We start from the raw sequence: 144,179 nt of genomic DNA, 5'->3' as shown, positions 1-144,179 counted from the left end.
CTCAGAGCATCTGGGATCACATTTAAATCCATTTTTTCTCAACCACAAAAGGCAGCAACCTGCCTATTTTTAATGAAGCTGTCATAATTGCAGGACTCAGGGAGCTGAGGCTTGCTCAAAGAAAACACTGAAAAAAGTCAGAGAATCTAAATTTGCCTCCTGATTGAACAACTCTGCTATGGTGCAATTGATCCCAAAGTTTCTCACTCTGTCCCCTTAGTGTTGCAATCTCTACTTCCCCTTTTCCAGATTTCTACTACTTTTTCTACAATTCCTTGGCTGGAATTTATCTGCCCAAGCCTAACCATCTAAAGTCAGTCAGATAAACTGCTCCTTAATGGTGCTTATTTCTCTCTCTTGACCTCGAGAGGATTCTTGTGTGGGTAGCTCACATCTGAAGTGAGCTGAAATGAATCCCGTCCCTGCTGCCTGCACTCATCTGGCTTGTGCGAGCTTGAATATCAGACTTGTTCAGCTCTGTATGATTGCGCTGTTCTCAAGCAGCTGGAATCCACAGATCATCAGAGTCCTAGAAAGTGAAATACAACCCTTAACTCAAGAAATCAAAGTTTAGGTTGTAGGAGCAGAGCATTCTCCCTTGGGTTATGGCATATGCAGATCTGGTAACACCACGGTCCCTTGTGCATGTGCAGCAAATCAGTGGATACAGCCAAGCAATTGCCTTTTTTTTTTTTTCCTTTTTATTTTTTTTTTTTGCTGAGAAGGCAAGTTTTGCTTCAGGATTACTTATGCATACAGCTTGCTCTCTACATGGCTATAAACACTAATTTGGAGACCCACACCAAGCCAAACACTTGTTTATGAGATGTTTATGAGGCGGAGGCCAAGTAGGTGTTTATGAGGCAGTGGTAGTGCCAAAGCCAAATAGCACCTCTAAGCGATGACTGGCACAGTACCATCTCTTCGGGCTCAGCTGCAGAGGAGAGCTTATTGAATTCCCTGGTGCTTCTGATGAAGCACTACTTGCAATTAACCCAGCAGGGGGATGGATGGGGAAGAAACTGTGTTCTGGCAGTGCAGAGCAGGAGACTCTGCTAAGAAATCTGGAAAATCTGTGCGAGAAGAAAAGCTCAGGACTCAACCCTGCCGAGTCTCAGTCCTTCTTCATTACTCTGCAAGCCTGAATTACAGCTTTTTGACTGTCTTTACAGTTTGGACTCATGTAAGAGTTGCAGTGCTGTTTCAGACCTTTCCCCTTTGAAGACCTGAGGCCTCATCCCCTTGGAATTTAAGGCCTTGTGTGTTCCTAACATTTAATTTTAAAATATGGCATAAATTTGAACTGTTTACTTGCACAGGTATCAAATTCTTCATTGTTCTGTGGAGATTTGATGAAGTTTCTAGACACAAAAACCACATGACTGGGGTCCATCAGAACATTTAAGAGAGAAAGACTTTTAATCAGTAGCTGCCTTTCATCAGAAATCTAGATATTCTGGATGGACTCGTCTAAACTTTATTCTTCAACCCTATACTGAATGATCTTCTCTGGTTCTAGTCATAAACCTCTTCTTTTCTAGACCAGCAGATCTGTTTCTTTTAAGCTTTCTCATAGTTATTTTTCAATCATTTTTTCTGAACACTTTCCTCTCTCTAATCTGAAACTTTTCCCGCTTGTCTACATCTTTCTTAGCACTGGGTCTCAGGAAATAATTTTTAGACAAGAAAATCTGTCTCCTAGTTATTCTTCTCTCCAGCCTTTGTAGCTCCCCAGTGTCTATGAGTATCCCATAGTATCTCAAAAATGACACTAAGGGAGAATCATTTCAAGAACAGTCTCAATGTATGGAGTCTTTTCCCCTTTCTTTACAAATCCAAACACCTCATTTGCTTGGTTTTCTGTCTGAGGTCTGCACTGTGGTCTTTGGGCAGGTGAGATGCAGTCTGGAAGGTCCCTGGTACAATTACTGTTGCTGGGATGCAGGTCAAGAATCTAGTTGCTCAAGGGGGAACCTCATTTTAGTTTTCTGTTTTAAGCTTTTGTGCCAATGTTGAGGTTCCAGCTGGAGCAGATTGCTTCTGAGAAGGCTCTGGCACGGGAGTGACTACTTCCAAACTTCCCAAAATTAGGAATGGTAGATTCTGGCACAGGAGTTGAAGGTGGTGGGTGGAAAGTGACTGACAGGGAGGTTGAAGAAATGTCATTTCACAGCCTCAGGTGATGTTCTGTCATCAGAAAAAGGCTGCAGGAGGCAGGAACCTCCCTGAGTCCTGGACAGGGATCCTGCCACAGACATGGGTGGTACTTGCTCCAGAGACAGAGCCCACATCTTCCCTCCTCTGTCCTCACTAGAACTGGCCCTGTGTGGCACACTCACTAAAACACAGCAGGATCACATCCCTGCCGAACCAACATACCCTACCAAACACACGTCTGTGGGGCAAAGCACAGACCCTCGGTGAGTCACATCATGTAATTCTGGAAGGGGGTCTGATGTTATGATCTGTATATGTGATAAGAATAAGAATTTTGGTAAAAATCATCAGTTTAAAAATGAGCACAGAAAAGAAGAGATACTGGTAACTGTCTTGTAATAATAGTGCAGCTCATGCAATTGCAATAAGAAACTTCCTTTATATAACAGAACATGCAGATGTCAGCAACACAGCATCACCCCTAGCTATTTAGATGCTGGATGTTTATTTACACAGCAAAAAGCCACGTGGGAAGGTGTTTAGTCTGCAGTTAGTGAAACCCTGTAGCCTTATTTAGAAGAAAGACATTACCAAGATAAACACAGCTGGTGCTGCAGCACAAGAACACGATTGGGGGAAAAAAAAAAAAAGGCAAAGATGACAAGCCAGCATCTTCTCAACCCTTGGTTAGAGGCCGTTGGCCTCGGAGTCATAATTCACCTCAAAGACACAAGAACAAAACCCTAATCATTCCCTCCCACCATGTTGAGATCTGAAAGCCTAGATATCATGGTGGCTACTGCAGGAAATCCTCTGTCAGGTGGTGAGATGGAGCTTTTGTTGGGTGACAGGTATGTGGAAGCCAGCTGCGGGTATGCGCGAGGCTAGGTGTGTGTGCAGTGCCTCCCTCGCTGCCCCCCGAGCTGCAGTCTATTTGCAATTACAGCCCCGGTGTGCCCTTAATAAAGCAGAGGTTGGCTCATTATTCACATAATCACCTGGAAAATGTGCTTCTCGGGCTTGTTCTTTGCTGTATCAAAGCCCCGTTTCTGTACCTCTCCCTTTGTGCCCCCCCTCTCCCCTGTTTGCCCCTGTGAAGGGACCAGGGATGGTTCACACTGTAGCCCTTGCCTGTGATTAACGTGCTGACCTAGCAATTATTCACATCTGGATGGGTCTTTGTTCTACTTTGAAGTCTCTCAATGACTTGTCTTTCCCCCCACCTGTCTTCATTTTCCCCTCCGCTCCCTGCATCCCACCTCCTCCCTCTCCACCTTCTCTATTACTCCTCAGAAGTGTCAGTGGGCCCAAAATGAAATACAGGAGGGCCCAGAAATTCCTCCCTAATGGGCCCAGGTGAGCTTGGAGTGGGAAAGGGAAGGCCCAGACCTTGAAGATGACCTTTCCAAAGTGCTTAACTCAATAACAGTGTGCAACCCTACCTCTCCCCCTCCCTAGGTCCTTGTTTATAATTGACAATGTGGAGATGGACTGGGGGCTCTTTCTTCTCTCCAAGTGTGTGAGATCTTTTAATCTCAACCAAAAAAAAAAAAAAAAAAAAAAAAGAAGCAAGGGCCAGGTGATGGAAGAGATAGAGTAATTGGTTAGCCACAGAGTGAGGCTGGGGAGCTGTGATTCCTTCTGTGGCAGGAGAAGAGCATCTTGAACAGCATCTCTTCTCACAAGTCTTCTTTTGTACAGCAGGAGAGGAGGAGGGGATGCCTCCCTCTTGCACATTCTTGCATCCAGCTACAGAGGCACATTCACCAGCAACTGGTTAAGAAGAAAGATTAAGGGTTGTGGGGCTTGGGGGAGTGGGAAGTCCCTTTGCTTTGAGGAGATTAACTTTTGAGACGAAGTAAAACACAAGGCGATAGTCTTTCAAAACTGCCTTCCAGCCGTGACAGGCAATGGTTAGATTAATTAGATTACGAATGCTCTTTTATATTTGGCAGATGGGTTGGGACAAGGTGGGGCAGGGGGCTGGGAGACAAATATTTCATTATTTTTTTTCACTACTGCTATTCTCTAATGCAACACAGGTGCTCCCGGTGTGCTGCAAAAATCACGGTCAGCAAAAGTCCTTCCAAGGGGTTTAGTGGACTTGGGAAACCAAGGCTGGAGTCTCACTGCTGAGGAGCTTATGGAGAAAAACTGTCCCTGGTATCAAATGAAGGGATGGGTTTGGGGGATGGACAGTTATCAGTAGCAATGATAGATACAGAAATATGAAATCTCAGAGGTAGTGTGACTAATGTTAGATTTTTTTCCTTTATGTAGATGTTAAGTGAAATAAGTAATTACTAAGTTATGTTACCCGAGAAATAACATTCAAAGGAGCCGGCACCCATTTCTAGCACAGAGCATGAAAAATATTTTGCTGAAACTTCGGGTTTAAATTTACAAATCATTTTTACATCCTTTTTTTTTTTTTTTTTTTTTTTTTTCCCCCAAGACTTTCTGGAAGTAAGATGGGAAATTTGCACTTTGTTCCTGTGGGCATTGGAAATAGTAGGGACAGAAAAAAACACTGGCTGAAGAGACATCTGGAGTAGAGCAATACGAAATGTGGTGTGAAGAGACAAATTAACAAATGTCTTACAAGGTAGTCCTGTAGTTCTTGAAGCTATCCTAATGAATCATTTTAACCATCTTGAGACATTAAAAAATTTCATGTCAAATAAGATACCTTACTCTCCTATTATATCAAATAGATAGAACCAGACATCTCTAATGATGTGTCTTGGAACTTCAGATGGGATGATATACTTATGTTTGTTCTCCTTAATTGCCCATGAAGGAAGCCAAATACAACCTGCTGTCACTATTAAATCCTGAGCAACAGCTGAGCCACCACAGATTTTTTAAAGCATTTACAATTTTTCACAAACTTGAAGATGTTCCCATCGAAAACATGCTGTTTGTTGGGCATGAGCTCTTAGCTACAAGGAGTTTTGCAGATATTGATTAACACTCCAAGATGTGGGATGTCCACTGATGCTGCTATGGAGCTGTAAGGTCATGAGGTCTCCCCAGTCCCGTTCCATGAAACCCAGCATCCAGGATCTGAGTTTTCCTCCAGGCTCAAGGCTGCTCACAATCATTCAGGTGGGTCCTTTTGGTAAGGGCAGTCAGGGATGGGGGTCACAGCATAGTGTAAGCTGCTATGGATGGAGTTAGGTAGGCCTAAGTGTAGGCCTTATTGTGTCATAAATATGTGCAAACTGGGAAACAGCCAGACTTTGCAAGGACAGTATTAGGCTGAAATGCTAAAAAACTCAGTGACTTGCAGCAATAAAAAAACAAGTTAATGAGAATAAGAAGCTGGAGATCCAACTAGCTCCAAGTAGGCCTGAAGCTTTAACCAAAAATACTTGCACAGAGGAGCTCTGACTAATGCTCAAGATGTTTGTGACACTGAACGCACACAATTGCTGCATGGCAAGTGTGCGTGTAGGAAGCGTGAGAACAACTTGTGTAACCAAACTAGAGGACATCTAATACAGTGGGGAAGGGCATATTCTGTAGTTTAAGGAACCTACAACTGGGAGAACTTGGCAGATTGGTGTTGGAGGGTTGCACTTACAGCTGTGTCTGTGAGAGGAGCAGAACTCCTACAATAAAATAAAGTTTTCTGTTTCAAGCCCTGTGGAGTTGTAGGCACCTTTTAAAGAAAGACACTGATGTAGCCACTTGTCACTTCAGTGAGGAGCCTCTCTAGAGTGCATTACCTGCGTGTGTGGATCAGCTCTAGCACCTCCACCTGCCTAGGCCTTATTGGTCTCTGGTAGGATGAAAAGATCTATTGGAAATATCGCTCTGGACTGGTTGTACCAAGAGTGTGAAACTTTCCAGAATTCCGTGTGCCTATGGACCATGAGGTATTTCCCTCTGGTATCAGACTCAGATGCATCCAAAGAGAACTGTGGCTCAATGGTGGGCAGGATGTGGTGGGGAGCACCAAGGCCCCATGATGCAGCAATGGGTCAACAGCCACTCTCATCTCTACCTGAAAAATCCTTGGGTGGAGCCATACTTGAACTGCTCTGAGACACTGCTTTTTGAAGACCCTAGCTTATTTGAACCCTACAGTGAAGGAGAAGACTGAGGAAATACACTCTGGTCCCTGCTCCTGGCCTGGTTGTTGCTGCCACCTCTCTTGGACGCTGGCCCGTCCCAGCCAGGTACACCACACTCTGGAGTGGACAAACACCATGAGGGTGATGGACTGAACAACATCTTCATCTTCTAGCTCCTTTAGCCTGTCACTTTGCCTCTGCTAGGTGTAAGTATCACCAGGGATGGGCCTAAAAAGCTTTTCCTAGCAGCACAGAGAAATGTTTGTCCAGCATAATGCCCCATCTGCCTATTTACAAGTCCTGAATGCTATTCATATTCAGTTCTGTGTTTGTCTCAGGGCCATATACTTCATATACTGATAGTTTTATTACATTCCTGTGAACTGAGTTGTACAGAGAGCTACGTAAAAATGTGAGGGAAAGGAAGACAACAGGGTAAAAATATGAATACCGAAGAATTTTGACTGGGGAACTGAACCTTATGGATGTTTGTTCCTCCTACTGTGGGCTCTGGTCAGAGCAGCTGACCGAATGGGGCACGTGGGTTTCTTTGGGATTCAGCTGGCACCTCCCCACCCCGAATCGTCATTCCATGCCAGACCAGCCAGATTGCCCAAACTAACCCTGAGCATGTCAGGAGGAGTGAATCAGTTGATATGACTTGATTATGACTGGGTAGATTACTCTGCTTTTTAAATTATTATTATTATTATTATTATTATTTTTCTTCTTGAACTCTTTGTTTTTAATATTAAACCAGTTTGCTGGTATCCTGTGATGACACAACCCTCTCTGTTGACTTTTTCTCTTAATTATACAGGGATTACTGTAGAATTAAAGGTGCATTTATAAGGCTTTTAGAAGGAGCCTACTCCCTGCCACTGGCCCTGGAGATGAACCAATATAGTGACTTTTATCTCCTTCCCAACCAATGCAACAAGCCTCTTTTCTCTTGAGCTTCTAAACCTGCCCATAAAATAACCCCCTGACCCCCCTCCTCCCTCCCTACACTCCTTCCTCCCGGTTTTCTTCCTGTAATAGGTCTGAAAAGGTTGAAAGGTGCTGAACTCTTGTGTGGGGAATTCAACTTTAAAGCCCCTGAACTTTTGGATTCCCTGAGGGGTGCAGGAGGAGGAAGGGGTGGTGTCTTGTGCTTTAGCACCATGACCTAACTGATACATCTCATGTACATGTCATGTCAAATGTCATCTCTAGGGCTGGGAGTACTCTGGATAACCTGTCTGGTCAGTAGGGGTGACTGAAAATACTTAGCTGCGAGCCATTGCTTTGAGAAAGCTTTGCTTTTTATACTTCCTTCACCATTTATTTATGGGTTGGGGATTTTTTTTTTCTCTCCTTGCAAAAGATCCATCAACTGTCTTTTCACAGACTGCAGAACTTTGATGAGCAGCAAATGGCAGCTGCAAAATGAGAAAGAAGCAGTGAACTTCATTACCAGTAGATTTGGGGGGCAGAAATCAGAAACAGTGCCCAAGAATGACAGCTGATGACAGCTCGGTTGCTTTTGCTTGGCTGGGGCTCATCAAGGAGGAAGACACTTGGCTGGGACCCCACACAGGAGCTTCAACCCTGCTTCGTGAGAAGCCACGCAGTGGTACTAGTCACATGGCCATCTGGGCCTCTCACTCCCAGCCCTCCTCTTCTCCCCGCTTCCCTCTGCCTTTTAGCCTCTTACCACCTTTCCCGAGAAAACTCCTGTAGATTTTCCAAAGGAAAGTGTTTAAAGGTGCCCTTGCTGCAGCTTTCCCAGGAGAGCGAGTGCTTCTTGCTCAAGGGCTCTTTGACCTGCTGGGGAAGCACCCAAAAAAAAAGCAGTGGGGGATGAAAAACAGATTAATTCAGAGTAGAAATAAGGCAGAGTTGCCCCAGGAGGGTGTTTTTCAGACCACCTGCTTCTCTCTAGCAGCTCAGAAAAGCCTTGTCAGCTCAGATAAATGTCCAGTTTTTAAACAGGTGAGGTCTGGGATGTCCTTAGACAGGTAAAAGATGCTGCAGTGAAGCCCAAGGACATCCAAAGACATAGTCTGACGGAGGGGTCCTTTGGCTTGTGTTGTGCTGGAGAGCAAAATAAATACACATTTCAGCCCCTCAGCCCCTTTCTGAACTTCATTGTTTTTTCTCTCAGCCATCACTGCCTGCTGAGTCCTCCTCTGCACCTATGACTGGGAAAACAAATCAGTGCAAAGCAAGAATTATTTACTGAGAATCTTCCTACTGCCTTAGTTTCCTATTTACACTTTATGTGCCTCTTGCTTTTCTTATTTTTATTTCTTTTTTTTCTCTTTTTTTTCTTTTTTTTTCCCTTCCCCTAATGATAATACCTTTAGGCCAAGTATCTTCACCTAGATCTATGTTCTGATGTATAACTCCTATTTAAGGCACCTAATTCCCATCTGCCCTTTGAGGGTCTGGAAATGTTTATGTGCCGGGTTGGTTTGTGCTCAGCATGGCCTGATCTTGTACAGGCAGGTCAGGAATACTGACATAGAAACAAATTTGGAGATGGGTATTACAGTCTTAGCATTGACTTTGCACCTTTCCAGGGGGAAATGCAGGTCTCCATCTCAGCAAAACTTTGCTGTGTCCTGACAGGCTGGTGTAATCAGGTGGTGGGGTTATTGCTACTAGCAGGTTGGCTAATATATATATATATATATATATATATATATTTGATCAGGGTGATGGGAACTCAAACCTTGGAGATATCAGGCATGTAAACTTCAGCTCGTGAGCTTAACCCTGCTAGAGCAAGGAGGTGGCCAACAGGGTTTTATCCTGCACCACTTTTCCTGAGAACAAGCAAGTTCTTACAAAACAGCCATCTGATCACTACTTCTACACAGCAGGGATTTCCAAGGCAAGACTTTCCCTTACTCAGTGCTGCCTTTTGCCCTTTTGCCAGCAGGATACGATTCATGCTTGAGGTTTCAAGCAGGAACAAGAGGCTAGATTAAGCCTTCACAGCAACTCGGATTAAAAAAGTTTGTTTTGTTTTGTTTTAAAGCGTACATCTACATTGCAAGGGAATTCCCTCGGCTTTTGATAAATGCTTTGAACTCCCAGCTGTTCTTAGGGAGAGAAGGAACATCAAAGACATGTCTGCAAAGGCTGTTTATGTACCTGAGAGGAGCAGAGCTCCATTCTTCTCCCAGGGTGCATCATGAGGCTGTAAGCCAAGTGCACCCAAGCACCTTCAGCCACTACAACATGAATTTTCATATTAAGAAGGCGGTGTTGTTTCTGGGATTGCACAGAGCTACAGAGCAGGTCTTCAACCCCAGTCCCTGTTGGACATCTGAACAACAACCCCAGTAAACAGCTTTCCTGAGCATGCCCTGCTCGTTGAGAGGTCTACGTGTACAAATTGGGGTGGGTTTTGGTGAGTGACCCGCATGCAGAAGTCATGGCCTTGGTTAAAGAAGACCGCAAGACAAAGATGAGAACCACCTGGGTCACCTGGCTGGTGTGGCTTCTCCGGGGAGCCCAGGAGAATTTTCTGTTTCCCGTGATGGACTGGCCTTTTTATCAGATTTACGGAAGATGTGAAGCACTATTCCTTCTATCACTGAACTTGAAGGCCCCACAACTCTGCCCCTGTTGTCTCTGAGATGCATGCAGGACCTCTGCTAGGTCCTTCCACAGACCCTTGAATGTATAAATATTAATATTTTGAAATGCCACACAACAACCTTAAATTGCTGAGAAAGAGAACCAAAGGATGGTTCTGAGTTTGGGGCAATACCTACGGGTGAAAATAACTCTACCTTCTGCCACAGGTTTCTTGGATAGCCTTGGGCAGGTCACTTAAACTCAACCATTGATTTTAAACATTGGAGCTTGTTGGTTTCCTTGTCTCAGAGAGGTTGAATGGGAATAAGCAGGTGAGGCCAGAGGGTTCAGACAGGGAAGATGTTGGGCTGTGAGGGGGCTTGGGCTGGTGAGGAGCCATCTCACTGCTGCGTGAAGGCAGTGTTCCCCCTGCAGGGAGCTGGCCACAGCTCCCGAGCCTTTGGTCCTGTGTTTTTTTTGGGGGAAGAAGAAATTATTTCTGCAGCTAGGGAAGCAGAAGTGCATGATTTATCATGGGGAAAATCCACAGCTTCTCCGGCTATTGCTTAAATAATTGCTAAGGCTGTCGTGGCACAAGGTAGGAATGAGTTAGAAAACAGCATCTATTTCTTTTGAAATCAGAGCTTCAGCAAATGCTTCCTGCGTGTTGTGACTGGAGAAATGAGCTGCCCTTTTTCAGTTTTGGTTCCTTTCATTTTCTCCTTTTTATTTTTCTTCCTTTCGTGAGAAGAAAGTGTTGCTTGCAGACAATTAAGAGAAATCAAACTAGGGGATATGAAAGTTAAGGGATCTGATTATGCACGTGAATTACTTCCCAATTCCAGGGCTGAAGTGACTGGGGAAAGGAGGAAAGTGGACAAGCATGTGGGGCTTATTGGGAAAGGAAAGGTGTTCAGGGATCTGGAGCAGGTCTGGGGAGAGATGCTAATACTCGGTTGAGACCCTCTGCTCAAAGAGCCATTGCAGAGGCACCTTGGTGTTTCCTGACTCTTTTTCTTGTGCCCAACCTCAGGGAGGGGAGTGCTGGGTGGAGTAGGGTTAGTGCACAGCTTGGCAATGGGGTCTTGAGGAAAGCTTGGGGTGTGTTGAATTATTTTGCCCCTTTTCATAGGAAATGGAAGATGGAATGGTTGAAAATGAGGGGAAAGAGCAACAACCTTTGTGTTGGAAAAGGCTTAAAGACAAAAAAATAAATTAAAAGGGCAAAAAACAAAGCAAAGCAAAACAAAACAAAAAACAGGTGAAATATTCTGACTTGGAAAGGGGTTGAGGACAGGATGGAAAAGAGGAAGAATGCAGGAAGTAGGGGATCCGGCCACCTGGCAGGACTTCCCAAAGCCCCGGTGACCTCTGAGATGTGTATCCACACCTGTGCTGTGCTGATGGGTGCTGACACCCACAGACTGCAGCTCATGGCTGGGCAGCTACGCCCACCACCACTTAACAGTAAAGAAAACAATTTTTTATTCTCCCTGCCAGAATGTCTGGGTTGGGCTGTCTCCATCAGAGCAATTTTTCAGGAGCAGATGCACCAGGTGCAGTTCCTTATACCTTCCCCAATAAGGTTCAACCTAAATTTGGGGTGAAGGGGAAGGAGAAAGGGGTGGGAAAAGGGTGTCTGAGTTACTTGGGATGCCTGAGTCTTCACATAAAGCATATGAAGAGCCCATGTGGATCCAGGAGGTTGGATCCCGGGTGGTGGATCTGACCTCCTGGGCTTTGTGCAAGGATACATTTGCAAATTTGGTGTCTTTAAATGATACATGGGGTTGCTTCATTTAGCAAAAGTCCACCCCCAAAATAAGCTAAAGAACACTAACAAGGACTGTGGCTTTGAGAAAAACAAAAGCAACGTTTGTAATCAGCTAAATGAGTGGAAAGAAAAAGGCTCTAAACTGGTGGATATAATGTTGGTTAGTTTTTCCAACCATTTTAGACCTTCATTATTTTAAAAAATATTTGCTTAAAACACTGAAAAAAAAATATTTTTTATAACCAAAATGACATTGAGTCTTGTTAAAGATCAGAATCTATATCTCATTCATTGGAAATGCTGGAATGAAACATTTCCATTTTCCTGTGATCACCCACAAACAGAAATTTTTTTCCATACAAAACATAATGAAAAAACAAACAAACAGAAAACCCAGCTATATTGACCCAACCTTGCGATGCATTTCAGGACCAGGGATACGGGTTGGAAAAGGATGTTGGCTGAAAAGAAATTAACTTTGCTGGGCTCTTGCTTTTGATGCAGGAATTACCGACTGTCTGCAGGAAAGCAAGAGGAATTTTGCTACAAAACTTTTGGGTTTGTTTTATTTGGGGACAGATATTTGGGACAGCTGGCTGCTGTGCTCGGACATCCCCAGCCCCTGCGCGGCATCCAGCGATGCCCGCCAACATCAAAGGCCGAATTATTCGCCCCGGAGTGTGACATTTGGGAGGAACAGCCCCAGCTTGGGAAAACAGCTCCAATAACCCCTGCCGCAGCGGTGGGCATCTATAGATATGCAGGAACGCGGTCCCACCGGGCTGCCCGTTATGGCTGTGGGGTTTTGTGCACGGGGTGGGATGCGGCACAGGGAGATTATTGCCGTGAAAGCCACCCTGGCCCTTTTATATGGTCATTAGGAGACCTGAATGGGGGAAGCTGATGGGGCTTCTCACGCCTCCAGCCCAATCCAGCCAGCAGCCCCTCTCTCAAGTACCTGCTAACAGGTCGACTGCCTTTGGTCTCAGTCAGGTCCCAGCGGAGACCCAGCACCATTTCCTAGGCTAATAGGTGTGAGGGGAGCCAAGAATTTCACTCTTTTTTTTTTCGGTCTTTTCAAGGAAGGCTATAAACCTCTTGTGTTCCTCCTCCTTCTCTGGGTTTGTTTTTCTGCTTCCCACCCCCCCCCCCCCCCCTTTTTTTTTTTTTTTCTTCCCCCCCGGTGGTGTTAAAAGCCAACAGGCTTCTTTATCTCCCGTTCTCTGGGGATGCTGGAGCAAATCCACATTGCGGGCAGTCTGGCATCCTTTGGGTCTTCCCAGGTCCTCACAGGGACTTTCTCCACCTTTTACTACGGCAGATGATGCCCAGGCTTGGGACAGGGTCCCCGTTAGGACAATCCTCATTGTCCTTCGGGTTGCAAGAGGCTACTGTTGAACCACCAGTGGCTGGACTGGAGCCTAGTGCCTGGCTGTAAACTAAAGCAGCAAAACCAGGGCAGTGGACGTCTGATGAGCAGCCTGGCATGGGGATGTATCTGCTCTTCATCTGGTTATTCCCAAAGTGGTTGTGAGCTGTTTTCCCAGTGCATTAGGAGCAATGAGGACCCAGGCTCAAATTTGAGTCTGATTCATTGTTTTGACTTCAGATCATCAGTGTGGCTCCCCCCATCCCTCGCCAAACTCTCCAAGGAGTGGGAACAAGACTTGAATGGATGCTCCATCTGTCAGAGACCCCAAAGAGTCCACCTATGAGATGTAAATCCATAGGAAAACAGGCTCTTTTGAGGTTTCTCCTGACAGGACAGTGTCTCTTAGTGTCCCAGATGAGGCTATGGGGAAGGGATGATAGCTCCTTGCATTCACCCTGTGAGTATATCTCCTGCACATCACATAAGTACAGGAGCTGGAGATTTAGAAACAACTGAAAGACTTTTGATAACCCTAAAACTGCTCTTGTTGATTGCATTTAAAGTGAACTTGCATGAGGTTTTCTTTTTTTTTGTTTTCTTTTTTTTTTTTTTCTAATTCAAATGGCCCACATCTGGAACATGCTTTTCTCCCCTCTGAGACTCTTAATATTGGGGTGAACATGACCTTTTCCCTGTAGAAATTGCTGGTTAGCGTTGAAACAAGTTGGCATTCACTAAGCAGCTTTGCAAAGACTTTCTCCATTAGAGAAGGTCACTCGCGCTCTGCTCTCTAAACTTCTGGCTTCAGGGCTATGGCTGCAGGAAAGCAGTGGGGCTGCTCTGCCTCTTTGCTCTTCTCCAGGTGATGGAGAGAAGGAGCTCTGCTGGCCCACCAAGTCCTAACCCCAGCCATGCGAGAGGATTTGCTGGTCCACACACCACCTAAATGCCTTGGCTTCTCTAGCCATCACAGTAGAAAAGCTATTTATAAGCAGCTCCTTGAGTCAGTGGACTGAGGATGCTTTCAGAAGGATATACGTGAGCTGCCAGGTCTGTGTACTGTGCAATTCATCTCCTCTCTGCTTCTAGCAAGTCTCTGTCCCTCAGTTTCCCCACTGGCAAAATAGGGATGGTGAAGCACAGCTTTAAGCTGAATTGTGGGAAATGTAATTAAACCTTGTTTGACAGGGCATGATGCTCTCTCCTCGCCCATGTTACACTGCCAGAGGACCTATGCCTTTTTTGGTGCAGCAACAGGCTGGGACGCTGTATCCCCTTGCAGGGCTTGGCAGGGAGAAAAAATCCCTCTGTGGCACTTAGAAAACCTCAAAATGTCCTCCTAAGCAACATTTGGAGACATTTCCTACAGAAAGGCTTAGACCTTGTAGAAAAAAAGCCAGTCAAAAACTGCTGAAGAACTTAAAAAATGTATAGTATCAGGAAAGCCTAAAGGAGTGCCTTTCTGACCCGGGTAAGGCAGGTCTCGTGACAGCAAGGGACACTCTGGGGTTGAATAAAAATATAAAAATAAACTCCTCTAACTGCATCTCTCCCCCAGAAGAGAAATAAGCACTTTCCATTCGCCCTTGGCTTCCCTCATCCATTTAGACTGGAAGATCCTTCAAAGGGCTTAGATGCTGCCTGGTTAGGGCCACGCAAGATAACACCTTTGGGAACATGAAGCCAGCGACACTGTCCCTTAAAAAAAATCAGAAAAAAAGAGGATGGATTCTTAGTGGGGCTTTTAAATACCATTTTCCAGCACATATTAATGTTTTTCTTGCTTGCTGCCTGCAGAGCAGCAGATCTCACCCCGGTTTTGCTCCATGGACTGGGCCTCCGTGGAGGTGAATGGGATGGGTGGTGGCTGGGGAGCTCTTGGGGAGGCGCTGCCTGGGGTGCGGTCTGCAGGGGGTTAAATGTATTAGGGTGAATACCTGAGGAATTAATAATGATTTGCTGCTCATCGGGCAGCCTTCCTTGAGAAATGTAATGCAAGAAAAAACACGTTGGGAAATGCCAGAAAAATGCAGTGAAAGAAGGAGCTGTGTGTTTGGGGGGTGTGAAGAAGCAGCTGGGGACCTCGGCTGGGCTTGGCCAAGAAGTCTCAGTGCCAGGTGGATGGGGCCACCCAGCACCCCCAGGGCCTGACTCTGCCCTCAGTGTTGGGAAGGAGAGGCATGACCGTGGAACAACAAGCATTTGTGCCAAGGATGGGTCATTGGCGTTCCCATCAGGGTGAAGGAGAAGGATGCGAGCCCAATGCAAGCTGTACATAGTCATCATGTAACCTTCCCATCTGGGGAACTCCTTGCTGCAAGATGCTGCTGTGCTATTGTGGGGAAAAAAAAAAAAAAAGAAGAAAAAAAAAAGAGAAAAAAAGAAAAGAGGAAAAAAAAGTAAAAATGAAAAGAAAAAAGAAAAAAAAACTTCACAGAATTGATAAAAGCATCTGAAAGTGGTGCAGTTTGACAACCCTTTGGTTTCCACCAGTCCCACATCATCCTCCTCAGGCCACTTGGGTCCCACCACTGACTTTCCCTAAGGTGGGGCTCATGTTAGTTTGGGACCTGCTTGCTAACATATTTCAGCCCCAAAAGACAAGACACTTATTGTGCACTTCCCAATGGGTAGCTTGTAATGGCAGAGGGGTCCAGAATTGCATGATTTTTTATTTTTCCTCCCTTTCTGGATTTTTTTGAGTACCTTCCCTGATGGCTAGGCAGTCCAGCAACACCAGCACAACCTGCTGCTTGCCTCTTGCTCTCTCCTTGCTCTTCTTCTCCCACGTGAAGTGTGAGATCTGTCTCGGGCAGGTTGGACACAGCTGTCTGTCAATACTGAAGCATCCTCCTTGATAGGTGAATATCAGAATTAACTGAATTAACATCCAAGAACCTGCATTGACCTTAAAATGGAGAGATCAGACTTTAGCCCTTGGATTTGCAGAGCTGATATCTTTCCTATATGACTTTTCTTTCAACCACGGGTCCTGTGAGAGAAGCAGGGGAAAAAAAAAGCCAGGACAATTTGTGTCCATTTACAGATCTGCGGTTCAACACTCCAGCTCATTCTCTCCTTTCTAATTGCTACTTTCTTCTCTCCGTTGGCTCCTTTGTTTCTCTCTGCAAGCAGCCGCAGCTTTCCGATGTTTTAGGGCCATTCCTCCATGTACTGCAATGCTAATTATTCCTTCTGCCCTAATTGGGTTTCACATATCACTCCTGGCCACACAGGCCACGCAGCGCACAGGCGCGCGCTCTGCATTTCCACGATAAAACCTCCCCACAGACACACATGGGATAACACAAAGGCACAGGATCCGGGCACCCAAGAGCAAAGCCTGGTCTCCGTCGTGCTGCTGTCGCTTCATAATCATGCCATCTTAATTAGAGGGCTTCCTGAGCTAGAAATCTGGTGCACCAAATTTGTCCCGCTCACGCTGGACCTAGCGCTTTTAAATTGCGGAGATCGCAGTGGTAGCCATGTCCACCGCTGCCTTTCTTGATGTTTATTGTGTCCAAAATACATTAAGTGGAAAATGCTCAAAAAGGCTTTCCTGTTAATGAATGATTTGCAAAAATCTCCCTCTTCCAGAAGTGACCCATATTTAGTGCTGATGTCATGCAACAGCTCCCATTCAGCCAAGCTATTGAAACCAGTCCAAATTCCTGCGAACTGTTAAATCTCCTTTAATTTCTCCTCTTTGTGTGTATATAAGCTGTGGGGTTTTTTTTTTGTTTGTTTATTTCCCTCTTGCGGAGAGTGAGTTTTAATTTCATTTGCATGTTGGGTTGCTGCTCTTTTTGTATTGTGTTTAATATATTCAGAGTGTTTGGGGAGCTTGAGGTTTGGAGAGTGAGATTGTTTCCATTGGTGAATGTGGCTTTCAGAAGAGAAATGAAAAAGATGGGGAAAATAAATTCCACATGTACCAGCCCAGAAAGTTTTTTTCTGTATTTTTACCAGACAAAATCAGTAAAAAGCCTGTCGTTCCTTCTTTTTATTTTATTATTTTATTTAAAATTTATTTGCTGAACAGCATTGGCTTTGATAAAAATAATTGTACTGATGGCAAAAAAAAAAAAAAGAAAAGAATAAAAATCCAGGGATGAACGTGGACAGGTCCCAAGGAAAGATTAATCACAAGAAGGCATGCAGATCCCATCCACAAATAGGCTGGAAAACCTGTGCAGAGGGGCTCGTGCAAAGCTCTCCGTGCAGAGCATCGAGTCTTGTGTGTCCGGATGGTTTTGCAAACGGGGCTACCCGTGAGGGTGCATGGGACCGGGACACATCTGACTACCACGTTTTCTGACATGTACAGCATTTTCTTTCTGATTCCTCCTTCCCTCTCCCCTCCCCAAATGTAGTGCTTTACAATGTGGCAATTCTAATTTCACCTTTTGCAGAATGAAATGAGCAATATTTTAACAGTGCTTTGCTTTCCTGCAGTTTGAGGAAGGAGGTGAGCATGTTGAGGATGCTCCTCTCTCCTAAAGAAGGACTTAGGTTTTTTTTTTCGTTTGTTTTGTTTTTTTTAGGAAAAAAAAAAAAAAAAAGCAGCTACAGGAAGGCTCATTGCTGGGCAGGACGGGACTGTGTGACCTAACTGGATCCGGCCACCCTGAGCTGGTGTAGTTAAAAGACACATCTTGTTCCCGCGGGAGCCTCTGCGATGGCATTTGGGAACGTGCAGCAAAATCCAGGCTTGTGGACAGCTACAAAACAAATGAGAAATATCCACAGAAGGAACCTTGGGGATTTTTTTTTTTTTTTAATGTTTCTACCCCCCAAAAAAAGACCTGGGCGAAGAGCTCATCCACTGCATGGCCACGGAGGACCGGAGGATGCTCGGGGCTGCCCGGCGCCGGCACGGGACGGCGGCCAAATGCCTGCGTTCCCCACCGAGCCCCGGCCCCGCTCTGAGGTGAATTCCTGGGGACAATACGAGCCCCCCCCCGGGGAGGATTGCGTCCCCTCCCCGCAACTTGTGTGTGTGGCACAATTAAGAATTGATATGCTCGATATGAATGGGGATGCTTCAAAAACGCCTGAATAGAGCCCCGAGCCCCCAAAAACATTGTTTCCAAAGTCCCCCACTCAGCCTGGGAGGGAAAGTTTGTGTATCAATCTAGTTTTATAATAGTGTAATTTAGTGTCTAGGCCCGGGCTCTGGTGGTGATATTGTGCTGGGATGAATGAGGCGGAGGGCTCCAGGCTGAGCAAGAGCTCGAGGACCTGGCTGCCTCTATTCAGGCCAAACTAATCGGCTTCAGCTCAGCTCTCCGCCAAAGCTCCCCTCTCAGTAGTGGGTTTTTCTCTGGGTTTTTGTTACTGTTTCTTAAAGAGCTCAGCTGGCTGCTGAGGCTGAAAAGAATCAAATTATTAAAGATTTTGTGGAAAATCCAGTGAGAATGGGCCCATGCAAGAATAATAGCATTGTGCCACCGTGGGCCATTCCCAGCTTCCAGTCGGGAGAAATTGTCAACTCTGTCTTTGTTTTCTTAACCCTTTCAATGGAAACAAAATAATATTTAGCTCAGCACAAAATACCTTCTTTTTCATTTCTAATCCTTTCAGGTTCTTTTTTTTTTTTTTTTTTTTTTTTTTTTTTTACCCTCCTTCTCTTCCACCCTCCTTCTCTCTCTTCCCCTCTCCTTCGTTTTGCTGCCTTTCCTCTCAAATAAATTTATATACCCCATATATTCACCTTTCCCTTGCCAGTTGGCCAAAGGGGCATCTGTTATTGGGAAAGCCCCTTCTTTTTTAAACAGGATGTAAAATGGGTGATTAAATCCTTTATTAACAGTCACCACAAGAAAAAGGGAAGAGGAATCGGGAAATGTTTTCTTTCAAGCTTCTATCTTTAACATTTCTTAATGGTTATTAAATCATTAATATGTCTTTCAAGGGGCTGGCTGTACAACATGTCGTGTTTCTAGATGTCCATACATTTTAAATTTAGAAGAGTTTTTCATTGGGGTGTTGCAATGTGATTAAAGAACAAAAAGGAAACGTCTGTCTGTCTGTCCATCCTCCATCCATCAGGGAGGCACGGACAAGCAATTTAATCTCTCCCCTGCTCTTTTATTTAGGGGCTAAGCAGCTTTCCATTTTTGATTTTCTTGTCACTTTCTCTGCCGCGTGCACCGATATTCCGTGTGTGGAGGAGCTGCATTGTGCCGGTGCCAGGAGGAGAAGCTCCCTGGCCGCAGTGGGGATGTTGGACCAGGGCTGGGCTGCAGGTCTCGCCAGGCATGGGAAGCTTGGCTGCACCCTGGCTCTGCAGCCCGTGGTCGTACGTGCAAGGAAGGCAGAGCTGTTGCCAGCTGCTCTCTTGGTGACTGAGCCCAAGAAGGAGGAGGAGAGAGAAAAAAAAAATCGGAATAAACATTCTCCATACCAGCCTGCACCAGGTGACACAAAACCCAAGGCTAGATATGCCCCTGGTGTAAAAATTTGCTTTGAGATTCCAACAGAGTTAGGAGGAGGTGAACCGGACGAGGCTGTAACACACCCAATTATACGTTGATAGCAAGCCTGGCATTAGGGTATGGGGGGAAAATTAAGGGACAAAAGGGTACTCACTGTTCAATTGTGGGAGATCCCCCTAATCAGGATATTCTGCCTCAACTTTGCTCCGCTCTAACCTATTGACAACAGAACTAGGTCATCTTGGTGAATAGGGTAGATTTTCTGCCGCCTCACTGTCTTTGAGGCTGGAAGGGATTGTGTGTTCAGTGTTACAAACAGACCTTCTGTCTTTATTTCCCGACCAGCAGCGCGCCGCTGAACAAGGAGAACTGGACCAGCCTTTTTCCCCCGTAACAAATGGAGGGTCCCATCCAAGCTGGCCTTGCCAGTTGGCTTTCGGACAGGGGAAGCTTATTCATGTTTTTAGCCCTCAGCCAAGTTCAGCCAGGAAGCCTGAGATGTTTTAAACTCGGGGGGGGGGGGGGGAAGGCGAGAGGATCCAGGGCTCGCTTGCCAGCTAGGAGGAGGGAGGAGTTGCATTATTTTGGTATTTTTGTAAGTTGGGTCTTTTTTTTACACATTCCCAGGGATAGAGTTGTCTTTCTGTAGTGCTGGCATAAGGCTGGCTTGGGAAGGAGGTGCACAAGACTTTTTTTTTTTTTTTAATTCTCAAGAAGATAAGTCCACCCCTGCTTGCTTGAATCACCTGCAACGGTGGGAGAAGAATGAAGGATGTGCATTAAGGTTGCTCGTGGTGAGGGAACTCGAAGGTGAGTCACCATCAGTGTAGGTGGATATCACACTATGGTCCAAAACACTAAAATGTCTTGCGATGGATCAGGCACTGAGAAACTGTTGACTTGCCCTCCTTTGGGGAAGATGCTTTTTCCCCATCCCACCCTAGGATGTTTCTTCTCCATCTGTCTTCACTTCAGAAAAGAACTGAGCAAAATCGTCATGCTTTCCATCTGGATGATGATGCGGTGTCCTTGAAAAAAATACACTTGCACCAACTTTGTTGCTCCTGGCTCTTTTTAAAGCATGAAAACACCCTCATATCTTTCAGGGTAGATAGTATGAATATTCTTGTCTAAGGCATATCATTACCCCATCCTAGAGAGCCCATAGACATTGGATCATGGACTTAAACCCACATTCCTAATTAGCCAAACCTGATCTCCTTATTATGAACAGGCTGGCATCCTGGATCCTTCTCTGCCCATTTTCAGGCATGATACAGAAATATCAGCTGAAACCTCCCTAACAATCACCTCCCGTGGATATTCAGGAGAGCTCGTGACTGGTCCTGACCCACCATCAGGTGCCCCGTGGCTTTCTCCACTGTGACTCCCACCGCTGACCCCACAGCCACTCCTCTGCACTTCTTTTGGGCACGTCAGAGTTCAGGATGGAGGGGAAACACCTGGATGGGGCTAAGCAGGGATGACTGCTCAAACAGTGTTTGATGGAGCAAAACCTTCTTGAGGACAGGCCTCATCCAGATGGCACCCAACCTTCCTTTTCACCAGCCTGGGGCTTAGATGAGGAGGGTCGGCAGAAGAAGGGGTCCTTCTCAGTCTATCCTGTTTCCTGTGGTCAACTCTAACCATCCTCATCTGTCTGCTGTTGGAGACTGGTTTTGGGGCTCTGCAGACTCTTGGTTTGATCCACTAGAGCTTTCCTTGAGCTCTGGGGTACTCATAGAGCTGCTACAGCTGGTGCTTAGGATATTGTAATACAGGAGACAATGTGTCCTAAACTTGGCTATATGCCTGGATTAGAAATTAAAGGCAAATAAGGCAACCTAAGCTCTGGAACTGCATCAAAGGCAAAACCAGGCTAAATGGGAAGGATCCAATTTCACAGTTAAGTTTGTTAAAAAGGTGGGTGGTTGTTGCCGGTGGTGCACACGTCCCTTTATTAACAATTTAAAAATGAAAGGTCCCTGCCTGGAGATAAGTGGAGGATCAGACCTTTTCCTGGCTGCCTTGCCACAAGTAATGCTCACTCATGCTAGGTTCCTACTAAAATTGACAGATCTACTCTCACGCAGAAGGACTGTCCTGGATAAATAGAATATAATGGCAAAGATGATGGGAAAATTACAAGAATAGCAATTAATGTTTGGTAGACTCAGCACAGCAGAAAATAACGGATAAATCTATCTCTTTCTCTTTCACTTGTGAGTAGTCTGCAAATGAATAATTCCCAATCAGAAATTATTCATCTGCTTGTTCACACATATTTTTCATTATGAGTAGCTTCTGAATTTCACTGTAATAAATTATACCTCAATATGAGCCTCTTGCACAGAGACTCTGCTCTCCCTGAAGCATGCACTGGAGCTTTTGCATCCTGGTTAAGGATGACAATTTGCAGAAGAGAATTTGATTGATTATTTTATTTTATTTGGTAAAAATCAAAATGTCATAATTAACGTGTAATTTGAGTTTGTAGGGCTTCCACTGTCACTCTTGTGATGTATATTTCACTTACAGATTGTTCTTTGAAATGTAAAAAACTCCTCTGTATAACCTTAGAAAGAAAATAGTTTTATTCAAAAAGACTTAAGTTTAATATTGTTTGCAATGTTCACTGGGCATGAATTATAACAGGTTCCTCCTCTACCTACATCAACATCAGGACGAACAAATATGACTACGAATAAGCCCCTTGTACCACATTTTGTGTATATCTTTGTGTGCAATGTAGAATTATCAATACCTTCTGGCTGATTTTCTTTTCTTGCTTATGGTAATTTGTGATTATACTGCAAACCTTTTATGTCTGGACTTTCCTGATGTTTCCATTGTCAGCCATGTGATAAATGAGTTGAAAAGAAAGAAGAAAATCTTTTCCCTGGAATTTTAGTTCTCAGAACTAGGCTTGAGAACAACTCCCACAAGGACTCAGAAATCAGAAAATAATTGACATGGATCCAGCTTGAACTATTTCTAAAATCTCATGACTTTTAAATAGATCTTATAATTTTGGCGGGGAAATGATTGTAGAGGTTGGGCTGCTTGGCAAGGGCAGTACTGCGGTATGGTACATGAAATGGTCCTGTAAACAAAAGGAGGTAATTAAAATACATTTGCCAGAAAAGAGCCCAGATTTCCCATGCAACGTGCAATACTCTCTACACAGCAGAGCTTTTCCTTTCTGTGCTCCCCTCAGCTCCTTGGTTTTATCATCTCGCAGTCAGAGGCAAGCAAGACAATAGACATTCTTTGAGAAATTCACTACAGGGGATATGAAGCTAAGGTCTGTGGTGCCAGTTTTACATCTCCTTAGGACTTGTCTTCATGGCAAATGTGACCGGAATAGCTATTTTTGAATTAGCTTTCTATGGTGCCACTATTCAAGGGGAAAGAGATTTTATTCCAGATGAATTACCCTGTTTAGGAAAGCCCTTGTTATTTCGCCGTTAAAATGTGTATGTGTAGAACAGCACATGATAATGTACAGAAATTACTGATCTGATGAAGGTCAAGAGCAATGTGGCCATATTAATGCCATAGTCAGATTGTGCCCTTATCTGCAGCATCACGGTCATGCACCCAGAAAAAATAAGGCATTCCTCATTAAAATGTAGTTGCCTAAAAGTAAGTCATGCAGTGTGGGCTGGCCACTTTGCCTCTCTCTACAGCTAATGTGGTGAGAGAGGCTCCTCCAGGCAGCTGTTAATCTCACCTGTTTTGGAGAGGTAGCTTAGGGTGGGCAAACTGCTTTGTGTAGGCATTTGCCTCTCTGCTGGTTAGAAAGGAAGCCAGAGCTTAATTTGAACACAGACTTGCAAGAATGGTGATGAAACAAATCCTTCTTCAGGAGACTTCTATTCTGAAACAGGGGGTGGGACTCATCCTACTAATTCAGATCAGGGGACATATCAACTTTTCAGGGGCAAACACACCTAAGACTAAAACTGTTGCAGTACCTGTGATAAAGGCTTGAAATGCCAGCGAGCCCTCTGAATCCAAACGCTTTGCACCTTAGTTCAGTTGCATAGCTGAGCTTCTTAGAAATTGCCACCTTCTTGTATATTTCAGCACACATTTACCTCTTGGCAAGCAGTGCCTTGTGTGGCTCAGCTCCCTCCGCCTGCATCCCTTGTGTTAGGTTTAACATGTGTTTCAAAGGATCAATTGTTTTTTGGCTCCAGCTGGCAAATTTGCCTCCGTTGCTTGCTAGTGACCTGCCTTCACAATCACCCATCCTAACCCTGGTGGATGTTATACTTCTGTTTCATCAATCACATGTGACCATGTGAGTGATAAAACAATACATCAGCAGCAGCATCAGGAAGCATCTCTGAACCATGGGACCTCCATGTCACCTGCCCCAGAGGACAGCTGCTTACCTAGCTTCCACCACTTATGTAGAAAATGAGGAATCCTAACAGTTTGTGTTGGGGAACAGAGGGTGAGGGATGCCCTCTAGTTGGGCCCTCAACATTGTTGTGAAAGATGCTCTATAAATAAAAGGGAAAAACAACACTACAATAGATATAGGGCACTCAGAGTTTGCCAGGAGGGGGAATATCTTACATAGGCCATCTGATACACCTGGATCAGAGAGAAGTGCTTCTGGGTACACAAGATCTTCTCCTCATCTAGATTAGTCAAAATTAGGAGAGATCAGACAAATCAAATAGGCAGATTAGATTGTGCCCTGTGGTGGTAAATGGTTTTCAGCCTCCAAGCTGTGACGTAGACAGAGCCTTATCTCATCAAGCTATGCTCAGAATGAAGCTTGGGGCCTTTTCCAGCTACAATTATTTGTACCAGTTCACCTTATTTGAGAAAAAGTTCCTGAGGATGTCAAAGGACATTTCCAGAGAGAAGGGTCTGCAAGGTCAGTCTGTTGCAAGACCCATTCCCTACACAATAAATGGATCAAATGTTTTCCCTTGTTGCTGAAAGGCATCTTACGAGGATTAGGTTGAAAGACTGGCCCTTGGGATGAGTGGACTCAATCCTTGTAATGCAATTCCTTGTGTAACATTCGGGAAGTTATCTGACGTGGGTTTCATCTCACATAACACTACGTATCAAAAATTAATGTCTAATTCAAGACAGTCTTTCACCTTCTACAGCTAAAGAGATCTGGTTGTCCAGAAAGTGATTTATCGCACCCATTTCAGAGGCAGGGCGAGACTGTAAGCTCAAGGTCTGGCAAGTCAAAGTCTCATTTCAGCAGGCTTGGTAGAGTGAGATGTGCCCGTCTGTCTCTCCTGAGGGCCGCAGAAGATTGATACCTAATTTTGAGAGGAGCAAACTCAGGTGAAATTACTCCTCTCAGTTTCTTTGTGCCTCTGCTCTTCATTTATAAAATAAAGAGAACTTCACTTCACTGCATCATAGAGAAGATGTGGGGATAGATATGTTAAAGACGACGAGGTGCTCTTATGCTGTGGCCATAAAACTGGAATAGCAGTGTAGGTTAATTATCCCATCTTCTGGTTTGCTGATCAGTGAGTAAAGGCATGCAGTTCAGAAAATGGGATGTATGCAACAAACCTCATCCCTACTCCTGTACGCTCAGTAGTCAAAATCAGATGTCACCACTGGGAGGCATCACTGGCAGGAGAGAGTTTCAGCCACTCTCATGAGTGAGACTGGGGTTGGTGAAGAAGCCAGCTTGGTCTGGGATGAGGAGGTGCTCCAGTTTGCCTGAACCAAAACTGACTTGGGGAATTTTTGTAGCCATTGCTTCACTATCAAGAGAAATAGCGGGGGAAAGTGGTTGAGAACTGTTGTCATGGTTTTACTGTTGATGCCTTGTGTGACCTCATGGTTAGGTTGGCCCATCCTTGTGCTCTCACTGGGTCCTTTGCATGCTCAGCCCCTTTGGCTGAAGTGGAAGGGCTGTGCTAAAGTGTTTTAAGAGAGCTAAGACAGTGAGGGCTGTTGGTCTTTGCTGGGTCTGAAAAATCATGTTAGAGATTAATAGAGATGAGGAGCTGCTCTACTTTGTCAACATGCATGGTGCATTGTCAAATTTATTTGCTGATGTAATGTCCAGGCTCAGGTAAAGAGTGGATGAAATCTCCTGTTGCCTTGTTACTTGCTATTGCCCTCTGTTCGTGGTCATCTGTGGTGGGGAGGACTTGCAAAAGGGAAATACTTGTTTACACAAAACAAGGTAATGATGACAAGAGGAGACAAAAAGCCTTTTCACTCTTTGAGAGCTGGAGTTAGAGAAGGAATTTAACCTTCTCCTTTGACTGTATCTTCCTCAACGTGCCTTCCTGAATCTGCCTGAAGTAATCATCTAAAAGCCTTCTCTGGCATGGAAGGGCAAAAAGTACATGTCACTACTGGAGCACTTTTGACAGTGGATATTTACAGCCTACAACACCTATTACAGATCCTGTACCTTAGTGAATCCCATAGCAAAATGGGGATAGTGATAGTCATCCAGCTCTGTGCAATACTTCAGTTCTTGGGATGCCAAGAACCATGGGAAGATCATGTAATGTGGTGCTACAGAGCAAACAGAAGCTCATTTTGGTCATATTCTTCTCACCTTTTATTTTATCCCATGAGTGGACAATTGCAGACCAAATTCCTAAGCTGGTGAGTCTTCAGGCTTAGAGTCTGGGGGGGATTAACGATCAGTGAAGGTGCATCATCTCCAGCAATGCCTCGGGCCTAATACCTAAAGATCTTGAGAAGGTTTCCACATCAGTCCTGCAGTGGAGGATTAGGAGGAATTACTGACTGAGTGCCTCTTTTGGATTACTTTCTGGCTTCTGCTTTAAATGCTGTAGCTCTTCTTTTAAATCAGCTTTTGATTCGGAGTGTTATTATTCGGAGTGTTGCATTAACCGATCCCCTGCCTTGCTTGAACCTCTGCTGTAGAGTACAGAAGAGCTTCTTATGAAGACTGGTTGGAGAAAAAAATCCTTTTGCCAATGTTTTGTTAAGAAAAGAAGAAATCAAGACCTCACTGATCACTGTGCTGTGGATGTTTTCAAGGTGAAATGAGAGAGAGCAGAGAGGGCTGGGGTGAGAGATACAGTCCTGAAGCCAGGACTGGAATTCGTAAGAATTTGCTTGTATTCCCTGATTCCCTGCAACTCCATGAGATAATTTTATTCTTCTGTAAATTGTTTTTCCATGGTTTATCCTTCCTATTTATGTTTCACATTTTGGCGGGGCAAAATACTTATTATTAAATGCATGCCCAGTACCCAACAAGTGGTTTTGACATAATAGAAGTTAATAAAAAAAGCATTTTCTTGAGACTATTCTGGCAAAAAGACTCCTTAGTACCAACTACACCAAACAGCTTTGTTGCATTAAGGGTGTGCAACATAGTTTTGAGATTTGAGCCCTTCTGCGTTTGCATAGTCCATAGCACAATGAAGACAATAGAACTGTGGCATTCAAGCTCTATCTGAACAAAATGGTTGAACACTGTGTCTGCTGTTGCAGTGTACGGAACAATAGGGACCTGCTGGCTATTGTCTTCTACCAGGACAATGCTCACGCAACTGCTCACATGCAATTCCCAGAATATTGATGTTTTTGCCCAAAGGGTAGGAAATAGAATCTTTAGAGCAAAAGGAATTGAATCTGATGATTATAAGAGGTTGTTTATACAAAAGTCTCAGACCTAGACTTGCCCCTGTTCAAATCTATTTTTTGCCATTGTTTCAGCGGAGTAAGAGGTGAGAACTGTGCTCAGTTCATTTCAGATCTGTCAGCAACTTCCAGTGAAATCCACTGTTCAAGATATCAAGAGATCTGCTGTCTTGTCAGACACATTTTTGACATGTTTTTGCCCCACTGAACAGAAGGCAGATTTGTTATTGAGTTGGGATATGTGATGGTGTGTGATAGTGCTGCAGGTGAACTGAGTGGCATGATGTTTGAAGATACACATTCTTTTTGGGACACCCACCTAGCAAAGACAAGTCCCAAGAGGATGTGCTTACTTGCAGAAAATTATTCAGCCACCAGATGTCTCTCCATGCTACCCTGGTGAACAAGGAAGACAATACTGGAACTCCAGTCATATAAGAAAATGTTTATTTATGGTTTGTAACTTTACTTTATTAAACATCTTCTGCCAGAAGTTGGCTTTTCACCATCTCAAGAGATACTCTGCTTCAGGGGTAGGTTTTAATGCATCTCCCTGGGTTGAGGGGACTGGAACAAATATTCTCTGGAGCTTTGTGAATCAAAAATTTTTGTCTGCCCGTGGCTAAACATGACAGCAGTGTTGAAAGATTAGCAATAAGAAGGTCACTTAGGAGGTCAGAAGTAGAGGAGCTTTATGTGGACTTTAATGAGAGATTTTAAGAACAAAGACCACAAGTCATTTGGTAACCCAGAACCTCTAAATAAATATGAAAGGGGAGGTACTGTAAAAGCACTGTCATTGCTCACAGTGTCTGAGATGGACTGGATGGGCAGCATGACATTTTAGAATATTCTAAATGAAGGGGGAAATTGCACTTTTCTGACACTAAGAGATCATAGACCAGGAATAAGTACACAGCCCCCTACATCCTCACAAGTTGTGAATGACTTTGTTCCCAAGGGGATAGGTTATTTTATCTTCCTTGGTAGTCAGCCTACAGCAGGTTAGGAATGAAATGTCCCAAAGTTTTTTCTCTTTCTTCTTGGTGTGGTCCACTCCACCTCCCCCAACATATTCCTGTTTTTCTTTGAAAACTGCAGTAGGAGTGGAATTTGTGACACTTGCAGACCCACAATTTGGATTTGCAACTAGCACCTGAATCTGTTGAGAATACCTCTTGTGGAAGTGAAAAAACAATGCTGCTTTTATGACTTTGGACCTGAAAGAGGAGTCCACTCACCACCTCTGGCATACTCTGAAAGACTCCTTGTGACAGAAAGGCTTAGCAAGACGAGCGCTGGGTTTGAACTACCTAGATTCCTTGCAACCACAGAGTCAAAATCCGGCTGACTCAACTCAAACCTTTTGTGCTTCTTCAGCAGCTGAGTAGAGTCTGTTCAGAGCACTCCCATTAAGGATATATTGTTTCATGGTCTGGACAGACATTAAGGCCATTTGGGGGTCAGAAATGAAATTTGCTTTGGCATCTCCAGCTACAGGTTTCTCCCTAGTCAAAAGTGGACTTCACTCTGCATGTCCTGTGATTTTCAAGAGCTTTTCCTTCTTATGGGAAATATTGTGGATTTCTAAAATTCTCAAGGAAATCTATTGTTAGGCCAAGAGCTGGCATGTAAACCTGAGGGGTTCAAAATAAATTTGGGTATCAAAATTTAGTTACACAATACAATGCTATTTTGAAAAATACGTGCATTTTCTTTAGTGCTTAATATATATATATAACTTTTTCTATGTTCTACCTTCTCTCCACAGTTGAGATTCCTGCAAATTTGAGGTGAGGCTTACAGTTCTGGGAGGGTTTCACTTGCCTAACTTAGGCTTCTAAAAGTTAGATGCCTAGGTCCAAGTTAGTCAGCCTAGGATTGCTTTGTAGTGAAGGGAGAAGAGAGTCACTCCTAGAGGGAGATTCATCTCACAGCAGACATCTAAGGTTGGTCATGCAAATCATTGGCTGGACATGTTCTGATCTCTCCCTTGGCTGCAAAGAGCTGTTAAACTTTTAAACTGTTTAAAGTTAGGTGAAATGAACCCAGTCTTTAGGTTCTTTAGTCAGACTGAAAGAATAAATCACCTTTTTCCTGAAAGCCATTCCCCCCTGAAGTGTAGGAAGAATATTACTGTCTCCCAAGTTTGTTTCATGGACATTTACATCTCAGTGAATATACGATCAGCTGAGTTGGATCAGACAGCAGGTTGTGTTGGCCCTGTCTCCTGTCTCTGACAGAGGCCAAGGGTAGTGCCTGGGGAAGAGCAGAAGAACAGGACAAACAGAGGGTGATACTTCCACTGGCGTATGCCCAACTTCCAGCAACCTCCGGCATAAAGATTTCTGATTGAGGAGTTACATGTGAGCTTAAAAAAATCCTCACGCACTTTTCCTCAATGAATTTTGTCTAGTTGCTTTTCAAACTCAAGAAAATTTAAATATCCACAGACCCCTGCAGCAGAGTTCCACTATGTCAAGCTATGAGGCATAGCACCTACTTCTGTTTCTTTTTGACCCTTTGATTGCAGTGGATGTCTCCTAGCTTTGTGAGAAATGGTGGATAGATGTTCTATATTCACCGCTCAGACATATTATCTTCCCATGCCTGGCTGCTTCTAGGATTATTTTTTTTTTGCAGTTTGCACCCTATGGCCTCTGCTTACAGGCAGTTCCCACCTTCTTTATGCCAGCAAGTTATAACCACATGCTTGGTGAGCTAGCAGAACTCTAGCTTTTTTTATTGACTTGCACTAATTCCAAGCCTCAAGTGAAAAAACTAATTTCTTTGACATCGCATGTCTGATAACTCTTGCTAAAAGGTGGACCTCATTTTCCTCTAGTTAAGCCAATGTCACTGTTACTATCTTAATGTTATTTTCGCATTCAGATGGTTTAAAAGACATCTGCTTGATGGGTACGGCTTTGTGGCCTCCTTGGATATGGCTGTTGTGTGAACAGGCAAACTGGCTCAAGTAACCTACAGTAATGGCTAGGAGGTATTTTTATATGTCAGCGTCATTGATGGATGTAAACAGGGTTAGGTAAAAACTGATCACTTGGCCTTGGAAGTCCTTTAGAGCAAGGTCCATTTCCTCATCCTGTGTTTGTACATCACCTAGCATGAGGGGTAGTCTTCAGGGGTGATGAGCACTGGAGACACCGTCACAAGACAAGGAGTATGATTATGATTGAGACTATCATAATAACAATAACACCCAGATCTCATTGTGCTCTTCAGATATTGAACCCTCCTAATTAAAGGGGAGGAAAAAAATAGTTTAACAAAGTTGCACAGCCAGCCTTTCAGTTGCAGTTTATTCCCTACGAATTTGGAGTGTCTGCTGCCTTTTAATGTGTAACCTTCCTCTCCCCTGCAGGAACAACATCTGCTGCTGAGACAAGGTGTGTCAAGCAGTCCCTGCCAGCCTGTAACAGCAGTTGGGCAGCCAGGGAACTTATTCAGAGCTCTCGAGGACCACTCAATTATCATTCATTAACAAGTCTAAAGGTCAGCTCCTTGCCAGCCCTCCATGTGCCAAACTCCTCCTGGGTGACACGGCCAGCAAGGTAAGCTTGGGGGATAGTGTTCCCAGTCCGCATTTGAACCAGTAACAAGTGTGGTTATTGATTTAGCTGTTAGTATCAGCCAAAGTCTTTCACTTACCCACTTGAGGGCTATTTACTTGTCCTGCCCACTCCAGCTCGTTGAGACGCCCTACTGTCCCAACTGACAGGGCTGAAACCATGCTCGTGAGAAATCTGCAGAGTCCAGCCTGCTATTCTGGCCTGAATTAGTAATTGTGGAAGATAAAACCATCTGCTGGCTGTTTGAAGGTGCTGTGTGTCATTTCAGTCCACATGTGAAGGTGATAAGTCTTTGTCAAAAAACCCACCCATCTTCATTCACACAAACAAGCCAAAGGCTACTGTGCAATCTCAGCTGTGAATTTGAGTCTAAAGAGTGTGTGGGACTTGAATTACTTCTTTATTCTTGAAAGCACTTGGAATTCAAGTGTATTGCTCACCAGCTACCAGTATGAGAAACAGAGCAACAATTTCAGAGGAAATATTTTTCTTCTGGAAAGCAGCAGTTTGTTGAAACCAGAGTTCCAGTAAGGTTGCTCAAGACAAGGCTGGAGCTATCAGTCACTCAGGAATGGCTGGTGACTCAGCTGGGGTACTGGCTCCATGTTCAAGTCTCTCTTCTGTCTAATGGGGAGGGGAGGCTTGCACGTGGATTTCCATATGCTGCCTGTTGTCCTTGCTGCGTGGCTGTTCTGGGATAGTTTTCTCACTGAAGCTATCCTGTTTTGCATAAAGACCTTGATATTCTCTGGATGAAAGACATTGCCTGCATAACCCAACAGCATTGACTAGGACAGAAAAAACAGGTTCAAGACCTCGGATGCTTGCATGAAAGATATTCTCACTACAACAAGGTGGCACCACCACTGTTTCCCACCATAATCTTGCATATCCCAGGAAAAAAAAAATAAAAATCACAGGACTAGTTCATTTCTCAGATATCAACTGCTGGGTGAGAGACACTCAACATGGCCTTGCTGTGCCTCTTCTATGACAAAAGGGCATGCAGTTTAGGGTGTTAGCAGATGCAGAAACCAGGGAGGATGGAACAAGTCTTCAAAGGGTCAGGCTCAGAGCACAGATCTATTTTAGATGACTCTTAAAATCTCCCTAACCCTGCTGTCCTTGCATGAAGCCAACTTGAAGAAAAACCGAGCTGACCTCTTCTTAACACTACCACCAAGTTCATTAGTTAACACTTCACCTGTTGACACTCGCAGGCAAATCCCAGACCGGATTGTAGCCCTGTGGAATGCAAATCTGGCTATGTGCCTCCAAATGACTGTACGATGAGGAAAAAAATTCCACACCTGCAAATAAAAGAGATCAGTAAGCAAATTCCAAAGCCAGGCTGGGTAGCAATGAGATGGCAAGGCTTTAAAATTACATTGGGTCACAGCTTCTTTCTTCATGGCCTGGTTAGCTACTGGTCAGGAATTGTTTTCTGCTGGTTTTAGCAGCTTCAAAGCATGCTGTGTTGTACAAGCAGGATTCAGCTTGCAGATTAAAATATCTAAATTTAGGCAGAGACTCTAAACTCCCTTTACAACCAGTGGAGTCTGAAGTTTCAATGTGCTTGCCTAAACACAGGTGTCTGGTACCATCTAAGACAACTCCTGGGTCTGCACCTGCCAATCCAATGGGTATAGGTCTCCTAAGGGTCTGTAGCACTACCTGTGCCAAGCCCAGGTGATGTTGCAGATGCCATAAGTGATCTAGGGCAGCTTTCAGCCATTATGTTGAAATTAAGCTTTCTCTAGGCTTTACAGACAAAAATAGAAACTTAAAGTTCACACTGGGGGACATTTGGCTCAATTCACTCGCCTGATCTTAACTGTCTGTTGCTTTTGGCACATCTTGGGCTATCTGAGACATCTTCCTGGAGCTGCCAGACATGACACGGATCTGCAGGAGATCCACGGTGGTTCTGGGAGAGCACCTGGAGGACAGGCAGGATCCTCCAGATCGAAATGCCTACAGGGCATTGATATGCCTCTTTGTGGTTCTGTGGGCACCTACATTTTTGTGTTTGAGTCTGTGAGCTGAATCCCACTCCTTGTAATCAGTGAAGCCTGTGTGGCAAGTCTGCAACTTTGTGGAGGCTTTGGATACCTTGGTCATATGCAGATTTGTCTGACTGGAGGTGGCTTGTTTCCACCAGACTGGTGCACAGGCACAAGGACACTGGAGGCTCTCAGAAGCCTTGGGCTCTGCATGTAGAGACCAATTTGCACATGTGCTGTGGATCTGGCACATCCCAGACTTGTTTGAGTTACTTTTTGTATGTGACTGGGATGCCTGTGCATGGAGAGAAGTCAGGAGAGGTGTTGTGGTACTGCCAGTAATGAGGCATGGTTTGGCTTAGGAGGAGAAGTCTCATCAGTCTAATACTGACTCTTTGCTGGAAGCCAAACCTTCACCCAAGTTCATTCTGCTGTTTATCAAAAAATTGCCAAGATCTCAATTCTGCTATTTACAAGGAAGCTAGGTACCTAACTCGCCCTGTGCATCAGTCCTTAAATTATCCTTGGGGATAGGGTCAGACCCCTGGCTTTGAGTATCAAAGAGCTGCCACTTGGTAGTGGAACAGTTTTAGATGGCTTCTATGAGTTAGGCTGTCATGGCAAAGCCCTCTGACATGGCTAAATGTGACCATGGTTTGGCTATGCTGCCCAGCTGTGCAGAGGAAAGGGACTGTTCTGCAAAAGAGAGGACTTCTGCATTTCATCCCAAAAGGTGACAATTCCAAGCCATGGAGCAGCAATGGGTTATTAACACCAGACTTTCTTCTTTAGTTCATAAAAGGGCCTGTAGGGGTTAAGAGCACATATGCCCCTCAAGGTAAGAATGACTGAGATGTCCACAAATTTCTTATTTTTTCCTATAGAAGCCAAAAGGGCTCTTGCTTGAACCAGGAGAAACAGGCAACACAGCTTGACAAACAAACTTATCTCAAGGGCTCTTTAATAAGAATGTTTATAATTTATTTCTGGAAAATATGCTGAGTCCGGTATGCTGAGAGCCCTCTGTGGTGTTTGACCTGTGTCATTTGAAACAAGGTATGGGTGTAGGTTTGGGGAGGATGTTATGTCTGGGGCATCACAGTATGCTACTTTTCTCCCAGAACCTTCCAACCTTCCCATTGGAAAAGTTCTTTTTTTACCTTTTTATTTTTTTGTTTTGTTTTGTTTTATTTGTTTGTTTGTAGATATGCTCATTTAGAACCACTGTAGAAAAATAGACATCTTTGGAAGGTGATTTATACCATCTCAGCTCTATGCTTTACATAAATGGGATAAATCTCCAGATGTGCTCAACTCCCTCCTTTGCCTATAAAGGGGTCATCAAGGGCTGGTTTGAGGAAGATGTCTGGTCTGTGAGGGCTGAAGCTGGGTGGCTTGAATGTCTCTTAAGTAGTAGCAGTAGTTCACCACGCACCAGCTCTCAGCCATCAGTAACCCCGTGGTTGCTCTTTGTCCATGTTTGAAGCCAAATGCATGTCTTTTGGCCACCTTTCTTCATGTTATACGTGGACTCCTGGAAGGAAACTGGCTCCCTGTCCCAGTGATGCTCATCTGAGAAATGGGCTCATGGCAGTTTGAGAGTACAAGTTTTATTCTCAACTGAATTGACATTTACCACACAACAGGGCGTGGGTTAAATGGCACCAAATCAGATGGCATCTCTTCTTCCAAAGAACATGGCTTCTGTCCTACATGGACAAGATGTATGTATTTCTTTCCTACCTCTCCCCAGTTGTATTTCAGCCTATGATATGGAATACAATCCCATCAGAACTGCAGAACGGTTGGAAAAATATCCAAACACAGATTAAAATTAATGCTTTTTTTTTTTTTTTTTTTAATTTTCATTATAAAGTTAACACATCTATCAAACTTAACTGGTAACAAAAAACAGTTACAAGACATTGCTAGTGTGCTGTCAGTAGAAAATAGGGTAAAAGCCAATGAGGTCACAAGCACAACAGCAGAGCAACAACACTGTCCCGATGAGTTATTTGCGCAAATATATTCTCTTACTAATATATACATTTATTCATAAAATAAATAATCATAAAAAAATCATCAGACTTAACAAAATACTGAGGAAAAAAAAGGTGACAATCCTACTTTGTACAATAGCTTTGGAATTTCCAGTTGTATCATACATGCATTCTGTACAAAGGGGTGCTCAGGTGGGGTAACGGCAGGGGCAGGTTGGGGAAGGGTTACAGACAGTGACATAGCTCTGAACAGGGCAATGTAATCAGGCAGACAGTCTGTGGGAAGGGAAAGCAATAGTGAAAAACCCACCCGCAAGAAGATACTTGTCCTTGACTTCTGGACAAGCATGTTTCGTACCATGGGGAAATCCCCTGTGGTACTACAGGGTTGTGTTTTATGCCTTCCACACTGCTAGTGGGCTTGTCAGGTAGTCCAAAGCAACGAGAGGTCCTGTTTGGGCAGGTTTTGGCCTGGGAGTGACAGAAATGATGCTGTAAGAGACAGAGATAGAGTGGGTCTCCACTGAGATGAAGAGTAAGGCTGAGCTGCAGTCAGTAGGGGACAGGCAGGCAGTGGGGCAACTGGGTCTGGAGGAATGCACGTCGGTGGGAATGGAGGCTTCAGTGGGGAGGATTTGATCACATACAGGAGGATTTGGGAGGTTTTGGGAGCCTGCCTCGGGAAGGCTTGGGCCTCTTGTGCTTTGCATGTGGTAGCAGCAGGTGGCAAGTGCATGTTGGGAAGGGTCACTGACAAAATGGTGCCTTCCCTCAAAAACATGGGTGATACTCAGCTGCTTGCTAGCCTATGTAGCAGATGTGCCTTCAGGCTTTTTGGTAGAGTGGAATGAGTGGTGAGAAATAAATAAATACTAATAAATAAGACGAAACTTGGAAAAAGAAAAGAAAATGAGGAAGGCATCTCCTCACACCTTCCCCACTCTCCACTTTCATGCAGGGCTGTCCAAGACCTCCCTTGGTCCACAGAACATCTATAAAAAGAGCAAGGTCTGCAGAGACAAAGTTAGGTGGAGAAGACGCTTGTGACTGTTGTGTCTCAGGAGCTTTCTCTATGTGGATGGTATTCACATAACAGCAAGATTTTGCCTGTAGATGACTTGGTGGGAGTTATCCATTTTCATTATGTGCTCACCAAGAGGAACAGCAGAGATGCTCCCTTGGGGTCAAACCCATCACATACTAGTCAGTAAGCTGGTTTCAAATAATTATTCTTCCAGAATACATCCACCTTCCCTTTGATATGCTTGTAAGTCTGGCATTATGGAAATGATGCCTCCTGATTTATGTCTAAGTGAGAGCAGAACTGGGCCCGCAGACAGACTTCCATCTTAGAGTCTCCAAAGACATGAGAGTTAGGCACCTGGAGTGGGGTCCAGCTCAGAGATTAAGATACACAATTGTAGATGTCTGCAACCATGCGTCTCCGTGTGAGTTAGATGTCTAAACACCCGTATCTGATGGAAATTGTCAGCACAATCAGTGGGGCCTAAAGAATGGTTCAGCTCGCTCTACAGCGGACACTTACATTTGGCCAGATGAAGTGCTCGCTAGCCTCCATTGGCAATTCACTAGGAGATCAACTGAGTTGCTCATGCACACGCATCTAGTGCCATCTGGGATGCCCTGGGGTTTCTGAGACATCTGCATGTGGCTGGCAGATATGCCACAGGACTTAAAGGGAGACCACACTCTTCCAGAGCAGCTGCTAGAAGCCAGTGGGGTACCCTGGGGCATTCCAAATGACTCTAGATGCCTATCTTCAATGATTCAATTTAACCCTAGATGCTATGTTTAGCCAAATGGATCCCACCATCATTGCTTGCATGGAAGTTCAAGCACTGAGCTCACTTGTAGGTACCTACATTTAAGCCTCTCACTTTACGTCCTGAATCCCATCCCCTGATGCCTGGGAGCTAGATATAATGGCCTCATGTTTGTTCTTGAGAGAATCTCCCCCTCCAAGGTGGGGACACATCAAAGATGTCTCTGGAAACTGCAGTGAAGTGGGAGCAGAATGACTTGCCCAAGTCCACACAGCCACCATCAGCGTCAGGAATGAGGGCTAAACACCCATTTCTCAAAAAGGAAGCCATAGAAGCCTCTGTTTCCAACACAATGGACACATCTGCACCCAGCAGTGGCTAACAGAGACCTGAGGCAGCAGGGTCCTGTCCCCTGGCTGAGCAGCGATGAAGTGCAGATCAGCAGCTTTTGTTGGAGCACACAGGAGAGGTCAGGGAACATGAGCACTGGGGGTTAAGCCATGAAGAAAAACAATTGAGCAAAAAGCAAGACAGATCCCACTGCTGCTGCCCCGTGAGATAAGGGAAATCTAAAAGAGAGACTTTCCCATACTAAGAAGTCCCTACCATAACAGCCAAGTTTCAGCTTGGAGGGAAGGTGGAGAACAGAAGAAATACAGCGATGAAGAAGAGACGGGACCTTCTCCCACCCAGCCCACTTTCTCTCCCATCGTCTAACACTCTCTCTACAGCTTTTCCCCATATATCTGCCTGGACACATGACTGACAGACCCGGGCAAACCCCTCACCGTGCCATTGAGAGCAGAGCATCGCCTTCTCAGTAGCCTCAGCTCTCTGCAGGTCTCTGGCAGAGCCAGGAGTAATTTTCTGATGGGCAGCTGATACTGTTTGTCAGTTTTAACCAGGCACAATGGCTGGTGTCTGCAGGCCAGTTTGATTTGCTGTCTTTTTGTGGCCCTGTATTATCTTCCTGAAGCTTATTGTTAAGGCATCAAGGGAAGGCTGGGGTAATTTCCATAGCACAGGACCCAGAACTTGATTCACAACTCCCAGCTCCTGCCGTGTGCTCATGTTGTAACCCAGAATATCCCCTGGAACATCAAAACCTAGATTTTCTGCACTGAAACCTCCCCTTGAAGCTAAAAAGTGACCCAGAGCTCATAGAATGAGGAAGTGTTTCTTCTGTATTTGAAATTAGGGGTGGGGAAATTACAAGCATATGAACACACATGACAAATGTATTACAATCCATGGACATTTCTGTAGCAATAGAAATGAATGCACTGAAAACACCCAAAATATTTCAGATTGAATACCAGACAAAATTGCTCTATGAGGATTAGCTAACACAGAAATCCTGCAGTGCCCAGCTAAGACTGCAGTACTTCTGTTTGTGGGGCTGATGCAACTGGTGCAAACTCGGAGATTTCTGCACCAGATTGCATTTTGTGATGTGGCTGTCCTTGCAGTGCCTTCCCAAGATTAAATCCTGACTGCTTTGGTTGTGCAAATAAAGCCCCTTGTAAGCAGTGGAGACAATTCTGGAGACTTCAAAAATATTTTGGAGAAGACAGTCAGTGCAATACATCAGGAGTCCAGTAATAGAAAAGTCATGCATTCCCCTCCCTGTGTTTTGATTTTCTCTGAGAAAGAGAAAACCCCAAATTCTAAAACTAAACCAAGACAACAAAAAGCTCCTAAACTTTCCATTTCTTTCACAGAAAGAAAAGAGGTGAGGCCAAATTCACCCCTTGCATATAACTCTGTTGACTTCAATGAGGTTGAATGTGGAACTGATGGGCCCATCAAACCCATCTGTTCAGCTAAAGGAAAAGTTGGATAGCAGCATGTAAGACGAATTAAATTATGTTCCTTTTTATTTTTATTTTTTACATCTGTGTTACTTGTCTGGATGATACCCTTTCCCTTTTCCCTGGTACTGCCAGACACATCCCTGATACAAACCATCTGCTTGAGGACAAACCTCACCACAAGTGAAGACTGAGGGAAAGGGTACCATGGAAAATAGAATATGAGTTGGAAATGAATGATCTTTTCCTTTTGTGGAAACTGCCACAAACTGATGTGGAGGGGAAGTTTTTACAGAAACCCACTGCCAGGCAATTGAACAATTCAACTGTCTACAACAGGCATCTTGTGTCCTTTTGGGTACCCAATGGTCTCTGACGTATCTGCCCAGATTTAGTACACATGACACAGGATTGTGGGAGTCCTATGACATTGAAGCAACAGCTGTATCCCAATGGGATATTTTAGGGCACCTCAAATGTCACTAGATATATTTATTATATTATTGAATGAAACCCAAAGTCCTCTCTGTGAGGAAGGCCCTACCATTCTGAAAGACTTGGAGAATCTGAGGCAGAAGAAGACTTTGGGTTGTATTTAGACCATTCCCTAAATGAGGCCCACCGTAGCCGAGATGATGGACAGGGAGGGACAGTACCTCACTCCTCATTGACTTCATCTTTGAGATTATTGCAGTGGGAACCCTGACATGAGACACCAAGAGTAGGTAGTGGAGTGGGATCTTAGCTTTTCAAACACGTTCCCTGAATTCATGTGTATAAACTAGCAATGCCCCAAGTGACTTCTCCAAAGCCACGGGGTCAGATGAAGGCCTGGAATGAGTACTCAACAGTCCCTTGCTCCCAGACTCCTAGCAGGCTCTCTCTTTCCCCTCCACATAAGTAGGTGGAGACAAACCAGGGACTAGGACCCTCAGATGCACTTGGGGTCATTAGCAGAATTCACACGTATTTTTCATTGACTTCTGTAGCAGCTGCTCAATCCCTTACACTATACAACCCCTTACTACTATTAGTAGATGACTAATTACATAATAACACCTAACAAATATGCATAGGTTTTGTTAAAAATCCCTTGAATGGGCTGGAAGTCTCCAAGCACTGAGCCTGACTCCAGTTTTGAATGAAGGAGTACAATTTCCAGCCCATTTCAGCTGATAATCAGATTGTAGCTTCACCTTCTTGACTCATGGTGGACTTCACATCATCAGACTGTACCCAGTCTGAAAGTTCATCATCTAGTATGAGCTCATCAGCTAAAGCTTTCCTCCAGGAAAGACAGAGGTTCCTCCAGAAGGCAATTTACCAAACCTAGCTTAGATACCATCCTAGGCTATGATGAATCACATTCTGCACTTATTTGTGTCTTGCCATTGATCCTAGTAGAAAAGTAGAGAGTAGAAATAAATTCTACTGCTGCAGTCAAAATCTATTTGTTCACCTTAAGAAGCAATTGCTCAGGAGATGCCTAGTTGTTGTTGTTTCCATGCTTCTCAAAGAGCTTCACATGCTAGTGATATTGAGCTTGGTTCTCGTGAAAATGCAGAAATTGTGAATGTTAGCATGCTGTGGATAAGCTGGGGTTAAAATTCAACTCCCCCATGCAAGGAAGCCAAATCCTTCAACCCATTTCTTCACTGGCATGTTGTAAAACAAGGAGTTTGAAATCACTGTTTAAAGATATCAGGGTAAAATTAGTTGCGGGTGTGGTCCTGCTGAAGTCAATGGACCGACACAGAACATGATCTGCAGTGATTTGCATCCTCACTCTTGGGGCAGAAATCACTGACACAAGTCCTTGACATGACATGTCTAACATCTCTCACTGTGACTGCTAGCACTACATTATATTAAGTAAACCAGACTTAACTTCCCTTGTCTATTTTTTTTTCAATTAATGCCTTCCACATTCTATGTCTTTTCCTTTAGTGTTTTCTTTCTTGACAGCTTGTGTTTGAATATTGGTTACTGTGGCAATTTTCCCCTGCAGTGGCCTCCTTCTCTATTTGCTATAATGATCAGATTTTCCTTTTCACCAAGACAGTATTGTAAAAATCAGCCATATTTCTATTCATTGGTTCATCTTTGTCTCAATTTTTAGTGACCTATTGCTTTCCATCAGCTGATGTGTGATCACCCACTGCACACAATATTTACATGTACAGATCAATCGGTTTTCTCCCCATTTCTTTCTTTGTCTCTCTTGATCTTTCATTCTCTCCTTCCCTCCCTCCTGTATCTCTCCTCTCATTTCATTGCAGCTTTTTTGCAGAGCATTAACAGAAGTGCCTCCATCAATATGCAAACCTTCCTTGTGTCCTTGGGCACAGCCCTGAGACATAGGGTGATGCATAAACTGTACCAGCCTAGGAGTAGTCCCGGGAGACGCCATGACTCATGGAGTCAACCTTTGGAGGCATCATTTCCCCTGTTTTCTCTCTGATGGGATTAAGTTCTATTCGCTCCCTGTCTCTTCTGCATACTCTCTCTTTCTGTTCCGGGAATAAGGGAATAAGCTGACTTGTTGGGAGAGAAGAGCCCTCTGATTTCTCTACACAGATATCCAGGTGTGAACTAGCTAACAACCATCATTACATTGCCATGCTCTCCATGAAAAGACTCTTATGGGTCGCTGGGAGTTAGATCACAACCCGTCTCCCTCCCTCAATGAAAGGAAAGAAAAAATGTCAATCCTTAGTCCCTTTCCCAAGATAGGAACTCAAGGGTATGAGTAAGTCAAAGAGTTCGTAGGGCAACTGCATCAGAGGCTAAACAGGCTACGACTCCATGCTTGATTCACCACTCTTTTATGCCGGTATTGACCACAAATAACTCAAGCAAAGAGCAGAATTACAGTGCTGTAAATACCAAGGCGATAGGCTGAGATTCACGCCTGATACCCACATGGCTGTAGGAAGCCTTGATGCCTGCAGAAGAAGTGAGAGGTGTTTCTGTAAACTGGCAATCCTGATCTGATACCCGAAGTAGAGCAGTGTGCAAAGAAGGGCAGTTGGAAGTGAACAGCGGAGACAGGGCAGCACTGCACAGTTGGGATTTGGCTCTGTGTCCAACCTCTGGGCTCATTCAGAGTCTGGATTCCATGCATTTTAATCTGGGCCACTTTTAGATATGGGAATGGCTGTAGAAATTAGGTGAGGAACCAAATTTGTCTAGAGTCTGAAACTGTTCCAACTTGCGGGGCGTGAGGGTTGGCTCACCATCATGTAAATTACTGGGTGACAAACAGTCCTTCAGAGTCATGTTCCTGACAGACTTGTGGTCTAAGGGTTTTGCTAAGTGCCCGGGGGAAGCCTGCATGGGGTGCGGAGGTTGGATGGACTAAGTGCACTTTCCACTGTTGGTGATGATGTTCTGTAATGAGGTGGGAGGAATAAACACTTTCCCTCTCCTCCTCTACTGGAACAAGCTGGGGTGCTCAGGAGTCAGATATCCCAATCCCACTCCCAGCTGCCCGAGGAGAATCACCCTGCACCGCTTGTTTTTTCCGAGGAAGACTCGTTGGCTGAGCCACAGCTGGAGCACCACGTCCATTATGGGACTGTCTCCTTCTCAATGCACAGATCGAGTCCTCTTCACTTCACTTACCAGGCACTGAAATTTTTTGTACCATGCACATCACCTGTGTGCCAACAGGGCATTTGCAGGAAACCATCCGCAGTCCTCTCTCTTTCTCTCCTTTTCCCTTTCCTTCTCCCTCCCTCCCACTCTATAGGTGTCACTGCATCCTATGTCGAATCTGGCAGAAGCTACTATGCTAAAAAGTTCATGTGAAGAGCCTGTCCACTCTACAGCTCTATAATATATTTGTAGACTTCTGTGGTTCCAGGGCAAAAGCAAAGGAAAATCTGCATTTTTTAAAAAAAATCATTAACTTATCTGCTTTTATTTCTTTTGCTGCTGTTGTTGTTGCTCATATTATGCACAGAGTCTGGCCATTTGGGTATGTAGATAGATCTCAGAAAGCTTAGTGCTGCTGTCCAACACAGCCTCTCCCTGGCTGAGGGAAAAGGAGATACATAGGAAGATGCAAGTCTTTCAAAGGACACTTAATCACACAAGTCACTTCAAGTGGGCGAGAGCAGAGCAAATCCATGCTTTTGCTGATGCTCTTCTTTCCAGCTCTGTGTCGTCAGCTAGTTAAAAAGCCGCTGTCTCCTATAGGATGCATCATTGTGGCGTAACTTGTGTGACTGCCAGATGTACCTCGGGATAGCCCAGAAGTCATTAGACCTATTCTATCCAACCAGTTTTAGCCTTTATTTTTTTTTATTCTTTTAATATCAAAAAGTAGACTTCTCTCATGTCTGCAACCTCAGAGGAAGTAGGCTCAAATCTGTTTCTCCACTTGGAGCCCAGCAGAGGGTTTTGCCCACTTTATTTGCATGTGTGGACATCGTAGACTCGTATGCACTCCTGGCAACGGACATAGCAGCACCAGTGAAAGATACAGTGGCACTTCTCTTTCCGTTTCTCAGTCCTCGTGTTGTGCCCACGGCCGCAGCACAAAAGATCGCAACCGTCAATCCCGTGGGAAGTGACATTACAGATCCTGTCACGGGTCCCGAAGGAACCTGTCTCAGGGTTGGGCTCACAAAAGTTTGGTGAGTTCTCGTAGTAAACCAGGTCCTTCTCAGTTGGAGCCTTGAAGAAATTGTATTTGGGCCTGAGGGTCTCGACCCAGCCACGGGATTCCCGATGTTTTTCCACCACCATTTCAGAAGCACTATCGTACTTGTCCTTGAGGTAGTCACCGATGACCCTGAAGTCTGGCTGAGACCACCAGCAGGTCTTCACTTCGCAGCTGCCTGAGAGGCCATGACATTTGCACTTCAGATGCATGAGCTCAATGATGGACTGGAAAAGAGAAGGAGAGGAAAGGCAAAGAAGAGGGAAGACGTTAGTCTGTAATCAAAACACAAATCATTTTGCTATTTAGCCAGGATTTCCTAAAGAACTTGGAGTGTTTTCATAGTTATACTTGCACACTTGTGAACAAGAATCACCTTATCCCTCAGTCAGTGCACTGCACAGATACTGGGTCTGAGGCAAATAAAACTTTCACAACTTTATTATTTTCAGTGGCTATCTCTGATTTCCACCCCAACTTTAAGCATCTATTGAGTGTTTTCACTAAGGGCTGAAGTGATCTGTACACTCTAATTTTTATCTTATCGATGTTCATGTGTGAGTATTGCAGTATTGTCACCTAAGAATACAATTCAGATGCACCTAGGCAGAAAAGCAAAGAAGACAGAAACCTACTAAAACAAATGTTTTCATAAGTGGAATATATAGCTATTCCACTGGAAATTAAATAAATGAGAAATGGCCTGAGCATCCAGCCCAGAGTTCCGTCTTTTATGTATGTTTTCATGTTTACTTAAGCAAACAATGTTCTAGCCTCTAGGCTATGTTCAGAAACCTGAAAAGTAATTTATTTTTTATTTTTAAGCCAAACACACGGTGTTTTTAAAAACATTTCAAAGAAAAAATAGGAGCCCAAATTCTGATTTTGAAAGCCTCAGACTTCAACATAAAGAACTGTCCTTGAGTAAATGGAAAGGTGATTGTTGAGCTTAGAGGTTTGCTGTGTGCTCTCACTACTCATGAAATTATTCTAAAGGTTTTTAGAGGTGTTGCCCTCCAGTATTCTGAGGTGGGAGACAAGCCTTATGCAACTTACTTGATAATCTGCATTTTCAGACTGATCAGCAAATTTCAGGGTACGTGAACAGACTAGTGCCAGCCTGAGTCCAAAAGATTTGCCATGAATCAGCACCTTGATGTTCACCAGGTGCTTTCCTGTGTTATTTACGGAGTATCACACGCCGCAAAGGAGGTTGTAATTAGCGATGAGAGAGAACCACAAAATGTTTGGTTCATATAATCATGCTGAACTTAATCAAAGCTTCTGGCCTGGTGGTAGGGTTTGAGTTCATAACATGAAACATTGCCTATGGCTCAGGTTTAGCTGGAAACACTTGAGCATGGAGGCCTGGAACAGCTACTCCATGAGTGCTGGCATGGTGAGAATAACAAACACTAGTGCTTTATAAAACAAAGGATTTCAGATGGGACATTTGCTCCCTACTTTTTGAAATTTGTAAAATGTCCAAAAATAACCCAATGCCAACACCCTGTCTAAGCCTGAGATCACAGCAATGTTTGTTCACAGTTCCATTTTTCCAAGGATTCTCACTTTAAGGCAAATCCCTCCTTTCCACAGCTTCTCCACAGTCCTCTTTATCTCATTAGCTCTCCCAGTAACTACCACCAGCAATGCACTTTGAGGTACCTGGAATAATTTGGGCTATTGCTTGAGGAAACCACATTATTTCTTGTATTCATCTTCATTGTGGACAAGTTTTGTTTCTGGTGGTATTTTATTTTGAAAGATTGTACTCCCTATTTCAGACCAGCTGTCCTGTGGTGTGAGGTGGGATAACAGGGGTTTGGCCACCTGAGAAGCTCACACTAAAGTCCTAGTAAGGACAGAGGTTTCCTAGCCCTGTGCAACTGTGCTTGCTTTGTTATGGCTCATGGCACAGTCCTCCTAGGCACATGTAAGGTCTGCTCCTGAGAGAACAAGACCACATTAACCTCTTTTGATTGCAGTGAGGTATTGTTTCTTCCACTGAAGGATGAACTAATTCAAGTTTGCTGCATGAGGAAAAAAAGCTGTTATCTTACAGGTGCTGTGGAATGGCCTCCATTAGCAAGAGCTTTGTGATTTAATTTCACAAATTGTTTCCCATAGATTAAGTTCTTCAGGCATTTATGGGGTATTCTTGAGATGAAAAAGAGAATGTCCTGTTATTGGGATTTTCCCACCTTACAAAGAAAATTCACTGCTTGTGAGTCAGTCACTGTGATGAGGACAAGACTTAGTACTTTCAGTTCCCTTAAATACTTTTTGAGTATATACTTACATACTTTTTGAGTCTGAAGTGAAAACACACTAGTTGGCTTTGTGGTATGGTCAATGTTTAATCAGGAGGCATCAGAGTCACATTCTCACTCATTTTCTTTAAATACTCTCTGGGAAAGAAATCATTGAGAAGAGGGACGGTGGGAAATGCTTCCCTGCTCTTCCTTACTCTCAAGTCTACAGGGCAGGGTGGTGGTCACAGGGGAAAGGACCCCAAACCACTGGGCTCTCTGCAAGGGATCCTGCAGGATCTCACCCCATGGACACCAGTGATTCAGCCTTCTCCGTCCTGATGGGACTCTCTAGACAATGTGTCCAGAGTGGTACAAATGCTGAGGACTTCTGGGGCACAAGCTGAGATGTCTGTAGATTTTATAGGTCCATAGTATAAAGCAATAGGTCTGCAGTTGTACATTTGGGTACCTAAATCTCACTTTAGACAGCAAAGTCCTTTCATAGGTAGGCCTGGTTGAACATTGCCTGCCTGACAGTTGCACTCAGACTTGGATTCAGTTGCCTAAACACAAGTACCTAATGCCATTTGTGAGCTCCATGGGTGTCCAAGGCATCAGATCAAGGGGGGCAGAGGACCTGCAAACCCACAGTCTTTCCCAGTAGCTACCCACAGACAAGCTGGATGCTTCAGAATACCTTTCTCAGGTTATACTTAAATGCCTTCACTTAACCAGCTGAATCTTGCCCATAAACTGTGGCCCATCTCTCTTAATTTCAGATGCCTACAGTACAGACATTTCAGAGCTCTCCCTCCTGAAGCTGGGGAGAGAGACAGGCATCATTCAGCTGAGATATTTCAAATGTCTACTTTCATCTGAGATGAAATTCCACCCTAGCACTGCCTGTTTTCATCCATTCACTACAGAGACGTCTGTACAACTGACTCCAAGGTAGGCATTTACTGAGTGGGTGAATTTACTTTTAGCTTCCATAGACTAGGCATAGAGAACCACTGACCACCTCCCTGAAGGAACTTTTGTCGGGCTTGTATCACCACTTCAGAATGTAAACCATCCCAGATTAGGTATGATTATTCCCTCAGTTCCCTCTGGATGTTCAGTGCAGGTTTCTAATGTGGCAGGTAAGAAATCAGTAAAGGAGATCAAGAAAGTGAAAATAAATGTCCTTACGGTCCTTCCAGCTTCGTTGTTGTGCCTGTTCATGGCTGACCGAGCATCTGGTCTGTTCTCCCGGGCATCAGCAAACTCCCGAGACACCATGCTCCCAAACTCCACGTCCTCGCTGCAGCCTCCCCATTTCCAGCCTTCCCCTGGAGAGCCTTTGTGGCGAGTGTCACAGCCGCAGATGGTGGCCGAGCCCTCAGCGCAGGATCTGGTCACTGCGAAAGCCACTCCAGCAGAGGCAATGGCATGGACAAAGGCTGATTCTCTGGTAGCTGTGAAAGAAAGAAATCAAGGAATAGTGGTCAGTGAAAGGGCTATGTGTGGCTGTGACCAGAGCTGTGAACGCCTTCTCTCGAGGGCATAGCAGAAGGCCAGGAAACTCTCCTCTGTGGTCCACAGACATTGTCTTATGGAAATGAGCTCCTGTGCAGAGAGGACCAGGCTTGATGCAAGCTCACTGAGGTCAAACAATGCATTTTTTACTAAGATCTTAGGATGGGTCCATGGCAAGACAAAAAGCAGTGGAAAAATGAGTTTCTCAGGGCATACAAACTATATTATACAGTCCTTTGCTGGCAATGCACCAAGTAGCCATACACAGAGCTGCAACGTTGGCTTCGGATGTGTAGAAGCTGGGCCATGAATGCAAATCTGTGCTTAATGCAAGCTGTCACCCTTCATGGTGGGACCAGCACCCACTGACTGGGAGAGCTGCTGACGGCTGGAAGGTGGAAAAATGTCAGGATGCTTTGATACTTCTCTACCCTGACTGTTATGTAAACTAAATATTGTCCCCACACTCCACCTTCATTTTCCTAGCCTGGCAAGCTCACCTTGGGACAATGTTCAAAATATAGCAACTTGTGTGCACCAAAAGCTTGGTTCACTAGCCTAATGAAGGCTCCTGCTAAGGGGACTGAGAATGAACTTTCCTTATCGGCCCATTGCCACAGATGTGGGATGGGATCAGCCAAAAGATTTCATAGTTAGAGACTGATGAGTCTTGGTCTCTGTGGAGACCTTCCTTCACAGACTTTTGTCATAGCTAGAGCTGGGAGGAGGAGGGCAGCTCAGTGTTAGTATGGCTTTCCTGGTTTCCAATGCTTTTTCCACAATGTGCTGAAATGAAAACCAAAGTACTTTGAAAAAGGGGAATATACCAAATTATCACTTTTTTTTTTTTTCTTCCAATTTTCATCTCATTCTGTTTCTTCACTCACTTGAAAATGACCTTGGAGTTCAACACTACACCTCAGAAAACACCACTGCGATGTTTTTTGGCTTCAGCAAAATGGCATTTTTATCACAAAAATTGCTAGTCTCAAATCCTTGAGTTTGAGACAGTTCTAAGGAGACAACTTTTCTGATAACTTGCCTCCCTTAACCTCATATACCCTTACCCACAAGAGCTATAGGTCTTGCCTATAGACCAGGTAGCCAAGAAAGAGTGCTGTCTGATGCCTTTTGAATGATTAGGATAGTACAGTGAATGGACCCAAGAAGGCAGGTCAAGTTTTCAGCTGATGCAGCTTCACCAACTTCCACTGAGCTTTGCATCATCTTACGAGGTACCTCCATAAATCCTCTAAAACCTTCATTGGACCACATTTTGCTGATCTGAGCTTTCCCTGGGCATTTTGGCTTAATATTTACCTTCTAGATGCTTCCAGGTTTTACTAACACATGGACAATTTAATATGCCAAGCCCCAAATCCAACATGTTCTTGGGGGGAAATCAAAACTGCTTGCTTGCAGAGAAGTCTCGGCTGGATTGAAGGCTTAAGCAAGACCTTTTGCAGTGCTTCTTTGCTTTGGGAAGACTACCAAACACAACAATATGCAAATCAAATAATGTGCATGAACTTACAAGCCGAAGGTATGAGCAATGTCCTGGAACACGATGTCAGTGTGCACCGTGAGGTTAGTAAGTCACTGAGGGCTGGAACCAAAAAAAGGAAAACACAGGAACCCTCAGTTCCTCAATGTGATTTTGAAAAATCCTTGTTCAGCATCTGTCCAGCCTCGAGGATCTCAGCTACCCACAGCTGTGACCGTACAGCTCCTGAGCTGTGTGAAAACTTGGCTTTTGAGTATGACTTGGCGAGTCCAGTTCTAACTGGACTGGGGATTTGGCTTCTTGCTCTTGCTAAAGCCCAGCTGGGATCCAGAAACCAGAACTGTGGGGTGGAGGTTTGACATGGTGTCTCTGAGGACACTGATGGCCAGTGCCTGGGTTTGTGAAAGACAAAGGCTTCTCATAGCATCCAGTCAGATAAGCTGGTGGGACGAATACCATCACCCTCCAGCAGAGAGGTGGAGGATATAGCTACCAGAGAACAGCTGAAACACCTACTTCCTCCAACTGTGGCCTAGCTCATCTTGAAAGCTTTTGATATGATGTTATACCACAGACAGGAGAGGAAGATGATGATATTTCACCCCTTCTGCCCGATAGCTGTGGTGGCTAAAGCACATTGTTTGTGCAGGTTAGCTCTCGTGGCTCGAGAATCACCCTTTTTTCTCTGCTCAGCGGGAGAGGCCTGATCCAGGCCTTTGGTTACTTGGGAAGGAGCTGCAGGCACTGAACTGGTGTCTGCAAATCCCCTGGGCCTCACCATGCTAGGACTGAAAAGAAAGCAGCTGCAGTCACAGTGTTGGTACAGAAAGCCTTGTTCTGTGTGGGTTTGAGAGGGGTGGCCCTGGGTTAGGAGCCCACAGGTCCTGGATTCTACTCAGGCTTCGGCAGCAGCCATGGGCTCAGAAGGGGGCAATGCAGAGGGTCTGCAGTACTTCTGCATTTACCAGGACTTGGGCATGGCTGAACGTGGGGTTACAGGAGCACAGCTTTGGTTGTAGGTACCCAGTTCTGCCCAAATTGCAGGTCCGTTACCTCAGCTTTCCACTGGTGCTGGCCCTTACAGAAAGCCTTCAACTCCAGGAGGGTATTGATAGGATTTGCCTTAAGAAGCACCGATTATACTTGTCTCTCCTCTTCCCAGAAAGAGCCCAATGCCTTTTACAGCCTGTATATGCGGTAATCACTCTCCTGCTTTTGAAATGCAGCCACCCCTGGGGTGGAGTGCAGCCACCACTTAACAGCACACAACAGGAAGCAAATAGCATTGTATCTGATCGTAACTACCTGGGGAATGTAGGCAGGCAGAGCAAAGCTGAAATCTGGCCCCGGGCACTGGGGTTAGGAGTTTGTCTCTTGAGAAAGTTGCAGCCGATCTTTTAATGACTGCATGAAATTAGGGCACTGGGTTTACTTCTCCTACCCCTAACTTAAGGCAGCGAGTTCAATATTGACGCAGATGAAGGAGCGCCATTGCGTGAATCATGTCCTGCCACCTACCAAGTTATGGGACTGTCCTCCCATTACTAAGCAGACCTGACCCTGTTGAGCTCTGGAGAGCTCCCCAGGTTGTAGCCGGAGGCGGTGTGGCTGCAGGAATGGAGAAGGAGTGTATAGAGATACAGATAAGCAGAAGGAAAGCATGCACTTGTAATGGAAATGAGGGGTTATTAAGGTGCCATATAAAAATGCAAGAGACTTAGCAAAGATAACAGGAAAGTGCAGTATATTTGTCAGGTCGCCTCATTCCTCTCTGGGTGGTTCTGGTAGCAGGAGACAAGCAGCTCGTTATGACTTGAAGAGAGCTTCTGGAAAGTCATCTGGCAAGAGAAGGTTAATAGGGACTAATACCTCATGGAGATGTTGACTTAAGAGCATTTTAACCATTTTGTTTTCAGTGCAGCACAAGGTCACCAAAGCTCTGGCTTCAGCTTGTTTAATTCCTGCCTGCTCTCGAGTTTCCCTGGAGGGCTTAGAGACTTGGATGGCTCTAAGGTACCCCATTTTGGACCCTTTTAGACTGGGTTGCCTATTGGGGAAAAGAGTGCTGAGGCTTACAGAGGGCCTTGTGGGATGCTTTACGTGTACCCCCACAAAGAGACCTCTCCAAGTCACTGGTCACTTCTGGAAATTGCTTCCTAAGAAGCCCAGTCTATGAAGCTGAGAGTGAATGGTCCATGTAGAACACCTCTGACTGCCCTCTTTCAGGATGCAGAGAGAAATGGTTGGGCAGTTTCATTATGAGAATTCAGAGGTCTGAGGATGAGGTGAGCTAAGATTTGATTTCCTGCTTTCACACAACTTTCTTACATGACTTGGTCAGTCTGTGCTTCTGCTTCCTTATCCGTACACCCGAGGACAATCCTGCTTATCTCCCCAGAAGACTGCAATGCTAAATTCAATGATGTCTTCAGAACTGTGGGCAGAAGGTGTTGGAGCCAAACAAAGGGTCATCAAGATGTGGAGTGAGGAAGGCAAATGAATAACCACATAAATATTTGGACTGTCTATTATACGAAACCTGGTCTCATGGGTTCTGCTGCCCAGACAGTGACTTATTTTTCCTGAACCTTTCTCTCAGTGACTAAATGATTAACCCCAGGTCAGGCGGATATCCCTGATCTGAGGCAGGAAAGACTGATGAAGCAGAAGGTTGAACGCAATGGTTCATTTTGTCTTAAAAAACCTACAGTCCATTTTTACCACCTTTGTACTGTAGCACTGAGCCCTGTTCTCCCTACTGTTGACACCCTAAATCTTTCCTTCCTCTCTGCACGGTTGTCTGGCGGTAACAGCAAGTTCCTGGGAGAGGGCAACACAACCACTGTCAGATGTGTTAGGAGCTGAAGTTGCAAGTTTTGTGTCCTGGATCACAGCTTGAGGAGCTAGGCCGTTTCTAAGAAAGGGGGCACTGCTGCTTCTGCTGACTTCTCTTTAACAGAAAGCAGTGAGATCTCTGTGATCTTAGAAAGAAAGACAAGAAAGGAAGGTGTCTTGCTTGAGGTGGTTCTGGGCTGCACATCTTGCAGGGAAGGAAGCAGGCCTCCGCAGCTTGGAGAACAGGTAGTCAAGCACCAGGGGATGGACCCGGCTCCAAGGGCTTCCCACTCAGCACCTCACTTTTCTGGATGGTCTTCCTGAAGGTGCGGAAGCTCCTTAGCACCGGGAACCTTCATGTCTCCAGGACAGCTGCTCACTGTGCTCTGGGGAGCTAAACCTCCCATGCCAGCAACTCTCTACTCCCCTTCTGGGGCCTAGCCACCATGCCTTTTAAAATATGGCCCTTTGAGTGAAACACTGACCTGGTGCCTTTTTGGGATGAACGACTTATAAACAGCATGAAAAAGAATAGAATTGTCACAGATTGCCTCTGGAAATGTATGACAGTGAAGGAAAGAGTCTCTAGATCTTAGACACTCCTCCCAGTGATCATTAGCGTCCCTGCTCTTGAACAGAGGATCCTTCCCCTAGGCCCCCACCAGAAGAGGATCTGCAGTGGTGTGGCTGAATACCTTGAAGTTATGACACCATAGACTTAAGTGATCTTGGAAGAGTCCTTCAGTAAGCAGGGTAACATGGAGAAAAAGTGGCATCTGCTCTACTGACTGCAGGGAGGAGGCATGCTGCTTTCTCTCTGCTTTGTTTTTCAAAGCTAAAAGAGTAGAGAAAGCTACATGTTGTGTCAGCTATTTTAGACATCCAGGCAACCTGTTTCAGAAACCCATCTCTGAGGGGTGGAAAGTGTAAAGTCTTTCCAACATTTGTCTGGTAGGGCATGCACCCAGGGAGTGTGAGAAAGGGTTTATATTCCCTCCTTGGCCTGAGGGGATACAAACCCACAGCTCTCATGCTCGGATTTGCACAACAGTTGACACTACATTGACTCTGGATTAAAAAATTAATCTAAATAAGAGACTAGTGTTTCTGGTGTTTGGAGTCAGCACAGCCCCACCTCTTACACTGGGAGCCTGTGCTAATGGCTCCATCTCATTACTGTGGCTGGGGGTCCTTCTTGCAGGTTAGACATCATGGGGACTACAGGGGAGAAAGGAATTGTCCAATGGAGGAAGACAGTGAGGAATTTGTGAAGTGAGCTTTGAGAGATTTGGAAGCCCAGTATTTGTCTCAAGCTAAGGTGGATTTTGTTTGGCTGTGGTAGCAAGAGGACTGTCCAGCTGCTGTCAGCACGCCATGGGTTCCTTCTCAAATCCATCAAGAGAGCAACCTTACCTAGAGGTGGGAGAAGAGCTGTGCCATTCCCTTGTGGGGAGCATCACCCATAAACACCTCGATGGTAAAAGCTAAACCAAAAGGGATTGAATAAATGGTCATGTTGTACAACTTTGGATGGAGACAGAGGATGCTAGAAGAGTTTAATACCAATGGATGTTTTGAATCTGGATGCAGGAGCTGAAGTACTGATGGAGTAAATGTCACTGCCTGTTCCTTGTTTGCAACTACATTGAAGCCAAGGCTGGACAAGGTCTCATCTCTGAATGAGATGAGTTCTTCTCAGAGGTACTTTCAGCCATATCCTCATCAGATATTAATAAGAAGGTGACACTCAGGAGAGCTGGGGTTTCTTTAGGCTCACATCAACAAATACAGCAATGCAGCTACCTTCTGAACAGCAGAAATGAAATCCAACAGGACTGGTGAGCTCACAAGATCTGCAAAAACAGATGCGGAGATTGATATCGGCTTATACTAACATTAATGTCCTGCTTGCCCTGAAATCTGTGTGCAGAACAGGCAAGACCACCTGCAGCAATGCAGCCTTTCTTGCCCCATGTACCAGGAGAAAATTCTCCAGTCCTCTCAGCCCAGCCAGCCTCTGTGCAAAACCTGCCAACCAGCAGGTCCCTCCGAGCCAAGAACCAAGGGTTCAGGACATGGGGATGATGTCCCCCACCTTATGATGCTCTCTTTGCACTAGACCAATCCCTTCCTCAAAGTCTGATAAGGAAAGACGTGAAGGGTCATATCTCAGATCATAGGACATGTTTTTCCCCAGGGGAAGGAGGAGGAAAGGTGAAAAAATGTTTGAAAGCTCTCTCTCTCTTTTTTTTTTTTTTAATGATGATGACAAAGAAGCAAATGGTTTGCCAATCAGAACTATTAAATATTGGCACTGCACCAGGTGAAAGCAGAGAACAGGGAACCCCTTGGCACATGTTGGCTCACAGATCCATCCATGCTGCCTGCTGCCCAAGTGCTGGAGGGGAACAAGCATTGTTCCCATAGTAAAGGAGGAGGAGGAGGATCACAGAGGTGTCACGGCTGCTGTGAGCCTGACATTGCTTGTGGGGAAAATACTGGGAACGTTGGAAACAAAATATTGGCTCTCACAGCCTCGGAGGCAGGCGAGCTTCAGTTTCACTACATTCCTCCCGATTGTAGCAATAGAGGATCCTATCTCAGATAAACCAACTGAAAGGGTTTTACATAAGCTGGCTGGCTCAGCTTCAAGCTTCCTTTTGCTTTTCTCCGGAGAGGCCCCTGTTTCCAGCATTCATGTCCCCCAAACCAGTCCTGCCAACCTCAATGTGTTGATGTCCTGCAACAGATTCTCCAGCCCTGCCACTGAAGTCTCCTCAGTTATCCCCTTAACTGAAAGGGGATGCTTTTACCAAGCCTTCTGCTTGTTTTTCAAGATGCACCTTCCATCTTGAAAGGTGTTGAGGAGCAAGTGGAGGCCTTGGACATTGGCCTTGGCTCAACACAAAGATTAGGGGGGAGGTTTAGGCTGGATATTAGGTGAAATTTCTTTACTGAAACGGTTGTGCAGCATTGGAGTAGGTTGCTCAGGGAAGTGGTTGAATCACCATCCCTGGAGGTCTTCAAGAAATGTGTTGATTTAGAACTTAATAGCATGGTATAGTGGTGGACTTTAGTACTAGGTTGGACTAGATGATCTTAGAGGTCTTTTCCAACCTGAATGATTTTATGATTTTATGATTCTATGATTATAAAAGCAGGGGGGCAAGCCAGGCTTTTTGGAGGGAGGGTGAAGCAGAGCACATTCCCAAATTCAACAGCATGTGCTGTATTCATACTGGCTAAACTTATACTGACTATAAAATGTTTTTCAAAGTCAAAACAGTAGGAAGAGATCCTGAGCTTGCTTAAAGGTTTAATTTCTTTACTTGGTGTCCCTCCAAATCTAAGTGCCAAGTAGCCAAATGCCCTGGTTCTGACTTTCTGCTTAATCACATTAGTGCCAGTCAGGAAGGTGGCTATTGAAGTCCTTGTTGTTACTCTGAGATGGCTCTGGAGGCTTCAAGAAGACTACAGAAAGATCAGAGCCCTGTGACTGCATCACCGAGTGGGTTACAAATGCTGAACAAAGTCCCTCTCTGTACACGAGCAACTCTGTAACCTTTCCTCAGTTTCCCCATTTGCAAAAATGCACAAAATTAATATCTCATGCCACATAATGAAACGCTCAGGGATTCATTCAAGTGGTGTTCTCTATTGGCTAACACCTCAGACCAGATCTGACAAACTGTCCATATGAGACAGAAAGTTCAATTTATACCCTACAGCTGTATCGTTGAGTATCCTTTCAGCCTACAATATTACGGAGGAGAAGGGCAAAAGAGAAGACTTTTCTCTTCACCCTGCATGATGTCTGGTTACCCTCGGAGTGGTGCTCATGCTTGGATCACTCCTCTTGCATAAGGCCTTGCAGGAAAACATCAGTACCTCAACCTGCCGGTGTGCTGAGCTGTGTAGGCCTTCTTATCAGCACCTTGACTGGGCTTATAGCTGCTGCAGGTCTTGGCTGTAGCTCTAGGACTTTGCAGAGCAGCTCTGTGTTGCACAGGGATGATGTGTCTAGAGCCATGCAAACCCTTATCAGTCTTCTCCAGAAGAGCATGATTGCATGGGATCCCTTGGGCAAGAGGAATCTAAATGACAGCAGATCTAAAGGGATGCAGGAGGATCACCAAGTCCATTCCCCTACCATTTCTTTGTAAGATGACAGTCTCAACTGATTTGAATGGTTTGGAGCCATATGCTGGTAAAATCCAAATACCTGCTGCATTTGTTAGGTTTATCTTGGGTCCCTTAGTTGTTAGCAGCATTTCCCAAGTGGGATTCTCTCTGAGTCTAGAGAAGCCTGCTTTGCAAAAACCCCAGTCCTTGGGGGCTGCAGGTAATCAAGACTTTCAGGTCTAACCCCAAAATGGGGTGAAAGAAATGCAGCTCTCCCACGCCGGGCTTTGGAGCACCCACGAGTGGAGCAGATCCCACAGCCCATGCTAGGCTGTATGTGACACCACAGTCTCTGCCCTTTTTCCCAAAAAGCCATGCCAACTCTATGCCCAGCTGATTCTGCGCCGTTTCTCATCAAAATCCAGCTCCAGGGTTTGTTTGACTTTTTTATCCTTTTAAAAATCAGGCCTCAAAATGCAAAGACTTATGCAAATGCGAAGCATAATAACAAGAAGCTAACCACACTTTTGCATATCTTAAAGGAAAGGTTAGGTTTGGGTCCCATCTGTGTTTTGAACGAAGTTCTGATTGAGTTCTTGTTTCCTCTGAACCAGCATGCTAGTGTCAACACATCCCTGGGAAGATGAAAGGCCCTAAAAAGACATTTGATCAGATTAGCTGTGATTCAGATCATTGGAGGGAAATTATTAAATGGGCAATTCCTGCCAGGGAACATGAAGGCGATACAGATAAGAGGGAACGCTGGATTGAAGGAGGTTGGATTAACACAGTTTGTAAAATCCTGAAGGCCAAGTTCCCCTAAAACATGTGAACAGTGTTTTTTTTTTTTTTTTTTTTTTTTTCTTCTGGTTGCTTATGGCTGCCCTTGCACCCAGCACACTGGGGCTGCAACCTGCAATCCTAAACAGGTAGAGGCAGATCGTGGACAGCCCGGGAGCGGGGCTGGTGCGCGCTGCCCGCCTGAGCGGGTCAGGGTCTGGAATGCTCCCGACAATTAGCTGCTGTCAAAATAACCCCAGGTGATCGCAGGTAACCAGACCCCCAAGATAGGCAAATCAGCAAGATGGCCTGGTATCAGTAAGCCATGTCTGATACCTGCAAAGCAAACATCTCCTATCGCTCTCCCTATCGCCCTATCTCTCTGTCGATCTAATCGTTACCGTGTATGTCTCCCTACCTACCCTGCTCAACCCAAGCACATTTTATCTGTCTTTCTGTTGGCTTGGTCACGTGTGAAACGCTGGGCGGCTGATCCCCCCCACCTCCCTAAATGCCTTCTTCTGAATATTTCATCTCCATCTCGAGTCCTGAAACTGCGCGCTCCTCTCGGCCCCTTGAATTACCCCGAGCACTTGTCTCCCCAATGGCCTGATGTCCCTGGAAGGCTTTAGACAAAAGGAAGCCGTGTGCCAATTGGGGGTTATTAGCAGAGATACACCGCGCTCATTGTGGCAGGACCGAGTCCTTAATGAAAGGGGAAGGCGGAAAAGGAGCGGGGAAGGACTGGGCTGAAATTCTCCGAGGCGCCTTCCAGGTTAAAGGGATCACTGGGGTCCCTCCTGGCCTGGAAAAAAAAAGGCAAGAAAAAAAGGCGAGCCCCAAAGACCACTATGCAAAACAGCCCCGCTGGTCAATAGGATATGGGGAAGAAAAAAAAAAATAATTGTATTCTGTTATCAGAAGCAACATGGTCCAACAAAAGGATTGCCTTCGCCCACCTGAGAATGGAATGCGAGGCTCCATTTCGCTGCTCTGATCGTATTTGACAGCCCCCCTCGAGACTGCCTGGTTGGTATGGCAAATCGTCCTTATTACCTGCTGGGGTGAATGAATCCCCCTTTGTGCTGGCACTGTCACGCTGCATTAGGTTGACAATGGCCCCAGATATTTTATATGAAATTTGCCCTCACTTGTGATTAGCCAGCACCAACTAAGTCATAGCAACCTAGAACTATGCATTGGCCGGGCCCCGTTGTCGGCCGAAAGGGAAATCCCTATTCAAATGGTTTAATAAAACAATCTAAAGGGCGTGTGAATCGTGAAAAGCATTTTCACTTTTCTCTTTAGCTTAATCTCATGGTCGCTGGGATATTGTGCTCTGAGCAGACCCCAGCAGGGTGTGGGCTAAGGTCCCCCATCAACTTCTTTTACAGCCTCCTTTTCTGCGAGTTAATGATATACCGGTGTGATTGCCTCCCGCAGCAAGAAGAAACACGCATTTGATGAAAAGGACGGACCTCCTAACACATCCTAAATGGCAACAATTTCTCATCCAAAGGTCACAGGTCATAACCTGGATTTTGAATCACCACCCAGATCTTTTTCAAAGCCTTGCTAAAGCTGGGGGATTCTGCAAGGCCATTTTACACACAGACACACACACACAGAGACACCGAGTTATCTCTGGAGCTTCCCGCTCTGCTTGAGGCTTGAGCTTAGTGTTTGGAAACAATTGGATTTTCCCATTTTTTTTGCCTACAGTTTGCTGTCTTTCAAGTCCTCTCAACCCTGGATTGCAACACAGAGAAAAGTACAGGAAAGGGATGGGCAATGCAAGGTGCTTCCTGAGCAGCCCTGAGCTGCACCTGGAGCTTGAGCAGCACCCGGGATGCAAAAAGAGGAGGGGGAAGGAGAAGCATAGGGTTCCCCTTTGTGCTTTAGCTCCTCTTTCTTGCCCTGGCTGGGGAGCAGACGAAGGCGCGGGGTCTCTGCGAGGCTGGGTGAGAGCTGTGTGCTCCTCTTAGCAGTCACCTAAACAGAGGAACATGTTGCGTCTGCGGAATGAGGCTGGAAATCCCCAGGGAAACAAGCTCCCTCATGAACCTCCCACAGCTGAGCGTCTAAGCCCAGAGCCTAGGGATGCATGGAAACAAAAAGCAAAAGGAAAAACTGCACAGGAACTTGTTTTTTCCCCTTTTTTCTTTCCTCTATTTCCCCCCATCCCACCACGAAGCCCAGGGCTGGAGGGGGTTCCTCTGTTGGGCTATATTCTCCCTTGATTTTTCCCACCAGCACTCAGCAAGAAAAGAGGGGCTGCAGCGAGCATGCAAAATGAGAACAGCCCATGCTCTCACCAGGGTCCCTTTTGGCTTTGGAAATCCATGTTAGCCTCTCCCAGAAGGTGTTCACACCAGCTGTGGTATGTTTCCACTGCAGCTTTCTACCTAATTGTAAGCTATCTGGGGCAAGGAGTGATTTTGTTATTATGTGCTTGTACAGTATTTAACACAATGGGTCCCTGATCTCTGCTTGGGGCCTCAGAGTCTACTGTAATACAAATAATTAACCATAATAGAGCTGGGCAAATATCTTAATAAAACCATGGAATCAATTTGAGGCAATTAAGCAATTTTTTTGGCTTGCAGAAGTTTTTGCTTTGCAGGCTCAATTTGGAGAAGGGAGTGGGTTTGGGTGCTGGTGGAACTGCAGGAGAGCTGCTCACCCCCCAGCAAGCTTTGGCAATCTTTTTTTTTTTTTTTTTTTTTTTTTGTGGATTTCAGTTTCACCCTGTTGGGGAGGCAGAAATGTTTTGTGCAGCTCCCAGAGCACAACAAAAGCCGCTTTATAAATAGCTCGTGAGAGAAAGCATGGTTTGGAGGCCGGATCTGTGGTTCCTGAGGAATAAGGGTCTGAGTTTAAAAAAAACAAACATGATTTCAGAGCAGCTCATGTGCCCTGCCCCTGCCTCAGTTGCCCACCTGTGAAATGGAGAGCAATCATCCTCTTCCTGCTTTCTAATCCCAAGCACTTGAGGACACAGCTAGCTGTTGAAGCAATGGGGCTGCAACCCTATTTAGACAGAGAGGAATAAGAAAATTGCAAAGCCTGGGACACAGACTGGATGATTTACAAGCAATTATAAGCCAGGAGATAAGCTCTGGATGACAGATATTCTGATTATAGTTGAAGCTCTCGTACAATTTGCAAGCGGAAAAGGGAGCTAAATATATTGAACACTTGTCTAAAGTTGTATTCAGTCTGTACTTGTCCATCATGGGGGAGTGCATGTGAGGACATTAAGGCACGGAGCACATCTTCTAAGGGTGTGCAAATGAACAAATCTAGCAGCTCACCCAGCCAGAGCAGTGACCTCAAGAATGGGACTACACCACCCCTCTCTGAAGGAAATAGCTGTGCTCCTCCATGAACACCTCTGCTGGCCAAGCGGGTGCAGACCTTGAACTTTGTCACCCACAAATCTTATGGCAATACACTGCTGTGCTATGGCAGTTTGGCTAAGAAAAGTCTGTGAAATATGATCATAGAATCCTAGAATCACAGAATCATTTAGGTTGGAAAAGACCTCTAAGATCATGTACTCCAACCTTTGACCTAGCACTGCCAAGTCCACCATTAAACCATGTCTCTAAACTCTACATCTACACATTTTATGAAGACCTCCAGGGATGGTGACTCAACCACTTCCCTGGGCAGCCTATTCTGATACTTCACAATCCTTTCAATGAAGAAATTTTTCCTAATATCCAACCTAAACCTCCTCTTGTGCAACTTAAGGACATTTCTTCTCCTCTTACCACTTGGTATTTGGGAGAAGAGACCGATCCCAAATTAACCTGGTCTTGGGCCTGGACACGGAGAAATGTGTCCTAGTACTTAAACAATGAAGAAAAAATCTGCACCGCAGTGCTTTCAAACTACAGCTCACCCTGTACTGTGTGCATGTCCTAATAATGGTTCATTTTAGCTGTTGTGAGAGTTAGCCTATTATTGCCCAGAGAAATTTTGGATACCTCATCCCTGGAGGTGTTCAAGACCAGGTTGGATGAGGCCCTGGGCAACTTGATCTAGTGGATGGCATCCCTGCCCATGGCAGGGGGGTGGAACTGGGTGATCTTTAAGGTCACTTCCATGATTCTATTCTGCTGAACTGAAACTGTCATCACATTGACTGGGGAAGCTGAGCAAGAACATGCAAGGAGGATACTTGGCTAGGAGACCACCTGGCAATCTGACATATTCATCATAAAGCGAAGAACTCTTGGTGAATATAAGTGCACAGAAATGAGATAAATGGAAGTTCTTCTTCAGTATCACTGTCGAGTGATAGGCAGGAGTTAGACAGTAATAATATCAAGAATAGAAACCTCATAGCTTGTGTCTGTTTGTGATTTAAACCACTGAAGCTCTCACACAAACAGTGTCTAGCTTGGCTCCACCAGTGTGAGTGGGCTACTCGTCACGGGCAGCTGTCCACCCACGCTCCTGTGCCTATACTGAACATCCTGCCTGAACGTCCAGCCTGGGTTGGGAGAATGGTGTGGGTTTTCTGATGCCCACCAAGAAGCTTGCAGAGATGTCAATTTCTGTTCCTCACTGCGTCACACAGATATTTGAGCTGGTGACCCCAAAACAATTTCAGAATTGTGGACAGCTGTTGGTAGTGCCAAGCCTCAGGCTGTTGCTACGTGATCCCTCCCATAATCAAAACTGTAGCAGAGTTGTTGCAGCATGAGATAACTACCTGACCTAAAAAAAAAAAAAAAAAACCACACACACACACACAAAAACCTGCTGTTGAAGCAAAGGATACCAAACACCTCCAGAAAACTCTTTCTCAACCATCATTTGTATTCATAAGACAAGCCAATTTCATTAATCTTGTGCTTACATTATTTTGCCCAGGTTTCTTAAGCTCAAATAACACCCACCTACCTAATTAGAGAGAAGCAGTTTTCTCGCCCAGCCCCGTGTCATACGCTTGCCAGCCCTCGTGGTGAGTGGAGCTGGAAGTGTGCAGACTACGGAGATGCTCTCTCCTATGGAGATGATTTCTTAGCCTGAACTGCACATGGGTTTTACCCTCCCAGGCAAGGAAAACGATGGGCACCCAGAGTGTGCATAACCCCCAGGTGGTGGTGGAGGGCTCTTTGAAAAGGGTTGTGAGTGAGTGGGAAGAAGAGGCAGGTGCTGTGGGTTTGGTTTCACAGGAGAGATGTAGGGTTCCAGCTTCCACCTCTGTCTCTGGGTTTGTCTATGTTAACCCGTCTCAAGCCAAATGATAATATTTGCTTTGATGAAGCATTCTCTTCCTCGGGCTATACATCACTGCTATAGTTTCTTCTTCTCTTTTGCATTGCAAGTCTGGTCCAGAACTTTGCCAAGCAAGAAAACTTGCAACTCCCAGCTTCTACTTCTTATCCTCACTGCTTTTAATTCACTGAGTACCTGTTTGCTCATGTGTCACCCCTGCCTTCATATCTGACAACTGGTCACGATGTTATTCCAGATTTTGCATTATAAATGCTCATGAAACTCTGCTACAGGTTGTCAAAGGGCATCCACACCCCACAGCTATGGTTGTGGGCACGCCAGAGCTGGTGGGAACGACACATGACCCCTCACCCAGCACATTAACTTGGATGGGAAGGGTGATGACCTGTTCTGCATACATGGTCTTTGGTGACTTCAGTGGGAGCGGAAGGCATTTACCAAACTGCTGGAGGAACCCGGTACCTCAAGGGTTTACTGGCAGTGCACATCGCTTTCATCCCTGCCTGTCTTACAGCAATAAATCAAAGTCACGCATCCTGTGGCCTCTTGGGATGGGAGCTGCTAAAGATTCCTCTCTTGCTATTAAGTGTAAGCTCCCTTGGTGGCAACGCTGCTGCCACCCTATGTAATGAGTGGAGGTAGATGAGATGTGAAGTGTGAAAAAAAATAAAAGAACAACCAAGAACCCTCAGGAAATGTCTCTGAAAATCAGTTACTGAATAAATCTGGTAAAGTAAAAAATATAGTTTGGCCATCAGCAAAACAATACGGGGCATGATTCTCCTCTTGGTCTGGTGTAAATCAGAGAAACCTTTACATAATATCATGGAAATGGCAGAAAAGTTAAGCCAATGTTATCGGGGGTGCCTCTTGTTATAGAAGTCATAACATTTTCTACAGAAAAGCTTACTTTTTCTACTGAGACACCTCACTTCCTGTAATTTTGCATGATGCTGATGTCTAGAAGCCCCTGCTGAAGTCAGGTCTTTGCTCTGAAAGGCAGGCACCTTACAGTTAGACTGGCAGGCTCAGCCCTTGCTCGTGAAAACCTCAAAATCATCAAAATCGGACCTGGACCTTGCACCTTTCTGCCCAAAGGCAGGATCCAGTCTGCCTAAACTATCCCTGACAGATGTTTGTCTAACCTGTTCTCAAAAAACTCCCAGGTCGGAGCTCCCACCCCTTCCCCAGGCAATCTGTTCTCGTGCTTCGCTGCCCTCACCGTTAGACTGCTCTTCCCAAGGCTGAACCCCATCCCCGGCTTCGATTTCAGTGGACATGGAGGAGAACTCATCAAACTAACACGGGCAAAGCAAAGAAGTTGGAAATGGAAGAAAGAGAGGAAGAGGAAGGGATGTTGTGAAGTTGTGCAGCATCGGTGGCAGAGCTGGGAGCAGAGCTCAGGTCCCTTCACTCTGTGACTTGTGCCTGAGTCACGGCATAAGCGAGGGAGCCCTTACCTTATTAATCCCAGTGGGTTCCCCTCTTTTCTCCTGGCCTTTTCCTATGCTCCCTCTTCTCACTCGTTTCCGTCTCTCATGGTAATTTCCTTTGCCTTTCAGCATCTTACATGTGCCCTCGGAGGGAGAGGGTGTTGTAATGTACGCAGTCTTTGGCTGATTCATCCCTTTGCTTACACATGACTAACACTCGTGCTATTTGTCTAACTATTTCAATTGATGCATATTTAATACGTACAAATTTAATTAAAGTGTTATTCATAAAAAAAAAAAATCTGGGCCAATTTATTTTATTTTTTTGTTTGTTTTAAATACCCAAAGGGGATATTCTAATTAGGGACTAGATGCCAGAAAACAGTGTCAGATTCCACCTCCCCTCTCCCCACCTCTAATCAAAGCAGTAGGTTTTGATATTATAAAGAAAAAGCCACCAAACCCACAACAGTATTTACAGGCATTCGCTCTGCAGGTGCAGAGATCAATGCTGAGAGAAGCTGAGAACTTCCAGCTCTCAGTGGAAACCCATGGAAGTTGCTCCGTGTCTCTGAGGAGAAGCCAGCTATGTACCCAGAGCCAGCTCCTCACCTAATGGATCTGTGCTAGTGCTTTGATTGGAGAATTTGCTGAATCTTTCTAATCAGCTTGGTCCTGCAACCTTTAATCATGCAAATGGCTCACATCTTCAATGCAGCTCCAGACTTGCCAGCAAAAAGGCTTGCTGCAGAACTGAGTATGGAAACGGGAACTGGGATTTGTGCTGGCACAACAAAGTTTCCAATGACTATGGGCCTGAAAATGCATCCTTCCAAGTGGATGTGTCTCCAGAGTTAGCTGGGAGGTGTAAAAACTCTTGGGCTTGCATATTGCATGGCCCAACAAGTCTCTTTAGTGGACAACGTAATTCAGGAGTCTAGCAGGTATATTAGTATTTCCTGCTTCCAGGTAGGCAGGGAAAATGCAAAAAAAAAAAAAAGAAGGCAAAAACTGGCCCAAATAGCACAGCAAAAGGCATCAGGATTTGCTTATCCTAAGAGGACCAACTCAGTTTGGGTCTTGGGAAAAGGCTGAGATCAAATCACCCAGTATACAGTTTAGCATCATCCAGATCTGGTTCACAGCCTTGTTCAGAAAATCCGGTCTCCAGCAATTTCAGGTAACTGTGTAATAGAGGTTTAGTTCAAAAGCCTGCCCAGGACAACTCCTCACAGGAAGGTTGGGTGTGCTGTGCTGTGCTCAGGGTGTGTGGTATAACAGCGTGGTATATCAGCGTGGTATAACAGTGGTATAACAGCGGGGACACAAAATGCCGTGTGGCTCAGAAGGGGCTGCTACACCAGTCAGTGCTGGTGGTGGCCTGTGGCCTCTCTATCCCTTCCCAGCCTCCTGCTGTCCATCAGAAACCACAAAAACACCACCCAGAGCTCTCTAACAAACCTAAGACTTCCATCATGAAACAGCAAAGCCTCAAAAACAGCGAGAAATGTTGTCACCGACATCCCAAGCAGTCACCTTCACCCTGAGCCTTCATCTGCTCAGTGGATGACATCTGCCGACAGGTTTTTGAGACCTTTTCAAGGCTTCTCAAGACTTGTGGAAGTCTTGAAAGGCCTCACTGTCATTCCAGATGCAGAAATATCTCTTTTCCTCCAGCTGGAATGCAGGTTCCCTACCCACCCCAAGGAAGTCACTGCTGTCACACTGAAAACGAGGCCTGTGGCAATGCCGTGTGTCACCACACATAAGGAGCGGTCCCCAAACCCTCTAGCAGCAGGCTGCGGATGAATCATGACATTCATTCCTCAGGGAGATCTCCAAGACCATTTAACTCAATTCGTTCAGGCATTTTTATGAATTTGTTGCAAAGGCTCAGCCATTTGTGTCTCCAGAGAGAGATAGCAGGGCACCTGAAGTATGTGCCGGTACGTGATTTACCTCTGTGCCTTGCAGTACACACGTAGGAGCTGTTAGAAATGCTAATACGGGAACACAGGCCTCATCTTGAAATCTGAAGGGGGGATTACAGCCGATGAGTCCTCATTTACTTTTCCAGAAGAGCAGCAGAGATAAATCTGGCTGCTCCTTTGCAGGGTGTTAAAGGGGGATTTCCTGGTGGGTGGGTCTCCTCAGTGGGGCATTATTGTATTGGCAGTGGGGCGGGAAGGAATGGATTAAGCAACTGGCGAGGGGATATGGAGCCTTTGCATGTGTTCACAATGGATGTGAGCTGGGGAGGGTGGAAAGCTGTCAGTGGCCTAAAGGAAATCAGGTCTGGGTCCTGGCTTAGGACTGACCACACGGTTGCTCCTCAGCTGAACGGCGCTCTTCAGAAATTCAGCTCCCATGCTGGGTCTGTCACTGGTCACCAGTGTTGTGGAGGCTGCTGGATGCCCTGCTGTGGGAGGAAGTCAGCCAGATGGAGCTGCTGACATTGGGTCACCCAGCATACTCTGTCCCATACTATCCAGCAGTGGAGCACTGCCAGTGCTGGAAATAAATGTTATCTGCTGCCCTTAAATCACTTCTGTTTCTCCCCATCCTCTTGCCTTTCTTGAACATGTGCACTTTTTCTGGTGTGTTTCTTGGTTATGGTGTAGATTTTGGTATGCTTTTCTTCTAGTCAGTATGTTTGGTATTCTGGGTAAGTATAGGCACTATGGGCAGCACCATCAACTTTGGTGCTGATTTTAGGGGTTGGTGCAAGCCTGCAGAGAGCTCAGGGACTGAGAACAGAGCTGAGCAAAGCAGAGCTGAGAATAGGTTTCCACTCCTCCCTGGAGATGGGATCTCCTCTAGAGAGCAGAGATTTTGGTGAGGGCTCACAGGGATTCTTCAAGATTCAGAGCCTGTATTTGCCCTCGTTTTAATGCTAAGTGCAACATGTCAGTCTCTGAAGCTCCAAGTCCTGTTCAGTAAATACATTTAACTTAAGAAGCAAAATGCCCACCCACCATTTGCAGATTCCCGTAGTAAGAAAAGCTGCTTAGAGATCAAGCATGAAAAGAAAGAGCTCTCATCCACTAAGCCGTACACACAGGAGACACATACTTCACCCAGGCTGGCTAGCCTCAGTTAGCTAAGGTAGGTTAAAACAGTATTTAAGCCAAGGCAGTTTGGGTGAGTAACTTAAGTTCAAGGCAGTTTTAGGTACTAGTTTGGCTGAGTAGCCAAAGTTCAAGCTGGCAGGGCAGGAGTGGCTGCCCAGCAGCTCCTGAATCACTTGTGGCTCTCCAAGATTTTGCGTACGTTTTTTGCCCCAGCTACAGCGTGTGGTTAGCAGCAGGGCTATGCTGTGTAGGGGCTAGAGAGCCCAGTATTGCCGTTAGCCTGGGATGTGGCTTGCGTGCTCAGGCCAGCTTCAGAGGAGCCACCGTCATCATCTGAGGTAGCCCTGGCGCAGCACTATCCTAGACTTCCTGATGTATGTCACACGCGGCTCACAGAGTGAAGAAGATCCGCTATCACGTGTTGGGATTCATACCAAGCCATCTGATACCAATCAGGACCAAGCCTAGCTCTTCTGACATTTTAAGCCAGGTTACCTGGTTCAGTTGCCCAGTCTGAATGAAGAACACCTTCCTTACTCTAGAAGGGCTGGGGGATTCAAAGAAAACTCTAAAACAGCAGTGGGCAAAATCCTCTTCAGAGGATGACAAAGCAATAATCAGCCCCACAGCCTCTCAAACAGCACAATACCCACCCCTAGCAAGAGAAGCCTGATATGCTTTCAGCTTTTGGTCAAACACAGTAGTGATCAACCTCATAAAATAGGCAAATATGTGCAGGTAATAATTCAGAGTGCTTGATGCAGTGATCTCACTGAGTTGCAACACTGATGATTACAGCTTCCCTGCCAGTGGAGCTGTAATGCTGATACATATATTTTTAAATTGCATCTTTCCTCCTCTGAGGACTGCCCAACTATTATTTTGCAGCCAACAACAGTTGTATGAGGCTCATGCCAGAGCTGTAATGGTGAGTGTGCTGGAACACAGTATCATCCATTTCTAAAATATCTACTGGGAAAGTCAGGTTAAGCACAGAGATATGTTGAGATCCCTTTAAAGAAGCACAAAGCAAACACTTTTCACTCTTCCTTCTCTGTGCTTTCTGAAAACACTGGCCTTATGTTAGGTTGTTTTAATGATTTTAGAGAAGTCACGGTAGCCTTAACATGAATAATGAACAAAAGTATTAATGACTGGTGGGACAAAAATTCTCTGAAGGTTAATGGTTGTAGGGTTGAAGTGGCAGGGTTTTGGGGAGAGTTTTTAATTCTTACGTTTGATTAGTAGCTCCTTTGTTTGGAGAAGCACAAGAAACATGGTCCTGGCTGAGCAGTTCAAAAGCTCCAGTGTCCATTTGCCATCCTGAAAACCAGCACAAGAAGGCATGATGCCATTTTCTTGCTCAATGGAGCTACACAGTATTTTGTGATATTTGTGTTCTCTCAACTCTTTCCTGGTCCACAGGGACCAATAGCATGATATAGGGATGTGTTGGACCGAGGTTATAAACAATAAAGTCACACACAGAACTTTTCAAACCCCGTTGTTTGTAGGCATCTTGCTTTCAGTGAACACACTTGATGTGTTCAGGCACAACTGACGTGTGCAGTAACTTCTGAGTGAGAAGACACTGTGCTCGGAAGAGCTAAATATAGAAAATATTCTTCATTTCAGATGTAATAAGTGCTACCGCTATTACAAATCTCATCATAGTGCCGCTGTGTGGGGCAGTGACTGAACATCTATCAGAGACTGGATGTGCCCCACAGAGCTCCCACCTGCCCCTCTCAGGGCTCTCAGTTCCAGCTGTGGAACAATCTATATCTGAAATGCAGTCAGGAAAGCAGACTGAAAATGCTGCATGAACACAAACATCTTTCTCTACCAAGAATCAACAGCACTAAAATACTTTGCCACCTTTTGTTGCTTCTCCAAGAAGAATCTGTGCAATTTCCTGCTGGAGCATCTTCTTGGTGGAACTCTGTGTTTTATAACAGGGGAAAATGAGCCATGGATTTGGGGCCTATCTATTACAGCCCCAGTTTTACAGAGCTGTAAGGCTGCTTTATGAATTTAGGGGGTCCTTAGGAGAGCACTGCTGTTACTTCACTCCCAGTGAATTTGGATTTAGGCAGCTTGTCAGAATGAAGGAGTTATCTGAAGAGTATGTCATGCCTCAGGCTAGCAATGAGGGCCAAAAAATCAGATTTCTATATTATGGGAAATTCTAGTGGTGGTTCTATTTATTTATTTGTTTTGAGAGAGTGTTGAAAATCAGACAGAAAATATAACAGTATGAATTTTTCCATGTGATAAAAGGCTGAAAAAAAATGGGCTCTTGAAGCATTTTATCTTGTTAATGTTGGAATTTTGTTTGACAAGATGAAATCATTCAGCTTCAATAATATCAAAACACTTCAATATTCTATAAAATATTAAATGTACAGCAATGTGCTTCTTTGATAATTTAATGACTTGCTATTTTGACATAAGATCATGTTCAAACCAAAAAGAAGCAAAATTAGTTCTGTTCAAGAACTCAGATGAAACTCTCTGAAATGTACAAAACAAAACAAGAAAGTCAAAGCCGTGCATTGTTGCCTTGAAATTTTTGGGGTTTTGCAAAACATCTTCATTTTTATGTAGCTGACTTTTCTGATGGAAAACTGACCCAGTAAATAAACAAATACATCTGTGACAAGATATAATATCTCCTGTGCTGGATTCTGAGTGCCTAGCCTAAGGGGTCTCCAACTTTTTTATGTCTCCGGGTGAACAGAAATATCTCCTTGTGCCCTCCCCACCCATTCACACTCCCACAACATCCCTGTGGCAACAGCTTCCCTGGGAAAGTAGCATGATTAGGAAAGGATAAACCATAATTATTAGCTATCATTTAATGTGATTTAGCACCTGGAAATAATGGAAAGGAAATTGTGCCAGATGCTTAGTCAACAAACTGCAGCCTACCAGGAAACGTTCCGTGAAGCATTACTGCCCCGTCGATCAAACCTGAGAGCAACAGCTATAATCAGCCCAATAAAACTACCCAAATTATGTTGCAAGAGCTGCAGGGCCCTGCGTATGACCTACTTTGGTATCACTCTCTTTGAAGTGTCCTGTCATTTCTGCGGTGTGCTCCGTGGGAAATGGAGATGATGAGGAGCAAGGACCTGCTTCACTGTCTCTATCAAATCCAAAACCAGAGACAGAACCAAAACTTTTCTGCCTTGTTCCCTGTCATTGGCCCAGGGTGAGTCTGGAGCAGACAGCCAAATAACACCTATGCTTTATAAACTGTTTTTTCTTCTCCAGAAAGGGCCAGGTGACCCTTTATGGGTCTCCCCAATATGAAATAAAAGGAGAAGATGCTCTCCATTCCTGCACTTGTGACCTATATTCATTGCTGAGTTCCACCTCAAGCCTTGTGGATGGCTCTGTATTGCCCAGGATATTTTGCTGGGCCCTGGATTTCTGGCTGTGTTTTGCCTTCAGGTTCTACGGCCACCTACAGCCAAAGCTCCAGAGCCTCCCTGATGTTCACCATGCTGCCTTCTACTTCTTAAGGCCCTCTTTGCCTCCAGCTTCAGTCAAAACAAGGCCATGACAGCTTCCTTCAAGCTTTTCCCTAAAGCATATCCATATTATGTTCTATTTATAGTCCTCTTTTTTTGGCTTTCTTAGTGATCTGCAGTGGGCAGCACTCCCTAGAAGCATCTCAGTGAGCCGTGGGAGCATGCTGAGGGTGAGCTGGAGATAGTACACTGGACACTTCCCTGCTTAATACCTTTGGGTCCACTTTACATAATCCTCAGGTACCTAAGCTTCACCCATTGCATGCTCTTTGTCCAAAAAAATGCCTCTTCTTTGTAGCACCCCTGCTCTCCTCTCATTCCTGCTTTGTCCTCACTTCTCAGTCTTAAATCAACTGCACAGCAGCCCGTGCAATATGGCCCTAATTGCTCCTATGAGCACATCATTCACAGGTACAACTAAAATACAGAGTCATAACAGTCCCTTTTAACAATTCCCTCTCCCTGATGCCTGACCCTTGCCTCTTTGTTAATCCTATGGACCTTGGATGACAAGTCCTTCCTTTGAAGAATGTCCTCCCTGAAAGATGAGGCTGAGGGAGCAGGGAACCACAGAAGTTAATCTATCAAGGAGCATCTAGCAGGCCTTTGCAGGGACCATGTTAACCTATCCCTTGCTGAGAAGTGCCTGGGCTTTCTCCTGCTCTGTAGCTCCTTGCACTGGATGTGCCAAGGAGGTTTGTGAAGTGTGTGTGAGTGGAAGACAGGCCATGGACACGACTGCGGTGCTCTGAGAAAGCCCTGACAGGCAGGCATTGCATCTGTTCCCCTGCCGTACAGAAAGGAGTGTGCAGGGCAGTGTTACATGTTGTTTTTCTCCTCTTGCTGCCCATCCGTATCTGCTCATGTAGAAACAGGAGGAAATGTTCTATAGGGATCTGACCTGATGATCCTGCAGCCCCTTCTGGCCTTAAAATCCCTGCATCCATTCAGCACTGCCAGCTCATAACACATCTCCCAGGGTTAAAAAAAAAAAAAAAAAAAGAAAAAAAAAGAAAAAAAATCCACATTCACCGGCTTGGCTCCCTCTTTGTCAGCAGACTTTGCTTGTTTTGGCTGTTCGGTACATATCAGCAGACACATGGCTAGCTCCTCAGCCAGAGAAAGCACCCTCGCGGACCTCAGCTCAGGACCCATCCCATGGCACCGTCGGGACACGGTGCTCGGGGTCGAAGCCCACCACATCCCCTTCCCCCTGTGCCTGCCGTGGTGGCCTCTGCGGGTGAAGACGACCAAGCCTCCGCCGCCCCCTTCTCCCTCCTGGCTCCCGTCCATGCGTGTGCGTGTCTGTGCCGCCCGTTGCGCGCGGAGGGCCCATTTGGGGTCGAGATTCTCCCAGGACAAAGGGATGCTAATCAGCTCCCTCTACTGTTGCCTTTTGTCTAGGACTAGCTCCCACGCTTGGACTTGGCACTCTGGGATGCGGCAGAGGGAGCTCCTTGTTGCAACCAGCCTGAGCCCAGTTGGGGAATGCAATGTACCCAGCAGGGAAAGGGGAAGGAGGGGGGAGGAAATATATCTATAACTGCCCGCTCGCTGCCAGCCCATCGCATTGTGCACGCCGCCTGAGGCAGAAGTTTCCAGTGCCTCCCGCCGCCGGGAGAGATGCCACCAGTTTTGTAGCCACAGGCTGTCTTGTTCCTGCTCCCCTCCCAGATCCCCTGTCTAATGTTTTAGTTGCCAGAAAAAAATCTCCATGTCAGGGCTGACAGCTGAAGGCTGGTGGAGTGGGAGGTAGGAGGAAGCGCGGCGAGCAAACAGGATTGGCTCCTGGCGTTGCTGCTCTTTCCTTTTCACCATCGGCGCTCTCCCGGGTTTGCAGCCTCTGTCTGGGTGTTGGCTGCAGAAGGGAGCTGTTTATATGGGCTCAGAGGGCTCTGCAGAGGCACAAGAGCCAGATCTTTATCCCAGGATCACTTCACAGGTGGAGAGGTGATAAGGTCAGGACCTCTTGCTCCTCTTGCTAAGAAACTCTAACTACACTTAAGCCCACTGAACACAGACCAAGGGCAGTCTCCAGCTGGCTCACCTATTCACATTGGGGTTGGAGAGGCAAATGGAGCCAGACCTGATGATAACTGTAGTCTGCTGGGTGCTATCCTGTGGTACCAGAGGGCTGCCCGGTGCTTGTCCTCGAACACCACTAAAGTCACAAAAGGCTGAAGTGATCCCTTCGGATGCTGACCAGGCCCTACCAGCAGCCCCAGCAGTAAGGCAAGGACCTCCTTGGCCACGTCATGGGTATCCCGCTCCCAAAGGCCTTCATTAGTCCTTCACGTTGTGTTAGTCCAACACATTGGCAAGTTCCCTTGGCATCTCCATTTGCTTTTATTGCAACTTTATTCTTGCCAAGTCTCTGTGGAAGCTGCTAATCTCCCAGTATGGACACGGGCTACAAACCAGAGGGTTGACTACCACCCATACAGACCTCCCTAAAACCCAAGTCCTCTCCAGAGCTGCTGCTGCTATTGAGCAAGTGAGAAAAGTCAGTTCAGAAATGCTGCAGCCATGGATATGAGCTGTTCTATACCTGTGGGCTGAAACATGGGATCAAGCAGTGCTATGATATACTGGCACTTATTACTGTCTTGTCTCCCAAAGTAATCCCCAGCTCCACGCTCAATTTATACTGACACTGAGCACAACTGATGCTTCTGTCCTGAGCCAGGAGCTGCCAGTCTTTTTCTCAGCAGCAATGGCAAATCTCTGGCCTACAGTATTTATGCATCTTGATGGCTGAGTGGAGCTTGCATAGTCACATTTTCAATCCTGATCCTTCCAGTTTCCTTCCCCATAGTTACAGGGTAGAGTTTGTAGATCTCCGTTGTTGATACCAGGGCAGCTGCCCAAATTGCCATTAGCGGAGAGGTAGACGGGGTGTGGTTGGAAATCAGATCCTCTTGGGAAGAGTTTCATGAGAGAGCAGAGAGTACCTCCTACATGTAACTAACCTCCTGGATGGATCAGTATCTTGTGGCTTTCTGCTCATGCCTTACTTTATTGCAGAAGTGGAGAAGTCTGATCTAGAGCAGGGGAAGGAGGGGGGGTAAGTATTTGGCACAGAGACAACTGAGATGCCAGAATGCCATCAGGAAAATATGATGAGGTCTGCTAAACATCTTAATTTTAAATCATGCAAGACATTATGGGATGGGATTATGCTTGAAATAGCAAGGGACTGCCTGTACTCAGTGGTCCAGGAGATCCTTTTCAGTGCCATGTTCTTACATTACTAAAATGGCCTCTCCAACATGGGCTGGATGTCAGGACTGCTTTCTAGCAGGAGAGAGGCAGGGGTGGGAGCTACTTGCCCCCAAAAGTGGGCCTCTAAGAAGTGCACATGGAAGTCTGAGCCTGTAGCCCTAGGCTCCCTCTATAGTCAATGGAGAGAAATAAACATCTTGGTATGATTCATGTTATCCTGAGATACGTGTCTAAGATAGGTCAGATGAATTGCTCTCTGGAGATACCAACTGCTCTCCACTGACTACAAAGGGAGCCTGGGGTGACTAGCTCAGACTTCGACATCTAACTTTGGTAGATGAGATCAGCTCTATCTGAGAGCCCGTGGAGTGGTATTGTTACGACACAACGTGAAAAAAAAAATTGAGACTTCTGTCTCCAAGGTATTATAACTGAATTTAGAAGTCTTGTTCTGTTCCTGCTAAACCTGGGGAAGAACTCACATGGCACAAGTTGAGCTGTCTCCTTCACAGGGGGTAACAGGGACAAAAGAGTGAACACATAAACATAGCTACATCTTGGCATTCTTCAGAGAGAAGAGACATGGGGCTTATCTCCAGAAGATCAAGAATCCAAATTAAGCCTAGCTTCAAAGGTAACAGCAGCCAGCATCCCATAAAATACTGGATGTGACTTGAATCCCACATCCCTAATGAGCTAGACGAACGCCTGTTCTGCCCCTCATGTGGTCCATGGGAGCAGGAGTCTTCTCACCAGAGAGCCGGATTCCCTGGATTCCCTCCCTGGATTGATGGAGAGATGTAGAAACTTCAGGGTGTGAATAATTTCATTGTAGATGTCTACAGTGCGTCGAATGAATCATGCCCAGAGGACCCCAGCATCAGATGGAACTCCCTTGACCTGTCTCACTGTCTGACATAATGCACCCGACTTTGCTGACTCACAGCTCTTCTGCAGGCCTCAGTTTCAACTTTTTAATTTCTTGCGGTGAAGAGCAACGTCAGAAGTTCTCCCAAGCAACATGTTTAGCTTAGCAGGATATTGATGACTGACCTGTTTATGAAGTGTAAATCACAAAGAGAATGCCCTGTTCTAGAAGAGTTATCCTGAATCTAGCAAGGAAAAATATAGTGAGTGGTTGTCAACGCCAGGGTAGCACTGCACATGAAATGAGGAAACTACTAAAAGGAGTGCTAGATCCTCTATCTCTTGGTGGTATGTCAAGACAAGACATCTTTTGGGAAGGGATGTCCCAGTCAAATTCAGATTTTGGTTTCATTCCAGAAGTCTTGAGGTGAAATACTCCAGTCTGCATCTTGAAAGAAATTTGGATAGTCTGACAGTCCTGACAAGCCTTAAACATGCAATGAACATGCTACTAAGGGAAGGAGGGAAATGGAAGGAGAGTAGAGGCATTTGGAATCCAGTAATTTCATATCTGTATCAATCACACGCTATTATTGCTGCCCCGTTCCTTTGCCAGATGTCCTTCAAAGAAATGATTTGCTGTTGTTTTCTGAAGGACACTCTGCTGTATCTATAGGGCCATGTCCTCTGCAGGGACATCATGAGTGGAGGTAACAGCAATTCTTCATGGTTGCCTTGGATGACATCCCATCCCACCTTGATTTGTGCTGGAAGGCAAGATATCTACCCCAAAGCAATTCTGTGGTCTCAAATACACTGTATTTCATGCCATACCCATCCTGGTAACTGCTCAGGCAGGAGCTGTACCAAAAAGGCTGTCTCTTTGCTGGGCAGGAAGGGGGCTATGCCAGGAGGGCATGAACCTGGGCACTCCACTGCTTTTGTGGCTCTGGTCATTTCCATTCTCGCAGGGGTGATGGCCAACAATTATTTCCAGAATTAATTTATGTCCCCGAGCCTCCGCATCACCTATTAGACTCTCATTTGTCCAGCGGGGAATTTGATTTATGTCCTCAGAGGGCACATCCGACGGGCGCAGACGCTTGACAAAGCCACCCGCCCTGGCTCATCCAAGCCCCATCGCATGCCGGCAAACACCCCGACGTACGAAAAAAGGGACGGAGTGGCTTCCAAAGGTTGCACGAGTGTTAAACTCTAATAAACAAGCCCCGTCGGTGAAAGCTGAAAGAATCCGAGCCCTCCCCAACAAAGCATTTAATCCAGTTTGGCGTAACCTTTGACATTATTAGGGATCGCAGTGACCCTAATCCAATCAGATTGATTAACTAAAGCAGAGACCCCATAAGCTGACCCCCCTCTGGCCTCTGCTATTTAGCCCTGACCAAACAGTGGGAGAGACGTGCCGTATTTACACCACAATGGGTCCGCGCTGAGAACCTGTTTCATTACAGAGCGACTTAAACTCCCATTACTCCATCAATGTATCATTCTTCAATAGTTCATTAAAAGCTGTTCCTCCACAACGATGATTAACCATTTCTCAGCCCAACTGGCAGGTTTAGAGCCCCAGCCAGTCTTTAGCAGAAGGAGGTGGGAGTGAGTGAAAGAAATAGACAAGGGCTCCCTTTTTAAATTTAAACGAACTGGGGGGCTTAAATAGTTTGAGGTAATTTACTTTTATTGAAAGGAGGAGGAGAGGGAGGAAACTTTTATTTTGACTTAATTATGTGCCAAGGTCCTTTAAAGAGACAGGGCCATGATAAGCTTTTATTGTGTTAGCTCTCTTGAGATTGGTTCATATTTCTGCCCAGAGGAGTTTCAAAGAGAGCTCACACTGTGCTGAGAGGCTAGAAAATGCACCACAACTTGTCTTTAGTCCATAAATGTTAAAAATGTGGCAAATGACACAACTCCTAATAGCCACTTAACTTTGAGATGGAAAACTCCTTCTGGGTTGCGCAGTTCACTTTCTGTTGTTGGTGAAGGCATGTCCCTCGACTACATCCTCCAGAATCTTATCCTGTATATTTTTAAAGCCAACTTAAAAATCTTTCCTTGATCTTTAGGGAACTGAAAGGTATGGAAACTGCCTTACAAACTGCCACACCTCTCAGGTAAGCAGCTGGGCACGAGCTGTGGCTAACGTGATCTCTTAATATCGCATGGCTGTGGCCACACTCTGCTCCACAACTTCACACAATACAGGTGAAAAAACATTATGAGCCCCAAAGAAATAAATAAGAACATATTTTTTTTCCTGTATAAGTCATTCTGTTAGAAAATTTCAAGTGCTTTTCTCTCCACAGTAGCTGAGATTTGAACTTCTGGGAGACCAGAAGCAACGTGAACTGTGGCCCCTTATATATGTTTGATAGACAGATAGATCGGCTTAGGTAGGAGGAAGGAGATCAGGCTCACTTCTCTTCCTATAAGGACATGCTGGTCTTTGAATTCCCAACAACTTAGGGTACCTGAGAGACCTATTTCATAGCATTTTACAAGGAAGACCTATATATATATATACACACACTATGTATACTGCTGTATATATATATATATTATATATAGTATCTATATACACTATATATATACTATAAGATATATAGTATTCCATTTTCCATTCCATTTGATTTTCCATTCCATATTCCATGTTACAAGGAAGACCCATATATTTATACACTATATATACTACTATATATATATACTATAAGATATATATATACTACCTATATAATACATATATGTATACATAGTTGTAGCTAACACAGATGGGATTTCTTCCCACAGACAGGCTTGTGAGGAAAAAAGAGTCCGGTTCCAGATGAGATATCAGAATATGGCTCTTAAGGGGCCTGGTCTGGTGACAGCTTGGCACGGCTGAATCACAGCCCGAGCCTAGCCCTGAATTAGCAATGAGATGCCAAAGCAACACGGGCAGCCCAGACAGTGAGGCAGCCTCAGAGAGATTTGGGCCTAAGAAGTATTTCCTGAAGGCATTAAAATCAATCCTTTTCAATCAAAGAAGTCCAGATAGTTGTGCAAGGCAAAAGGGAATTGCTTTAGTGACTACGCTGGTGTGTGCTGAGGGAAGACAGGGCCCCTATTGACAGAGAAGAGAGGCTGAAGTTGGATCTTGGGTGACTTAAAATTCAGGACACAATACTGAGTTTTTCTTTCTTCCTTTCTTTCTTTCTTTCTTTCTTTCTTTCTTTCTTTCTTTCTTTCTTTCTTTCTTTCTTTTTCTTTCTTTCTCTTTCTTTCTTTCTTTCTTTCTTTCTTTCTTTCTTCTCTTTCTCTCTTTCGCTCTCTCTTTCTCTCTCTCTTTCTCTCTTTCTCTCTCTCTTTCTCTTTTTCTTTTTTCTCCTTCTCTCTTTCTGGGTAGGAGCTCAAATATGTTCCTACCCTGGGGGATCTGCCGCACAAGAATGTGACTGAGCTGTTTTTTCTCCCCCCTCCTGCTCTAGGTGAAGCAAAACTGAAGGGTGGTTTGATTCTCCCTCAAGGAACAACATTCTTCAGTTATGAAATCGTCCCAGCCTTCTCTCCCTCTTTGAGCCTGGCTACTGAAAGCCTCCAGTCTCAAGCAGGGACAGACCATTCATGTTGACATGGTTGTGAGATAAGGCTTGTGGGGTCGGGGCCCCTTTGGTCAGCCAGGAGGTGAAGATCTCTTTCCTCCTGCTGTCATTGCTACAGGAGACACCAAGTATCTAATCCAAGAGCTTCTGTAGTGCGAGGAGATCCACGTGTCCTTGAGGAGATCCAACCTTGTGACAAAGCAAAGGCATTGATTTATCTGATTCACTTACTCCCTGTGCCCAGTGGATGCTCTTGGGCGAGTTACCTTGGGCAAGTTGCCGATGGGAAAAATGTTTTGCTGTGCTGGCCTAATTCAAATGCTATAGTCACCCGGGAGTGATGCACCCAGAATAGGTACTTTAATTACATGCCAAACATTGTGATATGACACCTTGATATGGCCGTAAGTGCAGCACACTGCGGCTCTTACAGGCGTAATTGTTTTGGGATGATCTCTCCCTGATAAACCCGGATGGTGACACCAGCATAAGTGCGGAGCCTCAGCTCCTAGCGGGGTAACGGTACCCACCCAGGGCTGAAATCACCTCTGCTGGGTGCGTGTGAGATGCCTGTTCTCGCTGGTGGAGGCCCTGCCATGATACAAATCAAGGCTTTGTTCTCTGCTGGCTGCCGCCATGCTCTCTGGCATATTTTTAAAAATCCACACAGGAGGAAATGCCCGAGCCTCTTCTGAGTCACACAGCAGGGGAAAAACCAATGAAAGCTTGTAAAATCCCCTCTTTCCTGACAGCGAATCCTGGAAGGACGTACCCTGAGATGAAGAGCTACATACACTGGATCAGAAGGGTTCCCTGAAACGTATCCCAGATGCTCCCTCCTCTCCTTATACAAGATCAAATAGTGCTGCCCGTTATTCCAGAGAAAGTAATTCCAACTGCCGGACTATCAGGAATATATAACTGTTTCCCTTTTGCTAAACCAAAAGAAGAGAGGAAAAGGGGAAAAAAAAAAAGGGGAAGGTTTTCCATTCTTCTTCTGGTGCTCTCCTATTCCTCCGTAGCTCTGCACAGGGCAACTGGATTTACCATCTCAGCAGGACCCAAATGCAAAGCAAATCTGCCTCGTGGACAAACCCCTTGGTGCTCAAGGGAAAGACAGAGCCTGACCCAGCAATTCAGCAAGTTAGGACAAAATATTTCTAATAGTTCCCACTTACATCAGCTGGAGCTTATATCAGGGGGAGCTGGGTCAGAATTAGCTGCCTGAATTACTGCAGTGTCTTAATTTGCCATGTTCAAAACCAATGAAAGCAGAACCATTAGCAGTAAGATTTCTGCAGGCCTTTGAACTTCATTGTATCCCACTACAGCACCAACACTGAAGGTGTCTGATAAGTCACACCCCTAGGAACCATCCCCAAAGGGACTGCATTCAGACGCTGCCATGCAAAACATCATTTCCCCTCTGCAATCACTCGGAGACATGAGAATGTGGCATGAAGTGCCATGGGGTCAGAAAAGGACAGGCATTTGGGCATGTGTTTTATGTAGAAATTGATCACACATAAACAAGTTCTCAGCAAGTTTCTCAAAATTTTTGCTGCTACTCCACCATGGACACTGCTGTCACAAAACCCATAGCACCGGGCTCACCTTTATCTAGCACGGGCCCGAAGATGGCTAGGCTGTCATTGACAGTTGTGCAGTTCCACCTCCTCCCTCGAAATTGGTGCTGGCACTCCTGGATCCCAATCTTCACCCCTTCTGCTACGCTGGGCATGATCTCCACATAGTTCCGACAGAAGCGTAGCTGCTTGGGGACCAGTCCTGGGATGCTCCCGCAGAGGATGGGCTGAGTCCCCAGGGAGGAATACTGGTGACCAATTGCCAAGGACCTGGAAAAAGCACAAGGAAAAAGAGATGCTGTCAGGCTGGCTTTCACCTTTCTACCTGAATCCAAGAATGGGAAGAGAAAACCAACATTTTCAGTTCCTCTGTGCATTCCCCTCTCCAGAAGACATCCTTTCCACTGTCTTCTCTCCAAAACAACGTAATCTCTCTGCTGAGGTTCTCTACAGGTCCAACAGGGCAAGAAACTCTACCTTTAATATCTTCTTTCCCATTCCTTCATCCTCTCAAAGTTATCATTGAGCTTCTTCCCAAAGATTCTCATCTCATACAGTTAGTTTCTTTTGCAACCAGCAGATCAAACCATATTTCTTTCTTTGAGAGCCACATGTACATGTACAACAACAGGTGGGTTTTACAGGAAATTTGGGCAGCTGCAGAAGCCCAGGGATTAGAGAGTCAAAAGCACTTTCAGAGCTACACAAGGTAATAACACGAACTGTAGAAGATACCACGCTCCAAGTCTTTGGAAGGGAAACACGAAAAATTGATGATCACACAGTTCATCAGTGTGCCCTGTACGTTTGAACTTTATCAGGTAGCTTGTGTGCACTGAAAATGAATGTAAATATTTGAGCAGATTGGACCATGAAAACTTTAAAAACCTGACCCTGAGCTAAGTGCCATGGGAGCGCTACATAAACTCACTACACCATGACACTTTCATAAGGAGCTAAATTTCCTGTGCTGTAGAGAAATGGGAATGGAAATGTAGACCCAATGGAATGAAGGTAAGCTGAGAAAAAAACACACCCATGGCTTAATAAGGGTCCAATATCAATGTTATTCCCCCCTGTGAAAAAAGGGGCTCATGTCAGTAGAGACATTCATGCAAGTGTGCGTGCAAGTTTGGTGCCATGGCTGGCATATTGGTAACCTCCCTAAAAATATGGTCTGGGAAAGATTTTGTACTCCTTAGTAAAGCATTTCCAGTAACACCTGCTTCATTTGGGCATGTGTTTTGCAAAGCTTTATGCTGGGGCTTTCTAATTGGTTTGAAGTGTTTAACAAATAAATTATTAAAATAACTGCCAGTGTCCTTCTGGATATTAGTTTAGCAGATTTTCACTTTACTCTCGCACCGATTTTAATCTGGGAAACTTCGAAAGCAGGGTTGTATTTTCACAAAACAATGCCAGCTTTGCTGTACTGACACAAGGATATGGAGATCCTACTTTGACCATCAGTCTGTGAATTGTTTTGGTTAAAATGTGGAGATTAAAATGAAAATTGAAAACAACAACCACAACAACAGCTTGAGTGCAGCTTCTGTGCTGAGCCAAATGGAAGCCTGCTGAAAGGAGTGTCCATGAACCATTTTGTTGGTTGAAGCCTTCGAGACAAACAAGTCAGCTATGCAGAGAGATCAGCAGATATGTAGCTAATTAGATAGATTTTTAAAGTGTTTTTACTGGTGCTTCTAATAATAACCTTGATTACTAAAAGTGAAGGGATTTTTACAGTATAATTTCCTTTTCTTCTAATTAAATCTCTTGATTGACTTTTCTGCTTGGAATTAATGACAAACAGAAACCTGCCTGGGCAGTGTGTATTTCTGTTTACATTCATTTTTGCTATGTGGTTTTCATTTGGGAACAGCCTGGTGTGTTTGTATTATCAACAGGCAGACAGGGAATATGTCTCCACTCTCTGTTGCTCTAAATAAAATAAATAAAATAAAATAAAATAAAATAAAATATTACAAAAATATTTCATTTTGGGGGTTCACAAGAAAATTAGCTTGACATTATTGCTTTTCCAGACTTGGATAAAAATTGTTTGACATTGTCTGTCCTTTATATGGGAGAAGAGTATTTGCAGTCAGTAAGATGCCATCCTGGTGGGTACCCAGTCAAGAGAAGATAGAGGTGAAAAGGAGGTGGACATTTAGATTTTCAGGTACCAAGGCATTTTAGGCTCAACTCAGCAACTTTGCCAAGTGTGAATAGACTATGCTTTAGAAATTTGTCCTTTCCAGGCAGGTGAGATATCCCTCTGTCATGACATTCATTTCTCAATCCAAGATTCCCCTAGGTAAGACTCTGGCACTAAGATAATCAGCCTGGCCAAGATGGAGGCCTCCAAGACATTGCCCAGTAAATTAAATTTAGATGAACAAGGTAGGAGTTGCCTGAGAAAGTAAAGGGTTTTCAACTGATTTCCTAAATTTAGGTGCCTCTTTCCACCTCAGCTGCATTATTAGCAGAAGATTAATCTCACCTAGCTTTGACAGTTCTTCCTACCCCAGGAAGGGAGTATGAGACAAGTATGCACTGCCATCCAGAAGTGCCTGTCTTTTTCGAGCAAGTTAAAAGGGTAAGGAAAGCAGCTTACATGGACTAGGAATTGTGTTCATCTCACCTACCTTCTTATGTCTCAGCATGGACATCTCCATCTGATCTACACACCCCGGGCTACTTTAGTAATCAGTTAGTGGAGGGAAACTGGCACTTCTAGGGCACTATTCATCTGCCCCATTTTAGATGTCTGCTTAGGATGAGGTGAATCATGGCCTTGCCAACACATTGACTGTGTTGACTAGGCTATCAAGACACCCTGGGTGACTGGCTGAGTGGGATATGTCTGCACTGTAAGAGTCTCCAGATGAATCATGATAGCTAACATATGGGATGGCTAAGTTCCTTGAAAAAGTCCAGCCCAGGAAAGCTAAGAGCTGCGTTGAAGTCCATGCAAAGAGCTAAGCTGTAGGACGAAGACATGTTCCTGCAGGAGTGCTCAAGAGCAGACCAAGGAAAGGACCGAGCTAACTAGTTTTCCCTATCTTTGTGGCTTGATGGGGATTTTCTTGAGCTTTTGATTAATTCAGGGAACAACTAGTGGCCAAAAAACACCAGTGAAGTGGAGCCCATGCCAGGTGTTTTCACTTTGACTTTGCTGTGTACATTTTCATTTCACTGTTAAGCTACATACGAAACACTGGATCATAGTTCCTGGACTAAAGACACCTTCTAAAACATTGTTTCAGGCTTCATAGGATTTGATTGGTGTGTTCCCTCTGTAGCCTTGTTGAGCATATGGAGTTTTAGGGTGCTACATTTCCAAATCAAACCCCATTCAGTCCCCAAACACCTGTGAGATGAAGTATTTCCAGAAGCTAAATTTAGACACTTTAAACTCAAAAGATACATGCTCCTTATCTCTATAAACACTGGGGAGAAACAAATGTTTTCACTGAAGCTTCCAGCCTCCAGAGAAGAGCATAAGCTTAGTTGCTCTGATTCATCTTCGAGAGAGTAATTCCTCCACTGACTATGGAGAGTCTAGGATGGCTGCTTCCAGTGCCTAAGGTTAACTTTGGTTAAAATATCTATAAAGCTTGTTCCCACATCAACCAAAGTCACCAATAACCTTCCCAAAGCTTTTGTAAGTGCCTCATTCAGTTCCTAACAAAGACAATATATCCACTGAGATAGAATCAACCTGTTGTTGGCTCCATACGTCATGTTGTGAAGCCAGGAGGACATTCTTCAGCTATTTCAACAAGACCTGGATGAAACGTTAGGTTCCCATTTAAACTTAAATTTATGTGAACATCCAAGCTCATTCCTCTCTCTACATTTTCGGGAAGTTACTGCAGTGGTACAGTGAAAACAGCAGTTATAGGAAGAGGAGTTTATAGGTTGGTGCCCTCAACTATTCGTTTCCATTGCTGGGAAGATAATCTAAGATTAAAAAAAATAAAAACATGTAGAAATACTTTTAATTGCTTTTCACACTGCTCCCTTCTCAATACAGTAGGGAAACAGTCACACCTTGCTTTGATCTGTGTTACAGTCTGGAAAGTTTAATCTGCAAAAGACAATCTCCAGCAAGAGTCTTGTTCTCAAGGCGTCATCAGGCACTGAGACAGTGAAATGTAAATTTGGCATTTCATGGAGGAGTGTGTAGTCACTTCATTTCCAGCTGAAGATACAGGGTGGAATCTCAACATCCCTCCATGTGCAGTGTCTCTGCACAGCTAAGTACAGTCCTTGTCCTAGCTCACTTGCAGACTCTGGAGTATGATAACATCAATCGGAGCACCCTCTTTTGGTCTCTACTTTGCTACCAGCATCCAGATGTAAACACTTTCTCCCTCTCTATGGTCAGTTCTTTGTTAGGAGAGCTACATTCTTTCAGCTTCCTGTCATTTTTATTGATCATGAGATATGAACCTTATGAACTTTCCACTCCACCCACCCCAAACAAAGAAACAAACAAAAAATCCACCACCACCACCAAAACAAACAAACAAACAACAACAACAACAACAACAAAAACCACAACCAAAACCTTTAGAAAAGACTGGGAAAGCCTATGAAGATCAGAATCTCATTTCAGTGTTACTCAACATTCTGGTAGCTCCCATTGTTGATTCTTCTCATTGTTTCCAATGATCAAATCTGTCTTTTGCATTTTCCACTCTCCTGCAATTTGCTTCTGAACTGTTTTCCACGTGGTGGTTATTTTGAAAATGCCATGTCAAGAAATGGGCCAAGTGGTGAATATTGTGGTCTAACCAGTTATCATCCAATTTCTTAAGCACCAACACTTTCTGAATGCATTGACACTAACCTGTTTTCTTTATTACTGAAGAATTCATGAAGCACCCAGTTTTAGAAAAAAGCTCATCCCCAGAACAGGACCTGCTTAAGTTTGACCCAAGGGAAAGGGTCAGAGACATTTTTTTTCAAACCAATTTGCTTTCTCTTGCCATTAGCTCAGGAGGAGCCATGAAAACACTATTCTGTATGTCCACAGCCAAAGTTCTTCGCTTATCTTTAAGCCTTGCATGCCCTGAAGTGTTTAATTCAACCTTCAGTGAGCATTTTTCTTTGCCAACACACCTAGAGAGCTCTTCATTTCCCTTATCTCAATCTATCTGCTCCTTCAGCAGAGCGGTTGTAGATAAGTACCCAGGCACCTTCTTAATAAATTACATGTACCCTCCCTCTTGGAATGGACACCCCAGCCAGTTTATGAGGAAGAAATATGCAGGAAATATATTCTCATAGGTTCTTCAGGAAAAAGGAGAAGGCTTCAGTTCTGGATGACCTTGCTGTACAGCACCACTTTACCGAGTTTTCAAGGTCACTACCTTCTCAGTATTGGCTGTCAAAAGTCCTTGAAACATCAGTTGCAGCATGTAGAGGCACGTACATCTACTTGCCTCTTCCTGAATTCTGTTATTCTTGAATTCTATAGGAGCTCTGTTTTGCTATTCACCTTGGAGAGGCCTTTTGCTGGCTCCAAGTGCTGCTGAGAGCTTCCTTAGTGGAGGTCCTTCTGGGGTTCCCGTCATAGGTAAAATAACTGTGCTTATTAATGCTGTACAGCAAGAGTGTAATGTCTGTGCAGTGATCCAACATAAGATCCAGAGAGCACTTAACTACCCCTGAATACTGAGAACTGAGCACCAGCAATGACACTGCTCCTTTTGTCTTACACAGATCCCAGGTAGCAGCCAGTCCTGGTGCAGAAATTATGTAAAAAATGTCCATCGCCTTATACTAGCAGGGATTTATATTCACTTGCAGATGCCCCAGGTTTTCTTCCACCCTGCTCCCTTTGCATGGGCTCTCCTAACAGCAGGAGGTCATGCCTCCTCCAAATCCTTTCTCATAATCCATTCAGATTTCCAGACATTCACCTCAGCCTCTTTTCCTTTCTCCCTCATTTTTGCTAACATCCCATGGCACCACATCTAATGATTTGGAGGTGAATCTCAGCCACACCGGGAAGAAGGGGACAGGTTGTACAAAGCTTTCTATTCAAAACGATGAACTTTTGCAATGCACTCAGCATCATGAGGCTAAAAGATTGAAATGAAGAAGGTGGTGGGAGAGACATTCATAGGTCCTTTTAAGCTATAAGGAAAACCCAGCACGTTGTCTCACATCTGGTACTAAGCAAGAAGGGCTCACAGAAAGTCTGCTTGCAGGTGGTGGGCGGGCACAGCCCTTACTCCATCCTACAGCATCAGAATTAGGCCCACAGTGGTGTCCTAGCCATAATCCCCCACATGTTGCTAAGGCTGAGAAACACGAACTTAATGCATCTGAATATGCCTTCAAGCATTTTTGAGGACTGAGATACTAGGAAGCTGTGAAGTTTCCAAAAAATACTGCCAGTGAAAGGCCAATGGCACCCAAATATTCAAGAGAGTCATGGGGTAGGATCTGTAAGTCAGCCTTGATTCAGATCTCACAAACCCAGGATGCCACACAGGGCTGGCAAGCATGACAGAAGAGCTCTAGTGCCCTCCAATATGCATGGCTGGAAGCTGGGTTGGATACACCAGAGTATCTCAACCAGAGACAGGGACCGGGTGTAGGAGGTGTAGCTGAGCCTACTATGTCTTTTTTTCCACTCCTAATGCATACACCAATTCCTGCAAAACACTTCTGGAGATGTGAGTCACCAACTCAAAGGTCAGGTGCGTGTACAAACAGAAAAAATTGAGATCTGCTTAAAAATTAAGATATTTTCACACTAAGCCATCAATATTCTAGTTTTCTAAGAAAATGAAAATGAAGCCTGGAGAAATTTTACAGGAAAGCAAGGAAGGGAGGATGCCAAACCTCATCATTTTAAATGGGAAAAGAAATAATTCTGCTAGCTAATTTCCATCCTGGATGGATTTCCCTCCTGGATGGACTTTCTTCTAGGCAAGAAAACAGTTCTGGACCCAAGCAATTAAAAATGTGAATTATAATGAAAATTTTAATTTTCTTTATTTTAAAATGTTTGGTTAAAATTTTCAAATTTAAAAACCACCTTGACATAGATGAATAAAGAAATTTATGAATGTCTGCAACATTGATTTCAGTGGTGTCTTCACCTTCTGATCTCTGAGCACCTTTATGTTGACAGAGTATTCCTAAGAGGTCCACAGAAAGATCTAAGAAACCTAAGCCAGTTGTCAGACAGCTAAAATTCACTGTGCAGGTGTCTATCCTTCCATATTTTTATTTTTTATTTTTTTCCAGTCTGGAAAGAAAAAGACTGAAAACTACTGGATTAACTGTTCTTTTCACTTCCGTTGTTACTATATCTCTTCTTTCATCCTAAAGTAGAGCACAAGAGCTATATTTATTTTATTATTTTTTTTTCCAGTTCTAGCCCTGAAAGTATGTACATAATTGTACAGTTGGGTCTGATCCTGCAAACACGCAGGCATGGAGGTAACTTTTCTCCCATGAATAATTCTCTCACCCTTACCCTGCATTAATAATAATGATGGTGATGATGATGCAGCGTTGTATTTCTCTCGCACCTTTCATCAGAGGATCTCGAAGCGTGGGACTCATCTCACCCGACTTTGACCATTTAAAAGTTAGGCATCTCGGCCAAGTTAGCTGTCTACTAGAGTCCGTAGAGCGAGATCAGCACCTCCAGAGGGCAATTCAGCCCATCCTAAGATAGGTACCTCAGATAGGTGGGCTGAATCACTGGAGATGCCTAGGAGGCAGGACTGGCTGTGGAAAAGCTTGGGTGATGAGCGTAAACTAGACACCTTGTTTTTAGCAAGCTAAAGTTAGAGACCAGGAATCTCGCCCATTTTTGCTGAACCTCAGAAATGCCTGGAAGGCTGTTAAGAGGACACCAAGTCTTTGCTGAGTGATAGATGGCAGCTATCTCTAATGTGGAGCACAACAACTTATTTATAATGTGCAGCAACAGTTTGGGTCTGGAACTGGAAAATAGCAGACTCAATGGCAACTTCAGGTGGATACTAAGAAAGCTGTGTGTAATTATCTGAGTTGAGGTTTGGCCAGGACAGTAAATTCCCACAGGAACTAAGGCACACCACAACACTCAGCACCTTCCACTCTGAGTGCAAGAGATATTTCTTTGACTTTGTCTTCCCTTAGGATCTAGAGAATAGAAGAGAACAAGAGAGAATACGAGTATTAACAACCCAGTTCCTTGCAAAAAGTCTCAGGAACTCTTTAATTACCCTAGGCAATTAACTCCTCTGTTGTACCTGTCATCTGAAAAACAACCCATCCAGAAGAATAATGGCCCCTCAAACCATGTTTTCAGGCCTGGCTCCAGGACATGGGGACCCTGATATTGGTTCCGCAACACATCCCACATTTGGGGCTCCTCCCTGGAGGTCTCCCTGTTGAGATCTACCTCTATCCAGCTCCATTTATCTCAAAAGATTTGCCAGGATTGCAGTGCAGGGTATTAGAAATGTATAAGCCTTAACATTTTAATCTGCCACCTACACTGCAGTTTATGAGAGCTGTAAATCTCGTGGTTACAATGAACTCATCTAATGATATTGCTGATGGATAAATTTACCTGGGATGAGGAACAACAGTTACTTGCAAATGAAAGAAGAGTAATTTAAAGTTTCATGTAAACACCTTTGCTGCCTTACTTCTAGACTTCTCCCAGCCTAAACCCTATCAGGGTTTCATGACAAATGGAAAGTATGTATGCGTGTCTGTTTGCGATGTAATGACTGGCTGGCCTGAAACAGAACCTGCCTCTTTCTACCCAGTGTAACACTGATATATCCTGGGCACTGGGATAAAGTTTTACATGAAAAAAAGACCAGATTTTCTGGGTCAGGTGTGCTAAATTAGAGTAATGGAGGGAAGAGAGAAGGCAACATATTAGGCAAATACTTGAAAAATGCCTACAGTATTTAAGGAAATTTAGACTCCTACTATGAATTTCAATAGTAATTAGGAGTGTGGCTAGTCATCCCTCCGAGTTCCCCCCCTCCCCCAAAGCATCCTAACTTGAACCTTTTTTAAATGATCAGCAATATAAATTATATGTTGTGGTTTCAAACCTCTCATTAACGCTCATCCCCCTGAATTGAGGTCTGTTCTGGGCTATGTCAGTGCTAAATACCTTGGAGGACTGGGCTCAAAGACCTCAGATGCTTGTGAAGATTGGATTTGGACTTCTAAATTGCTTAAGTGCTTAAGTGCTTGGGGGAATTTTATCCTGAAACTCCTTAGTGATGGAGCCAATTTTGAAATGAGAACCGTGGACGGAAAGCTCTGTCATTCTGGTGTTTAGGTAACCCTATATGAACAACACAATTTTTGCTGTCCTATCCACTTTTCTAATACACCGAGTTCCTTTTATTTCTCACCCTTTCCTCCAAGGATGCCTTTTGAATATGCATTTGGCCACGCTGAACACACATGCACTTACCCTCACCCAGTTGTGCGCGCGCACACACGCGCACGTCTGCGAGTTCCTTCTTTGGGTTTAACTGAGTCATCAGGCTCACCAAATGTGTGAACTCACGCTATAATGTTCTCCCAGAAAAATAACAAATTGATTTCATTTTTACAGGCTACAGCATGCTATATAATTGGAGACACTGCCTTGTCAACTCAGACCGGTCTGACCTGACCAGAGACATTGCTTACAGCTGTTTACGGAGCCATAAAGTTTCCTCCTCTTTGTTTTTCCTTCCTTTTGCACTCTCTCTCTCTCTCTCTCTCTCTCTTTTTTTTTTTTTTTCTTTTCCCTTCTCCCTCTAATGAATCCTACAACTACTTTTTGTTCTGGTCATAAAATACTGCTAAGGAAAATGCCAGGAAGCCTTGATTTAGAAAAGCACTTTAGTCTGTGCTTCAAGTTAACACTGTAATCAATGGGATTTAAGCATATATTTAAAACTGAGCATGTGTTTAAGCACTTTTACTGCACCAAGGCATACAGTAAGGGACTTTCTATTACACCTGAGTGTGCTTTTTTTTTTTTTTTTTTAATTATCGATAATAAATTAGAGGTTTTGATTGAGCAATTTCAGGGACTGCTTCCTTTTTAGACCCACAGAACAGCCCCAGTTGCATCAGGAATTTCGACACTTCTTATAGTCACTTCTAGTCACTGTGTCCAAGTTCTGAGGAAGAGCAGAAGACTGGCTCTCCTGGACTAGTTTACCTACTCTGCTGAAACTACCAGTTAGAACTGGGTGCTTTTTTTTTTTCTTTTTTTTTCGTTTTTTTTTTTTTCTTTTAATGAATCCATTTCCCAATAAAAACATATGTACTTAGAATACAACCCTGAAATCTTCTGAGCACATCTATGTAGTTTGCCACATTTGGTAAGCGCTCAGGAAGTTACATTTTCCCGATCTTCTCTAAAAACATTTTTATAGGGTTTTGTTTGCATACAATTGTACTTCGTGTAAAAAGCTCTTATGTTTCTTTTAAAATACTCAAAAACTTAAAACTAAAAGAAATATTTTGATTTCTGTTGGAAAAGATCTAGATGCTAGTCTTGTACTAACCATCAAAATTCCATACGACTACTTCACAATAAATTTTTGTTGTGCTTCTTTTCTCTTCCTTATCATCTGTTCATGATGGACTCATCACAGAATCTGTTCCTCCTTTGGTCTAAAATGTCACAAGACTCATTTCATTCAATACTTCTAACAATGACAAGCTCAACTATTGATCAATACTGAAATCAGCAGTTCCGAGGTCACAACATAGGTGTGAGTGCACTTTACACCCTCTTTGAGGGCCATTTCTGTACACAGGATAGAATTAGGACTAAGGAGAATACTGATCTGGATCTTGGTCCAAACATACATGGGAAAGGGCCATGAGAGCTGGACACTTCTTTCCTCAGAAAAATACAATGCAGCTTTCCAGGTCTGTATTTGTCTTTTTAGGACAAAATGGAAAGCACCAGAAAGCAGAGACCTGAATTTTCCTTAACTCTGTATTCAGAAGGCTGCAGCAAAAGACAATCCATTGTTAGATAACAGAGAATCTACACCATGAAGGCCATGACAAGCACCCCAATCTAAGGGAAGGTCAACCCTGGTTTAGAGCTCAACTCGACTCTTGCAAGACTCCAGAATTTCTAGCCATGAGACATAGCCTCTGATTATTTATTATTATTTTTTATTTTTTTTGCAAAGAAACTATTTTGCATTGGAAAAAATCCTCATGGCTCTTTGACATGTTTCAGCTAGATCTCAGTAAAATTAGGGAGGCACAGACTGATGAGTCGCTCAAAGGTACAGGAAAAATGCCAGTGTATGTCCTGGCGTTTGTATATACTTTGAGAGAGAAAAATTCTCAAAGATTTTCTCTGGCAACAGAAAGAATAGCAAGAGTAATAAAACCTCATGCAGAGAAAGAAGAGAAGGATTTTGTTCACTTTGCAGAATTGACTTCTACCACTGCTTGTGGATTAAACTTGTCTGCTGAAATGAGTGTACTGGATCACCTTCATTTTCCCAAATTTATTCAGATGTGAATGGAACAGGCAGGGACATTTCAGTCATAAGGCATCTTAATTTCCTTGGTCTGCTAAACAAAGCACCCAAACTGTCTATGTTGATGTCAACAGCCCAACATTAAACCAAAGTTTTATAATCTTTTCTGAGATGGAAAGCCCTGTGTATATGCAATGTGAATCTAGTCATAAATAGCTTGCTTTTCTTGGCCATCTTCCTTGAACTCTTAAGAAGGAGGCCTCTCTCTCCAAGGGCCTCCAAATCTATCGGTCAAAAAAGGGTGATTTGAATGAAAAGCTCTTCCAATCTGTTGAGTGACTAAGCAACCGACCTGGCCTGGTTCTCTGTAATGCATCTGGGCACAGAGGGCTGAGCTTTCTTCCCAAACTTGCTGGTGTTTGGTGTTCACACACCAGGAGCCACAGTTCAAAGAGCTTCTCCAAGTGACTCGGCAGACACAGTGCCATGATATTACTCAGAAAAACATAACTGTTCTCCATCCTAGTCAATTCCCAGCAGGACTTGTGACTCAGTGCCTGGCTGAAAGAAGGCTGGCAGCGGTCAGGCTGATGAATGAATGGGGAAGAAACTCAGGTGAGAGAGGAAGCGTGTAGGATGGGCAGGATTTAGAGGCGAGAAAGTGGGTAGGGGAGAAACTAACCCAAAATCTCTGACTGGGAGGGTGAAATCAAATGCTGGGTGACAAGCAATGACCATAGCAGTGGGCTCATTTTCCCTGTCTGTTAAAGGGAAAATTCCCCCTCAGTGCTTGGGGTCAGGAGCCTCCTGCAGAAGGACTCTCACAGGGAGGCAGCGGCCAGGAGCACACCTGCAGACCTCTGCACAGCACCACTGCCATAATGATTTCTTTAGGAAAATGGCTGGGGCAATGCAGACAGGCTGCCAGATAGTGATCAGCTTGCGGAGGGGCGATCACTATTAGGCAAAGATACCAGCTTTGACATGCAGTGAGGGAAGCAGCCAAGAATTTGGGAAAGCAATCCCAGCTCTCTGCTGCACGTTCCCCTGCCAAGATACCTCCTATGTTTACTTTAGAAACCAGAGATGAGCCCTCCTCTTCATAATAATAATAATAAAGCTGCAGGGTCACTCAGCTAGCAGATGGATTCCTTCCAGCTTGGATTTCTCCTCGTTACCTGCAGAACCGAAGCAGTGATGTTGCTGGGGGATTATGCAATGCGATTAATTAGGTTTCACAGGAGATCTGAACAGTGACAATGGGAAGCTGTGGGAAGGAAGCTACACTGGGGAAAATCAAATCGACCCACGGATCTTGTGTTGAACCTGTGGACATTGACCAGGTCTGAGGAGCCTCAGGGACCATAAAGCAGGAGCTCGTTGCTCTCCTCCGTGCAACAGAAGCAGTTCTGTCTTGCCAAAGAGCTTCAGGAGCAACGAACAAGACTGCTCATTCCTCCAGGTTCTGGCGGTCCCACGCTCATGGAGCAGAGCCTAAAAATCAGATGGTGTCTTCTGTAGAAGGGACAGAGACAGAAAGTGTGCAGGAATATTTCCTTCCATTTCTTTTCCGTTAGCACTGAATTGAAAGTTGAAGCTCTGGATGAGATTGTGCCCAAATCCTCAAAAGTCTAAATCCCCTAAAGCTTTCTGTGTGCATTTGCAATTTTCTTCTGTGATGCACAGAACACTAAACCTGCACCATGGTTGTTTTTTTTTCCTTCCCATTGGAACAATCTTACACCTGAATTTTTTTCCTAGGAGAGGTTAAGTTAAAATATCTATTTCTTTAAGGTTTTATATTTAACTTTTAAAACATTAAATGTTTTGTTGCAGTACAAGTAGCTTATTCTTTGCATTTTCTACAGTGCATTTTCAGCTTCTAGCATTATAATTATTTACTGTCATCCTGCATGCATTAGAACATTGAAAAGTAGAAATCTAAAGGAGGTGTTTTGACTGGCCTGAAATATTTAGTTGAACAAATCACTCAGAATTGTAGTAACTCATTTTGGTTAAGAAATAAAGAAATCTCCAACTGTCCATGTTGCTTGGAAAATAAAAAGTTCAGTTTTCAAAGGTTTTTACAAGAGTAACATATTAAGTGATACACAGATGTTACAACTATTACCTTAAAAGGCCCTGAACAACTCAGGGTTTTACTATTTGCTATGATGTATTGTGTACTATGCTCAATTAATTAACGGAACTCATTATCACTGAGGGCCAGAGCTTAGCAGGAATAAGAAGGGAGCAGCTATACTACATTATACAGGAATGCCTGGAGATTTGACAGCACAAAGATGCCTGGGTTTTAAGGGTTTCTAAGCACTTCAGCTACAGGACATTAGCCCATTTGCAACTAATTCGGAGGGCAAAGAGAAAAATTTTTTTTTGGAAGGAACAGCCTCTTCCTTTACTGTTGGACTGCAGGGATGAACACAGTAATGGGAGCAAAATCATGAACATAAACACATAAACATCCTTGATGCCACCATCAGATGTTTCTGCCTTCTGTTCCCTTCCCTTTCTGTACCCACGCAGAGACACACCTATTGACACATCCCTGTCCATGAAGGCACGGTTTTAAAAATCTCTCTTCTAGTGCACCCAAGCATTGCCAGAAACATTGACTGTTCCCGAGGAGATCTTTCTTACATATATATATATATTTTTTTTTTCCTTCTAATATTAATAATGTTTGGAAATCAGAAGCTCAGAACAAGGTGGATCAAATGTCCAAAACCAGGGGAGACACTTCAAGATGTGGGAGGGTCAGCTTGGATGACTGCACATGGACATCTCATGCCCTTCCAGCTACCCATGGGGATCCTACCTGCCTCCCAGGTACCACAGCCTGGTGCCACCAAAGGGCAGGGGTGTCCTTCTGTAGGACATGGATGGTAGCTACCTTGGGCACTGCCAGGAGCCTATGGCAAACCTGAGTGCCTCGATGTGGATCACTGAGCTGCGTGGGGTTCACGTCAGTGCCATGGAGAAGTCTACAGTAGAGGCCTGAACTACCAACCTATGTTTCCCACACATAGAGAAAAGGGCATAATTAGGACACGAGTCATCTGTCCTACTTTGGATGTTTGTTTCAAGCTGAAGTCATGTGCTGGACTCCGCTGGCTGTAAGAGTTGGAGCTTAGACGTGAATTACTGACACTGTGGCTATTTAATGAGGTGAATCCCACCTTGAATTCAGGGTAATGTGGTCAAGTCATTAACAGGGGGTTTGTATTCACCCCCCACCAAACCCTTGGGCTGAGCAAAGACCTGGTTCTGGAGGTGATCCAGAGACTTGCTGAGAGGGGAAGGGGGTTTCCAGTGGGGTAGGAGCCCCCTCTGTGGGAAGTGTAATAAATACAGGAACAGGCACCCAAAGACAGCGATTCCCACTGCAGCCCAAGACAGGACTCTTACTGAGACTTGGAATTTTGAAGGTTCAGGACCATTCCCTTCACTGGTTACTGTGCAAGACAGTCTTCCTGAACCAGTAGAGGGAAACTGGTGAGAGACTATCCCAAAGGTGTAGAATCTCTTCAGAAATTCTTGAAGAAAGAAATAACAAAGCAAACAATCAAAAAAAAAAACACATAAAAACAAAAACAAACAGGCTCTTTCTCACAAGTTTCACTTCAACAGCCCAGTCATTTTACTGACTCACCAATTTATCTACTTTCCAGGCTAGACCACACATTTGCTCTTCTCTTCTATACCACTGGCCATTGCTTTTCAGGCACCAGATTCACCCCCAGCAAACCCAGGAACTTTTGTACAGCTGAGTCACCTCCTTCAGAAGGGTACCCGGTCTTGACCCAAAGATATCCAGAGATGGGGAATCTACCATGTCCCCTGGTGATGTGCTCCAGTGGCTAACCACCTGCCCTGGTAAGAGCTGCTAGTGCTGCTGAAGCCAGTTGCTTGTGGCAGGGGTGGCAATTATGGACTGCAGTGTAGATGCTTGTGGAAGAGGAATATGTCTATCTATACATGGGTTCTGCAGGTGCTAATGTGACTCCTCTGAAATGGGTCAGACGTGTAGTTTGCCTAGAATAGGAGGCAAGAAAGGGAAAGCACTCTGTCTCCCCAGCTCTTGTAATTTTTAATATGGGTTTGGTCTGCTTCCTTAAAAATAGTAATTAGAGGTTTCACCCACTCTTTGCAAGAGATACTTATTCCTTCTGCTGAAAATGAGTTTGCAAGCAAGCATGTTGGATCTCTCCTGGAAGTGCTTCTGCTGTGTGGTGAGGGTGATCTCACCAACTAGAGCAGGATTTGGTGGCAGGAAGGGAGGGGAAGATTGCAGGGTTTAAGGTGGCTGGCAGGGCAGGATGGGAGACCTACCTCCCCCCACCCCGATGCTGCTTTCCCCTCAGCTCCCCGCAACGCCAACCTCCTTTTGCTCTCTGAGCAGCAAGCTGCTGCTGCTTCTGGTGTTATTGACACATATTTCAAACAAGCCCGTGCAAGGGACTCGAGACACATTACATTGCACATGGTGCCCCGGGCCACAGATTCGCCTCCTTACACCGACAGCACGTTTTGCTTCATAAAGAATGTGCAGGCCTTCACCTCGAGCTATTTATCTGCTGTGCTCAGAAGAAACAAGGGAGAGGGAGAAAGCCTTACATGCTCATGTTGGCTGTTAACCCCGTGCTACGTACCCTGCAAGTGGCCAAAGACTGACCTCTCTCTGCATGAAGTCTAGGCCACCCTCTGCTGATGAACCTGGCCGGATGCCTGCAGTCCGTTCCCCTGCTTTCATGCACCTGCATTTAGGTAAAGTGGCTTCCTGCACCTCTTTGTAACTGCACCTAATTGTTCATACAGCCCCTAGTATGCGTTCCATCACAGAGTCATGGAGCAGGACCGGAGCTCCCAGCCTCCCATGACATCCCACATGGGAGGAAGAAGACTATCTGGTGAATGAAGTTGCTGATGCACACCTCTTTCCAGGATCAGGCTAATCTCTCCTTGCTGTTAGCAACAGAATTTTTTTTTTTTTTTAGTTTCTCTCAATCTTTCCATCATTGTTATTATAATGATAATTATGACTATTATGCCTTGAACTTGAGTCTAAGATTAGGGCTCCCATTGTGCTAAGAGCTTTATGGAGAAATGTCAAGGAGCTGATTCCAGCCATGGAAAGCTTATTGTCTGCATTCAGGCAGGACATGAAGGGGTGAACGAAACAGAGTAAAGAGGCCAGGAGTGAGGTAGGATGAGAGGCATCAGTAAGTAGAAAATGAAGTTAGCAGTTAGCAGAATAGCAGGAGTCAGCACTGTTGTCTTGCCTAAGCAAACCCTGCTCTTTGTCTGTGTCCACACATGTCAAATCTCAACAGGGAGAAGGGAAAAGCTCCCTTGAATTTCCCTGCTGCAGAAATATGGATATTTTGATGTGGCAGTGGGAGAAACTCCAGCAGCTGCAGGCAGGTTTGATGCTGCCATTGCTGTGTGGAGCTGCGTCTTCCCTGCACTGACAGAGCTCTGCTCCAAATATGTCAAATTCCCCCCCAGAAAATCCCTCCTTGGTGGCAAAATCAGGGCGGAGAGCATTCCACCACAAAGCCCACATTGCTCTTGCCTCGTTGGTGACCTTGGGAAGAGATACCTGCAGTCATGTCCCTTTCGGGGGCTGGAAGGCTGCCAGGGATCTGGGGTAAGGAGTTGCTAACATCGTGGCATACTAATAATTCTTCGCTTCACCCACCTTTTTTCCTGTCTCTTTAGATTAGATTTGAAATGCTGCAGGGCAGGGACTGTCTCTCACTGTATGCGCATAAGGTGCTTAGGACAATGAGCCTTTCGACTTCCTTGGAACTGGCAACTGCTAATGTATTGCAATTAATAAATAATTGCAAAGATCTTGAAAGGTGAGATGTGAAATGACAAAGATGGGATGAGAGGAGCTGGGAGGGGGTCTGAAATTTTTTCAAAGCATTTTTTTTGGGAAAATTGTAAAAAGTGCACACATATCCTTACTGCATACAGGAAAAAGGAATTAATCCATCTACCTTGACTGTGAGACATGAGCACTGAACTATGGCTAAGGACAGGAAAGGTAAAAGACAAGTCTGTCCAGGTGGAGTGGCATGAAAAGTTTAGGTAAAGCGAAGGTAATTCCCTAAAGTAAACACCTCTGCTCTTACCAAAAAGTGACAGTAGAGGTGAAATCTCATGGGAAGTTTTAAAAACCGTCCATCAGCTCATAGCTTAGGGCCCATGAATCTCAGACGGGCTTCATTTTTACACACACTTAGGAACAATGTGAGAAGAGTGGGAAATTGGGACTATGGCAAATATAAATGAGGACTAAGTAAGGCAGATAAGTGATAAGGGAAGCTCAAGTCATCAGTGAATAATCCACGACTAGCAGTGTTAAGAACATGAGAAAGATCAGTAAGTAATTGTTTAATGTGTTATTAGGGAATATACAAATATATTCACACACGCACACTCATACATAAACATGCACTTATAGTCCCTAATAACGTATTAACCATATATGGATAAACAAGGAGATAAAGAATGGATATTTCTGGACAACTACTGCTAACATTTGTAATAAATCTCAAAGTGATGATGGAATACAAGAGAATGCCAAACAAGTTAGGAATCTACAGTATTGTTAGACAGAAAATGGTAACTGTAAATCTGTTATCTGGCCCAAAAAGGAATGGATGATAAAAGATTGAATCCACAGGGAGTGAAAGAATTGTAACAAAAATAATGGTAGAAACCACAGTTATATGGAAAATTAATTTCATGGAATTTTGAGATGTGATTGTTAAACATAAGTGATAAATGTAACTCTGTTGATATAACACTTTTGTCAGAATATAAAGGATATGAGTGAATAAAGAACTCAAAATGGTAATATGTAGGTTGAATATAGTGCATAATAAATATATGCACAGCTAACAGCTCTCTAGTATCATTCTGCCAGGCAAATATCATCAGGTGGGGCTGTTTCTAACTAAAACTCTCTGAGATCATCTCAGTGCTACTTAACTCTCTTACCAATGATCCAAAAAAACCTCCATAACATCATCACTGAAAAAATCTGTAGTGTGCTAAAGCCCTGGGGGAGTAAGAGTGGGATTATATATATGGAGAGGGCAGCAGAACAAAATGAGGGATAGGATGTGCCCACATGAAGCCACTGTTGTGCCTCAAATACAAAGTCAGGCTTGCAGAAGTGCTATAAACCGTGCTGAGACCCTAAGAGGATTCAGGGATTTGGGTGACTGTCCCCCCGGATGTGAATGCTGAGTACAACAAGCTGGCTAAGAGAGTGGGGACAGAGGAGGAGAGTACAACCTCTGCATACAGCACTGGTGAGGACATTACCAAACTGCCATATCCACAGGTACTGAAAAGCTGGAGAAATCCCAGGACTACCTCATTTTACTTTAAGAGGGAACAAGAACTTATTGATCTCATTAAAAAGTCTTTCTTGCAGTCTGAAAACACTGAAAAGGATAATTTCTGATGCCAGAAGTCTCTTTAATGTATCAGACAAAGCAGTAATGAGATTCATCTACCCAGAGTAAGAATTTGGCAACCCATGCTGGAGATGCTTAAGCAAGTTTGTGCCAGCAAGATTTGTACTTTATGAAGGCTGATTGTTAATGGGTGTAGTGGATTCTTCATGGCTTTAACCCCCTTTCTCAAGGAGGAAGAGCAAAACACCCTAAACGATCATACAAGCGGGACTGAAATGTGGGATATGTATGCCCAAGTCACACAGGTTGTACTTAGATAATTTACTGCAGTGCCCTGCGTGGACCAAATTTCATTACTATGGGATCTAAGTTTGAGAAAACAATGATGAAGTTTGAAAGAGCAGTGGTGGATTCATACCATCTCCAGTCCAAAGCTGCTACGTCGTTCCTCCCTTTACAGACAATGAAGAAAGTGGACAAAAGATTGAAGCTAGTCACATACAGGAGATGCTTTGAATATTACCTGAGCTTCTTTCTGGAAACTTAGAGATAACTAGCATTTTGACTCGAGTTATTCATTACTTTCTTGTTCTTAATTGCTACAGTATGCACCTATAAGTCCTTCTCCGGTCTAAGAATAGTGGTCTGAATGCAGACTACAAAAATTTTAGAAAATGCCACCCAGAACGTATTCCTAAATGCTGTAGCTCAAGCGCAAGTTACTAGACCTGATGAAGGAGTGACCAGGTGTAACTCAGACATCATGGTCATAATGGTCCTGAAGAGACAGCATCATATACTTTCTTTTCTTGAAGGCTTCCCACCCAAGTAGTGACTCAACCTCCTTATTGTTTTAGGTAAAGAAGTTGACGCGATCAGACCCAAGATGGTCCATGGCTTCAGGCCATAAAGTCCCCTATCACCAAGTGCTATAAAATTCTCTGATCAGAGGAACATTCACCACAAGCTCTCAAAGGGCTGAGCACCAAGATCTGCCTTAGACAATGGGATGTAATATATCTGCAACCATATAAATAGTTGGATGGATGAGAGGTGGATAAGATCATGGCTTTACAATGCTGCTCCTCCTGCTTTCAACCCATCCCAGCATTGGTTGAAACCAGGATGTGGCAAGCCTTAAAGGGATTTTTATGCCTTGGAATTACTAGCCTTCTTCAGCCTTACAGGAATAAGGATGTTGATTCTCACCAGCAAATTGCTTCCACTCAACACTGACTTTCCTTGCTGATCCTTTTAACACCACCTTTTGTTAAGAGCACCTAATCACTTATCAGCCAAGGCCATAAACTAAAAATGCTCTTTGGAAACATCTCAGTTGTGGCCCCTTCTTTCCATTGTCCTGTGACATCCTGCCTTTTGCACCCCAGACTCTCCCTGCAGGTGATATTCTACTCAGTTTGGGTCACCGTTGTGAAAGACACCCAATGCTAGCAGCAGCAACAGAACTGCCCTGCTGCAACTTATATGCTGCTTGCTGTGACAGGACAGAATTGTCTCTTCGGTACCCAGAATTTGGTTGGCGCCAGAGCTCTGGGAACAGACTAAAAGGCGTGGGTTGTTTTTGAATGAATCATGTTTTTAATCATCAAACACTGCCAATCAGAACTGCAGCAGATTTTCCCCAGTTTTTTGTTTTACCTTAAGAGTGATAATTTCAGGCTCCCACCTCTGGATTAATCACAGATAGGAACTTCACAAGCACTGCCTAATGAAGCCTTGCAACCCTCTTGTTTTGGATGAAGAACCTTCAACACCAAAACATTACATGATTTATGAACCTGTCCGTAATGCAGCTGATATTAGATTTGAGATAGTAATCTTTCCAGAGTGCACATGGACCAATTATATCAGTAACTAACTTTAATTAGGAGGGAAGATGGCATGGACTGGGGACTCGAGTACTGTGGGTTCAATACCTCAGTGCACAAAAGATTCTTTGCGGGACTTGAGGTAAATCAGGCATTTTGGTTTCCCTCAATTTCCCATCTGTAAAGTGGGAATAATATTACCATACCCATTCATGAAAATAGCCAGGTATTAAAGGAATTAAAGACAAAGGCCATTAACACTTAGACAATGGGTTATTAATGAATGAGGCATATTGCAGTGGTAAACTGAGGCTCACAAAAGCTTTTGTCAACCACAGAAACATAGCAACATCACTGAATTTATTGTCTTCTGGAAGGGCTGGGAAGATGCCTATCGTGTCTCTACCTATAACCAGCTGTTTAACAGCATGGATGATACAGTATGCAAACCTGACTTCCCACTCAGGTGAACTCATTGTAGTATCTATGAATATGACGTTGGGTGTGGGAGGCTTCATTTCTGTTTCTGCATAGGAATCCCCCTATCTTCTCAAAAAAGTTTTCTCCTTGTAGTCTTCAGAGCAACACCAAATAGTTTTCTGCTGCTCCATTAAAGCCTTCTCTGACCACTGGTGTATTTTTTACTTTCAAGCATTCAACCCACTTGACTAGAGAGGCCAAATGGTGGGAAACTGGAAATTTCTTTCTCTGACTCCTAGGTAAATTAAATTTATTCCTGATTTACCCGACAACCCAGCCAGGCTATGGATCAATGAAACATAGGCAAGTACGTAAAGACAGGATGTCTCAGGTGCTTAAACATGTGGTGAAGTGTTTGGCTGAACAAAAGTTTTCATGGGGATTAGACTTAGTGAAATAAAAATGAGTAACCAACCCCATGCATGATCCAGGTTTTCCTGTTAGGTGCTGTAACATTGGACACTACCCAGAAGAAATTGCTATTGTTTGAAATCAAGACTTTCATAATTTAAAAACACGAGAAATCTCCAATTTTTTTTTTAAATAATGAAAAAAAATGGCTTAAGTGAAATTTCCAATAAATCTATGTTCAGCTCTGCTTTACTAACAGTAATTATTCACTTCACAGATTTAATTCAGAATTTGTTTACTGAGGGTATTGTTTCTTCCTATCAGTTACTACACTGGCAAATATATTTGAGGTTGCTTTAGCAGTCCTAGACTAAAGCAGGCACATCATGTACTTCTATTAGATTTAATAGAAGGTTTAATCCATAACCTGATCCATGTAGTCCAAAGACAACTGACGTCTAAACTGTAAACTTGTGTCTAAACTGTAACTTGATTTATTTTAAAGCACACACATATAAGGAACCTACTGGGGCAGTCAAGTCAAGAAACTTCATTCTGGGGAATGCTAATCTTGAGGTTGTCTTTTCTGCTGTTTCGTCTCTCTCTTTTTTTTTTTTTTTTTTCACAAAAAGAAACAGCTGAGGAATCATGTGGTCAGACTGTCCCTTGGGAGAAAGGCTGGATTCTGGTGGCCCCAACTATCACATGCACTGCTCCATGAGAAACAAGTCCAGAACAGGCTGTGTTCATCTTACCCAAGGGAGCCAGGAGCTCAGCTCCCAAAGAATTGAAATTCAAAGTTATTTTGCATGTTCCCTTAATTGTATGAGCATCACTTCAATCTGCTTTTAGTGAAAGCAGTATTTCATGGCTAGAGTTGGCTTCAGAGCTTTTCCAGGGTTTTGGACAAAATAAAGCAGGATCTGGTTATTTTTTTGCACACCGAGTCTCATTGCATGGGTTCTGCCCATTGCATGGGTTCTGCCCATTCAACTTCTCTTGGGTACCTACACAGTGCAGACAAGATCAACCTAGTGCTCTATCAAGATTTAGGGATTTGATCAAAGTGAGGAGATAAGAATCACAAAGACCCACTTTATGGCTCTGTTACTGATAAAGTGACAGAGCAGGGACTAATCTAGATGCTAGAATAATTGATAATAACCTTGGAGCTTCTCAGAGATGTTTAATGGCCCAAGAATCTGGGGAATGCAGGTGCATGGCAGAATTCCTTCCATATGCCTAACACAATCTCTACCTTGGGCTGTGAGAGGAGGCATTAAGTCAGTTAGATTGGATTGATAGGCCAGTACTGAGCAAAAGGATTACTTCAGACCCAAATGATGGGTGTCTGAGGTCTTGTCTCTTGGTGCATCCCAGATCCTGGAATACAACATTGCAAAGGTGCGGAAGAAATGTATATGTGTTGGATAATTCGGCATCTGGGAGACAATCCAAATTCACTAGGCAAATCTGCTTACATGAGCTAGGAACCTGCATGTCACGCCTCAGCCTGGAATCAATCATATTTCAGTAGCTCTGGTAAAATATGCAGTCCCTTCCAGCTGAGACAAGTTCAGCACAGCTTGGCCAATGGGGTGGAGGCTCCATTTTTGACTCACCTAATAGAGTTACTGCCTAAGGACCATGAGGGTCTCCATGCAATGTGCACATGAGCCATGAAGTCCAGCCAATGCTGGGAGAAGGGGTGGGGAGGATCTGTTCTTGTACTTGGCCGCCAGCGGGATGGGAAGTGTGAAATTCTGCTCCCGAGCTTGTCTCAGCTGGAAGGAACTCACTGCAGACATAATTCATCCAGACTCTGTCCTCTGCAGCTTTCTGTATAAATCTCATCCCAAGGCATTTTGGAGCAGTACATAACGTTACATGAAAACACTGCTGAAATCCAGTGATCTCTATCAGCACTGAGGGAAGACAGATCCTCAGGTGGTGTCAAACAGGAGCAGCACTCCTGGACTCTCAGAAAATGAGGACTCAGGTCCTTAAAGACATTTAGCACCTAGTCTGTCTCTTAAGATACTTACACTATTACAACTGTGCTGAGAAAACCCTTCCTCGTTCTACCAGCTGCATACCTGTGCATTTACACAGTGGTCTGAAGCACTGATGGCAACGCCACAGCTTCCAGGATATTGGAACTTCAGCACAGCCTTGGGAAACCTAAAGATAAGTTTGCAAGTTACATATTCCCTTTATCTGTCTACCTCATTGTCAGTATTTGAATTGTGCTTCTTTGCCCATATATATGCATTCCTTTGACCATTTTAAGTGAGTTGCGAGAAGCCTCTTCTTTAAAGCTAACTCTCTGATTGCATGAGTATGCTGGTTGCCCAGCTTTTCATCAGGATGCTAAAGAAAGATGCAACACAGTGCTTAAATGGTGTTGAACCTGAGGGTCTATTTACAACTGCTTTAGATGCAGCCCTTGCACACACAATAAGATGGGGAAGTTGAGAAAATGACCATCTCATACTGAGGGTGAAACACAAAAGAGGAGAGTATCTAGGTCCTACTTTAACAAGGAGCAGGAGATCCCTCCTTCACTTCATATTCACTTATGAAAATATAAAGTAAAGCATTGACCTCAGTATCTCTGAGAAATTAAAGCCTATTCTCACGTACTCTGTAACTTCCCAAACACCCATCTGCTGTTCAGGTTCATTCTGCCTAACTTAATGTTTGCCATCCAAAGAGCGGATGTCTAGTCTCAACTAATCAGCCAGTTCTTGCTAGATTTGATGGAAGGAAAGGAACTTCCAGGAGGCAATTCAACCTACTATATCTGAGTTATTATAACATAAATCAGAAAAATCCTATTTGTGGAATACAGTTACTTATCAGGTGCATGAATAACACCGCGAAGGCATACTAATCTGCTCACAGCACATTACTGGAATCAGTGGGAAACTATGAGTTTACATAGCTTGTTGTTATTTGGTACACAAAATAAATGATTGGCAGTTGTATCATTTTATATCTAAATAAGTGAATGTCTAAGTCCTCAGGTTGAGTACACAGATTAATGTGTAGGGAGTCCACACAGTCATATCCTGAATTCCAGTTCTTTATCAGCCTCTTCTATGTCTTAGGATATCTGGAAAAGCACCACTAGTTAGTGGAGCTATATTGATATAGCTATTGATACACCAACTGAAGATAAGCCCTCACTGAGTTGCACAAAAAATTGCTTATTTACCCTGGAACCACCCAGCCTCTTCATAAAATGGAGATCTCCTGTGCAACTTCTCCATGGTCTTGCCGTGGTCGATGCTGGCTAAATCACATTTTGATACTTCCACCATTTAAAAAAACTCTACACTCTGACATTCTAGGAAATCAGACAAGTTGCTTTCCCTGATATTTAATTGATATTTCTTTTTTTCCTATACCCAGTTATGTCCACTTCTGCCCTGTGGAATGATTCCTCATCACTTTCCTTTACTATATACACCTGACAAACGTTTGGGAGCTATTATCATGTCATTATTTGGCCTGGAGTAGTGCTTGCTAATCTTTGCTCATCAGCATCAGTCCTTCCAGCCCTCTGGCTCTTTGAACACCCTCCAGTCTGTCAAGATCTTCCTGGCATGAGCAGAGGATGAAATACAGCAGTCCAGGTGCACGCACTCTGGAGCCATATCACCATATCAATTCAATTCAAGGGCTCAGTGCACTGGATCATGCGGGTTCTTTTTTCCTGTCACCTTGCATTTCACATTTGGGATGAAGGATGCATGTCTGTACATAGCTGATCTATTCACTCGTGTCTGTGTGAAGTTGTGCATGTTGACATGGCAACACTTTTCATAAATGTAGAGGTAGGGGCTCTACCTCCGTCTGTTTACTCACCAAGGTGACGAGAAGCAAGGTATTGGCACACAGTGAATGAGATCAAGTAATTGACAAGTTCCTGCCTGCCAGCAGAGCTGCTGCAACTGTCCATGCAAGTGTTCTTAGCCTACACCAACCGGGAGGGGGGACTTAAAAGCTTGTCTCTTCCTTTCAACTTGAAATTAGAATAAGTTGACCTCACGTGTACCAGGAGGTGCTGCAGTGCTACTGATGGCTGGTAACTGTTCTGATAACCCACCTATCTTTAATTTTAGTGCAGCTGTTGTGGCAGTAAATTCAAGATTATCCTATGCAACACCATAGCTTATCCTTCTAGATAAGACTAACTGATTTTAAAATACTTCAACAGTAATCAGACACAGGTCTAAACCAGTAGTACTGGGTGACTCTTCAAAGTCAAAAGAATTTAGAGTGAATTTAAAATTGGTGACTAGTTCAAGATTACTAGTTTCTGGTAACTGCAGTCTTACTTCGTCACCACACATCTGCACACACTGGCAGTAAGAACTTCCACTTGCCTGAACCTGATCCAAAGGAACTGAACCAAAACACAGGAATATGGTTAATTCTTCCCTCTCGTATTTCTTCACACTGATTCCATGATCAGTGAATTCCCAGGACATCCTGCTATAGCCAAAGGCTCCATGTCCAGGCTAGCAGAATTCTCAACTATCACTACCATTACCAGGATAAATGTTCATTGCTGTACATAACTTAGATAACATTGTTTTACATAATATTGCCTTCAGTTGGGAAACAGACATTCTGGTTTTTGGGGGGGGCGAGAAATTGTATGTGCTTGCTTGCTTGAATTCTCAGGGAGGAATTCTATTGCTTAAGCATAGGTGTGTTGAGTACCTTTTGAGGTACTTTACATATCCACCTGGCTCCAGCCTGCCTTTCTGAAGCATGTGGATACCTCAGATGACACAGAGCATACCAAATGGCACTACAGACTTCTGTGTACATAGTTACATTGAACATTCAGTCTCCACTGACTGTAGTGGGAGTCAGATAATGAGATTAGGCACTAATGTCTATATTGTAGAAACCCAAGTTAAAATACCTGGATATGAAGCTCAGGAATGAATTCAATTGCCTAAATAATTCCACAGCATAGACCCTACGTGAGAAACCTGTACAAGGATTGCAGATATGACATGGGAACTATCGTAGGCCTGTACCTTTCTGAAGCAGCATGTGAACCCCAGGGAAAGCTGAAATGGCTTTAGATACCTGTATTCAGACAGGTATCAAACTCTTAGTGAAGATTATTACAGTTCATTTTGAAAATTCACTACATGCAGCATAGGACTAATTTTCTTTTTTTTTTTTTTCCTGTGCTGAGGATTGTACCAGAAATAAGGAATCACTCAACTGAGATTACGAAAAGGGCTATCTGTGTTAGGAGAAGGAAACCTGCAGTGTTATGCAAGCTATCGAAAGATACTGATTTTAAAATTTGTTTGGTTGGTTCATTATGTCTACGACATTCAACCTCTCTGTTCATATCTTGAGGGCTCAGCTACCTAGCTACCTTGGAATTTGACCAATTCTCCTATTATTTTGGCTCAAGTGAAGACAGGAATTGCATTCTGCAGGAAATCTCCTGTTCTCTGAGTCATCATCTACGTCTATAGAACAGGTATTGAAATCACTAATGATTTACCTACGTGAGAAGTCATTGCATAGCAACCTGGATTTTAAGTATGTTAAAAGTACTACCCATTTCTCACTAAACCTGAAATATAGATGGTCAAAAGGACATACATTTGAATAATCTAGGTTAAATTGTTTCAAAAGTAACTTATTCTCCTTTGAAAAGGGGCAAGTCATGTTTAGGGTTCAATTCATCTGAGACAGCACAGTTTCTGAAACATGCTTATGGGACTGGCAGGTATGAGGCAGGACCTTTGGGAGACCTGAGCCCTTTTGGAGGGGCAGGTGGAGGCCCTTTGGATGGCACTGGACCCTTAAATGCCTGCAAAAAAATTACACTGGGAGGTGGGCTTCACTTTTCCAGCTGATGACCTCAGCAATGTAGAGGTCTACCTCAAGTCATCCAGATTTCCTTTTCAGCAATAAAGAGAAATACACCCTTTTAGAGAACAGCTCAGTAGGATTTTTTTTAAATATCTTTATGATGAGAAAAATTCTTCGTACCATCCATTTCTCCTCTCTATTGACAGTGAAGGAGTCAGATGGAGATGTCTGTTGCAGATGTCTGAACAAGGATGTCCTAGAGTGCCTCCTGAAGGAGTCAGTGCACAGACATTGCTGCATGATAAATCCAGATCTCTGCTTAGGGCTCAATCTCATGGTCAAGCTAGTCAAGCTCAAATTACAACATGCTAGTTGACCCACAGCAATCCTACATATGTGGATTCCTAGCCTACAGCAAATGCTAGCGAATGTGATTTAAATTAACCCTTTTTTATTGTGGGTAAGCAAAGTCTAATTACCTCACTTGCTGCAGGCTAGCAGTGAGCACACAGACAGTTACCAAGGGTCAGCTGATGTGTGGTAACTTGTTACACCGCAGAAACTTGATCATGAGTTTAATTTGCTATAACTTCCACACACAGGCAAACCTTTAGACCTGGATTCTAATTTCTGCTAGAGCCTCGGGCAGTACAAAATTGACTAAAAGTTGTATTAAGGAGAGGGAGCAGTCACACCGATACCCCTCTTAGCTGGGAAGTACTGCGACACGGTGGGCATGAGAAAATGTTCCTCAAAATCTTCTGTTTTGCTCAAATGGAAGTATCTAACAATGGCAAAAGTCAAAAATAAAAAATAAAAAAATAAAAAAACAACAAATCCTGAATGCTTGTCCAGATTAAAACACCAAGAGATACTTGTGTCATATAGCTAGAAATCTCATTCACTAGAGGCAGCCAGCATCCACTGTAAAACATCTATCTGTAACTAATAGAAAACAATAAAATGAACGAATTTCCTACAGATAAATTATAAATAACTTAATAGTACTCTTGCTTCTGAGCCAGGAGAATAGGAAGTAAAGGTCACCAATGTCCTTAGTCATTGCTGCAGTGATACTCCTGCTAGCTCCAAGTCAGAAATGCCACTTCTTTACTGTTTGCTGTTAGAAACAACATCTTTCAAGAGAGACACTGACCATTTTACCCCATCTCATCTAAGTTGTCTGCGGCCAAGGTAGAAGATAGACACATTCAATGGCAATCTCAACATAAGGAGAGACCTGCTCAGCTCACCAAGCCCAGGACAGATTATGGGGCCTGGAATAAACTCCAGCAGACCTGAAGCATGGTGATGGTGACTAATTCCCTACTGATAACATCCATCAAGGGAAAGAATGGGTTCTCCTTCTTGACAGCTTCATATCACAACTGAAAGCTCTTCCTATAAATGCCTTTCCATCCAATACAACTTGTTTGGATGAGTAGGGAAAAATATGAAGTCCTCCTCCTCATCTTAATAAGAGCCCACAGAGCCTTGTATTCTAGACCCATTCTCAAGTGGGTTGAAAAATCAGTCACCTAATGCTGAAGTTTCTCAGGATGGGACTCAGTTCACAGACATACACACTTAGATGCCTGCATACAAAAATGATATGTCCAATAGGCCTAATTCTGGCTTTGCTGAATGCACTGCACACAGAGTTTTTTGCAAATGTACCTTATTTATCCAGGACTGCAGGGGTCCCCAGTCACCTCTGGGACCAAACTGCCAGTATTTGCAAGAAAACTCTGGAAATGCTGGACCTGTGTTATGCTAAAGAGCTGAGCTGTCTGCTCCCACCTTTCCCTCTGACTTCCTAAGCAACGCATATGTGTGGACTGCACTATACAAACAACTGAAAGTTTCTTAAAAGGTAGGTGAAATACGGTGCAAAGAGCAGGAAATAAGTGAAGGGAAAGGTGTTCAGACATCATGGAATTAGAGTAAAGTAGGTGAATGTTTCAAGGTGAGAAAAATTAGGTCAATTTTGTTTAATTTCTGCAAAGTTGAGGCTTTGCATTTACTTAGAAATTAAATCTTAACTCTTTTGCTTAACACTATGAATGGGAGAATCATAAAAAAAATTGCGATAGGACTGTGAAGGTCAGTGTAGATAAGCCCATACTCTGCAAAGCCATGTTAGTTGCTATGACACCTCTCATTTGCTCAGGATGTTCTGAGGAAACCTCACAGTTTCCACGTGGCCTTGACCGAATGCACATCCACAAAAAACTAATGAAAAGCCAAGGTTTATGCTTATGAAATCAGTTGAGAGACAGAGACTTTCTCACTGTAGAGGTTTGAAGCAAAACAAGAAGGAAGCTTCCAGAGATTCATAGCTTGGTTAAAAACTTCCCTGGAGTCAGGGTTGCTGTAGAGTTGGCACAATTAGAGTTTGAAAAGACGTGTAGGTACTAGTAAACTTCTCAAGCCGTAACACTGTGCAAGCAGCTTCCGTAGCTTCCTTAGCCACAATGACCTCATATTTCATCTCTGCACTGTAATTGCATTGGTGTGATATTTGTCAGCTGTGGTCCCCATCCTCTAGGCTATTCAGCTGTACCAGGTCACACCATTTCAGCTTTAAACAGGTTCTCAAGGCTGCAGGACTTCAATAGATTTGCCAAAACCTCTCCATTCACCGGGGCTGAATTCTCACACATTCTCATGGCAGAAACCAATGCTCATGCCAAAGCTGGTTGCCTTGAATAGATTTCATTTCACCTCTCTTTAGCCATCTAAAATTTAGGAATCCAGTTGATGATATCATCTAAGACCCGTTCTGTCATCATTACAGAGAGATCAGTGCCTTGGAAGTTTAAGTTGCTCTGTCCTAAGATAGGTGTCTCAGACAGGTGGGCTGAATTGCCTTCTGGACGATTTAGTCCCTACAAAGTAAACTTACATGAAAGCTACAAACTGGTTGTTTAATTTTGAAATGGCAGAAGTTTGTTGAAATTAACTCTACACCTCTGTGCTCTATATGTTTCTATTTCCACTACAAAGATAATACTGTCCCCACTACAGCCCTAAATGAATTAGCACTTTGCACACCAGGCTGGTAACAATGCTCCAGGTCTACAGAAACATGGAAATTACCATACTTGAGGCCAGTAACCTTTCTGAGAGAGGCCAGATCCAGCTGCTCTAGAAGAAAATATAAGTACCCTGCACAGGACATTGATGGAATATTATTTCCTTGCATGAATCTCATTCTGATCTTCCATAGCCAGAAGTCACCTTAAGCCCAGAAATAAAAAGTTTTAGTTCTCTCTCTCAAAATAAATAAATAAATAAATAAATAAATGTTGTCAGTCCTGAATATCAGCAATATCTCTGTAAATATTCTCTTGAAAAAATCTCTTGAAAAGTCCTCTTGAATCTTAAGTTTTTGGACTGATTAACATCCTCTTGTTTACCACAAAGCTAAAATCTGGCAGATTCTGCTTCTACCTTGGACAGATTATAAAGCTTACTTTCCCTGGTAAAGGAGGTCATTTTCAATTCTTTCCAAGAATAGACCTGCCTTCCCATTCAGTTTTCATTTTTTAATGTCAGGCTTTCTCTTTCCTGAAAGTAACTTCACAAAGCAGTACCTAGTTAAGTTTCTGTATGCACCTAAATTGGAAGAATTCTGCTCTTTGCACCAGAGAGGATTTGGGTCTTTTACCTCTTATATTGGTCAATATCACCAAGGATGTTCAAGGACCTCACAAGCACTTAAGACTTCTCATCAGCCACTCTTAAAAAAGGCATAAAAACCTTCCGGACACCAACTGGCATCACATCAATGACATCTGTCGGGCGTTCAGGCACTCAGTCATACCTCCCAACTTTAGCTGTCTTAACGCTGGGTGTTTAGGCTGTTTCTAGAGTGGATGGAGAAAGATAGACAACTCCAGACAGTGATTCACCACATCCACCAAAGATACCTATCTCAGGAAGGATGAATCTCCCTCAGAAGATGCCCATCTTTCTAGAGGGAGGTAAGATGATTTGCTCAGATATTTAAGCATTACATAGCTAAAATTAAGTAAGTGAATTCCATCCACAGAGGTCTGTTAGGGGAGTGTGCTGTTCACCCAATGGAGAGAACGGATACAACTCTTCGTGTGCTTGGAAGCAGAAGGTGTCCTCATACTTTCTCGGCAAGCCCTATTTTCAAACAAGGGTGTCCCATGCTGGTGGAATGCTACCTCAAAGATGAATCGAATCTTCCTAATTTAACTTGAAAGGAGGTGCCTCAAGACAGCTCGAGTGAGCCTGCCTTTGGGGTCATCATGAGACAAGGTCCCACCCTATAAGCAAGCGTTTTTTGACTGGAATGTTGGGACCAGTTCCTGGAACATTTTAAGGGCATTTTCTCTTGTTCCCTCAGTTGGACCCATGCACGGTTATACTCAGCCTGCTTTCAAGCCCTGTTGTATATCTCTGTAACCTTGTAAGGCTCCCAGACCAGTATGCCAGCGACTGAAATCAAGGTCTTCTCTTTGGAGCTGCTGCTATCCTTTGTGGCAATTTCCCAGACCTTTGGGAAGTGCATGAAAAAGTGCTGAGCACCCACTTACCTCAAGGCAACCTGCAAGCTCTGCTCATCTCCCAACCACACCACCTTTTCTTCACAGGGCTAAATAGTGTTTTATAAGCCTAGCTTCATATCTCCACATGTTTAAACCTCTTCAGGGCTCAGGGGCTGACTGTGAGAAATGGGGATATTAACATTATGTCAGTGCCCAGAAGGTCTCTGACTATGAGGCAGGCAGAGCTTGTGAGGCGTCAGTAGACTATCTGCCCGTGTTGGTTAAAGCTGGCTGCAGGGCTCTCAGGTGGAGCTGCTCTTTGCCAAAAGAGTGCAACAGAGTCAAACTCGGCAAATCATTTCTGGCAAGCCAAAAATGCATTAAAATAATTACAAATGGAAATGTCGAAATGGCAGATTTGGGGGTTTGGTAAAACAGAAGAATTTGATTTTTATTTATTTATTTATTTATTTTTTCCAGGATGAATTCTCAAGGGTGCTGAGATTGGAGGCACAGAACCAAATTACTGGGAATCAAAGCAGGGTGTGAGCTATGTGAACATCTATGTGAATGTTCTTACCCCCTGGTATATATGAACCACCTTGCACTTATTGCAGGGTAAGAGCATTCACACGGGCAGTTACCACAGAAAAACTGGCATCTCATTAGATCACACCCTAACTTACCTCGTGGTAATTTGTTCATGTGCCCATCCCCTAAGGTGCCATTCCCAAAGTGAAGTTAGAGGACGCAATGTCCCCTTTATACTCATAGTCAGCAGGTTAGTGGTTAGGGCACTCATCCACAGTATGGGAAAATGAGCTTCGTAAGTTTCCTCTGCTTGATTTGAAGCAGGATTTTGAACCCAAGTTTGTTAAATCTCAGTAGCATGCTCTAGCCAACAGATTATTCTGTTCCACAGAGCTACCAAATCAATTATTCACATTGGTTGAGTCTTGGCCAACAATGGAGAGCCAGCCAGAAACCTGTGGAGCTCAGAGCAGGAACTCTCAGCTTAACACCCATAGTATATGAGACCTGGGTGCAGACCAGGACAGGTACTATATAGAAGGATTCTGAAAATGCTGAAGCCCATTAGGGGACACACAAAAGTTCTTGCAATGCTGCCTTTGCATGCTCCAAAACCCCTAGCCAAGTTTTGTTACATGTTGTCAGATATATACAAGCCTTAACTGGGATCCTTCTCTCTCCCGCAATAGGATAGGAGATGGGACTGAGAGATATGCCTATAATTTACATACATTATTAATGTATGTCCCTGATAACATGTATAATAATGTGCTATGCATCAACCCAACACAGGAACGACTCTCCCTGCTCTCAGGCTTGATCTCAACCTGTGTGACCCAGCTTGGTGCCTGTGCATAGAAAATGAACCAAAATGCTCAGATATTTAGGATAAATACAAGGCTAAGCAGCACCCCCCCCGGCCCAGAATCAAAGTATGAAGCAATTTGCAGGATTAAGACATAAATGATTTAAGAGCCTAAGACACAAGACAAAAAGATTGCTCCAAAGTCTGTTAAAGAGAAGACACGATTTCCCTTGAGTTCAACATGTCTTTGGATTGGAAGCTAAGACTAGGGAGAGGGACATATGCATGTATTTTTATATATATATATATATATATGTATTATACCTGTGTATACCTGTTCTGTCCAAAAAAAAAAAAAAATCCTCCAAGTAGTTGTTAACTGGACTTTCTGGGAGGTGTCACTGCTAATACCTTCCCACCAGAGGGGTGGGTGCACCTCTGTGGCTGTCCTGCTCCTGTGCTCACAACACACGATCTGGCTGTTCACTTCACACAAACTCTTTTAGAATCTCACTACTGTATCATGTGACCCTGTGTGGTCAGGTTCCTCCCTGGAGAGAGACAAGTGGTACATGCTGTCCTGCTGTGGGGGACAAAAGGTGGCTGGGAAGCATGGGACTTCAAAAGGTGGAACCCTCCACTCTCCCTGAACCTTATGAGAAAGTTCATTCACTTCATCTCTCCCTCAGTCATATGGTGTAAGACAGCTATCGAGAAACTGACGGTATAACCCACTTCATTTTCTCCTTCCTCCCCAAAATTGCGCGGTCAAAATGAGAAGGAAAGGAGAAGATGAATGGAGGAAAAAAAAATACAGAGCAAAGAATCATTCTGCGGGCAGTAAAACATGAGAGCATTGACTTCTCTGTCTGCCTGTCTGGATGTCCAGGGAAAATTGCATGCACACATGTATGCATACATACTCACAGACATGAGCATGCACACACACTGCAGCCTCTCCCTCTGCAAGTCACATCTCTCCTCCTGTTAGCTGCTCATTTCTCTGTGACTCGTGCTTATCCAATATCTCCTAGAACCTCTGCCAAGCAAAGCTCACTTGGCTGATGGATTCAAGTGACATTAGGGGGACAAGCAGACAGGCAGGAGGACTGCTTAACCCTTGGTTCCTGTAGAAACCAGCTGTAAGAGATGGAGCAGAGGAACAAGGTGTCTGAGAGCCCTTCCATGAGTCCCTCCCTGCTCCCAGCCTGCCAGCCCTTCCAGCACCATGAAGCTCATGCCCTGAAGGATGTCAGTCCCCTTGCACAAGCTCTCCCATTACGATTACACCTCTGCATTTTAAACAAACTTTGGAAGGGCCTGAATTTCACAGAGAAAGGGGCTAACATTGACTGAAAAGCACACAAATTACACCTGAGGTGTCTATTCTCTCCTAATATTAATAATAAAGTCTAACTTAGCATAGTAGTGCCCGAGGCTAAGATCATGCCTAACTTAAAAAACAGACAGTTTTAATAGCAAAACCTATACACAGACCTGAAATGTAGGCAGTTTAAAGGGATGTTCACAACACTTCTATCACTATTCCATTGTATTGATGCCACCATATCCTTTTGGGATCAAAGAAAATCCCAGGTATCTTTTCTGACACCTTTAAGATAAAGGAAATTTAAGATAAGCCAAACTCTTCCGCATTCACAGTAACAGAAACAGTCTGGGAATTTGAGGTCTAGACCGCACAAGTGTGTGAAGAAATTTGTACAGATCTCCTTAGCAAGGTCAGCAGAACCATAGAAATCTCAAACTCTCTTAAAAAGCGCATGTAATCTCTCTCTCTCTTTTTTTTTTTTCCTAATAAAACTTTAGTCATTTTCCATGTTCTCAAGACGGAGGGTTCATGTGTTTAAGCCCTTACAAATATGACACTCTCTAATGCATTTAAAAGGAAAATATGTTAAAAAAATCAAAGTCAGTTCCTAATCACCAGGTATCCACAGGCTTGGGAGAAGGCAACATTTGCTGATGACTTGTTGTAGTGATTTCAGAATTGGGATTGGCCTTGAGGATAGTATCTGCCACAGTACCTCCAAGTGGCAATTCTTTACCGGTTCCAAACGTCAGTCCAAATGACTATGTCTCTGACCTATGTCTTTGACCGATGATGCTTCTGCAAGAGTGCCTTTTTTGAATCAGCTATTGCCTCATAAGCTAACACCACAGAAACCCCAAAAGGACAGAATTTAACAGAAACACAAACTCCTTTTCCATGGGGACCCACAGCAGTGGTCCATAGGAATTGGGAATGATGGATCTTGGGCATTTGACCTAACCATATTCATTTAAAATCAGGCTCTCGGGTATTCATCTTGGTTCTCTTGATCATCAACATAGAGACTGGCTGCTACAGAGAGTCATTGCACCCTAAGATTGGCATCACAGATAGGTCTGATGAGTCATGGTGAAGAAGTGTCAGTGTTCATTCGTTGACTAGAGAGGGAACCTAGATGACCACTTCAGATGAGATGTCCAGCTCTGAGATGGAGTATGACGAATCCTGCTCGGCATGGCTGCAGTGTGCAAGCATTGTGTACATCTCTACAGTACTGTGAACAAACCTAAGCTCTTTGCTCATGGTCTCTGTTGTACTGACTCACGAGTGTCCAGCTGCCCTGGCTGTTATCCTCACTCCAATGTTTTTGGAAACAGTGAGTCAAAGGCAAGTCCAGCACAGCTCTTCTTCCCATACCTCAGGCTCTGCTCAGTGACCCCATGCTGTACATTGAAATGGGATATGTGTAGCCTGCCTCTGCTAGAGACTATAGGAAATGGCCTTTCCTTTTTTTTTTTTTTTTTTTTTCCTCCTCCAGCTTATTCTCATCCATCCAGGTCACCAAGCTATTGGTTTAAGTTTGTGTAGTGCAGAGAAGGAATATGACCAGAGATCTCATGTCCTAAGGACGTGCTTTATCCCCAGGGTCATATTTTTTCCCTGGTTTATCACAGCCTACAACTCATTAGATATTCAAGGTCTTCCATGTTGTCCTAACCTTCTTGTAGTAAAGATGGCAAAACTGGCCTCTTCCATGCCAGGATTGAAAGAGGAGCCTGTACTAGCTCGCATTCAGTCTGTTCCTAGAAATTGAGTGCAGGTGAGAATTTCTCAAATTATTCCGGATGAGTACCAATGTCAGAGGCAATAGGAACTACCGCTAGCAGCACTGTTGGTGGCAGACACAACAGCTAGGTTAGCTGAGATGTGTTTGCGGCTGTAAATATATGCCAGACTATATAACCCTTGAATTAGTTTCCATACCACAATTTGGAGAGTCTTCTGGTAGACATTGCAGTTTACTTGTAATTTCAGTGGAGTTGTTAGAAAACTGTGCTGACAAAACACTGCCTTATATTATGACTGAGCTTGAACATTTCCTTCACCAGGAGACTGAGACTACACATTGCATCAGCAGGACAGATGGACTCACTGCTCGTTTCTATCACAGACTTCCCATATGCCTGTGGGCAAGTTGCACCAACGGTTTCAGCGGCCACTGAATTAGCATTTCCCTGTCTGATTCCCAATCTTCTGCTAATGTGTCTTATCTATTCTCTTTCAAGTCAGTTGTTTGCCCCATCTGTCTGGACCATATTACTCTTTCGGGCAAAAACTCATTCCCACTGTGCCCTTGGTCTCCTGTTGTTAGTGACTTCTAAGTTTTGCAATGAAACTGCTAGTATCCATGACCTGTCTTGTTAGAAAAACACTGTGATCCAGCAAGCTCCTTCCTCATCCAGTTGGTATTATTGTTAGTAATGACTCAGTGCTAACTACCTCTTATATCCATTGCTTCTTTACAACTGTGATTTAGGTACATTTAATCCAGCCTGTGGCACTTGAGGATGGATGAGATGATTTCTTGTTTGAATGAGTTAATGATGGTACAAGTTGTGTCTATTATTGCAAACCCATGGCAGGATGCATCTCAACTAACCTAAGGTGCCTAATAATTAGTTAAATTTCTGTTGCTCACCCTCTGTTCTCTCTATGGCATGTGATGCTCATGTTGCAGCAAAACAGATTCAGATCTTGGCAATCAGGCAGCCACTTTCTCCCTCTAGAGATTTACATTGTTTGTAAATGAGAGTGCATCGAGGCCTTGAAAAATATCAATACACTTTGCTGTAGCCAGATGGTAAATGGGCTAGGCTGGACTGGCCTTCCTAGTCCCTCAGAAGGCAGGATCCCTTACTACTGGAGAAGAAAAGAAAAAAAAAAAAAAAAGAGAGAGAAAAAAAAAGACTATATCAACACACAGCACACACATCAAAACACCTTTAGACCATATTCCTAGCATCTGCACATCAGAAAGCAATGTTTCCAGAGCCTCCAGAATGGCTCTTGACCACCACTACAAAGCCAACCTACAAGGACGGGCAGCATCCCTATGGTATGCAGGGTCAAGTGAAGCTCTCCTGGTCTGGATTGGTAAGGCAAAGTCATTCACAACAAATGCATCAGGTCTGCTTTTCCCACTGAAGAACATGCTGGAAAAATAAGAAATTCTTTCATTTCTTCATAAGAAATCACTTCAAATGCCCTTCCAACATATGGGAATTTTTCTCAGCTCTTTCGTACATATGTGGAATGCAACACCAGGACTTCAGGTGACAGATTTTTAAAGATATTTCAGTCTCTAAAGATTTAAAGAAATGCCTACTGGGATTTTCAAAAGGCTCTTCTAATGGAAGCATCCTCTTAATAATCTACAGGGCAAGGTGGATCATTAATTGCCTAGATGCCCCTAGCTTTTCGGAGTGTATTGAAAGGAAAAAAAAAAAAAAAGGATCTGAATTCATCTATCCAAAATGAGATATGTTTGTCTGACCTTGTCATCCAGGATCCTATTGCAGGCAATGGTGAGAAAACTGGCACAGCTGGGGAGTGATTCATCCCATCTGAAAGAAAATGTCTAACATACCTCAGATGAATTGCATCCTATTTCTAGCCAATAACTCTAAAGAAAACTTGGCTAGAGACTGCTGACGTGGAAAGATGGTTCTCCCTACAGAAGGGATGGGAATCAGATCTGGATCCCCCAGAAACCAGCATTAACCAGATTTTAGGCCTCAAAAGGAGCCATGGGTCTCCCAGTAAATTCCCCAAACCTCATCTGACACCCGGTGGTATTTCCCTACTCTTCACTAGGCTTTGGAGAAGACCTTGCCTGTCCAGCAAGAGCTTAAACTGCCCCGCTTCTTCACAGTTACTATAGTCTTGTAAAAAAATGGAAATGCTCCCTTAAGCCTGTGAGGATTTCGAGTTGCTTTCTGTCATGCCACACAACACGGTCTAGCAACAGGCTCTATTATTGTTCTTCTGGGGGCAGAGGGACAAATTGAATGGTGGGCTTGGCAACTGTTCAAGGAGTTTCATTCCTGCCTTCCCACCCCCTAGCAGATATCTCTATTAGACAAGGTGCACTCTTCTGGTAGCAGAAGAAAGCCCTGCTCTGCTCAGTGCTGCTTGGCTTTGTCTCACTGGCTTGGCTACAGCAGAGTTGGTTTCTGCCTTTTCTCACTGCTCTGTCACACAGTGGGAATTCTGCCGAATAACAGCAAATTCCTTGGAAGCCTGAGTGTGCCCAACCTCTGCCATAAAAAAACTGCATCTTCCAAAAGGGATGTAGAGGGAATATGAAACTAGAAAAGCAGAATTTGGAGACATATACTGGGAAAAGAGAAAGGATTTTATTTCAGGGAACTGAAAGTAAAACTGAAAGTCAGAGAAACTCTTTGAAATGCAGATATAATTCTTGAATCTTTAGGAGTGACGGTGTCCTCTGCTAAGTCACCTGTTATGATGGGGAAGCAAGAAAGCTATTTTGAGTATTATTTTGTAAGTTTTGTGATGGCTTTCTATTACAAGCTTGTATCAATGACTTGTGGATGTGGTTGGAGGATGGTGGGAGACTCTGTGTTTGGCAGCTGAGGATAAGGAGGACGAGGAAGATATATTTGTGCTCCGGAGTGTGCTGGATTAGAGGAAGGGTTAAATGTGTTACAGAGAAAGCTGCAAAACTCTCAAGCTGCTTAGGCTTTCAGCAATGATGCTGAGACATGACAAAATAGAAGACGGTGTGAATTTGCTGAGGAGAGGGGTGGTTTAGAGAATTTTAACACATTTAGATGGATGGCATGTAGTGACAGCTAGGAAATAGGTAAATGAGCAAACTCAAAATGCAATCCCTGTCTTGGGAATAATCTGAAAAAACCTGTATGCCAGTGGTGGAGATGTCTCTGAGATGACTGCCTCAGCTCCTCCATAGTCACAGAGGGTTTAACCATCAGAAAGTGCCCATTTCTCCCCATCAACAAATGGACCCAAGAGCACCTGTCTTGGATGGAGACATCTAAACTACAGAAATATAATGGGTAAAATGAATTCCACCCTGAGGCCTCACACATTTTTTTGCAGATGGGCATCAAGAGACACTGAGATTGTCTAGGGGTTTCTTGACCAGTTTCCATCTGATGCTCGAAAAGAAGCATGTCATCAGTGGACCTTATATGATCCCCACCAGGCCAGTGAGGACAACCAGGATGCCATCAGGCATCTTAACTGGCAGTAGATGTCTACCTATGCATGCTCACCTGATGGAAATCCAGGTATCTTCATTTTGAAATTAGTTGCCTTTCCTGCAAGATGCGCTTAAACTGAACACCAGGATTGATGCACGGGGAAAAAGTGAGCTTCCATAACTTGTGATAGACTCGAGGTCAGGCCAGAAATGCGGGGGTCTCCCATGATGCAAGCTCAAGGAGCCTCTGAGGCACTCTATGAGCCCCCTAGGCAAACCTGACTTCCCCCATGAAGAGGAGAAGTGGCAACCCCCAATGGCTGGGCCTGTGATGTGAGGCCTGTGATGTGAGAGGGGACCCAGCCCCACATTATGACATGACCTTGCTGGTGATGCTATAATTCTGTGATTCTATGATGCTATGCCTCAGGGTGTGGAAAGATGCAGTGAGAGAAAAGCATTTTACATCAGTGTGATGTAGGAAGTGGAAAAAGCATGTTGGAAAGGTAACAGCATCCCTGCTAAGAATTATCACTATACCATAAAAAGCATAACTGACTCATATTGATACCAGAACAGAAACTGATGGGGAGACCAAAGGCACCTTGAACTCCTTTGATGGCCCAGGCTCTACAAATGCAAAGTGCTCTCTGGGTATCAGCAGCACCCAAGTGGGAAGGGGACTGCGAATATGCAGGTGACAAGCAAGGAAGAGACAAACGTCTTTGTGATGCGTAACGCTCTCCCCTGGTTTAAAGGCTGTTTTTAAAAGCAGTGCCCTATGTTAAGAGTTCAGAACAAGGGAGTTAATGTATCCGTTCTCTTTCCCCTCCCCTTGCTTTTTGCAAGCACTGGTAGAATTTGGAGTGAGCTGGTGATCTGCTGAATTTTTACATGTTGTGCTAAGATTATAATAGGATTCAGAGCAAACCTTGACACTTTTAAAGAGACAGAAGGGAAGAAAATCATTGTAAGTGACCCAGGCTAAACAGAAACATTTAGCACAGACAGCATCAGGCCACGGTGTGGCTTTTCTGCAAGACTCACCCTGGGCCTAACCCAGCAAAGCCCTGGTATGCAATGGGGGGCTCCTTACAGACTTCTCTGGATGCTCACCTCCCTTCAGGATGAAGCCCCACTGAATCTTATGGACCCTGGGCCCCCATTTGGTCATGTCAGCAAAGTAGAGCTGAGTTCAGTGAGATGGGATGGGAACAGCTCTTGCTGTGGCCTTGGGGCTGTGCCCCATCAGGCCTTACCTGAGCACATGGATGAGACATGCATGCTCAGGCCCATACTCCTCCCTCTCTTATTTTTCCTTCCTATACACTATATTTCATTTTTTTCCCTGGCACTGTCACCTTGGCAGCAGCCCCACCTGACTGGGCAGAAAGCACCAAGCTCCACATCACCCGAAGACATTGGATGCCTATTCTGGGCCTAGAAACCTCTTCTCTGTCTTTGCAGTGAAGGTCTCCAGACCTCCTGCACGCTTCTCCTCTCCTTTTCCAGGCTCTGTAGAGTTTCTTTTGGGAACCAGAGCAAGCACATGAGCCCATTCCTGCTCCAGCAAGGAAATTTTGACACGGATTTTGGTGGAAGCAAGACTGGTCCACCCCTGCTCGCAGAAGGCCCTGGGGATGGGACTGTTTGCTCAGCACAGTCACTGCATAAAACCCAGCTGTCCAAATGGAGTGCTTGTGACTCAGAGCCCAGAGGATTCCCCCTGTGACACACTTGTGCAATGCTTGTTAAGTGCTGTCATTATGCCCAATAAAGCCCTTTGAAACGTGGCTGGGTTATTTGAATCATGCTCTCGAGGAATGCAAGCACAGGCTCCTTTCCCCAAGGAAGGCCGGTGCTGAGTGAGGGGGAAGCGTGTGCTTTGACACATGGTTGTCTTGTTGGGCTTTTCTCACCCTCCTGCAAATGCAAAGCAAGAACATCTGCTCTTGGAGAGGTCTAGCACAGAACAGCATCCTTCCTCTGCTGCTTTGATAAGCGGCAAAGCACTGGTGGTGCAGTAAGAGGTGCACAGACTGAGCCCCTGGCTCATCCCAGCTGTAGGAAGAGGGTTGTGAGGAGGAAGGGCATCCCATGGGTTCGGGATGGAGACACCAGCCCTGTTTCTCTTGGTACCTCCAGGGTAAGAACAGCTATCTATAGCTTTTCTTTCCTAAGAGATACCACAGATTCAAAGCAAAAGCCAAGGTTCCTCCAGCATGACCCTTTAGAGGGATCAGTTAAAATGACTTTCTTTTTTTTTTTTTTTTTCAAATAAAGCAGGGGCAATGGACATTTCCCAGGCCTAGCTTTACAGCTGAGTATGGAAAAAGAAATGCCATGTGCACAGGTGAAAAGTTCCATCAAAGCAGCACAGGAGCTCAGAGAGGAGAATAAGACCCACCTATTTCATTAACGTCTGCCTCCCTGAAGCAATCACCTCTTTATCCTGCCTAATGCTGTGCACTGCAATAGCACCCATGGACATGGAACCTCTGTAGAAAGGTCTTTAGAAAGAAGAAGAAAATACCTGCCTTCTCTTGGTGAACCAGAAAACAAAGTGTCTTGGTGCTACAACCAGCCCTACTGCAGGGCTCATCGTATGGCCCAGGACAAGGCCTTTAAAGTCTTTTACCTCTGCTTATCCATCTGTAAAATGGGAATAAAAATCATCATCCTCCTTCCTGGGTACTTAACAGTGCTTAAGCCATGTTAGTAAGTGCTCCATGGTTTTCAGGTGAGATGTCTTAGAGGTGTTCAAAGGTATGCAAAGGTATGTTTTGCCTCTGGAGCTATCTGAAAAGAGCTGAGTAGCAAAATAATTCACTTTTCTTTATTCTTTGTTAGAAAAGGCTTGTTTGTTTGAGCCAATGCTTTGGTTCAATTCTTTGAATATCAAGTTGCCGGGTTTTAGGTTGCCAACTAATAAAATCCTATTAAAATGAAAAAAAATAAATAATTACATAAAAATCAATGAGTGTATCAGAACAACACTGTTTACTAAAATTAGACTAAAATCTGAGTAGATAAGGGCTCTCATTTAGCACACTCTGTGCTCTCCGGGAGTATCTCAGCCATCCCTGTATTTGAAACAGGGGTAACACTCTTGTTAAACACTCTTGCAAAGTTTACTGTTCTTGCCATGACAGAGACTTGTATGACCTTCGTCCAGTCACTCAGTCTCATTGCACAATTCCTCCATCCCTGGACCGTGCTAGAGACAACATTAGAGTCTGCTTCTCCAGTACCACCATGAAAAAATGGAGATGGTAAGATATTTGCTTTACACTTTGCACAATACATGCCAAGTATAGACCCCACAGGAGGTGCTACTGCTTATGCTGATGCAGCATGGTCCCCTCACCCAGCAGCCCTCTATCCCCATTGCTGTTTGGGTGCAATTGCCCACGCTGTGCTGAGGAAAATCCAAGCTGGTGGGAGACTTGGTATTTGAGAGCAGGCTAAGGCATCCTTCTGTGATTACACACTGCCTGGCAAAACAAGGCCATGTAAGATAGTGTTGTAACATAGATATTATATATATAAAGGTAATTCCCAAGCCTTGGGGCAAGGGTGGGAGAGGGCTGCATGTACAGGGATTGCACCGCATACAGCTGAAGTGCAGCCACCTCTGCAGAGGAGCATGACAGCAGCTTAACATCATACTGCAAACAGTAGAAGAGGAAATTAAGATGAATGCTATTGCCTCAGAAATGTCAAAATCCTCAGCTCAGGTTAATCAAGCTGGGGAGGAACAGGTACATGTAATTCATGTTTTTGAGCTCTAGAGATTGCTTTAGGAGCTCTGATGTCAACGTGCATGGCTCACACTGTCCTTTGGGTGACCTTCCATGGCTCTGCCTCCCTCCTGGCTAACGAGGAAGGATCACCTCTCACTTAACCTACACACTCTGTGCCAAACCTAAGCTTTGGTTTCTCAAGTGCAGAGCCTGCCAAGACTCAGCTTGGTTCTCTAGAATTTGCAATGAAAGGAGAATCGGGTTTCTCATGGGCTCCAGAACCCCGCTTGGCTTTCATCTACCCCAGTGCAAATCAGGGGCTGTTCCCCCCACCCCAAGGTGCACAGATGCCATGAGACACCTGAACCATGGCACAGGCCAGGACTTCATCTGCACATGGCTTTTATTGCAGTGATGCCATCAAACTCTGACAGGGACACATTCAGCTGTTGAACCTGCATACTGCTGGAGTAATGCCTCCGGGTCACTTGTCTTTCTATTAGCAAGGCTGCCATCCCACCCTGCTCCCATGCACTTACATTTCCTGAATCACAAGAAATTGGGATGGATAGATCCATTAGATCACTTTTTCCAGCGTTTGTGGGCTGTAAAGTGGCTACTGCAGAACATCAACAACTTTGGCCAAACTCACCCCACATGGATGATTCAACCAATAGTGCTTCTGTTACTAGTCCTGGAGAACAAGCAATAAGAACCTAAAATCAGTGCAAAACGAGGTCATAGACAGGAAAATATTTCTAACACATACTCTTCACAGCCACTTCCTGATGCTGGCCTGGCATCTTCAGTGACACTGCTTTTACTCTGCCACCAGCAGTTAATGCTCATCTCCTCGCCCAGTTCGTAATGGGGCCAATCTCATCCCTCCCCACTTAGGATGTGACACAGGTCTTACAGAGAGCAGCAGATTGGACAGGAGCTCCACCAGCTCTCACCCTTCAAGCCCTCATGTTACTTTTTCCTTTCCTTGTGCAACTTCTGACATGGAGCACCTGCAGTGCACCTTGACCAGACCACACCGCATCATCTGCGTCCTACCAAACCTTCAGGTATGGGTGCAAGAGCAGCATAAACCACAGCGACTACTTCTACATCAAGTCACACAGGAGCAGCTATGTCTTCTGCCTGTTTCCACCACATCCTGTCCTTCTCCACATTGCACAACCCATTGGGGTGAAGCAGACAAGCCAGGAGGGGTGAGGGTGGCCCCTCATGCCCAGCTGGGTCCCTTAGGGACAAGGGAAGGGATTTCACCCGCTTCTGTGCAGCCTTGCTCCAGTGCAGAGTAGCCAGGCGTCAGCCCAAGATCAAGACCTTGTAGCTGGCTCTTAGGACTGGATCTCACGTGCTGCTACACTTTCCTTGGCTACCCCCAGTTGGGGAACATCACACAAGGCTCCTTGGGGACCAGTGAGACAGAGGAAGGGATACACATCGCCAACCAAAAGGGTGCTGCCACACAAAGCCCCCACCGGTGACCATCTCCTACGCCAAGCTGTCCCCCTCCAGCCCTTCCCCAGGCATGTGCTGTAACCACTCAGCATGCACCAAGCTGCCTCGCACCCCAGGAAGAACAAGATCTGAGAAGCCAGCTGGCAGGTTCCTGCCGTGGTGAGGAGGTCTGCCCATACTTCTGATTCTGCTCAGCCACCTCCTCCCACAGGCACCACCTCCCAGGCTGTGTGCGGACAGATCCCCAGCACCGCAGCTCATCTTTTAGTGCTGGTTTTTCTTCCTAAATCAAACCCTTCTCCCTCCTGAACCAATTCTACACTCCCTGACTGTCCTCAGACCAAGTCCGGCATCATGCCACTGATTAAAAAATAAAATAAAATGTTTTTCCACTGCGTGTGCAACCAGACAGCCAGCCAAGGCGGTGCAAGTTAGCTGGGAAAAGTTGTAATTCTGTTCATGCTGCCAGCATGACACTGCTTGTGCCCCATACCCCAACAGGACAGGAGACATCTAATCCCCTCTGCTCATGAATTCTGCTTTTGGTTTTCCCAATTTTCCTTCATTCACTCACTCTGGTCTCTCTTTTATTTAAAAAATAAACAAAAAGAAAACAAATGAACAGCACTAACATTTGGAAAAAAAAAATATATATAATATATATTTGCTGCTAATCTGGCCCACTGGATGCAGAAGAGCCTGCTGCTGCTACCAGTGCCTGCTTTAGGTCGCAGGGTGTAATGCTGCGCTGTACTGGGGAAGGTCCCGTGGGGTTACTGTGCTGCAATAAATCACGCCAGCATGTCCCTGCAGACTTGCCACATTGGTCCTAATAGGAACCGGCACCCTCTTCTTTTATTACTTTAAATAATTATTTTCAAAGCCTATTTCATCCCTTTCTGTAAATTCTTTATTTGGAGATTTTTGTCTCCAAGACTCTCCTGTAACTTTTCCCCCCATTGCTGCTGAAAGGATGCAGACAGAGCACAAGAGCTCCAGGGGATCTTTCCCTTTTTTCTCCATGTTTTCTTTACACTTATTCTATTTTTTTTTTAATTTTTTTTTTTTTTTAACTTACCATGCATCTGGGGCTGTGCAGAGCCCACCCCGCACTGCACAGCTCGATTTTAAACAGGTGCCCCTATGCCATGGTGGGAACAGCAACTTAAAGAGCACAGCCGAGCCAGGCGCTCCGTGTGGAGGCAATTACAGTAACAGATACATGCCCACTTGCTCACCCTGACAAATACACACTTGGTGTTTCCCCTAATTTCTTTCCTTTGGGAGAATAATTAACCAAGCCCTACAGGAAAGTATCGTTTCTTAGTCCCTGCTTTTGCTCAGATTGTCTCGAAGCTGAAAGCAGAGTAGGTATCCATAGCTCAGTGTGCATTAGGGGGAGTTTACGTTTTAATTAGAAACTATTATTCATGGGGGGGCACAATTTGTGTATGGTAAATTACAGATTTGCTGCTCCAAGCAGTCAAGCAGCTATGAGCAGACGTTCATGAGGCTTTAAACAGAGAGGTTTGGGATGAGATGTTTGTTGCTTGCACTATCCGACTAAAAAATTTCTGGCCCTGTCTCCCTCCCTGCAGTCCAAAAAAAAAAAAAATAAAGGACAAAATTAAAATAAAATAAGGAAGTGTGATCGATTTGCTAAATTGTCTAGTTTGGGAGCAAGCTGTCCTTGCAGAGCGTGATCTGGCCAGGAGAAAAGAAGCTGAAAGAAGCTGCACTGCCGTGGTTGTGGTCTTCGAGGGACCCCCGTGCTGCCCCTGTGGCCTCCGGGTGTCCAGGGCTCCGGCCAGGGGGTGCCTCTGGGTTTATATCTTGCTTAGGGATAAATAAAGAGGGAAAGGGATGTGTACGGAGAGGGGGGTGGAATTTAGGCAGCACACGTAACAGCACCCAGCTTCTCCTCCGACTCCCCCACCCCAATCAAAACCTCCTTTGCATTTCCATGGCCTAAGGGGGCTCGCTCTCTTTGCAAAATAAACGTCTAAAACCGCTGGTTGGCACCAAGGGAAAGAAGGAAAGAAGGGAAAAGAGGAAAATAAAATACTAAAAAGCATTTCCCCCCCACATCCCTGGCACACCTGCAGCCCCGGCTGGAAGCTGAGCTGCCATCCCCAGCGCCGGGCACCTCTGCGGGTCGGGGGCGCGGAGCCGCCCTGCCCTCCTCTCCCCTCGGTGGGTGACAAGGGAATATTTATGTTGGTATTGGAGGAATGCGCTTCCTTCTCCAATCAGGAATGCAAGCGGAGTTTCTAATTATAAGTTAGATCGTGGCTGGGAATAAAAGATTGCTTTTTAATGACTCCCGTCCAGGTGCTCTTGCTGCCTGTCTTCCCAAGCGCGCATTTGCATTTTATTGCCTTTCTCCCATCCCAGCGAATTCCCTGCTTTCAGACATACCTGACATAGTTGGAGAGGCTGCCTTCAACACCCTCACCTCTGCACCGCCGGGCAGCGCGGAGCGGGCCCCCAGCTCCTCTGCCACCCTGCTGCTGCCACCTGCACCCCATTCCCCCTTCCCGGCCGGGGGCCGTGCACTTTTCCAACGATAATATATATTTTTAGCATTTTTTTTTTTGGGGTGATTATTCACAGCACCGCCCCGGCACCCCCACAGCAAGCGACTCCTTCTCCGAGATTTGGGGAGCCTCCGCTCCGAAGCCTTCGGGTGTCCCCTCAGCCTTGGGGTGTCCCGCAGCCTTGGGGTGTCCCCGCGGTCCTGGGGTGTCCCCGCGGTCCTGGGGTGTCCCTACAGCTCTCGGGTGTCCCCGCAGACCTGGGGAGCCCCCGTTCCTCCTGCACGGCTCCGCACCAGCCGGAGAAGCGAGGAGCTGGAGCCTTCCTAGGGCTTCCCTCAGCCCAATTACCTCCGCGGGGTAATTAGAGCAGATCGTGCAGTTACATGCCTTTGCCCAGCACCATTTGCTTGTTGTGGGGGAGAGCGAAAAGCCTCTTAAAGGCGTAGGGGGAGAGCGCGGAGAAGCAGCGGCGGCCCGGCCCCAAATGCGCGGAGCTTGGGGGCGCGCAGGGCTCCGCGCATCCCCGGGCGCATCTCCCCCGGCCCCTGCTCTGCCCCTGCACAGCCAGCCCAGGTTGCTCTGCCTCGCCTCACCTCCCTGATCTTTCTTCCCTCGCACCCTCTCCTTCCCTAAATATTCCTTAAAGCGAAGGGGAGAAAAAATTAAAAAAAATTAAATGTTTTCATCCTTTTCCCCCCTCCTTCCTTCCACCTGACTAGCTCGAAATCACCTTGAAATGCTCATGTCAACTTGTATCATTATCTCTTTAATTCAGGCAGTGCCTTTTGTTCTTCACAGGAGAGGATCAAAGCACTTTAAAAAAAATAATAACTTTCCGATCGCTCTCGCTCGCTCTCTCTCTTTTACAGTAGGAGAAGGAGAGATCAGGTATAACCCAGTCAAAATAAACAAAGTGAATGCATAAATAAAAGAGGTGAAATGCAGGTTCTAAGAACTTGCTGGCGCTGGAACAATCCCACCTCTTTAGCTGAGTGGCAACGAAAGGAGAATTTCAAGTCATCTTAAGCGCAGGGGTTGCAGAGAAAACAGAGGAGGGGAAAAATAAATGAAAATGAGAGGAAAAAAAAAAGAAGAATAAAACTTACCACCAGATTGGGTAACTTGACAGAGCCTGACTCAACCCACAAAGAAACAGGAAATATCCAAAAGAGGCCATTGATGAAAAGTTGTCTTTCTTTTTTTTTTTTTTTTAACCAGAGTTGCCAAAACCTTCCTTTCTTCTGAGGCAGGATGATTATTTTAATAATAATAATAATAACAATAATTTAAAAAAAAAAAGTCAAATGAAGTGAACTCAACCCGACCAGGTAAATCCTCTCTTGCTTCCTCTACTACTCTCAAGGAAAAAAAAAAAATCTCAGAGAGGTAAAAAACTCTTCTCTCAGCCAAGACACTGAAGGCAAATATTAAAAAAAAAAAAAAAAAAAAAAAAAAGTTTGAAGTAGCTCTCTTAAAAAGGACCCAATCAGCACTTATTGCCAAAGGGAGAATTCTGATGCTTTGGCTTGTTCTGTCAATCAGGAGCGCGAAGTCAGGAATGAGCTAATTGCAAGGAGATAGTGTTTTAATACTCATTAGGGGGCACGTTGGCCCACAAGCCAAGGGATAAAATGTAGTTTTAAAAAGGGGAAGGAAGATTTAGGGGGTTTAAATAGACAGGGGGGACCCCTGTGGATTTGGGTAGCTATAACAACCTGCCCGGATTTCACTCCCTGGGTCGAAGCTACTAAAATGCAAAAAAAAAAAAAAAAAAAAAAAAAAAAGTGTGAAGGTTTTTTTTTTCTTTAAATTATTATTTTCTCAATCTGCTCCTTCTTGCCATTCTGCCGTCTTCTCAAATCCCCTTTTCCTCACAGTGATGGTCGGGATGCATTTGAAGTAACTTTCTAGAAACTTTTGGTTGGCTCCTTTTTTCTTTTTTTCCTCCTTTTTTCATTAAAAAGAAAAAGAAGGCTTACACCCAGACATGCACACATGCACACCGCCACGCAGCCCCTGCAGCCACGCAGCCCCCGTCCCCACCAGTCCAACCAGCCGGAGATCCAAGGGCTCCAGTGAAGATATCTGCTAAGAAATCAACTTCTTCCATGCAAATCTCACCAAGGCTCATCCAGATCATCTCCATTTGCGGGAGTCCCAGCCCGGACCTTGCAAACGCGCTGCTGCAAACGACTTCATCCACCAGATCCACCCCACGGGGCACTAGTAATTGATCCCTTTTTTAATTTATCTCTCTACATATTGCAACAATTTCTCTCCTTTCAGTGGCGGTGGTGGGGGGTGAGTCGGGGTGGATCGCGTGGTTCCAAGATCGGCAGGTTTTCAGCAGGGTGGAAATAAGAAAAGCGATCATAATTAGTATTATTATAAAGATGTAGCTCCTCGAGCCTGGGTGCACGGGTAGATTTGCTGCTCCTCTGGAACATATTGTTTGAAGCTTGCTGTGTCCGTGAGCAAGTGTCACCCAGCTGACAGGCTTTCCCCTTACCCTGGGTTGTTTGAAAGGGGGTTGGAGAGGAGAAACTGAGGGGATGGAGGCGCTGGACGAGCCTGGAGATATTTTCTCCCCAGAATAACAACAACGATTCTCTTTCATGTGATTTCTTTTTTGGTTGTTGTGGCTGCTGCCTGTTGGGTGTTTGCTTTTTTATTTTTATTTATTTTTTAATTATTATTATTAAGCAGAGAGAACTGGGTGCAATTTTATTTATTTATTTGACTTTATTTCATTTTATCTGTGAATCAGAAAATTTCTGTGGCTCACACGGAACAAAGAGAGGTACGGTTTTTAATGACTTTGTTGGAGGAAGGCTTGCAACCCTGCGTTTGCTCAAATCAAAATGCGCTTTCTTTCTCATTAAGAACTGCATATATATTTTGCCTTAGTAGGGAATATTCCTATTTACACACACAGAGCTTTATATGCATATATATAAAGATATGTTTGTGTTTAGCTAGATGGAGAGATATATTCATTCTAGTGAAATTATACTGGAAATGCAGTTCATTCGGGGATATTTAAATCATTGGGAATTTGGCAGGGGTCGGGCCCTGATTATTTTCTTTAGGGTTGGATGACAAGTGATTGCAAATGTGAGCGCTGGCAAGTGCTCTGAGATCTAATCGCCCCGTGTAGCCGAGCTCGAGTCGACCTGAGTGGCTGCTCGCTGCTTCCAGAGGAGGAACTGATGCTCTCCCTGCCTCTCCCGGCAGATCCCCGTGGTGTTGATGCCACAGTTATACCAAGGGCATGAAATCGCCCCCCTCCATCAGCAGCTCCCCTCCCCAGAGCAGCCAGAGAGGCTGGAGAGGGAGAATGGAGTTTCATTGCATAAGGTAGGATGAGGAAGAAAGGAGGAGGGTGGTGGTGGTGGTGTGTGAAAAATCATCTTAAGGACTTTCCCTCTGTATTAGAGAAAATCCCATCCAATTATAGCATTACTGGAAAGAACCAAACGCTGAGACTTTCAAAGGAGGGGATTTCTCTGTCTTTTCAAGTGAAATTGCTCACACTGCAGACGGGAACACACACACACACACACACGCACACGCACACGTAGACCCTGAGACACCAGCCCAGGCGCGGGGGTCCCGGCGAGGCGCAAAGCGGGGAGGGGGTGGGAGGCAGGGGCAGGACACCCGGCCCTCCTGGGGGGGTCCAGCTAATCTCCCCTCCTTTTGTTCCTGGGGAGAGCTTTAAACATCCCCCAGAGCTGCTGCCCCTCCCACCAGGAAGCACCAGGCAACTTCACCTGGAGGTACAAATTCAGCCACTCTCCCTTTTCCTCTTAGGCAGCAGCTGCTGGCTGGGGAGGATGGAGATAATCCACTTTGTTGTAGGCGCACACGCAGGCAGGCAGGAGTGTATCGATTCCTTTGGCTGGCAGCACTGCTACTTGCTCTGATGCCAACGGCTTTCATTTAACTGATTAAAAGGCAGTCGGGTGTATGGTAGCTGTTCCCAGGGCTTGGGACACTACTGTAGATTGGTTATCTATTATCAATGCTACCTTTGAACAGGTACCCTTTAAGGGGAAGATTTTGCAGGCTTTTAGAGTCAGGAAGAAGGCTGCCACGGGCTGTAAGGATGTGGGACTGCTCACATTTGGTTGCTCAAATCAGCTGCGTTTTCTCCCAACAGTTGGTTTTAGGGCCTTTTGTCAGACCCTGGCTAAGCTCACCCATGTTGGTCCGCTGGGCTCCAGCCCTTTCACACCTCTCCCAAACATTTGGACCAGCCTTCAGACACGTGTCACGATGGGCAGGATCAGGTTGTCAGTTGGGTGACCGCAGCATCGCCTTGGCTTCTTTACTCTTGGCATTGCTCATTGGTGCCCGTGGAGAAGTTTTGAGTGCAGGGTTGTGGATCCTCAGTGGTAGACACCAAGTCTTAGTCCTGGTGGAGGTGAGACCTGCCTTGCACAGACCTGCCACGGTGTCCAGCCTTACACCAGCAAAGCTATCACCAGTTTTGCTTCCTGACTTCCCAGGGAAGTGAAGATCCATCACCCTGACCATGAAATGGGAGGATAAAACCTTGACCATGCTTGCAGCTGTGGCGCTGAATCCTCTAGCCCATAAGCCTGCTGCAAAAGGGGATGGATATCTGGCATGGGGAAAAGGGGACAGGAGGACATGAAGCTGTCCCCAAAGTCAGGGGTTGAAGTGCCTTATGAAGCCATGGCAAGCTGCTCTGGTCTTGCTTACTCACGGGGATGGCCCAGCTGGCATCTTCAGGGCCCACTTGAGTGTGCAAATAGAGCTGCATTTAGAAACATGACTGCTTCGCTCTGTAGTTAGTCACAAGTGGGAACAGCTGTGCTCTTCTGTGTTCAAAAAAAGGCATGTCCAGGGTGCTTCCACCCCAAAGACATCTATGTAAAGAAATCAGGGGTAAGGAGAGGAGGTTTGAAGGGATCCAGGCAGACGGGAAGGCGGGCAGAATGTTGCAGCACAGTCCTCAAATGTCTTAAATGCCCTGCGTGTTACTTGTCTTGCTATTCATCCCCTTCTTCCCTCTTCCCTACATGGAGAAGATTTGTTAGGGCTGCAAGATGGGAGAGGCTATCTTCACTGGGAGCAAACACAGAGCCAAGGAAGGCTCCTCTTAAGGAGGGAGGCTTTGCTTATTTTTGATGGAGGACAAAAGTGCATTCTTGCCCTTCCCTCTTTGATTTTTGAATTTCCACTTGTAAAATCTGATTCATAATCTGCTTTTGCAAACTGCCTCTGTGGATAGTTCTTGCTGGGAGATAGCAGGCTGTCCCATTTTCAGTTTACTCACTGGCTGCCCCAAACAACCCTCTCTGGACAAAACGGTCCCCATGGTTGGCTATAACCACTAAAGCAGCATTAGAAAGCCATGGCCTGTTTTTTCTTCCACAACAAGAGTCCCATGATGCAGAACCTTGCTGTAATGGAAGGACCAGTAAATCGCCACCAGTCAGCTTTGTCCCCCAGCCTAAAACCAGCCCTGGTGAGGATCCCTAATAGGAGTTGCTTTGTTTCAAATTCATGCTGCCCTCTGTGATAGAGATTGGGAACCCACCCATAGGACTGCTTCCTTCCCTTTCTCTTCCCAGACCCAGCTATCGAAACATGCCGTAAGGACTAAACCTTCTCCCTCCATTGATGAACAGGAAATATCATGTAAGTGTTGGGATCCTGGAAGCCTGGATGCTGTGTTCCTGGAGGCCCAGCTTTGTCACGGGCCTGCTGACTTGTGATAAATCATTCGCTTCCCTCTGTCACTTTGCCTCTATGTCTTTAAGGTCCTTAAATGCTGAGTTCTTCCATCATCTGTGTCATCTGTACATTTTGACCAGGAGTCACAGCAATGCAAATAGGGACAAGGTAGGTTAGTTAATATTGATCTCATCAGATTTGAAGAAGGAGGCAGAAGATGGATAAGAGCTGGCTTACAGTGTGATTCAGTGGCAGAACTAGTGAAAGAATGCATTTTGCTGCTGGATTCATGACCCTATTTCAAGACAGATCTCTCTATGACCAGCTGGATTTACTGTCGAAACTTCAAGGTGGCTGCTGCCCAGAAGTGAAGGTGGGTCTACTGTTAGAGAGGGAGAGGATATCTAGAACTGTGCCAAATATACTACCAGCATGGGTTCCACCTCACCTGACTGTAGCTTTCTGAATCCTACTTAGATAACCTTGGGTGCTTCATGGTCAATGGAGCAACAGAGACCTCAGCCCACCGAAAATGGTAGTCAATGGCAGGTGGGGTGAATTACTTCTGGAAATACATTGGTCTCTCTTTGGTATCTAGTTTCAACTTTGTGCCTAATCTTCAGATGGTTGAAGTTAAGTGAGACGCCTACAGGCTATTGCCTCTTCTCTGGGCTCTGAAGAGGCTCTGATAGCAGTGAACAGACCAGGAGCACATTCAGGGTGGGATTCTCAGCTCTGGAGGCTGCAAGTTGTCCCCATCTACAAGTGGAGAGCATACATCTGGCAATACCTAAAACATCTTTGGCTATGGCTGCCATCTGGACAGGTTATTCTGTGCCAATGGCAGACTGGGAGGTTGGTTGTTCCTGGTTTTCCATCAAAGCATTTCTATACAAAGGTGTTGATGATGCTGTCCTCTAATCACAGTGCTCGCGAGAGACATGCAGGATGGTTGAAAGCATAAGGTGCAGAACTGGTATGTCCCTGAGAGGATGGGAAGGATTAGGTATAGGGCATGGTTTTCTGCTTAATGGAAGCAGAGCACCCAAAAAGCTGCAATGCACCGTGCCAGACCTTCTGCAGAGTGCAGCAGATCTGTCCTGGTTGATGCTTCTTCCCTTTGGACTTTTATATACGGGAGCTTCTGTCACCTTACCTTGGGTGAAGAAAAATGTTATTTGGAGGAGGTTTCCTCTCTCATGTCCTGTGTGCCTCCAGGTGTACTTGCTGGCACTCGTGCTGACTCTGTTTCTTCTGTGCCAGACTCTGAAGAGCATCAAGGAGCTCCTTCAGAAAGGCGGTAGGCGGCAAGGCCAGGCCTCGGGTTGGTGATGGGGGCTCTGCTCTTGCCTTTACCACCATTCTGTGAGGTCATTTTTTTCAGACAATTCCACTGGCACATGTCACCTCCCAAGGGGGTTTGTGTCCCTGAGGTGGTTGCTTTAGGACAGGAGAGCTCTCCTGCTAGGGCTGAGTGAGGGGGAGGTTCAGGGTGGAACTCGAGGCTCCCTGACACCTTCCCCTGCTCCCTTCCTGCATCTGCTGTCCCTCAAATGGCTGTCCCCTGGCTGTCTGGGATCAGGCAGCCACCTGCAGGGCCTCCCTGCAGGAGATGTAGGCTTCTCACTGGCGTGGCTTTGGCCCACCTAGTGGTACGGCAGGAGAACAAACCTGCTGAGAAAACAACAGGGCCCAAAAATGCAGCTGGTGCACGGGGCTCTGTGGGTCTCCTTTCCCCACTTCAGAAGTGTCTGAAGAGCCCGAAGTGGTGAGGGGCCTGTCCCCATGCCCTTGGTGGTCTGTCTTTGTGATGGGCCTGGTGGGCAGAAGGCAGGAAGGTCTTGCTTTGGAAGACAGGAGGATGAGCTGTGAGGGTTTTCCCTTCTCCGGCCTCTTCCCTTCAGTTCTCAGGAGGGACTGGGGCTCTGGGACAGTGCCACCAAGCTGCTATTTCTTGTCACCTCCAACTTGGTGGCATCGGCTGGGTGGGGATGCCAGCACCCCCAGCCCTGGCCTTCTGCTCCGCTGAAAAGTAGGTACAGCAGCAGGGAAAATGTCTTGTGAGAGTGATGGTAGCTGTTAGAAATAGCATGGGCTGCGCCCAGATCTCCCCTGATAGACGGCAACAGAAGGGAACAAACCATGTATTCAGGTCTCTGTCAATATTTGATTTATCAGACAGCAGTAGCAGCCAAGAAATTAGTGCCGTGTCTCATTTCAGATAATCATTTCATTTTGTTGCCACTTCCTCCTAAACCTGCCAAGTTTGACACCTTTAACCATCTCCTCCAGAGCCTCTCACAGCCCCTATGGGTTGTACAAGAGTAGTCAGAGCTCTGCTCGCCAGGTCCATCCATGACAGAGAGGAAGACTCCTGCAGACAGCCTCCACCAGCAAAGGCTCTCAGTGGAGATCGTCCTCTGAGAAATGAGTGCTGTGAAGGACGGGTTGGGATCTTCCTTACGGGATGTGGTTTGGAGAAAACCAATTTGTTTTGAAGGCAAGCTGCCCACTTGAAGGCAACCTTAACTCCCTGAGTACCTAAGGAGCAGTCCTGCATTTCTGCCACATTGCAAACTTCAGATTCAAAGAGGAAAGAATCACAAACAGTGACTGAAGGATCTGGTCAGTGAAAGTTTGCCCTTAAGGGATTGAACTCAATAAATGTATACATAACCCGAGCCCTGAGCATGTAACGTGTGTTTACTTATGTGGAATTTCTCTAGGCTGGATTCAGATAAAAGACTAATAATCAGCAGTGGAAGCTGATAATCTCTGAGGGCCCGAACCTGCTATTATGTGTACAAATAACCATTCATAGGGCGATGCAGGCTTAGATGCTAATAACTGAACCCAACGATATCATTCCAAGAGAGTAATAGTAATAAACCACATTCATTGACAGAACGTTTTGGGGTCTTGGGGTGGGGTGGAGTGGTCCTGCATCCCTTTCTGGAGGCATCCATCTCCCCAAGTCTCAGCATCTAAGAGGGGGACCACAACTTGTTAATGGAACTTACCCAAAGGGAGCTTGTGCCTGTGGAAGTGAAGTGTCTTTCAAGGGTAAAATCAAATGTCCTGTGGGGGTCCTTGTTTCCTGCAGCCACCATTCGTTAACTACAGAGACAGCCTAGACAGCTACCTTCAGATACGTGCCCAAATGTAGAAAGTTAAAGTCAAGCAAAGTGGTTCTCACAGTTAACAATCAGTACTGCAATAAGTGTTACTACAAATGCAGTAATACATCTCTCAGAGGGAAGCCATAGGAGCAGAGCAGGGCTTTTGGGGAAGTTTCCCTCCAAAACCAAGGAAAACTAAGTGTGAAACAGAAAGATCAATAAAAGAAACAGTTAGTTACGAAAGCATCAAAATATTGAAGTTGTAATTTTCTAATAGCACCCCTACAAACCATTCAAACAACCTCTTTTCACAGGGCTAAGACACACTCCTCACTCCTGCCACAGGTGAAAATAAAAAAAAAGAAACTAAAATTGAAAACAGAGTTTCATCCCTTTTTGAATTTGCTCCTAACACCACTCTTTGAAACCCAATGATGCTATCCATCCAGATGAAGTCTTTTGCTTCCAAATCAATATACATTGTAAACAGGCATTACTCTATGCTGCTGAGAAGCAACGGACTGAAAAACTACCCAAACTGGAGTGTCTCCTCTTCGGGCTGAGAGCAAAGCTAATTAAGATACATTAAAAGCAGTAACTGGGAACCTAGAATACAATGTGAAATTCTAGGAGCATCTGCTGGACTGGCACTCATGTTACTGCCCAGTATTGCATAGAGACCTTGTTGAGGTCTCCAAATCCTTTTTTCAATGTGTTTTATAAGTGAAGAACATCAAGGTTGTTAGATTATCTGCTTGTTTGGAATTGAGTTTATTTTAAATCAGCTTAATATGAAATATCATGAATGCAAAGTTGTCATGAAAATGATTAGCTGCATTGCACTGGTTACCAGACCTCTGCAAAGTGTGGGAGGGGAGGATGGGGGGCTGAGGAGTGGGGCCAGAGCTTCATCATGTGGTGGAAATAATGAAATAAGCAGCAATCTTTCTCAGGAATGCCAAAAATCACTTTCATTGGCAACAGGTAGATAGAGAAATTGCCTGGGATTGTTGCAGTAAGACACATGGATGCCACAAAAAAAAACATTCTTGCAAATTGACAGGGAGAAAAGATCTGCCTGAGCCCAGGGAAGGAAAAAAAAGATATAAAAATAACAGGCTGATTTGGCTGAGCAAGTTAAAAAAAAAAAAGCAAAAATAAAAAGCACCAACCCCCCCTAAAACCCCACCAAGGTGCTAAAACCTCAGCCAAGTGAAGTGTTGACAAGGGATGCAAGTTGATAAATAAACAGAAAGGAGCTCTCCCTTGCAAAGTCTGAATGACAAAGAGAGAAAACCAGGCGCTGTAGAGTGTCTCCTACCATTTTCATCACAAAAGCTGATGGTGGGGGGGAGGTTTTAACACGGCAACAAGTCTGACTTTCTCTCTCTTTCTCCCTCCTTTCTTTTTTTCCTCTCTCTTATAAACAGAGAGGACAAGAGGTCATATCCCCAGGGTTTAAAGAGACACTTCTTCCCCTTCGAGGGAGGGTGGATGTTCTTTCAGCCTGTTTACAAATTAGTCAAAGTTATGATGTCTTAATGTAGTTGCTGGGTGGCCACCTGTCCCGGACTGTCTCCTGGTGTGTTTACTCCATGTGCAGGAGTGACACCTGCAGATGGTTTCTTGCCCAGAGTCCAAGGCTACCTATCAATATAGGGCAAAGTGCCAGGAGTTGGTGCTGTGGTGAGATGCTCGCTCCCATTTTGTTCTGGCATAAGCATTAGTGATGACTGGAGATTGGTGCATGGGTCTGCAAAGCCCGTGGGATGTTTTAGGTGAGGAAGGGCTGTGGTCGTGGCTGGGGTGGTAGTGTGCTGGGGGCTGTATGGACCCCAGGAGCAACACAGGTGGGGATTTTTGCAGGGCAATGTACAGGAGTAAAAGCAGGGACTGCATCACTCTGTTTTTCTCTCAGCTTCTTGTTTGCAGGATGAGGATCAAGCCTGGATCCTCCCATTCTTCACACCACTCTGAAAGGTTGTTTCCAAGCCCTGGACATGATGTGAAGTGGCTTAAGCAACCAGTAGTTCAGTGGGAAATGGTCCTAGTGATGCTTGGTGTCTGCTGAGCCTTCCCACTTCCTATGTGGGCTCTCAGGTGGCTAATAAAGGTTGAGCTCTCATTGCAGCCCGTTTCTCCCAGGGGGAAAGGAGGGGAAACACAGTAATAAGGTCTTTCTTCCCTACCTGTACACTTATTTTCATACAACTTAATCTCCCTGAAACTTTTATCTTTCTGCCAAATTTGACTGGGATTGGCCGAGGGGTTCAGGAGTTGGAGGGGAGGAAATGAGTGGATAGAGACATATAACATAATCAGTTAAACCAAGTTTCCCAAGGAAACCAGACTTCAAATGCATTGCAGCCCTTTGCAAGTCTTGCAGGAGCACTTACAAACCCCAGTCATGAGCCAGAACCCCCCAGTGCCAGGCACTGTATGAACATATTCCTCAACAAAATCCTTTCCCCAGGCCAGTGCTCAGGAGTTTAAAACAAGGAGTTGAAGGCACGTAAGGTTGGCAAGCACCAGCTTTTCAATATGAATGTAGAGCAACTCCCTTAATGTGGGTTGTATTTGGCTGGATTCAACAAGAGAGCAGAGACGGGCCCTGCTGGAGTTGGTTTTTTCATGGGAATGGCAAGGAAATCACAGGGCTTGGAGAACTTTGCCTCCTAACAACCCTCCTTGGCTTCAATCCTACCCAGAAATCCCATTGGCTCTATGGAGTAAGAAGGGTGTAAAAACTGCAGGGCTTGGCCCCATTGGCAGCTGTGCATTTTTTTTTTCCTCCAAGAAAAAGGGTTTATGTTCTTTCTCTGCAGCCACACCAGGTAGAAAAAGTGGCTAGGTCTCCACAGGGTGCTGGGTCACCCATGTGCCATTGCCCTGCTGGAGTCACACCAGGGATGAGCTGGTCCAGTATCTGGAAGAATGCCCTTACCTATAAGCATGTGCTAAAATCTGGAACCTGCTCTGGTTCCACTACACATCATTTCTCTTTTTAGGGAGCTGTGGAGCTCCCACTGGTTCCTCAGGGCCCTGACTTATTGGCTTCATGTGGGACTTCCCAGGGACCAGTGGACGGGAGGGAGAGGTACTTTGTGGTCGTGTCCCTGTGGTAGATGAGGTCTGTACAGTTTTGGGGAGATTTGGGTTGGTTTAGAAGTCACAGCTTTCCTGGAAGCATTTTGCCTATAATTTCCCAACACTACAGTTCCCAGAAAAGAAAATGTTCTGCTCCTAGCTCTGGGACACGGTGGCAATATTGCATTGCATCAGAACCTGCCAGGAGAAGCACCAGAGAGGTCTGAGATCTTCAGCTACCACCTAGAAAAGTCCTGCAGATGGTTCATGACTGCCACGTCCTCTCTTGAGATCCTTCCTCATCCTCTCCTCACCTTTTCTCTCCCTTAGTGGACTCCTCAGAGCTAAAGCCGCACAAGTCTGAGCCTGCAAATTCAGAAGACATCGAGCAATAAACCATTGGCACTTCAGACATCAGGAGTCAGCTCTTTCTGCCTCTGTTTCCTCCTCCCAAACCCCGTAAGGTTTGAAGGAATCAAAGGCATTTGGAGTCATGATTTTTTTTTCTAGTTACTGAACTTTCATAAAAGGTGGAAAAGATGGTTTATGAAATATTTTGCACATCATGAAACTTAGTGTATGTTTGCACAAAATGACATGGCTCCAGAAGCCAGTCTGTTGAGAAGAAAATAATAAAAAAAATCCCCACTAAGGGTTGAGATATTTGCTAACTTAATTTAGAGATGTAGATATTTGGAGTAGTGCAAGAGATGGAGAAAGTCACAACTATATTTGGAAGAAGTAGGCAGGACTGGTCATAAAGAAAACAAAATTTTGGAAGTATTTTCATTTTTGAAGAAAATTCTATTTGCCTACAGCTGCTATCATTTCTTTGCGATTCTATGATGTTTTTATGCAGAGCTGGGGGTGGGAGGCAACTGGAACAAGACCCTGCTGGCCAGCTCAGTGTGGCCAGTTAAGGAAAGGTGGGGAGGGAGTTGCTGGTGGGAGAGGACAAGCAGTGTCCAAAGTGGCTTTCAGCCATACCACTGGTCCAAAATCCTGACATTTTCTGCACTGTCTTGAAACATGACAAACTCTGGAGCTCCCTCGGATACAAGGGACAGTGAGTTTTAGGATGGTTGACACAATGAAGCTAAGCAGCTGGAAAATGCCCTGAAGCAAAGGACCTACTGACCTTGTTTAAAGCCACTGAGGGCATTTCATAGTGTAAGGTTACAGTTGAAGAATAGGCATAGGCAGCTTCTTAAGCGAGAGTTAGGTGGCAAAAGGTTAACACCTTCCTCCTTTACCAGTATAGGGGTTGCAGGAAAGTAGAGGTCTCTTGGACTTGTGTGGGCTTGGAAATGTGTCATTGCCTTGGATAGTTGGACGAAATATGCTCTCATGAGCTTTGTACCATCAGACACCACAGCTCTTCATTTGAACCTACTTTAAACTCACACTTTTAGGGTTTGATTGATAACCTTAATGCTGCTGTCCGTCATGGACAGCATGACGGAGGGTGCCAACATGGCTTAGTTCCTGCAGTTATTCAGTGGTGGCATCCTTGAACAGATGCAACACCACATCAGCTGACAAGGGATTAAAAAAAAGCATTTTCAGGTTTTCTGCATCATCCTGGATGTAAAGTAGTGGCCTGTCACTCCCTTTAGACTGGGGGTTACTACGACATCATGGACCATGAAATATGGGGTAGATTTCTCAGGATCCAGGAGGAGCTTTGCTCATGGAGAAACTATGTAGGAGCTCAGCCTGGAAGAAAAATCTAGTAAAATCGGAAAGAAAATGCTGAACTCCACTGAGTGAGACAGAACATGAAGAGACAGGAAGAACAAGAAAGAGGAAAGGTAAAAACATCTGGGCAGGAGAGAAAACACTATTTGCTGTTAAAGGAGAAGAAGAAGGAGGAGGAATCGTCTAAGTCAAAAATTTTTATTAAAATATAAGTTATGGATGTGGCAAGAAAGTATTAAAAATCTACTGACAGTTTAGTCTAAATGGGGTTTGATGGACATTAAGAAAGAGAGGCAATTAACTTGCAGGCTGGTGAATAACAGCCAAAGCAAGTAGCAGGTGATGCTGCCTTTTAAGAACCTAGACTCCTGGCCACCACACAGGTGGTCTCCATGGACTGTCACCGCTTTGAAGAAAGCTGTTGTCCTAGAAGGACACATGTTTATGCAGGAAAGATTTAAAAAATATAAATAAATAAATAAATAATAAAGAAACAGTAGAAAAACAGAGAAAGGGAATCAGAATATATCTAGGAAGGAAGCAAAAGTGGTATTTGAAGCACTCATGTTCTAGTTACCCTCTGTCAAAATTAAAAGAAAAAAAAAAAAAAAGAGTGAAAGAGAGAGAAAAAGAGGTGCAGATTAAAAATATCAGGGTTTCATTGCCAAGAGGTGGTGAGTAAGAGATGTACAACATAATGAACAGGATAGGAATCAGTCAAGAAGCTATAATTTGTTCTGACTCATAATACCAACCCAATGGAATTAAAAGCAACAAAATTAAAACCAGTAAATGCAGATGCATTTATATACATAGCTAATGATTAAACTGAGGAACTCACTGCCACAAGACAGCACAGGTATTTAGCAGGATTAAAATAAAATTAAAAAAAAAAAAAATCATTTCCCAGCAGAAATGAAAAAGCAGTTTTATACTCTGATAAGTCAAATAATTCCAGATTAAGTTTTGAAGAAATGTTGTATTAACATCCCTAGCACAGCTTGGAGTCTCTGTTTTGGGCCTTGCTAGAGCCTTCTCAAGGATTTTTAGCTGTGGCTTGTATTGGATATAGTTTCTTGCAACTGTGAGGTTTCTTTGTGGTTCCTAAAGTGATGGCACTTGATCACAGACACAGATTAAATGGAGATGAGTTTGCAAATAAATTTCTCTTTCATTCCCCTACACTCACCAGTACATGTACATTCACTGAATACATGGGATAATTGTAGAATATTAGTGGATATTATGTCCAAAATTAAAAATTCCCATTGTAGATAAGCTCTCGTTGTCCTATGTCCATCTGGAACGTCAATATTTTAATCAGCTAAAAAATTAACAAAGCCAAATCAATCAATCCCATTTGTGTTTGTTTTTAAGAATTGTATTCCTTGGTCAGATTTGGAGAAGAAAATATGCCACTGTCTTGAGAACCACAGTGAGACACATCTTGTGAAGCAATTTTTCTTATTATTAGAGTAGGCCCCTAAAGTTCCAGCCACAATGACAGCCTTACTCTGTGGGACACCTAATGTGTGTTTTTGTAATAGTTATTTGGATTCTGATGACTTTTAAAACTCGGATTGTTTCATGTTTCTCAAGAACAAATGGAGAATGAAATATATTTTCCTTAACCATACAAAAAAAAATTTTCTGAAGATGTACTTTTCATTCCCCAGTGTTGTCTGCATGGCACTGACCACCTCCATGGGCTCATGGTGCTCATGTGGTCCCCTGGAAGAGCAGAGGGCAGTGCCCTCACTTGGGGAGCAGACCCCATCTTCCCCCACCTCCTCTCCATCTGTCAGGGCCCTTTAGACAACACTATGGACAACATTTTCTGTCCTCCTGGCCCCTTGCTCCACCAGGGGCACGGTGATGTCCACCTGAGGTCATTGAAGAAAGCTACCCCTTGTAGAGCTGGAAAAACCTCTGATGACCACTAGGCTAAGGACTAAGCTGGGAAGGAACATGCATCTTCACCCATGCTCTGTATTCAAACAGAAGGGCAAAACGTCATGTTCAGATGTGGCTTCAACATCTCAGAGCCAGCTCTTCAGAGATGTCAGAGTGGTGGTTAACCAAGGAGAGATAGGTTCCTCCATGTCCTGAGGCCCAGATTCTCAAAGGTTTCCTTATATCACCCAAGGCTTTTCTACCTCAGGAGATAAATATAAGTGGTGAAAATACAACCATTGGGCCAACCATAATTGATCAGATTAGTTGCCTACTTCATTTAATAGCTAACTACAAACTGTGCCCAATTAAGTGTTCTCCTTGGGAATGATCTTGTGGGAGATCTCTCACATGCAGAAGTAATGGGTTGCTTTCTGCCCTGGAATGGGAACACTTTTATCCTTGTCACAATGCTGGTTTTATTTATTATTTATTATTTTATTTTATTTATTTTATTTTATTTATTTATTTTATTTTATTTATTTTATTTTATTTATTTTATTTTATTTTATTTTTTATTTTATTTTATTTTAATTTCATTTTATTGCATTGCACTGCATTGCATTTGCATTTGCTGTTACACCTCCTATGCTTTTGTAATGGGCAGAAATGTGTAATCCATTTTGGTATTGGAAAAAATTATTGGCTGTCATCTTGCCTCAGTATCTTGCAGTGCTGACTTCCAATGGTGAAAAAATCTCCTTACAGGCTTCAGAAATGTAGGTGCATTTTAAAGAGTGCCTGGATCAGCACTGCAAACTTTTTGCCAAAGATTCTCAAATTGTTATGCATAACTATGTCCAGAATGTGCCTATAATGTGGGATTTATGGAGGGAAAGAATGGTCACCATTGAAATACTCTGCTCAATCCTTGCAAGGCAAGGACCGAGGGATTCCCAGCGTGGTTTTTGGGCAGCACCAGCAGTTGGGACACTGACCAAAATTTGCTCTTAGCCTCTGAAGGAGCTTCACTGCCTCGCTGAGTAGGTTTTCCCGCTGGGTTGCCAGTCATTGTCCATCTCCGCACCCCACCGAAATGTCCTCGCTGAGAAGGGTTTCTCCAAATTGCTGTGATTTCTTCTCACCCTCAGATGCCCCTCAGAGCTGAAGATTTGCCAAATGTAAACAGTCACTGCCATCTAGTGACCATGACGGAGCTCACGGCGTCTGGAAATCTGGCTTCTTTAGGGTCCATCACAAGGGATGTGGGAACGGAGGACACCATTGTGCCTCAAAGACCCTAATCCTAGGTACTGTAGAGTATCATCTGGAGCAAGTGTTTCACTGTCCATTGGTTTGTCTTTTCTTGGGCAGGTAGGAAGGGAACAGGAGCTTCACCAAAGTATCCTTAAAGGTAGTGTCTGTGGGATTAGTAGCCCAGATCCTCAGGAAAAGCTGGGCTGAGATTCAACTCTTCAGATTCTAGTGTGACAAAATATATGAGCACGTCTGAATGGCCCCTGCAAGACCCTCTGTAGGAAGCAATGTGCATTTCTGAGCTGAGATTTGTCCCACTGGTTGTAGTTGTCTGCCACTGGGTGACTGCATCATGCCCTGGACTTCAGCAGCAGCACGGACTCGCTCTCTACCAATGCTCAGAAATAAGTCTGGATGCTTACGCAGTTAATATCTGCACTCAGCTGGAGGTGTCTTATCCATAGAGAGGGTGTTTTAGTGGATGTGGGCACCTATTGCCTGTTCAGCTCCTACAGTTGTCCTCGAGCTACGGGTTAGTAACATAGGTTGCATCCAATGGTTTCAATTAGTAGACCATTAAAGTCATTAAATTAATTGATAGCTCTGCTTTCTGCAGAGTAAGCAGGACCCATTGCTAGGAAGGACTGTGATTTGAAGGGGCTCTTTCCCAGCTGTTCATCCTCAGCATCCCATGAGATGTGTTCCTTTAGGATGGTCCCAAGCCACTTCCCAGAACCAAATTTATGTCTCATTCTCAAAACCCTGTGGGACACTGGGTTAGCAAAATGGAACCAAAATTGCTACCACATCCTGACTCGTTCATGGTGAAAGCTGAAGTGAGTCTGTATTAATTTGTCTCCATTGCATTGTCTCTGAGAAGCCAAAAACTGAACTAGCATCTCATGGTATAATCATATAATACTGCACAGATGAGGAAAAGGGGTGGATTTCCAGCTCTTCTGGGCAGGGATAAGCTTTTATTCTACACAAACGCGCATTAAAAACCAGTGTCCTGCATTGACCGTCAGGCAATGACCAGGCTGTGTGCTGCCTGCCTGCTGGAGCTGGGCTGGGAAAGGTCCCATCTGCCAGAAGATGGCAGTGGTTTGCCAGAAGATGGCACTGGTTCTCCATGGAGCACGGTGTGGAAACAGGTGCATCGCCCCCATCCCAGCATCTTGTGCTCCTCAGCTTGGGATGAAACCCCTCTTCAAGGTGTTCCCGGGGACCTTGTGGGTTGCAGCTTGTTATGTAGCTTTGTCCCCACCTAGCTGGAGCCCAGGTTCTGGAGATCCACATCTCCAACATAAGAAATGCCTTGCATCCCAGATCCATTCTTTGCAGACAGTCCCAAAT

General features: G+C 44.6%; 1 protein-coding gene across 1 annotated transcript; it reads right to left on the bottom strand.

Moving 5' to 3' along the window:
• Window positions 1–42,619: 42,619 nt before the first annotated feature.
• On the bottom strand, window positions 42,620–127,240 carry WNT3A (Wnt family member 3A). Its single transcript, XM_035554385.1, has 4 exons — window positions 127,170–127,240; window positions 78,482–78,723; window positions 46,319–46,584; window positions 42,620–43,099 (listed from the first exon to the last, which is right to left on the bottom strand). The coding sequence occupies exons 1-4, from the start codon at window positions 127,238–127,240 to the stop codon at window positions 42,620–42,622; spliced, it is 1,059 nt and encodes a 352-aa protein (XP_035410278.1).
• Window positions 127,241–144,179: the final 16,939 nt, after the last annotated feature.

The sequence above is a fragment of the Cygnus atratus genome, chromosome 2 (genome assembly GCF_013377495.2).
Source record: "Cygnus atratus isolate AKBS03 ecotype Queensland, Australia chromosome 2, CAtr_DNAZoo_HiC_assembly, whole genome shotgun sequence".
Taxonomy (NCBI): Eukaryota; Metazoa; Chordata; class Aves; order Anseriformes; family Anatidae; genus Cygnus; species Cygnus atratus.
Note: the sequence above shows the minus strand (reverse complement) of the source record. Positions and strands in the feature narration are given on the sequence as shown.

What these genes read in the sequence shown, in the direction of transcription:
- WNT3A (XM_035554385.1), bottom strand. Translation starts at nt 127,240, where the DNA reads ATGGCCTCTTTTGGATATTTCCTGTTTCTTTGTGGGTTGAGTCAGGCT. An exon ending in CGGGCCCGTGCTAGATAAAG is followed by an intron (nt 46,585 to 78,481) that starts GTGAGCCCGGTG and finishes TTTCTTTCACAG; the next exon opens with CTACCAGAGAATCAGCCTTT. An exon ending in ACAACGAAGCTGGAAGGACC is followed by an intron (nt 43,100 to 46,318) that starts GTAAGGACATTT and finishes TCTCTTTTCCAG; the next exon opens with TCCATCATTGAGCTCATGCA.